Source organism: Macaca fascicularis, chromosome 5, assembly GCF_037993035.2.
Source record: "Macaca fascicularis isolate 582-1 chromosome 5, T2T-MFA8v1.1".
NCBI classification, from domain to species: domain Eukaryota; kingdom Metazoa; phylum Chordata; class Mammalia; order Primates; family Cercopithecidae; genus Macaca; species Macaca fascicularis.
Window position 1 is genome coordinate 64,867,988 of NC_088379.1, and position 144,179 is coordinate 65,012,166.

General features: G+C 36.0%; 1 protein-coding gene and 3 pseudogenes across 3 annotated transcripts; all 4 read left to right on the forward strand.

The window, feature by feature from the left end:
- Nucleotides 1-458: 458 nt before the first annotated feature.
- On the forward strand, nt 459-84,436 carry LOC102126139 (UDP-glucuronosyltransferase 2B33). 3 transcript variants are annotated; one of them, XM_065545128.2, is made up of 6 exons: nt 459-1,226; nt 2,515-2,663; nt 7,127-7,258; nt 7,520-7,607; nt 8,445-8,664; nt 84,021-84,436. In XM_065545128.2, the coding sequence occupies exons 1-6, from the start codon at nt 506-508 to the stop codon at nt 84,298-84,300; spliced, it is 1,590 nt and encodes a 529-aa protein (XP_065401200.1). In that variant the 5' UTR covers nt 459-505; the 3' UTR covers nt 84,301-84,436. The 3 variants fall into 3 exon arrangements, with proteins under 3 accessions (XP_065401200.1, XP_065401199.1, XP_065401201.1); XM_065545127.2 differs by lacking the exon at nt 84,021-84,436 and adding an exon at nt 12,802-13,218; XM_065545129.2 differs by lacking the exons at nt 459-1,226; nt 2,515-2,663; nt 7,127-7,258; nt 7,520-7,607; nt 8,445-8,664 and adding exons at nt 69,499-70,253; nt 71,544-71,692; nt 76,873-77,004; nt 78,755-78,842; nt 79,674-79,893.
- On the forward strand, nt 22,302-68,316 carry LOC135970840 (UDP-glucuronosyltransferase 2B4-like; annotated as a pseudogene).
- LOC135970841 (UDP-glucuronosyltransferase 2B10-like) lies at nt 28,889-42,236 on the forward strand (annotated as a pseudogene).
- A 9,022-nt stretch (nt 84,437-93,458) lies between the features above and the next one.
- Nucleotides 93,459-109,636, forward strand: LOC135970752 (UDP-glucuronosyltransferase 2B4-like; annotated as a pseudogene).
- Nucleotides 109,637-144,179: the final 34,543 nt, after the last annotated feature.

Here is a 144,179-nt window from a genome sequence, read left to right on the forward strand (position 1 = left end):
CAAATTGATTGTTATGGTAGATGCATAATTCTGTGGCTATACTATGAAACATTAAATTTTACATAAAAATTGATGAATTGTATGATATTTAAATTATATGTCAACAAGGTGTACAAAATATGTGCACCATGTTTAGTCATTTTATCTTTAGTTTTGTGTCAAATGGACTGCAGAAACATGATCTTTCACTGCTACAATTCTGGACACTCTTCTAAAATATATTGCATATGACAGATGGTATGTCCATACAAGATCCTCGATATTAGCTGAAGGATAGCACTCAGAAACATAAAAGGGAAATTAATCACATCTGTGTAAACAGGTCATTTACCTTCATTTGTCTCCTTGCCATCCACATGCTTGGAATGTTGATTTAATGATATTGTATGTACTTTGAAGTATAAGGGTTACATTTTAACTTCTTGGCTAATTTATCATTGGATGTAACCATGAGAAATGACAGAAAGGAACAGCAACTGGAAAACAAGCATTGCATTGCACCAGGATGTCTGTGAAATGGACTTCAGTAATTCTGCTAATACAACTGAGCTTTTACTTTAGCTCTGGGAGTTGTGGAAAGGTGCTGGTGTGGGCAGCAGAATATAGCCATTGGATGAATATGAAGACAATCCTGGAAGAGCTTGTCCAGAGAGGTCATGAGGTGACTGTACTGGCATCTTCAGCTTTCATTCTTTTTGATCCCAACAACTCATCCGCTCTTAAAATTGAAGTTTATCCTACATCTTTAACTAAAACTGAGTTTGGAAATATAGTTATGCAACAGATTAAGAGATGGTCAGACCTTCCAAAAGATACATTTTGGTTGTATTTTTCACAAATACAAGAAATCATGTGGAAGTTTGGTGACATAATTAGAAATTTCTGTAAAGATGTAGTTTCAAATAAGAAATTAATGAAGAAACTACAAGAGTCAAGATTTGATGTCGTTTTAGCAGATCCTATTTTTCCCTGTAGTGAGCTGCTGGCTGAGCTATTTAACATACCACTTGTGTACAGTCTCCGCTTCACTCCTGGCTACGTTTTTGAAAAGCATTGTGGAGGATTTCTTTTCCCTCCCTCCTACGTACCTGTTGTTATGTCAGAATTAAGTGATCAAATGACTTTCATGGAGAGGGTAAAAAATATGATCTATGTGCTTTATTTTGACTTTTGTTTCCAATTGTATGACATGAAGAAGTGGGATCAGTTTTATAGTGAAGTTCTAGGTAAGTGTTTTTTTTCAATCTGTAAGTTATTTGTGTCTTTGAAACAGAGCTTATATAAAGCCATAAAGTGAGGGTAGTGGGGTTTTTGTAAGTGAATTTATAAATTTAAAATACAACATGATCTATCAATCTCACAAATATTATAGAAAAGCTCAAATTATAGGGTCAGTTAAAACCCTGGGGCCATCACTGACACAGAACACCCAAGGAAATCATAAACCTATGTATTAGTGCATCTAAGACTTTAAGCAATTACACATCTGGTTTACTATACATTGTTTTACATCTTAAATACAGTAAAACCCATCAAATAACATCTTACTGAATGCATAGATTTAGAATGAGTAGTTACACATTTTTCTACAACTATCTATATAACTGCAGAAATTACTTTTTCTTGTAAAGCTTGGTTTTCTTATTTAGAAATCAAAAGATGTTCCCATGTTACCAGAAGATTTCCTTCACAGTAGAGAGAGGGAATGTCTATATCTCAGATGCATAAATCATTAAAGGTAATTTGAAGTTTCTAGTGTTTCTATACTCTTTCATTAAAGAATTGGAAACCATTCATTTAAAGTCCAATCATCTTGTTGAAGTGTGAAGGTTGTTATATCTACATAGTTTTTTTCAAACTATGTCTCTTTATTAAAAAATATAAGACAGATTAAGGTTGAGTACAAATCTTTATTTCAATCATTTCTCAAAAATTTCTAGCTATAATTTACAAATATAATTACTTAAAGATAATATTATTAAGATCTTAACTTGAATCTAAAAGAGTACAAGGATTTCAACCATACTCACAACATAGTCCACAGTTCTCTTGAAGAACCAAAGATAAAAAATTAGCTTAATGAGTTGTGTACGCTAGTCAATTTTTAGAAAATTATTTTTATGTGTACAGTGGAATTAATTGACTATGGAGCTCAAAGAGTTGTTTAAATGTCCATATACTATGAATGAAGCTTTAAAAAGAAAAGAAATTGATGTTTAATTCTCTATGACTTATTTTAATCATTGTTTGTGATTGTGAGTATACTGATGTGACATTAGAGATGTAGCTTAACCTCACAATTCTCCTACTACTTTGCCTTTCTTATAAATATACTTGGACAAAATAAATAATACATAAAATAAAATTATGTCTATAGATGAATATATGTATATATTTTTCAAAGCACAGACACTTTGCCTATACTTTTGCTTACATTATTCTAATCCCTTTCAGAAAATAACCTAATGTAATTATCTTGTGTCATCCACCTTTTCTTTTTTTTATCCTTGTCAGGAAGACACACTACATTATCTGAGATAATGGGGAAAGCTGACATATGGCTTATTCGAAACTCCTGGAATTTTCAGTTTCCACATCCACTCTTACCAAATGTTGATTTTATTGGAGGACTCCTCTGCAAACCTGCCAAACCCCTACCTAAGGTAAACATACTGTCATTGGTTTTATTTTGTTGGCTTTGAATTTTCAGTAGAATTGATTCTACGGTCTTCATTCAGAGTGGTTGACTTACACTGGAGGAAAGATGGGAAGTGGGTGGGGTAAAGCAGATACCAATTAGAAAGTCATGTACATATTGATACCATCACACATATATGAGTTTTATGAGTACTACAAATAGAGGGGAATACTAAGGAGACTTCAAAAATAGAGTTGGTTAAATTAAAGTCTTCATTATTTAACACCTAAGAAGGTATTGATCATTCATTCAAATAATATTTACAAAGGTATTATCATGAAACACAGGTGAGTACAGAATTTTCAGAGAAAAAAAAAAAGGACACAGTTTCTGTCCCCACATACCTTACATTCTACTTCAAAAGATAGAATATGTGCAAGTTATAAAAATTATATAAAAACTATTATCTCAAGGAAAAACCCAATGTCAAGAAAGCATCAGTGGAGATAATATCTCCTATTATAGGAGATAATATCCTGGAGTCACTGATTACTAAGATGAGAGCTGAACAATATGCAAGAATAAGTAAAAGAATGACGGGGAGAGACAGGTAAAAGAAGGAAAGCAGGTAAAGTGGTCAGGACAGTTCTCAAGTCCTCAGGTTTAGTTTGCAGGAAGAGACTAAGAATCAGATGATGCTGAGAGGCAAATTAGAGCCAGATACATATTGGGAGATGAAATATTTATTAAGCACATTGAAAGACTATGAAAAAGAGTTAAGACAAAAAGATATATGAAAAGATTCTCTTCTTTAAGAAGAGCTTTCAAGATATTCAATAATTAAATTGCAGGAGGGTCAGAATAAAGAGCCAACCATGCAGGAAATTTTGCATGGATTCAGGTAGCAGATGATGGAAAAGTAGACAGAATGTTGACAGAAATAATGATGCCTACATTTACAAAAATAGTGGCAACTTCCTGTTGTGTGGAAAAAATATTAACATAGACAAAACACTTGAAATGTCTCTGGCCTGTAGTTAGTTACACATAAATATTATTAATTTTTCAATTATTGTTATTTTGTTATTATTGCTAGTACTACTAATTACTTAACATGTACAAGTCACTTGAGATATCATTCTTCATTTAATAGAGCACACTTTTCAGTACATCAGAATTATATCCTCTTGCAAAGTCATACTTGACAGACACCTGTGTCATGCACGTCCCTGTGAAGAGACCACCAAACAGTCTTTGTGTGAGCAACATGGCTGTTTATTTTACCTGGGTGCAGGCGGGCTGAGTCCGAAAAGAGAGTCAGCAAAGGGAGATAAGGGTGGGGCTGTTTTATAGGATTTCTGTAAATAAAGGAAAATTACAGTCAAAGGGGGGGTGTTCTCTGGGAGGCAGGAGTAGGGGTCACAAGGTGCTCAGTGAGGGAGATTTTTGAGCTAGGATGAGCCAGGAAAAAGTAATTTCACAGGATAATATCATCGCTTAAGGCAAGGATTGGTCATTTTCACTTCTTTTGTGGGGTCCCTGACTTCCCACAACAATGAGTTAGTTGAAATTCTAAAATTCTCCCATAGGTAATGAGGATCTTCACCAGTATTGCAGCTTAAAACACTTACTCAATAAAATAAATGTGTTCCTGTAATATTTGCAGACAAACTCAGTTTCACTTGATCTTACTAAAGCATTTAAATCATTCTTCATTGAGACCCCAGGGGTTTACATATTACAGCATAAACATACCCTATGAAAGTAAATGATTTTTGCCATATGACAAGCAACTGATTAAAACTTCTTGTGTCAACTTGTCTTAACATCATAGCTGCCTGACAGAGAAGCACAGAGATAATGAACAATGCATGTATAATAAAGACCAAATAATTTATACCACTTGTATCTGAATAGTGCCCTTAGTTTCAATACCAAAATAATTCTGTCAGCATATAAGATAATATTCTTTATGAAAGAACACAATAAATCATATATTTTAAATTAATATCACACTTTTAAGACATATGTACAAAGTAAGCATTCTTTATCACATTAATAAGTAATCTCTTAAAATAAAATTTTTGTCCACATAAAGCTGAGTTTGTATTCCATTGTTAAAATTCAATATCTATGATGAATGCAAATTGCATGGGCTTTATATGATAACTTTCTCAAGAGACAAAAGCTGGGGTAAGACTAATGAAAAATCTATGCCACCTTACCCTACTCTTGAAAGATTTCCCCATTCATAATAAGGGAAACCGATAGTGTCAATAGGAAGGGGAAGAGAGTAGGACTTGCAGAAAGACAAGAAAAAGGATGACTAGTAATACAGTAGTGATAATTACTACTATTAGCTATTGTTATTAACTTGCTGAAAGATTTGAATGCAAGTCAATGGTTGTGAAACCAATTCCTTGTTTATTATGTAAAATAATTGTTAACCCAATCAGGTTGCTTTCATTTCCATTAAATAATAGATTCTCAGATAATTTCTATATAAGAGAATAAGATACTTGACAAAATGTATCAGGTGTTTTAAAAATGAACATTGCCATGAGTTTTATAATATATTCATGTGAAATCATACAGACAAAAAAATTAATCAAGGTGTACCTATTCAACATTATGGAAAATATACATAAAATTAACATTGGAAGTAGTCCAACATCTTAAATGAAGGAATGATTAAAAACTTATCCTATGTGCATACAATAGCATTACAATAATTTTATCAATGAAATATTCAATTACACTGTCAGCTGTAATACAAATAAAGGGAGTTAGAAAATGATAAAGGTAACAAGATGATAAGTTTTTGCAGGAGGAAAATATATACTGAGTAACATTAACATTTTCTAAGTAAGTGTCACATGTGTACATTGAGCTATAAAAATAGGACAACAGCCATGATGAAAAAATATATTTTACATAAATAATATCACAACATAAAAATTTTAGAAAAATTTTATTTAAAAAATTTTTTCATGTTTTTTTAAAATTCTTGACATTAATCTTATATTATTTTTATTACATTATCACAGAAGAAGAAACAACCAGTCCATATCAGTGATGAATCTGTAAACAGAGGTTAGGTTCCTTCAACACTGCATGGATAAACAGGGCTCTTGGCATCAAGCTAGTGAGGTGAAACACTGAACACCAGTTACAGTAAATATGACTACAGTCAACTGTAATCACACACAATACCTAGATGCCCCAAGTATAACCTGGAATAGCAGTACAATGACTCTTACCTTAAGATTAAAAATCATATTTTAAAAAACGCTCTGTAATATGTGGTCTGCACAGTTAACATTTGGACTTTTTTCCTTTGTTTTGTTAAGAACCATTAGGAAAAGTTTTACCACAATGATTAAATCTGGAAGTTTTTAAGTTTAAATATTGACTTACATTGGAGAACGCAAGTCAGAATAGTTCTCAATCGATTGCAGCCAAGCACATCTTCATGAGGAGTGTGATGTGGTGTGAGTGAGCTACTCAAAAGAGAGACAAGATCTCCCCTGCAGAAAAGCCTGGTGGCCTCTTCTATTCTGATGCAAGTGCTGTCTCTGAGACACAACAAAGTGATGATGAGAGTTCCTCACATGCAATTATAAATAGCAGATCAAGTTAACAGTGTGATTTCAGGTCAATAGGTGCTCTACCTAAACAATAACCTGAAAATATGATCATTCAACTATGTAACTGTATAGTGCACAGTTCTGTATTATAAGTAAGACTCCTGGACTAACTCACAGAAATTTCAAATTACAATACCAAACTCCAGAATGTCAGTGGTCCTTAACCATCAGCTTTTCTTTCTTTCTTTCTTTCTTTCTTTCTTTCTTTCTTTCTTTCTTTCTTTCTTTCTTTATTTATTTATTTTAGTTTTTCAAAAACTACCGGAAAACTCTGACAAACTTTAAGTGAAGTATAAAGCACTGTAGAGAAACATATATGTAGATATAAAATTATCCCAACAGTGAGTAGCTTATCCTCAGAGCTCATAGTGAGGGAATTAAACACTAATGGCTTCCTACTAAAAGAATCCTACAGAAAACCTGCCTGAAATTAACATAAGTGATTTAGTAGAACAACAATGTAGAATTAAAGCTGAGTGGTGCCATTTTCCAAGAACGTATATTAGTAATTTTAGTATTATAAGAGAAGAGTTTGTGTGTAATATTTTTAACATTATCTCCCTGACTACAGTGTAATAGCTCCATTTCTTTTATCCCTTGTACACATGCACACAAATACATACACATACACACATAGTTACACAAATATCCTAACAGCGTCCACCTATCTCACATTAAATATCTAATTGCAAAACCCTGAGTGATTGAGTCAGAAAATATTATTTACTCCAATAATTCCTTAAAATACCTGATTTTCTCTCTTTAGTAACTTGTACCAATTCTTTCAGTAGTGCCTGCTTTGCTGTTATTCTTTTGTGATGAAACAAATTCTTTTTCACAGGAAATGGAAGAGTTTGTACAGAGCTCTGGAGAAAATGGTGTTGTGGTGTTTACTCTGGGGTCAATGGTCACTAACATGAAAGAAGAAAGGGCCAACGTAATTGCATCAGCCCTTGCCCAGATTCCACAAAAGGTAAGATGAAGTGCCTTATTGGTGTGGAAAACTACTGAAAGAGGCTGCTAAAGTTTGTAAGTAATCCAATTATAGAAAATTCTGACAAATGTGAAGTTGACCAAAATTAAATGTGAGTATTCTAGTTACATCAGTTTGAGTAGTTCTGATTTACTAACATCCCTTGATCTCATTCCTACTCTTTTTCTCTTTTTAAAGTTTGAACATTCTATAAGTTTTGAATTCCACTCATGGAATAAGATATTTTCTTTACTGTAACAGGTTCTGTGGAGATTTGATGGGAATAAACCAAATACCTTAGGTGTCAATACTCGGCTCTATAAGTGGATACCCCAGAATGACCTTCTAGGTAAGACTCGGGTGAACAAATACTGGATATATTAGTAACAGCACATTAGAGTGTTAATAGTTAATCATGAAACAAGCTTTTTCAATGTTTGTTAAGGAAAAACTAAATGTAACTTGTTTATATTTATTTACCAGTCCAAAGGGAAAAAGAATATGCTCTAATTATTGGCATTTTATGATATACACTCACATTCTTTATGGTCAGAATCAGCAAGAATCTTTATTTCTGGTATTAATATATCTCACAGAACTTTTCAATAACTTCCTGAGCTGTCTCTCTGTGTCCTATTTCTACAACTTTACACCTGTTGTTTCCTCTCTTGCAGGGTTATTTCAAATGCCACCAAAAATAATAGCTCTTCTATCATCAATGACTCTGCATTTTCTGAAGGATTAAATTGCTAATCTTAATCATAAAGTGATGACAGGTCATGATGAAGGGTGACCTGTCCTTCCTCAATCCTAGCACCACCATCAACCCACTACCTGCTGCCTTGCACACCCCACATATCACACTCTGTGACTGCACTTAAAACAGCAGTTCACATCATGCCCATCTCTTTGCTGTCTTCTTTATTGCACATTTTAAAAATCTAGATCGCACTTTTTCATTAGTCCAACTGGAACTCTTGTATTGTTTTGCAGTCTGAAGTCACACACACCATGCAGCCTTCACTTGCATACCCAGCACAAGTACGTTTTTCTCCTCTGAAGTCTGAAAAGCAATAGCAAATTAGTTCAATGTGTTATCCAGAAAACACTGTCACTTTCAGAGCCTTTCATTGTGCATCTCATTTTATTCCTATGAATAATTTTGCTAAAATTCATGCAATCCTAGGTCATCCAAAAACCAGAGCTTTTATAACTCACGGTGGAGCCAATGGCATCTACGAGGCAATCTACCATGGGGTCCCTATGGTGGGCATTCCACTGTTTGCCGATCAACCTGATAACATTGCTCACATGAAGGCCAGAGGAGCAGCTGTTCAGTTGGACTTCGACACAATGTCGAGTACAGACTTGGCGAATGCACTGAAGACAGTAATTAATGATCCTTTGTGAGTAGAATAATATTTTTCAGTAGGTGGTATTTATAGATAGCTTCTCTTGTCAATAGTGAGTGTGAGTGTCATCCTTTTTATAAGAGAGTAATTCTGAAAGAATTTAAATGATATAACCAATCTGAAATCTGTTTTTCTTTTGTATCAGTTATTTATATATTGTATTTGAAAACCATACATCTAATGAATAGCCAGTTAGTGAAACAATTTTCTACACAAAAATACTTTTAAAATGATATAGATAATATAAAAAATTCATTTCTTAAAATTTCGATATAATGAATCCTTAGTAGAAAGGAAGAATAAATGAAATAATATAATAAATATTTTAATTCGATAACTTAAATGCCTCAGAACATTTTCCTGCTGAAAAATTAACTTTTATTATTACCATTACTGTAATGGACTTAAAAATGAGATTTAATTTTGATACCATAAAATCTTTCTGTTTATGGTATAAAATCCAAATATATTTGCTAAGTCTACAGAGCCATGAAGCCATCACTGTCACATAATTTTAGAACATTTTTGTCAGCACAAAAGAAACTGCAATGACACAGAAGTCATTTCCTATGACCGCTTAGCCCTAGTCTAACCCTAATTTATTTTCTTTCTCTAAAGATTGTTCTCTCTAGGTATTTCATATAAATGGAATTATACAGTTTATGGTCCTGTGTAAATGACATTTCACTAGCTTAATTTTTTGTTGTTTTTTATGGTGTTAGTTTTATTCATGTTGTTGTGCATTTTAATACTTCATTTCTTATTACAGCAGTTTAATATTTTTTGTAAGGATATGTCATATTTTAGTTGTTAGCTTATCAGTTCATTGGCCTTTGGATTGTTTCCAATTGTGGTTACTAGGAATATTGCTACACAAGTTTTTGAGTAAACCTGTTTTCCTTCCTTTTGGGTTGATACTACAAGTGGAATTGCTGGCTCGTGTAGGAACTGTATGTTTATGAAGAACTGCTAAACTGTCTTCCAAAGTACTTGTTTCATTCATCACTACCACCAGCAGTAAAACATGGATACAATTCCTCCATACATTTGCCAAATGAATTATTATCTGTCTTTTTGTTACAGCCTTCTTAGTGGGTATAAAATGATCTCTCATCTTGGTCTCAGACTGCATTTTCATTATGGCTTAAGACTTTGAGAATCCTTATATGTGTTTACTGATCCTTCGTATATCTTCTTTGAAAACATGTCTACTACAATCCTTGGAACATTTTTAAACTTTGCTATTTGTCTTCTTATTAAGTTTTAAGAACTATTTATATATTATGGGTCATGTCAGATATATATTTTTTAAAAATTTTGTCCCATTCTGGGTGCACTAAATTTTCCTTTTGGATGATGGTCTTTGAAGCACAAAAAAAAATAATTTTAAGTGAAATTTTTAATAATTGATTTTTTCACACCCAAAGATATCAATGTGCAAAATTCCTTGCGGAGTCCAGCTATCATTAATTCAGCATTTTTAACTACTATCAATAATGCTATCAAATAAGAAGTGTATCATCTAAAGGAATACTTTAAAATTACTTTATCACAAAAAACGAAGGTTAATGAATGATAAAAACACCTTTAAGGAAAATAGAAAATAATTGAAAAGAAACACAAACCAACTTGGACAAATAGAAAAGAAATATATAAAGCAAATTGGTAGATTTAAATGTGATTATGCAAATACTGTCACTCAATCTAAACAGACTGAAAAAAAGAGCAAATAATGGGTAAAGACATAAAACATTTGAAGAACACAAATAACAAATGGAATCTTATAATGTAGAATGATACACACAAATGCACATATGTACATATACAATATACATATATGTATTATCTATATCAACTCGAAGATACAACTTCTTAGAGCATGTCAAATAGTTATTTGAAGTGATATGTGGTGGGTAATAACTCAAGACTTAGTAAATATAATAAGCTTCAATGTCATAGAAACTCTATGATGCAGTCATAGTGGAAGTAAGGGAGGTTATAAAAACTATAACATATCTTTAAATTTTAGAGATCAAAAAAATACACTTCAAAGAAGGTAAAAGTCAAGAAGTGTATCACAATTACACATCCAATTTTATCTCAGCAAATCTACAATATACCCAAGAGATATGTATAAATATATAAATATAACACCATCTAGAAGAATGTTTATGACAGAATTATCAATAGTGTCTAAAAATTGTTAGCAACACAAATACATATTAATCTTAATATGAAGAAAAAATCTGTGCTTTATCAATCAACAAAATACTATACAGCAAAGGAATTATCCAACAACTGCTACTTTAATAAAAGACAGTAATGAGTACATATTATACAATTCAATTACATAAACAAGCAAAACTAATGCATGCTATTTGAAGTCAGGCTAATACATAAGTGGAGGTCAAAAGTAGTGATTAAATGGTTCAGAAAAAGAGTGTGATTCTAGGCAGGTTGTGATATCCTATACCACAATCTGAGCAGTAGGTAAATAGATATCTTCACTTCAAAATAATGTTCAAGATGATCTTATGTTTTTGAACTATTCACTTAGTGTGCATATATTTATCTTTTGTATTTACTATTTAAATGTTTATTTTATGATATAGAATGCATTTTAAACTTCTAGGAATCAAATAGCAAAATAAGCACAGAAAATAGAGAAAATCCTAGAGTTTCCATCATATTGTGGTCAATAAAAGCCTCTCTTAGAAATAATCTTAGAAGGAAGCCATAAAAAGGCAGAGAACCATACCTTGGGTTGTAGCAAGAGAGAATACTCCAAAAGCAGGAGAGAGGGACAAAATGTGTAAGGTACTAAGACAAGAACACCTTTGGGAACTTAAAGAAAAAAAGAAGGCCAATCTAGAAGACAGTGTGTAGGGGAAAAGTGTTAGGAAAAGAGCTTGCCAGTGTCTAACAATGTAGGGTTCTGTAGACCAAATAACAGAGTTGGATTTTATTCTTTAAGTAATGAGAAGCCAGGCAAAAGTCTTAATCTGGGGAGTGCTATAAACTGACTTTAATTGCACAAAATCATTCTGGCTATAGGGTGGGAAACAGTAGGAGACAAAAGAGTAATGTAGAATCATAGTGACTAGCTATGAGGCGTGTCACTCACCATGACACAATTACTTTTTAGGAACTTAGAGATGATAATTCTCTTATTACATTTTCACGATCTTTCTTACAGCACTTAAAATGGTTCATGATGTTGAGCACGTTCTCCTTATGTCTGCTTGAGAACTAACAGTGTAATTGAATTGTTCATAATAGAAAGGATAAATGCTTAAGAAATGAATATCCTATTTTTCATGATGTGACTGTTTCACATTGTATCGAAACAACTCATATACCCCATAAATATATGTACTTAATATGTACCCACAAAAACTTAAACAATTTAAAAAAATTAAAATTCCTTATGTTTTCTCTGCTTCAAAAAAATTAACTTTCTCACCTAACATCCAATTTCTAATTTAAAAAACATTTGTCAATGAGAAAAGTTCAATTTAAAAGTCAAACTTTCTATGATGACTCAAATAAAAGTACACAAATTCTATGTGAATTATTTGACATTTACTTTGAATTATTTGGCACTTTAAAAGCCTTTCATAAACTTGATACGCACAGGCAAATTAACTTACTTTCAGTGTTAGTAAGGGAGGAGATCACTCCTCATATTATCTTAATCCCAATTTCTGCCTCCAAAGAAAAAAGAAGTAAATACTAAAAGGCAGAAATGAAATCCACAAGCAGATAACCTGGTGCCACTCTCTGGGATGGGTAGTTAAAGATCGACCCCTGACCTAACTGGTAATATTATCTATAGATTCGAGCATTTTATGGAAAAGCGTTATAAAAATCCCTGTCCTGTTCTGTTCCATTCTGATTGCTGCTCCATGCAGCCCCCAGTCATGTCCTCACTGCTTGCTCAATCGATCACGACCCTCTCACGTGAGCCCTTAAAACGGACAGGAATTGCTCACTCAGGGATCTCAGCTCTTGGGACAGGAGTCTTACTGATGCTCCCAGCTGAATAAAACCCTTCCTTCTTTAACTTGGTGTCTGAGGAGTTTTGTCTATGTCTCTTCCTGCTACATTGGTATCTTTATTTTTATCCTTCAGATATAAAGAGAATGTTATGAAATTATCAAGAATTCAACGTGATCAGCCAGTGAAGCCCCTGGATCGAGCAGTCTTCTGGATTGAATTTGTCATGCGCCACAAAGGAGCTAAACACCTTCGGCCTGCAGCCCATGACCTCACCTGGTTCCAGTACCACTCTTTGGATGTGATTGGGTTCCTGCTGGCCTGCGTGGCAACTGTGATATTTATCATCATGAAATGTTGTCTGTTTTGTTTCTGGAAGTTTTCTAGAAAAGGAAAGAAGGGAAAAAGTGATTAGTTGTATCTGAGATTTGAAGCTGGAAAACCTGATAGATGAGACTACTTCAGTTTATTCCAGGAAGAAAGGTTATGATGCAAGATTTCTTTCTTCCTGTGACCAAAAAAATAAAAAGAAAAATAAAAAACTTTTCAAAATTTACTTTGTCATATAAAAATTTGTTTTTCAGAGATTTCCCACCCAGTTAATGGTTAGAAATATTTTGTGGAAATGAAGAAAACACTCGGGAAAACACAAAATAATGTAAATCCATATGAAATTGTATTGAAATTTATTGAACTTATATTGAAATTTGTTGTTCTAATTCATAGTTTACACAAAAAATATATCCTCAGCCTAACTGTATTTCACACATTCTACATAAACACAAGAACATGAAGAAGTCCACAGACAGTATCAGTGCTATTTTCACATACTCAGAATAATTTGGCTTCATTTCAAAAAGCATTGTATTGTTTTATCTGCTACTAAGGAAACCATTACATAGTGAAATTGTATAGAAAATCTCTCTTTCTTTTGATATTTTAAGATGAGTAGTACTGCCAGCAATGGAACAAGCTGGATGGAGAATGACTTTGATGAGTTGAGAGAAGAAGGCTTCAGTAGATCAAAATTCTCAGAGCTAAAGGAGGAACTACATAACCAGCGCAAAGAAAGTAAAAATCTTGAAAAAAGAATGGATGAATGGATAACTAGAATAATCAATGCAGAGAAGACTTTAAAAGAACTGATAAAGATGAAAGCCATAACACGAGAACTACATGATAAATGCATAAGCTTCAGTAACCGACTCGTTCAACTGGAAGAAATAGTATCAGCGATTGAAGATCAAATGAATCAAAAGAAGTGAGAAGATAAGCGTAGAGAAAAAAAGAGTAAAAAGAAATGAACAAAGCCTCCAAGAAATATGGGCTTTTGTGAAAAGACCAAATCTTCATCTGATTGGTGTGCCTGAAAGTGACAGGGAAAATGGAACCAACTTGTAAAACACTCTGCAGGGTATCATCCGGGAGAACTTCCCCAACCTAGTAAGGCAGACCAACATTCAAATCCAGGAAATACAGAGAATGCCACAAAAATACTCCTTGAGAAGAGCAACTCCAAGACACATAATTGTCAGATTCACCAAAGTTGAAATGAAGGAAAAAATGTTAAAGGCAGCCAGAGAGAAAGGTCAAGGTACACACAAAAGAAAGCCCATCAGACTAACAGCAAATCACTAGGCAGAAACTCTACAAGCCAGAAGAGAGTGGGGGCCACTATTCAACATTCTCAAAGAAAAGAATTTTCAACACAGATTTTCATATCCAGACAAACTAAATTTCATCAGTGAAGGAGAAATAAAATCCTTTAGAGACAAGCAAATGCTTAGAGATTTTGTCACCACCAGGCCTGCCCTACAAGAAATCCTGAAGGAAGCACCAAACATGGAAAGAAAGAACAGGTAACAGCCATTGCAAAAACATGTCAAAATGTAAAGTCCATCGATGCTAGGAAGAAACTGCATCAACTAACGAGCAAAATAACCAGCTAATATCATAATGACAGGCTCAAGTTCACACATAACAATATTAACCTTAAGTGTAAATGGACTAAATGGTCCAATTAAAAGACACAGACTGGCAAATTGGATAAAGACTCAAGACCCATCAGTTGGCTGTATTCAAGAGACCCATCTCACATGCAGAGACACACATAGGCTCAAAATAAAGGGATGGAGGAAGATCTATCAAGTAAATGGAAAACAAAAAAAAGGCAGGGGTTGTAATCTTAGTCTCTGATAAAACAGACTTTAAACCGTCAAAGATCAAAAGAGACAAGGCCATTACATAATGGTAAAGGGATCAATTCAGCACGAAGAACTAACTATCCTAAATATATATGCACCCAATACAGGAGCACCCAGATTCATAAAGCAAGTCCTTAGAGATTAACAAAGAAACTTAGACTCCCATACAATAATAATGGGAGACTTTAACACCCCACCGTCAACATTAGACAGATCATCAGACAGAAACTTAACAAGGATATCCAGGAATTGAACTCAACTCTGCACCAAGCAGACATAATAGACATCTACAGAAATCTCCACCCCAAATCAACAGAATATACATTCTTCTCAGCACCATATCACATTTATTCAAAAACTGACCACATAGTTGGAATTAAAGCACTCCTCAGCAAATGTGAAAGAACAGAAATTATAACACACTGTCTCTCAGACGACAGTACAATCAAACTAGAACTCAGGACTAAGAAACTCAATCAAAACCACTCAACTACATGGAAACTGAACAACCTGCTCCTGAATGACTACTGGGTACAAAACAAAATGAAGGCTGAAATAAAGATGTTCTTTGAAACCAATGAGAATAAAGATACAACATATCAGAATCTCTGGGACACTTTTAAAGCAGTGCGTAGAGGGAAATTTATAGTGCTAATTGCCCACAAGAGAAAGCAGGAAAGATCAAAAATTGACACCCTAACATCACAATTAAAAGAACCAGAGAAGCAAAAGTAAACACATTCAAAAGCTAGCAGAAGGCAAGAAATAACTAAGATCAGAGCAGATCTGAAGGAGATAGATACACAAAAAACCCTCCAAAAAATCAATGAATCCAGGAGCTGGTTTTTTGAAAAGTCAACAAAATTGATAGACCAGTAGTAAGACTAATAAACAAGAAAAGAGAGAAGAATCAAATAGACACAATAAAAAATGATAAAGGAGATATCACCACCGACCCCACAGAAATACAAACTACCATCAGAGAATACTATAAACAACTCTACACAAATAAACTGGCAAACCTAGAAGAAATGGATAATTTCATGGACACTTACACTCTCCCAAGACTAAACCAGGAAGAAGTTGAATCCCTGAATAAACCAATAGTAGGCTCTGAAATGGAGGCAATAATTAATAGCCTACCAACCAAAAAAAGTCCAGGACCAGACAGGTTCACAGTCGAATTCTACCAGAGGTACAAGGAGGAGTTGGTACCATTCCTTCTGAAACTATTCTAATCAATAGAAAAAGAGGGAATCCTCCGTAACTCATTTTATGAAGCCAACATCATCCTGATAGCAAAGGCTGACAGAGATACAACAAAAAAAGAGAATTTTAGACCAATATCCCTGATGAACATCATTGTAAAAATCCTCAATAAAATACTGGCAAACTGAATCCAGTAGCACATCAAAAAGTTTATCCACCATGATCAAGAGGGCTTCATCCCTGGGATGCAAGGCTGGTTCAACATACGCAAATCAATAAATGTAATCCAGCATGCAAACAGAACCAAAGACAAAAACACATGATTATCTCAATAGATGCAGAAAAGGCCTTTGAAAATTCAACAGCCCTTCATGCTAAAAACTCTCAATAAATTCGGTATTGATGGAACGCATCTCAAAATAATAAGAGCTACGTATGACAAACCAAAACAGCCCATATCGTATTTAATAGGCAAAAGCTGGAAGCATTCCCTTTCAACATTGGTGCAAGACAAGGGTGCCCTCTCTCACCACTCCTATTCAACATAGTATTGGAAGTTCTGGCTAGGACAATCAGGCAAAAAAAAGAAATAAAGGGTATTCAGTTAGGAAAAGAAGAAGTCAAATTGTCCCTGTTTGCAGATGACATGATTGTACATTTAGAACACTCTATTGTCTCAGCCCAAAATCTCTTTAAGCTGATAAGCAACTTCAGCAAAGTCTCAGGATACAAAATCAGTGTGCAAAAATCACAAGCATTTTTATACACCAGTAACAGACAAACAGAGAGCCAAATCATGAATGAACTCCCATTCACAATAGCTTCAAAGAGAGTAAAATACCTAGGAATCCAAATTACAAGGGATGTCAAGGACCTCTTCAAGGATAAACTACAAATCACTGCTCAGTGAAATAAAAGAGGACACAAACTAATAGAAGAACATACCATGCTCATGGATAGGAAGCATCAATATTGTGAAAATGGCCATGCTGCCCAAGGTAATTTGTAGATTCAATGTCATTCCCATTAAGCTATCAATGAGTTTCTTCACAGAATTGGAAAAAATTGCTTTAAAGTTCATATGGAACCAATAAAAGACCCCGTATTTCCAACACAATCCTAAGGCAAATGAAGAAAGCTGGAGGCAACATACTACCTGACTTCAAACTACACTACAAGCCTACAGTAACCAAAAGAGCATGGTAAAACAGAGATATGGATCAATGGAACAGAACAGAGCCCTCAGAAATAATACCACACATCTGCAGCCATCTGATCTTTGACAAACCTGACAAAAACAAGAAATGGTGAAAGGATCCCCTATTTAATAAATGGTGCTGGGAAAATTGGCTAGCCATAAGTAGAAAGCTGAAACTGGATCCTTTCCTTACTCCTTATATGAAAATTAATGCAATTTGGATTAGAGACTTAAATGTTAGACCTAAAAAGATAAAAACCCTAGAAGGAAACCTAGCTAATGCCATTCAAGACATAGACATGGGCAAGGACTTCATGTCTAAAAACAAAAGCAACAGCAACAAAGTCAAAATTGACAAATGGGATCTAATTAAACTAAACAGCTTCTTCACAGCAAAAGAAACTACCATCAGAGTGAACAGGCAACCTACAGAATGGGAGAAAATTTTTGCAATCTACTCATCTGACAAAGGGCTAATGTCCAGAACCTACAAAAAACTCAAACAAATTTACAAGAACAAAACAAACAACCCCATCAAAAAGTGGGCAAAGGATATAAACAGACACTTCTCAAAAGAAGACATTCATTCAGCCAACAGACACATGAGAAAATGCTCATCATCACTAGCCATCAGAAAAATGCAAATCAAAACCACAGTGAGATACCATCTCACAACAGTTAGAATGGCAATCATTAAAAAATCAGGAAACAACAGGTGCTGGAGAGGATGTGGAGAAATAGGAACATTTTTACACTGTTGTTGGGACTGTAAACTAGTTCAACCATTGTGGAAAACAGTGTGGTTATTCCTCAAGGATCTAGAACTAGAAATACCATTTGACCCAGCCATCCCATTACTGTGGATATACCCTAAGGATTATAAGTCATACTGCTATAAAGACACATGCACACATATGTTTATTGTGGCACTATTTACAATAGCAAAGACTTGGAATCAACCCAAATGTCCATCAGTGACAGACTGGATTAAGCAAATATATCACATATACACCATGGAATACTATGCAGCCATAAAGAAGGATGAGTTCGTGTCCTTTGTAGGGTAATGGATGCAGCTGGAAACCATCATTCTCAGAAAACTATGGCAAGAATAGAAAACCAAATACCACATGTTCTCACTCATAGGTGGGAATTAAACAATGAGATCACTTGGACACAGGAAGGGGAACATCACACACCAGGTCCTATTGAGGGGAGAGGGGGGAGGAATAGCATTAGGAGATATACCTAATGTAAATGATGAGTTAATGGGTGCAGCACATCAACGTGGCCCATGTATACATATGTAACAAACCTGCATGTAGTGCACATGTACCCTAGAACTTAAAGTATAAAAAAAATTAAAATTTTTTTTAAAAATAGAATGTTGAATATTGGCCACAAATCTCTCCTGGCTTCTGGGATTTGGGCTGAGAAGTCCATTGTTAGTCTGATGAGCTTCCCATTGTATGTAATTTGGTCTTTCTCTCTAGCTGTCTTGAACATTTCTTTTTATTTTGACTTTAGAGAATATGATAATTGTTTGTCTTGGGGATGACCTTCTCATGGATTATCTCACTGGGGTTTTCTGCATTTCTAAACTTGAATGTTGGCCTCTCTAGCTAGATTGGAAAAGTTCTCATGGATGATATCATGAAGCATGCTTTCCAAGTTGATTTCATTGTCATCTTTTTCAGATCCACCAATTACTCATCGACTGATTCTTTTCACATAATTCCATATTTCTTGAGGTTTTGTTCATTCATTTTTATTTTTTCTCTATTGTTGCCCACCTGTCTTATTTCAGAAAGCCTGTCTTAAAGATGTGATAGTCGTTTTTCACTTGTTTTATTTTGCTATTAATACTTGTCATTGCATTATAAAAGTCTTGTGGTGTTGTTTTCAACTCTATCAGGTAGGTTACATTTTCTCTTTACAGGCTATTTTGTTAACTTCTGCAATGCTTTATTATTATTTTTAGCTTCCTTGCATTGGGTTACCTTATACTCCTTTAGCTCAGCAAACTTTGTTTATATCCCTATTTTGAATTTTACTTCTGTCATTTCAGTCATCTTAGCCTCAGCCCAGTTCCAAACCCTTGCTGGAGAGGTGATGCTGTAATTTGGATGAAAGAATACACTCTGTTTTTTTCAGTTTTCACTGTTCTTGCACTGATTCTTTCTTATTTTTGTGGGCTTATCTGCCTTCAGTTTTTGAGGTTGCTGGCCTTTTTTTCTTTTCTTTTTTTTTTATTTTGTGGTATTTGATTGCCTTTAGGGTTTGTTTGTGATATAAGGTGGATTCAGCCAACTGGCTTTGTTTGTAGAGGGAGCAGTCTTCTGTTCCCAGTTCCTGGACTGTATGCTTTAACTCTGGTGGACTTGTATTGAGCCCCAGCTTTGTTCTCTTGCTTTTCAAGGCTTTAAGCCTACTGCACTGGACTGATCAAGGTGCGGCAACTGTAGCAGAGTGCTAGCAAGTGCAGGAGTGTCTGCCTCTTTCTGAGTGTTCACCAAAGTGGCAGAAGCAAAGCAGTTGTAAGGGAAGTGGAAGGCCCCTGCTGCAGACTGCGTTATGTCACACTGCAGGTGGTGTTTGTTTAGAGTGGGGTGGTTGCCAGCACAAGTCTGGGTGCCTTCTCTTTGCCCTGCTAGCAGAATTGATCACTCAAGGTATGGGAGGATCCTGTCCTCTGTGCAACATCAGCAAAAAGGTGGGCACTGGCCAGACAGGGATTTCTGGTTCTGTGCCCATCAAGGCTCTGTCTGCAATGCTGCAAAGACTGTCAGGGTGATTTGAGTGAATGTGGTCGGGCGGGGGGCGGGGGCCTGGAGGGATGCACTGCACTCATGTGTGCTGCTGGGTCAGGTAAAGAAAAATCCACCCATGCAGACATGCATTCAGCAAAGTGATGTGAGGAGTTTCTGTAGGCTCAGGGGAAGCTGCAGTATGGGAGGGAACATGCAGACTGGTGCACAGTGGTAGGGGCTGCCTCAGTGGAACTCTCTATCAGTCAGGCCTGTTCCTCTGTTGCAGAAACTATGGTGTGGGACCTCAGGACACCCAAGACTACCCTGTAAGTAGGCGTGGCAAGGCTGGGGTCCCAGGAGAGGGTAGAAGATCAAACAGTGCTCAAATCAGACCAGCCTCATCTGATGTGCCGGATCACCGTGCAGGGATCGGGTCTGACTCTTACCCAAGGGCTAGGGTCCCTTATTCATCAAAGTTGAACTTAGAGAGATGGTCACACTTTGCTACAGATTCTCCTGCACCCACCCCTCTGGACTCTACATCAGTTGGCTTGCTGCTTTGCTACTTTGTTTGCTCCTGTGACTTCATCTCAGAGAAATAAAAGTCAGCAGCTGCTCAGTGTCTTTGCTCCTTTGTTGGTCCAAGAGAGGCAAAGGAAATTCCATTGCAGAGGCAGTGGTGAAGAGACTTTCTGTTGCCCTAGGGGCTCTCTCCAAGGAGTTGCAAGTTGCTACTAGACAGATTGGGCAGGTGTTGACTAGAGACCAGGCCTGGAAGATCTGCCTGATGAGGACATACAGGAGCAGGCAACCACATTACACTCTGGTCATTTTTCTGTAGGGCTGCTGTGGTACGCTAGGGGCCCACTCCAGTCACTAGTCACCTCAGATTTTCTAGTACCTGGAGGTATCACCAGTGAAGGCAGAGAAACAGGAAAGATGGAAGCCTGCCCTTTTCTCTTGTAGCTCCATCCCAGGGAGATATGGATCTGTTTCTGGCACAAATGCTCCTCTAAGAGGTGGCTGGAGACCCCAGTTGGGAGATCAGACTCCTAGTCAGAAGGAATGGTATTGCGGACCTGCTTAAGTTAGTCTAGCCACATTTTCATAAAGCAGCTGTGCTGCCCTGGGGTATACTTCAGCCCCTGTTGCCTTGGACACTCCAAAGCTAGAAGGCTGGAATGGCTAAGTTGCCCAAACAGCAAAGATGTCAGCCTGCCCTGTCCCCTGGGATCTCTTTACCAGGGATGCCTGGAAACCCTGTCAGCTGGTGAATGCCAGTGGTGGTAGCCAAAAATCCCTGTTGGGAGGCCCCACCCAGTAATGAGAATGAGGGTCAGGAACTCAATTAAAAAAGCAGTCCGGCTCCATTTTTATATGGTTGTTGTGTTCTTTAGTGTAACATCCATCCCAGTCAGCTTGGGCTCTTCCAAGCTTACAGACTGGAATTGATAAGTCAATCAAACAGCAAAGATGCCGGCCCATACCTCTTTCTGGGAGCTCTGCCACAGGGAGTTTTCAAATCTCTATAGACCCAAGAACACTGATGGGAGTGGCTGGAGTCCCCTGTCCGGAAGTGCCACCCAGTGAGAAGGAACAAAATCTGATAGCTGCTTAAAGAAGCAGTCTGGCAATGTTTTTGTAGAGCAGACGTGCAGCAACTGGTGGATTCCTTCCACCACCAGTACATTTGGACTCTCCAAAGCTTGAAGGACAGAACAGCTAAGTTTTCCAAACAGCAACAATGGCAGCCCGCTCTGCACATCACGCCTCAGCTGAAGGTGCTGTATATAAATTATATGTAAGCAAAGTATATAAAAATCATTTGAACCGTGTTTCATTATTTTATCTTTAGTTCTGTGTCAAAAAAAATGCAGAAACATGAACCTCTCATGGTTACGTTTCTGGAAACTCCTCTAAAACAAATTACATAAGACAAGTGATGTGTCCATACAATAACATTGATATTAGATCAAGAATAGCACTTACAAACATAAAAAGAACATTAAACACACTTGGGTAAACAGGTCATCTACCTTCATTAATTTCTTGCCACATACAGGCTCAGACTGTTAATCGAATGATAATATATTTACTTTGAAGTGTAAAAGTTACATTTGAACTTCGTGATTGATTTATCCATGGATATAACCATAAGAAATGACAGAAAGAAACAGAAAATGGGAAAAAGTGATTTATCCATGGATATAACCATAAGAAATGACAGAAAGAAACAGCAAATGGGAAAAAGCATTGCGTTGCACCAGGACGTGTATGAAATGGACTCCAGTTTTTTGTTGCTGATACAGCTGACCTGTTACATTAGCTCTGGGAGTTGTGGAAAGGTACTGGTGTAGCTCACAGATTTCAGTCATTGGATGAATATAGAGACAATCCTGGATGAGCTTGTCCAGAGGGGCCATGAGGTGACTGTATTGGCATCTTCAGCTTCCATTTTTTTTTTTATCCCAACAGCCCATCTACTCTTAAACTTGAAGTTTATCCTGCATCTTTAACTAAAACTGACGTTGAGGATATCATCATGGTCAGACCTTCCAAAAGACACATTTTGGTCATATTTTTCACAAGTACAAGAAATCATCTGTACATTTAATGACATAATTAGAAGTTCTGTAAGGATGGAGTTTCAAATAAGAAACTTATGAAGAATCTACAAGAGTCAAAATTTGATGCTGTTCCTGCAGATGCGATTGTTCCCTGTGGGGAGCTGCTGGCTGAGCTATTTAACATACCCTTTGTGTACAGTCTCCCCTTCTCTGCTGGTTACACACTTGAAAAGCATAGTGGAAGATTTCTATTTCCACCTTCCTACATACTTGTTGTTATGTCAGAATTAAGAGACCAAATGATTTTCATGGAGATGGTAAAAAGATATGATCTATGTGGTTTATTTTCCATTTTGGTTCCAAATATTTAATATGAAGAAGTGGGATCAGTTTTCCAGTGAAGTTCTAGGTAAGTAAATTTTTCAATTGGTAACATGGAGATTAACTTTCTTGTGTCTTTGAAGCTGAGCATATATAAAGCAATAAAGTCAGGATACTTGGTTTTTTAAATTCCTTTTTGTTTTTGTTTGTTTGTTTGTTTGCTTGCTTTTGGTGGAGTCTTTCTCTGTCTTCCAGGTTGGAGTGCAGTGATCCAATCTCAGTTCACTGCTAGGATTACAGGAATGTGTCAGCACACTTGCCTAATTTTTTGTATTTTTAGTAGGTAGGGGGTTTCATCATGTTGGGCAGGCTGGTCTCAAACTCCTGACCTCAAGTGATATGCCTGCCTCGGCCTTCCAAAGTGCTGGGATTACAGGCATGAGCCACCACACGAGGCTGGTAGTGGAGTTTTTGTAAGTGAATTTATGAAATGAAAACACAAGATGATCTATCAATTGTACAAATATTATAGCAAAGTTTAAATTATAAGGTCAGTTAAAACCTTGTGGCCATTGCTCACACAGAACATTCTAGGAAGTCATAAACCTGTAAATTAGTGCACCTAATATTTCTTTAAACAATCACACATCTGTTCTACTATTATTTTTTTTTCATTTTAAAAAAAGTCAGACCCATCCACAAGCATCTTACTGAATGCATACATGTAGATTGAGTAGTTACTCAGTTTTCTACAACTATCTATGCAGCATTGCAGAAATTATTTTTCTTTGCATACCTCAGTTTCCTTATTCTGAAATTAAAATATATCCCCATGTCACCAGAAGGTTTCCTTCACAGTTGAGAGAAATGGTACCCCTTTCTCAAAGGCAAAAACCACTAAGGGTAATTTGTAGTTTCTAATGTCTATACTTTCCTTCACTAAAAGATTGGAAATTATTTATTTTAAGACCAATCATCTTGTTGAAGTCTGAACATTGTTATATCTATATATATATATTTTTTGAAACTATGTGTATTATAAAATATGAGCCATATTTAGGTTGGGTACAAATCTCTATTTGAATAATTTCTCAAAATTTTCTATCTCTAATTTGCAAATATATTCACTTCAAAGCTAATATGATTAATACCCTAGCATGAATCAAAAGCAGTAGTGAGTACAAGGATTTCAGCCACATCTCAAAATAGCCCACAGTTCACTTGAATGACCAAAAATGAAAGGATTAGCTTAATGAACTGTGGAAACGAGACTATTTCTTAGAAAGTTGTTTTTATGGGTACAGCAGAATTAGTTGATCGTGGAGCTCGAAGAGTTGTTTAAATGTTTATATGCTACTATTGAAGTTTTAAAGGGTAAAGAAATGGATGTTTACTTCTCTCTAGATTATTTTAGTAATTGGTAACGATTGTGAGTATTCTGATGTGACACTGGCTATGATGTAGTTGACCCTCAAAATTCTATTATCACTTTGCTTTTCTTATAAATACACACAGGCAAAATATATACTACATAAAAATTAAATTATGCTTATAATATTTGACTATATGTTTATGTATTTCAAAGTACAGATACTTTGCCTACATTTTTGCCTACATTATTCTAATCCCTTTCTGAAAATTACCTAATGTAATTATCTTGTGTCATCCATCTTTTCTTTCCTTGTTCTTCTCAGGAATACCCACTACCTTATCTGAGACAATGGGGAAAGTTGACATATGACTTACTCAAAACTCCTGGAATTTTCAATTTCCTCATCCACTCTTACCAAATGTTGATTTTGTTGGAGGACTACACTGCAAACCTGCCAAATCCTTACCTACAGTAAAGATAATATTGTTGGTTTTGTGTTGTTGGCTTTGAAATTTTAGTAGGAATAATTCTACAGTCTTCACGCAGAGTGTTTGACTTACACAGAAACAAAGATCGGCAGTGGGCAGGGTAAAGCAGATACCAACTAGGAACTTGTGTACATGTTAACTTAATGATACCATCACAAGTATGTGAGTTTCATCATTATTATAGATAGAGAGGGATACTAAGAAGACTTTGAAAATAGGGTTGGTTAAATATAAGCCTTGATTATGCAACACATGAGAAAGTATTGGTCATTCATTAAAAGAATGTTTATAAAAAGTTTAACACAAACCACAGGCAAGAGGAAAAAAATTAGACAGTTTCTGTCCTCACACACATTGCATTCTACTTCAAAAGACAGAATATATGTAAGTAATAAAAATTGTGCAAAAGCTTTTATCTCAAGGAAATATTCAATGCCGAGATAGCATCACTGGAGATAATAGGAAGTATCCTGGACTCACTGATAATGAAGCTGAGAGCTGAACAATGTGCAGAAATTGGTGAAATGTTGAGAGGTGAGGAAAACACAAAAAAGAAAAGAAGGTAAAGTATTGAGAAAAGTTCTCAAGACTCTTAAGTTGAGTTTGCAGGGAAAGGCTGAGTGAGAATCAGATGATGCTGAGAGGCAAGTTAGAGCCAGATACTTATTAGGAGCTAATTTATTTATTAAGCACATTTGAGAACTACTAAAAAGAGTTAGGAAATGATGATATATGGTAAGGTAATTTAAAAAAAAGAAAGAAAGAAAGAGCAGACCATTTGGGAAATTTTGCATGGAATCTGGTAGCAGATGATGGAAAACTGAACTACAATGTTGATAGAAATAATCATGCCTACATTTACAGTAATACTACCCACTTCATATTGTGTTTTGTGGAAAAAAAATGTTAATACAGAAAAAACACTTAAAATGCCTCTGTTATATATTCAGTGAGAGAGAAATATTAATTTTGCAATTATGATTATTTTGTTATGATTACTAACACTACTAATTACCTAACATGTGCAAGTCACTTGACATATCATTCTTCATTTTACAGAACCAGATTGTTCAGCACATCAAGATTATATTCTCTTGAAGAGTCGTGGATGACAGATATATTGTGGACTTGAATAAAAATAGACATACTAGTTTTGCCAGTAAGATGGGAAAGCTGCACATGTGCCCTAGAATTTAAACTGTAATAATAATAATAAATGAAAGGAATTCTGAAATTCTACTGTAAGTGATGCAGATCTTAAGTATTCTAACTTAAAAGAATAACTCAGTGATATAAATGCGTACCCCTAATAATATTTGCAGCTAAATCCAGTGTTCACTTGATTTTATTCAAGAATGTAACTCATTCTACTCTGAGATACCAGAGTTTTACATCTTAGATCAGAAACATGTCCTATTACAGAAGGTGTTTTCAGTCTTACGACGAGCAACTCAGTACAGTTTCCTGGTGGAACTTGTGTCAAGACACCAAAGCTCCCTAAGGAAAAGCATGGAGAAAATGAACGATGCACTTATTATAAATACCAAATAGTTTCTGTCACTTGTATATGTATAGTAGTAAACTTAGTTTACAATAACGAAAGAATTCTACTTAGAAGATGATATTCTTTTCAAAGGAACACAAGACCCTCATACATTTTAAATTAATATCATACTTTTAAGACATATGTAGAAAGTAAGCATTCTTTAGTACATTATTAAGCAATCTCTTAAGATTTTTGTCTATATCAAACTAAGAATTTATTCCATGGCTAAAATACAATACCTATGCTGAATGCAAATTCTATGTGCTTTAAAATTTTTGAAAGAGACAAAAGCTGAGGTAAGACTAATAAAAATTCTATGCCACCCTACCCTACTATTGAAAGATTTCCCTATTCACATTAAGGGAAGGTGATAGTGCCAATGGGAGGCAGAAGACAGTAGGAGGTGTAGAAGGACAAGAAAAAGGATGACCAGTAGTAAATAGTGATAATTACTAAGAGTAACTGTTGTTATTAAGTTGCAGAAAGATTTGAATGAAAATCAATGGTTGTAAAATTGGTTCTCTAATTGTTTATTATGTAGAACAATTGTTAACCAAAGTTGTTTCCTTTTCAATTAAATATTAGATTCTCAGAATATGTGTGTATATTTTAAGAAAAAAAGACACTTGGCAAAATGTTTCTAGTGATTTAAAAATGCAAATAACCATTGGTTTCACAATATAGTTTCACGTAATCATACTGAGAAAAAAAAAGTCAAGATGTGTGTATTTAATATTTATGGAAAATATTCATAAAATTAACTTTGGAAGTAATCCAACATCTTAAATGAAGGAATAATTTAAAACTTATACTATATGCATATGTCTAACATGCATCATGCAGTTTAAGCTTGCCATGTAATCCAGCCTCATATAGTTTCTGTACATTTTGGATTAGGCTTATCTGAGTGATGTTCCAGGTATGATTCAGAGAAAGAATGGCCTAGGCTGACAGACTTAGTCCACGTTCCCACCAGCCAGGTAGATTTAGAGAAAGAGTAAAAGCAGCCTCCCTTGCTGAACTGGGTCCAGTCAATGTCTGAAGCAGGAAGATTAAAGAGAAAGGATGGGGATAGATCCTGACCTGAAGGTGGATGCTGTGCTGTATAAAATATAGTCCCACAAGGAGTCAGCACAATCAGATTAACAACTCCTCCCAATGGAGGCAGCAGAAGGAATGATAGGAAGGAGTCAAAGAGAAGGAAGCCAGGTGGGGGAACAGGTTCAGATATTCCCTCCATAGAACATAGTAGGAAACATATTTTCTTCTGTATAGAATAAAATGGTGACATTTGTGTATTTGTCAATTACTTTTTAGTTCCCTATCTGATATAGTCTTCTTGTAATGACCTATACTAATGTGTTTTGCTGAAAACTCAGTTATTTTAATATTGATATAACAAGTAAAAGTTAAACACTGTAAATTATTGTTCTGTTTATGAGGATTGCTTGGGAGTTCCATAATTAGTAACTTAAACATAAAAATGTCTTGGCTATAGTAGAACATATTCATCACTGTAGTCAACACTTTGTAAAACATTGTCTAAGTGTTAACAATCAGTTAACCAAATTCAGAAAAACACAATTTTGAATGTATTCAATAGCTCTATCTTTATTTATGATACCAAAAGGTTCCTCATTTCAATGCTGAAACAGCAACCAAAATTAGCAATACTGATAATACTCTGAATTTGTCTCAGAAATTGTCCCTTGAAATTTCTCCTCCAAGTAGTGCTTGATAATTTGTAATTTGAAAGAAGTTATACATAGTCCCTTTGTAGCATTAATTTATTTCTTACAATTAGCTTATTTTATCAACTTGCTTTTTTGTCAAAGGACACAAAACTCTAATATAATAATTTATAGACAATCAGATTATATGAAATACTTCCTATGTCATGTAAAAAATGAATAAATTAATATTCAATGTGGAAGATGAAAACTAGCATAAAATACATAAAACAAAATAAACATATAGGTCATTACTAAATTGTTACTGCTTATTCTCACTAGGATTATAATGACTATTTAAGTTTTTTCATGCATATATTTTTTTATAATTTTTATGTGTTTAATATTAAATTTATTTCATTTTTTAACTTTCATTTTAAGTTCAGGCCTACAGGAGCAGGTTTCTTACATAGATAAATCTGTGTCATGGGGGTTTGTTTTATAGATTGTTTAATCATCCAGGCATTATGACCAGAACCCATTAGTTGTTTTACCGGATCTTCTCTCTCCTCCGGCTCTCCACCCTCCAATACACCCCAGTGTATGTTGTTCCCTGCTATGTTTCCATGTGTTCTCATCTTTTAGCTTCCACTTAATAGTGAGAACATGTGATATTTGGATTTCTGTTTCTATGCTATTTACTAAGGATAACAGCCTCTAGCTCCATCTATGTTCCTGTAAAATACAAAATCTTGTGTTTTTTTTTTTTTTATGGCTGCATAATATTCCATGGTGTATATGTATACCATTCCATTTCCTTTATTCAGTCAATCATTGATGGGCATTAAGACTGATTCCATATCTTTACTATTGTGAATACTACTGCTATTAATAAACATGTGTATGTGCCTTCATAAGAGAATCATTCTTCATCCTTTCCGTATATACCCACTAATGAGATTGGTGAGTTGAATTGTATTTTAACCTCTAGGTTTTTGAGGAAGTGCCACACTGTCTTCCACAATGGTTGAACCAACTTACACTCCTACTAACAGAGTATAAGCATTCCTTTTTCTATACAATCTCACTAGCATGTACTACCTTTTGAGTTTATAATAGCCATTATGACTGGTGCAAAATATTATCTATTGTGATTTTGATTTGCATTTCTTCAATGAGCGGTGATATTAAACTTTTTTCATATGATGGTTGGCCACACATGGATCTTCTTTTGAAAAGCCTAACAATTTTCCAAATACTTGAACTTTTCATCTATAATCTCATTTTCTCCAAGCTATTATTTGGAAAATCCTGATTTCCTTACACACATAACTAATTATAGAAGTTAAGAAAATGAAGTGTTGGCATTCTATTTACATCAGTCTTTGAGTAATTTTATTACCCAGCATCCTTGATTCCATTCTTAATATCTTTAGTGTTCTAACATTCTATGACTTTGGAGTTCTGCTCATGGAATAAGATATTTTCTTTACTGTAGCAGGTTCTGTGGAGATTTGATGAGAATAGACCACATGCCTTAGGACTCAGTACTCCGGTGTACAAGTGGATACTCCAGATTGACCTTCTTGGTATGACTCTGGAGTACAAATACTGAATATATTAGTAATAGCCCATTAGAGCATTAATTATTAATCATGAAATAAGGTTGTTGAAAATGTATTATGGAAAAACTTAAAAATAAAATGAAACTTCTTTATATTTATTTTCCATTCCTATGGGGAAAATAATAAGCTATAATTGTTGGCATTTTTTGATATACATTCACATTCTTTATTTTCAGAATCAGAGTATTTTTATTTCAGGTGTTATTACGTCTCACCGAATTGTTTGCAACTTCATGGTATAGTAAAGCTACCAGTTGGGGCTGCCACACCCAGGAGAAACCAAACACTGATCTGATCAGACTGGAAAGGAATGAAGGATAGGAGGACTAGGACAGACCAGGCTGCTTCACTTTGGGCCCGGAGGAGCCCACAGTCAGATTAGAAGACAGAGGCCAGCTAATGGACTTTACGGTAGACACCAGAGTTAAACACTCAGTAGTGACCCAACCTATAGGGCCACTATCCAAGAACTGTGCAACTATTGTAGGAGGCACTGGAGTCTCTGAAAAGAGGCCCACCTGTTGGTCAAAGAGGTGTGTTATAGGAGGATGAGAAGTCCAACAAGAATTCCTATACCTCCCAAATTTTTCAGTTCCTTTGCTGGGAAGAGACCCACTTCAAAAACTGCAGGCACAGACTATATTTTGGCCAAAAGGGAATGTAACTTTAAACCTACCTCGCCCAGAGACTATGATGTTAACCCTTACTGTTCCGTAAGCTGAAGAATGGAGACTATATGTAAAAAAGACTCTGGAACCAGCAGTAAATGAATTGCATGGGTTGCTTACTAAAATTCCTGGAGTTTGGGCTGAAGTATCCACCTGGACTGGCTATAAGTCAGGCACCAGTGGTGGTAGAGTTAAAACTGGGAGCAACTCTGGTTCTGGTCTGACAGTACCCGGTACTCCCCAAGATCCTACGGGGTGTCCGCAAACACTTAGAGCAGCTTCATAAGCATAGAATCATAGTCAAATGGCAGTCACCATGGAACACCCCTCTCTTGCCAGGGCGGAAGCCGTCTGGTGAATATAGACTAGTACAGAATTTGTGTGTGGAAAATCAGGCAACAGTGACCATCCACCCAGTGGTGCCAAACCCATCTACTTTAATGGGACATATTCCAGCAAGGGCCACTGGGTTTACAGTCCTAGATTTAAAGGGCACATTTTTCTGTCTCTGGCTTACACCAGTCTATTTTTGCTTTTCAATGGAGTGAATCACAGTACACTTGGACAAGACTCCCACAAGGATTTAAAAACTCTCTTGCAATCTTTGAAGAGGCACTGGCCTCAGACCTTAAAGCATACACCCCACCGAATAGTGACTGTGTCTTGCTCCAGTATATTGATGATCTTCTTCTAGCAGTCCCAACCCGAGAAGACTGCTTCCAAGGGACCCAAGACCTCCTGCACCTGCTATGGAAGGCAGGATATAAAGTGTCAGGGAAAAAGGCTCAAATGTGCCTAAAATTGACCAGTATTTAGGCTTCTATATAAACCAAAAGAAAAGATGGCTCGGTAGCAAATGGAAGCAGGCTGTTTATGTGCTTTCTACTCCAATCACCTGGTGACAAGAGAGTTCATATGGGCAGCAGGGTTCTGCTGCATCTGGATCCCAAATTTCTTGCTCGTGGCTAAGCCATTATATGAAGCCAAAAAGACAGGAAAAAGGAGCCCTTCCTCTGAGAGGCCAACCAGGAGAAGGCATTTAAGGAAATCAAACAAGCTTTGACCCAGGCCCCAGCTTTAGTACTGCCAGATCTAACTAAGCTTTTCTTTTTATATGTCCATGAGCAAAAGAGAATGGCCATAAGAGTTCTAATTCAAGCCATAGGGTCATGACATCACCCGGTGGCACACTTATACAGGCAATTGAATTCTGTGGCACTTGGATGGCCTCCTTGTTTTAAGGCACTAGCTGTCACTGCTTTGCTGGCACAGGAAGCTAATAAACTGACTTTAGGACAGCAACTGACAATCCAGGTAACCACACTCAGTTATAACATTGACCGACCAAAGGGGGCACTATTGGTTATCAAATCCGAGAATAACTCAATAAAAAGGACTCCTATGTGAAAATCCCTGCATAAATTTAGAACCTGTGAATACCTTAAACCCAGCTACCTTGCTCCCTATTGAATCAATACCAGGAAGCCCCCTTAATTGCTGAGTGGATGTGGTAGATGAAGTGTTCTCAAGCCAGAGAGATTTGACAGATGGGCCCTCGGAGACCTGGACATTAAATATGTTACTGATGGGAGCAGCTTCATACTAGAAGGGTCTGCCACACTGGGTATGCAGTGGTGACTTGGGACTCAGAAGTAGAGGCACAGTCTTTGTCTACAGGAACTTCCTCTCAGAAAGCAGAGGTCTTATAGCAGCCAATATTTACCTAGAGTCTAAATATGCATTAGCCACTTTGCATGTTCATGGGGCTACTTACAAAGAAAAATGACTCTTACTCCTGGAGGTAAAGAAATAAAGTACAATGAAGAAATTCTATGGCTCTTAGATGTGGTATGGACCCCCAAACACGTAGCAGTAATGCAATGTAGGCAAAAGGCAGGAACATTAGAGGCTAAAGGACACAGAAAAGCAGACAAAGAGGCAAAGCAAGCTGCAATGGCGACTCCACCTTCTAAAGAAGAAGCCTTAGCTATGCCCCTCCTCCTGGAGATTGGGGTCCAGGGACTTCAACCTACACTCCAAATAAAAGGGTTTGGTTTGCCCAGGAAAATGGGAATGACTTTGAAGGAGGATGGTTGAAATTCTCCAATATGAGGCTAGCCATACCTGAAATGTTGGCCCTCAGATTTGTAAAACAGTTCCACCAAAGAACTCACATGAGAAAAATGGCACTAGAGACACGATTAGGGCATCATTTCTATGTGCCATGACTCACCGCTATTACTTGAGCTATTTGTAAGCAGTGTTTAACTTTTGCTCAGAACAACTCCCAAAAAGAGCCCACTCAGCCCCCAGGAATTCAGGAAACAGGAGCCGTGCCCTGTGAAAACCTGCTTATGGACTTCACCGAATTGCCCCGAGCAGGGGGCTATTGGTACATGTTGGTGCTTGTCTGTACCTTTTCAGGATGGCTCAAGACCTTCCCCACCCAGACAGAGAAGGCATGAGAGGTGACAAAGGTGTTGTTAAGAGACATTATTCCCAGATTTGAACTGCCCCTAACTTTGGGGTCAGATAATGGACCAGCATTTGTGGCTGAAATAGTTCAGGATCAACTCGACTATCAGAAATAAAATGGAAGTTGCACACAGCCTGCCAGCCTCAGAGCTCAGGAAGGATGGAGTGCATGAATGGACACTCAAGCAGCTGCTAAAGAAATTTTGTCAGAAAACTCATCTGAAGTGGGAGCAGGTATGGCCGATGGTCCTTCTCTGAGTCAGGTGCACCCCCACAAAACAAACCACACTGGATATTTGCCCTCTGAGATTTTGTTCAGCCGGCCACCCCCAATCATAAGTCAGATTAAAGGTAATCTCCATGAGCCACAAAAACTAACTTTAAGGAGACAACTGCAGGCTGTAGGCATGGTCGTGAAAATAAGTCTATTTTGGGCACAGGAAAGAATGCCAATAAGTCAAACAGACCCAGTACACCCTTTCAAACCGGAAGACTTTGTTTAGGTTGAGAAATAGAATCCAACTACTCTGTGCCCCATATGGGATGGGCCCCATACTGTGATCTCGTCCACTCCCACTGTTGTTAAAGTTGCAGGTGTCGTGCCTTGGATCCACCACAGTTAGCTGAAACCATCAGCCCAGGACCAGTGGATAAGCCAGCAGGACCCAGACCATCCAACCTGGCTGATCCTGCAATGAGACCATGGTGCCAGTGGAGACGACAACAGCCCTGCCCTGGTCACTCTGGAAGATGACCAGTCTATGCACGGTGGAAGCTTGAGAAAACAGCAAGCCCTGCTCTAGTCACACCAAGAGTTGACTAGTCTGTGCACGGCCAAAGTTTGAGAATCATCATCAAATGAGTCAATGTGGCCAGAAATCTTAGGCCCAATAATCTTCTTTGTATTATTCATTTTATTGCTCTTGTGCTATTGCTTTAACCAACCACCTACATGCCTTTACTGCCCACGCTGGCCGTAAGAATGCTAATGTTTGCTTTGTTTGTGCTGATCCCCATATCTGTGCTAGAAGGAGGAGGACCCATATTAGGATGCCCTCACTCCATGCAAACTCCATGGATCAGAAACACAGTAGTTAAGACTTTATTGTACCATACATACTATAGGTACCTGGACACAAGATAGGTCAGGGGGTACTGTACCCCTATTTACATGCTTAATCACATCATAAGATTGCAGGCAGTACTTGAAATCATCACTAATGAGATAGCAAATACGTTAGACTTGATGGCCCAGCACACCACAGAAATAAGGAACACCATCTGTTAAAATAGACTGGCTTCAGATTACCTCCTAGCCCAGAAAGAAGGAGTATGTGGAAAGTTGAGCCTGATGAATTGCTGCCTAGAAATTAATGATATCAGGAAAGTCATCATAGAAATAACTGCAAGGATGTGGAAGAGAGCTCATGTCCCAGTTCAGACCTGGAACACGGATGGTCTCCAGATTCCCTCTTAGAAGGTTGGTTTTCATTCTTTGGTGGTTTTAAAACATAAGGGATGGTGTTAGCTGTATTAAAATGTTGCCTAATGCTCCCTTGCCTTTTACCCCTCCTCATCAGAAGCATCCAATCAGCCATAGAATCCATAGTTAACAGAATCACCTCCACTCGACTGACGGCTCTAAACAAGTATCAACCCGTACCAAAGAGAGAAGAACTGACTTGTAATGAGGAACCAAAAGATAGTGATGCCTTCCATTAAATTCCATTACAGGAGGCATCAAAGGGGGAGATGAGGTGGGAAATAAGGAAGGAAGGAAGGAAGGAAGGAAGGAAGGAAGGAAGGAAGGAAGGAAGGAAGGAAGGAAGGAAGAAAGAAAGAAAGAAAGAAAGAAAGAAAGAAAGAAAGAAAGAAAGAAAGAAAGAAAGAAAGAAAGAAAGAAAAAGAAAGAAAGGAAAGAAAGAAAGAAAGAAAGAAAGAAAGAAAGAAAGAAAGAAAGAAAGAAAGAAAGAAAGAAAGAAAGAAAGAAAGAAAGAAAGAAAATTAAAAAGAGAAATAAGCTTTCCTATATTAGACTAACTCGTCCCAGAGGCAGCAATGGGTGAAGTTCAGACCCAGGGAAAGTCTTGGTAATGCTATCTAAAAAGCCAGGACACACACCAAAAAAAATGTGGCCCAGAGACTCTCCCCGCACTCCTTCAACATAGGGAGAAAAAAACAAGTTTTCCTCCGTTTTATAGTATGAGTTTATAGATTTTTGTTCTCTGTAACTAGCAACTTCAAGTATTCTGTTTTGTCTAAAAAGCACAGTGAAAGTCATGACAAGCCTGAGCAGGCCTGAACTACAGCTGTCTGGACACCATATTGAAGATTAGAAGGTAAACCAGTGCAAGGCTGTTTTGAGCAAAACCTAGATAACAATCATCTAGGTTGCACAGCAACAGTCATGGGTAATCCTGACTTATGAGCTGTCACAATTTGATCAATTGTTCTCCCTCTGTATCCCTGCTTTTGCTCCACTGTAAGCCTGCATCAAGTTAGCCCACCCCTTTTGGAAAGTGTGTATAAAAGTCAAGTGCTGTCTTTGTTGGGGTCCCAATCTTTGGACGTTAAGTCCGCTGAGTGTGACTGAGTGCACTCAATAAAGATATCCTCTTGTATACATCCCAAGATCTCTCTCTGGTCCTCCTGATTCCCACAAAAAGATATCAGTTTAAGAACAACATACATGACAGATGATAAAATAGCACAAAGAGTGTTGTTGATTAATAATACTTTGCCATTAACATTGCGATTAGAAAAAAAAATACATAATTAGGAGGTGCAGTGTGGCATTTTATTATCATGATAGTGGAGGCATGTAACAGATATCACCAAATCCTGCTCTGCCATTCAATTCTATAACTTATAGGATTCCTAAGTGTGCTGTACGTACTACAAATGTTATCAGAAAGAGTTATACTTCATGTGTTACTTCACTAGCACAATAACAATAAGCAGGTTTAAAAAAAAAAAAAAATGAAACGTATCATGGAGTTTAGGCTTTCCATGTACTCTGGGCCTCTTTTTTTACCCTAATTTTGAAATAGGTCTATTCAGTGTATTGTTCAGAGGGCTATTCAGAGAAAGGAAGCTCAAATTCATCCACCCTGAGTCTAGGTACCCACTTAGGCATGTAGATTTGGAGAAACAGAAAAACCAAACTGCCTTGGTGGACTGGACTTGGCCAATATCTGATAGGAAGATGTAATAAAAAGAGGGGTATCAAATCCTGCCCTTAAGGTAGACAGAATCTGTCAATGCTTTAGAGTATACCGTCAAAGAGTTAACAGTCAGCAGAACTAAATTTAGCATCATTACAATTTTGGAAGTTTTTTAACAGCCCTATTATTTATAAGCTGTCAATCAGTATTTTTACATTTAAATAATTTGCAGTGGTAGTAAATGTGATAATATTCTCGATATATGTGAAAAATATCACTTAAACAATTTTTTCTTGGAAGAAACGCTTAATAATTTGTAATCAGAAACAAATTATATATACTTTCTAAGTAGATTAATGGATCTCTCATACATAGATGATGACATAGATTTGCATTTTTAGTAAATTATCAAATATAAGACTCTAATTTATGGAAGAAGTGAATATAAATAAACTCCCTCCCATTTCATTTTTTTTGTAAATGAAAAGATTAACATTAAATTTGTAAGATGAATGTGTATGTAGTAAATACATTAATAAAATAAGTGTAGACCATTAGTAGTAACTTTTTACTCTTTTTTATACTAGGATTATGTCTGCCTAACAATTACTTATATATTTGAAGTTTTAATTTATTATCACAATTCTCTAAGCCACTATATATGAAACCTCATGATTGCGTTTAGCTTCACAATATAAAAATTAGTCAAGATAATATAGTTGTTCTATTTACTTCAGTCTTCCAATAGTTCTCGTTACTTAACTTGTCCTCATTTCCTTATTGGCCATATGGAAGGCATTTGACTAGGTGATCTCAATCTTTTTAGAATTCTAACAGACATGCTATAATTTGAATAGAAGTCTAACAGACATGCTATAATCTATTACTCATGGAACAAGGTGCATTCATTTTTAAAACTTTTAAGTTCAGGGGTACATGTTCCAGTTTGTTACATATGTAAACTTGTATCATGGGAGTTCGTTTGACAGATTATTTCATCACACAGGCATTAAGCCTAGTACCCATTAGTGATTTTTTCTGCTCCTCTCCCTCGTCCCACCCTCCACCCTCTGAAAGGCCTCAGTGTGTGTTGTTGCCCTCTATGTGTCCTCGTGTTCTCATTGTTAGGCTCCCTTATCTATACAGTTCTATGGAAATTTGATGACAGGAAATTAGATATCTTAGTACCAATATTCAACAGTATAGTGGGTAGTCCCGAATCACCCTCTCAATAAGACTCTGAGGATCAAATATTGAAAACTTAGGTAACAGCATGTGAGGATGAAAATGGTTCAACAGAAAACACACTGTTAAAATAATAATTGATTCACCATTTATCATTTAAAAAGTCAAAAATAAAATCTAACTTCTTTACATTTATCTTCCAGTTCTAGGAAAAATATAATAAACTAAATGGGGTTGACATTTTATTATGCACAGTCACATTCTTTATGGCCAGAAACAAACTATTTATTCAAGTGTCGTTACCTTTCACAAAATTGTCTTTCAGTAACTTTCTGGGTTGTCTATATCCTAATTCAATCATCACACCTACCCTTTCTCCTAATGTATAGATGTCACAAATGCAACAGAAAAATGACAGCTCTTCTTTCATTACCAGTTGCTTCATTTTCTATGAGAGTAAATCCCCTATCTTTATCATGGAGTGGTGGTAACACATTTCATGATGGAGTGTGGCCTGTCCTTCCTCTATCCAAGCACCACCACCACTCCACTCCCTGCTGCACTGGATACTGTGCCCTATCAAACTCAGTGACTTCATCATTTCCCTAAGAGAACAAGTTCTGGCATTCATGCTGCTTCTTTTTTTGGGGAGGGTGGTAATGAGGAATGGGTAATACACAATTATCTTTATCCACAGTGTTCTCTGTTTGTCCATGTGACAATCTTGTATTAATTCTTCAAGTCTCAAGTCACATACCATGTCTTAATGTATAGCCTTTAATTACTGCCCCAGAGGACTTGGTGCTTCTTCTTTTGTCATCTGAAACCGATTTTAATCCAGTTTTACTGATACAATAATTTGTGATCTAGAGAACAATGCCTGTTTCATTGACTTATATTGTGCATTGCTCATTTTAGCTCTAAGATTTATAATGCATACTTTTTCAAAAAATCATCTACTCTTAGGTCATCCACAAACTAAAGCATTTATAACTCATGATGGATCCAATTTAATGTATGAGGGAATCTACCACGGAATCCCTATGGTAGGCCTTCCTTTATTGCAGATCAACCTGATAACTTTGTTCAAATGAAGGCTAAGGGGAAAGTTGTTAGATTGGACTCAAAAACAATGTAAATTACAGATTTGCTCGATGCATTAAAAGCAGTCATTAATGACCCTACACAAATATAAATTTTTAAGTTCATTGCGTGTATTCATACCTTCTCACATGAAGGCCAAGGGAGCTGCAGTGATTCTGAACATGAACACAGTGCTGAGCACATATATTTTTTGTAACACTTAAAGGCCATGATCAATACATCATTGTATCACAATATGATTTTTTGTTTGTTTGATTTAGTGAAAACATTTGTCAGAGGTTTTAGGATAATGCATAAGTTCTAAAATAGCCAAAAAGTGAAATAAGAGGAATTACTAAAGATGGTAACAGAAGGATTATAAGGAAGATTGAGGACAAATTTGAAGCAGAAAACTGTAAATATTATTACAGTACTGACTAATTTTCAGCACACTTATGTTGTCTTTCAGCATAAGAACTCATCAAATGTTCATTTTTAAATATTTTTTGTGTATATTGAAGGTATATAAGATGATATTATGGAATACAAATACATATTTAAAAAGTTACCATAATAAATAAATATATTCATGATCTCCTCTTAGTTATACATTTCTTTTGTTTTTAAAGCATTACTAAGGTGATTGATTTTCAGTAATCATCATGACATAATCAATCTCTAATTACCATCATATTCAATGTTTTACAAATTTTCACACTACATTTTGATCCCATCATTGATAATTTGTAAACAGCTAGAGCTTTCAAATTTGCCTTTTAAAAATTATTGAAAAGAGGAGATATTAGTATAAATGTAGTCATTTCTTTGTTCTTACAGTGGTGATTGATTTGCTTATTTGGAAGAATTATAAAATAAAAAAATAGTTGATTTGAAAGAGATAAGTTGGAATATTTATCTTTAATAGTCAAAATGTATGAAACCAGAAATATGTGGTTGAAAAATTATTTCAGCACATTCATTAATTTCAGTTATGCTATTACTATTATATTAGTAATCGCATAATTTTGAATAAACATAGCTCTGGTATTGAAAAATGACAATTTTTAATTACTTGATACATACTGAATGTGTGTGACACACATTATATTGGTTCTTTGTATTATGAAACCCAATTGTATGAAGAAATATATCAGAATTAGTGCCCTCTTCTGAAAAACTCAGTTCCACCATGTGATTTTTTAAGTAAGAAGGAGAGAAGTTACCTCCATTACTATTGCTACAGTGCCATGATTTAACACTTTTTAGTTTTGACTTGGTAAACGATATACTTACATGCATCCTTATTCTTTGTCTATTAGTCCAAAATTATTTTAACACTAGAAACAAATGGAACTGCAACACCTCAAAGTAAAATATTGAAAGCCACTTAGATTCTAAAATACCAATACAAGAAAAATAGTAATGACCATGATCATTTACTGACAATCACTTTATGATGAGAATAATTCTACCAATTATTCTGAGAATCATTACAAGACAACTCACAATAATCAGGCAAGAAAGACACAATTCTTATTCATTCAAATTAACAATAAGAAAAACTTGAAAGAGATACATTTTTTAAAAAAAGGACCAGTAGATATCAGGTTAGGATTCAAACTAAGACCATCCACTTTCATACTTTTAACAATGAATCCACTGATATAATGTTAATTCCAACTCTTGGTCAGTGCCAACTCCTTATGAGCTTTGCCCTGACACGTACCTGACCTCGTCAGATTTGTCTACTATCGCTAGACTTTGATATTATTTTGAAACTTATACACCAGGTCCATTAATTTTTTTTTTTACTGGATAATTGAATTTCTGCACTCTCAAATGATTTTTTTAACCCTTTGGACTCATCTGATTTCCATTTCTAGGCTAAAAATACTTGTTCTTTCTTAAATTATCTCTTTACATCTTGAAATCTTATGCATGAAACAAATTCTAGCCCATAAACCAAAATCTCTATAACCATCATGAAAAAAATATTTTATTTTTTCATCCGCTTTTATGTGGCACTCATTTTTAACATCTACACAAAAATTTCACATATTTGTCGTTTCTGGTTCATTATATAAGTTGATGTCTATTTGATTTTCCATTGACAGTAAAAAGAATGTGATATAGTTATCAATCATTTATTATGATCAGTCTCTGAAGCTCTTGGACCAAAAACTCTTCTGGATTGAGTTTGTCATGCATCACAATGGAGCCAAGTACCTGCTGCCACCTACCCACAACCTCACCTGGTTACAGTACTTCTCTATGGATGTGCTGGCCTGCATGGCAATTGTTACTCTCTTTGTCATACTATGTGGCTTGATTATCAACTGTTTGTTAAGGTAAGAAAGAAAGAAAAGAGAGTAGACCTGTTTGAGATCTAAGGCAGGCAGGCATGATACAGAAAATCATGCCATTTAATGCCACCACTATGTATCAAGGTATGGACTAAATTCTTCACTGCATTTTACAAAATCTGTGCCTTCTTGATTTGTTTGAAATTTTTAATCTTTGTTAAACATTAAGTAATGTACAATTTTAATTTCAGAAAACCTGTGGTAATTCACTTTTAATGCTTATCTATGTATATTTTTAAACTGAAAATAAAATGAGATTCACTAGAAACTCAGTCTGTTTCCTTGAGAGGGCCAGAAAGACTAGATATATTTTGCATTTTAAGAAATCTCTTCTTTTATAAATATATTTATATAATATATAGTAAATCATATACTATGCATTTATATAACATATAAAATAAATATATTTATATATTATATTTTTATTGTTTTATTTCAACTTTTATTTCAAGTTCAGAAATACATGTGCAGGATGTGCATGTTTATTACATAGGTAAAAAACCCTCTTCTATATAAACAAATACAATTATATGGAATACATGTGTGTATGTCAGGAAAAAAAGAAAGAAAGAAACACTGAGCAACATCTGTGTCAAAAATTGCAAGACAAATTTTATTTTGACTACTGAAGTAGGGGATAGCGACTGCAATATGAACTGAACTCAATCCCTACTAAGACAAATGTTAACTGAGACTTTTAAAGAAAATCTGTTTGTGAATAAAAATCTGTTGAGGAAATAAAAATAAGGTAACCAAAAAGAAAGTAGTTGGCTGTATGGAAATAGAAAATTACATGAATATTAAGTGTAAATGATTGATTATTAGACAAGATGAGTTAGACAGGGTAATTTTGCAATTTGGCAGGATCACGTTTTATTGAGCAAAGCCTCAGCATGAAGGCTAGTGTCACCGACCAGGACAAATCCATGACATAGCGCACATATAAGCTGGACTAAACTTAGCCAACTCTCTTAGCATGGTGTTTAGGCAAGTTCTTTCTGTTAAATTGGTGTTTCCAATTCATATCCTTCATAGAATGCAAAATATTTTCTCATGAAAATTTTCTTCATTTCAAAACTCTAGATAGTCATAACTGGTTTCCTATGTAAAACTATGCAACCTGCTAAAATGTTTGGCTAGAAAGACTGAAGATATTTTCTACATGAGACTTTGACTAACTTGAGTTACTATTTTTGCTTTAGTAATGACAATTTACAATTGGATAGTAATTCATAAAAGAAAAGACAAGGCTAGTTCCCTTTGGTTAGCAATTATAGATAAGGTCCAGCAGGTTTAGTCCAGTCCCTGTAGATTATAATGTTACATGATTTCTCTCCTGCAATAAGATCTCACATTTCTTGTCCTTACCTTGTGAAGTATGATATCTCCACCTACTTCAATGCCTGGAATACTGAGGATATATAAACCAGAATGTATATAATTATTTTACTTATACTCTTCTCATAACATATTAAAAACTAAATTGTAGGTGGAATAAGGAGCCAAATATCACGTGCAACAATTTTTAAAGTCTATGCTGGAGAAAACGTAGTAAATGCCAAAAAGCTCTCTGATACCTACATTCAACTGTTGTTCATTACAGCCTTTGGACTCAGAACAAGGTTGGAAAAGCAAATAACAGAGAAGAAGGGAACCAACGTAAGAGCAGTTCTTCTGTCTGACAAGAGTTGTGTCTAAAACAGTTGAAAGAAAGAGAGGCGTAATGATTATTTTTGACACATGAAATAGACTTTTATAGTACTCTTCTCTAGGAGAAAATGTTGTAGCAATAATTGGTAATAAAATGAATTATTATAATGTCTGGAAAAGAAATATACACTAAATATTTTACTTTACTACACTTTGAACACATAGTCATGTCACTAGAAAGAAAAAAATAGCAAAGTACAAGAAAAAAAGTGTAAAGTATTAGTGCTTTTTATAGAAATGTCTTCTTTATAAAAGGGGAAACTTTATAGATAAATATTAGTCTGGGGAAACAATGTAACTCAACGTGTACTACACAAACTAAATTTTAGTCTATTTATATTTTCTTGATGAAACAACTTCTGAAAATGCATCATGGACCTTGCCAAAATCTTCTTTGCAATTCATAGACCATATAGCCAGATACAAAAATCTATGTCTATTCATGAGTTATCAAAGAATACTTTCATTTGTTTTAATATTGAGAAATCTTTTCACATAAAATACTATGTACACATATAGTTAAGAAAGTATGTGAATATGAAGATTTACTTGAGGCTCATAAAATCACATAGTATATGAAATTCCAAAAATTTCCATATTGTGCATGTGTCTGTTTCTTTGAGATTGATTCTAAAAGCTTTTAATTATCTCAGGAGTTAACAGAATTTAAACACAGAAACTCTAATCAACTGGAATCATTGAATTGAAATCACATTCTTCATCCTCGTGATCATCTTTTTCTATAAAATTTTGAATATGCTGCTTAAAGACTGGAATATGAAGCACCACAGAAGTTGAAGACAAAAATAACATAATTGTGAATTTAATGATGAAAGCAACATATGAAGCTGAATCTGTTTGTGTCAAGGACAAATGGTTTTTGTAGTTTTCTGAATTAATATCTATGCAGAAGGCAATGTTTCTTAAAAGATAAAGCAAATGTGCTAATTAGAAGTTTCCTTCTTTTGTTCTTTAAGTATATTCTTTAATAGTCTTAAATATATTCTTTAACATACAAATTCTTAAAACCTAATAATAATTATAAAAATTACTGAATACCAGTAAAGAATAGGGTCTTAAAAGGTATCTTTCTTCCAGCATCTAACACCTCACAACCACTCCAGTGTTTTCTATATTGACGAAGCTTAATATTCAACTAGCTGGCAAAGGAGGAATGTTTACAGGATCCTGATTCAGTATCATAAAGTTATATTTGCACTCAGGGGACAATAAATTGAAATCTCATAAAGCATAAATTTTCAAATTTTTCATTTGCTATCATTCTGAAAGTTGTGTTCCTTCTGACACTGAATCTTGGAAAAATTTGGATGAGTAAGAGGCATGGCTTTCCCTTTAAAATAACACTTTTGAAAGTGGGGGCATGTAGAGGTTCTGAGAAAGATGACTTAGAGTTGGGCCACTGGGTTCACCAACACCCTGTTGGTCGCTTCCCTAATATCCAAATGTATAATAAGAATTGGCGTACTAGCAGGTTGGATTTCTTATTTCAGTAGTAGCCTGCTCAGACTTGGTTAGAGGAAGTTTTCTCGTGCTGCACCCATGCATACCCTTAGCCTATCACCACTCTATTCATAGTCCCAACAAATCAACACTGGAGTAGCCAGGTATTTGGTCCTGTACATATATATATATAAATAAAATGGATATTAACCCTCAACAAAGCATATCAAGATGTCTCATTGATTTCATTGCAAGTTCCTAATTATTACCCTCATTAATCACTTTTTGGGTTTATGATCCAGTGAGAATTTCGTTCATGTACTGCACTGATTTTTTTCAAGCGACATTTTTCTCTAGATTCGTCTTTGGTATAGAGACTTTATTTAAGGATGAATTTATTCTTCATAAGAGATCTAGAATCCTGACTCATCATGACAGTGGCTCAGAGTGATTGCCTAAAACAAGATTGATAAAGGTCAGATAAACAAGTAAAAATTAATGAATAATCCTCAGTCGGATAAGGTGAACTTTGCTGTTGGATTAATCCATCATATTGAGGACATGCAGGTTGCAAGAGTTAAGACAGAATGAAATACAACTTGAGACAAACACATTGAATCAGGTTACAAATGTTTTAGCAAAGCATATAATGAGTAGTTAAGACCAAGAAAACAACTAGAAACAAGAGAGTTTTGGAAAAAACAAGTAATCAGGAAATTTCTAATGTAAGATGTTCACAAGCAATGCTTTTAGGTTTTAATCTGTTTACTGACAATTTCTAGAGCACTAGGTGATTTCTCTTGGGGGTTCTACGCATCAAGCATTTGGTTTCATTTTGTTTCGTGTGATCAACCATCATTTCATATGTAATTAGGGAGCCTATGTCTGATTTCAGAAATATCTGATTTTTTTTATTCATCCTCCTGACCTCATCCCATTCTTGCTTTATATCAGTGAGGCTTGCATCTCTGAACATTTGAATCATGCTTATTTAAAAATCTCATTTAGTCCAGGCATGGTGGTTCACATCTGTAATCCCAACACTTTGGGATGTTGAAATAGGACGATTGACCCCAGGAGTTTGAGATCAGCCTGGATAATCTAATGAGAGCTCATCACTATAAAAAATTAAAATACTAGTTGGGTGTGGTGTCACGCACCTGTGGTCCCAGCCACTTAGGGGACTGAGGTGAAAGCATCACTTGAGTTTCGGAGGTGGAGGCTGAAGTGAACTGTGATCACACCACTGCACTCCAGGCTGGACAGCAGAGTGAGAGAGTCACTTCAGGTTTGTAGGTTGAGGTTGCAAGTGACCTCTGAACACTCCACTGCATTTCATTCAGCCTGGACGATGGAATAACATTTTATATATATATATATATATATATGAAAATAAATAAATAATCAAAGCCTCATTGTGATTGTATCCTCTATCTGTAATCCTTGGGTGAAAATCTTCCAACTGCGTATCACTGGTTATTTCCTCATACGGTTTTCTTGAGGAAATCTTCCACGTGTGTGGATTTCTGCAACATCCTTCATATTCTCTATTGTAATAGAAACCCTTCACAATATTTAAAATTGCCTCTGCTGCAGTCTAGGGAGATCACCAGTTACACACATATTTTATTTTATTTTTTAAACAAAAGTCACTGCACTCTGTAAATTTTTATTTCTTTCTTCAAGGTACTATTTTTCATTTGGTTTCTTCACAAAAGTCACTTTTTCATAGTTTTCACAAGCATCTATTCATAGAATTCCCTCCAATTTTAACAATTGGTGGACATTCTTCCTTCATTTTATACTAGGCTATATATGTTTTTTGATATCATTTTTTAATGCATGTATATGTGCCTGGAACAGAATAAGTTGGAAAAAGTTGAATCACTTATGATCACCTCAGTATACTACGTTGTTTAATTTATTTGAGTCTAGTTTTTAGGACACCTATTTCATATATAAAAATCTACAAGTAAATATTTTAAAATGCTTAATGAATAATTCAGTAGTTGTAAACATATAAATTCACACAATTTTTAGGATTGTATTGTTTTTAATGTCCATATGTATTAATTTCATAGTTGTTTTGAGGCTTCTGCTGACCAAATCAATAGCTTACATTTGTGGAATTTTGAGACATCACTGCAAATACTTTGACATTCTTATTAAACATGGTCCCTCCCCTTGAAATGTGGTAAGGTTTGTGGCTTGCTCAGCAAATTTATAGTGTAAGTGACAGCATAATTTTGAAGACTGTGTTAGAAAAGGCAATACATTGTCTCCATCTCTGTCTCTGTCTTCTACTTATACTTTTTTCTCTCTTTCTTTCTCCTCCCTCTTTCTCTTTTTCTGCCTGTATACTCTTTGGAGCCAACTATCAAACACGAAGTCCTGATGATAAAAGACAATTTCAAGGAGAGATTCAAAGAGGAGACTAAGAAGTCACGATTATTCTGTCTCACAGGAATTTGAGTCTTTTGACATCAATCACCAAGTGTTAATGAATGACCTTCAGATGATTACATCCCCAATCACCATATGAAAGTAACGGCCTGAGAAATACTGTGTATGAACCACCTGACTGAGGCTACCCAACACTCATGCTATGGGAGTTGTAATAAAATGCTTGCTGTTTTTCAAAATACCAACAATTGAGAGTAGTTTGTTATAAAGTGATAAATAACTGCAAGGATATTTCTTTATTGTATTAGGTTTATTATACTTTAAGTTCTGGGATACATGCGCAAAACGTGCAGGATTGCTACATAGGTATACATGTGCCATGGTTGTTTGCTGCACCCATCAACCTGTCACCTATATTAGGTATTTCTCCTAATGCTATTCCTCCCCTAGCTCCTGACCTCGTGACAGGCCCCATTGTGTGATATTCCCCTCCCTGTGTCCATGTATTCTCATTGTTCAACTCCCACTTATGAGTGAGAATATGCAGTGTTAGGTTTTCTGTTCTTGTGATAGTTTGCTGAGAATGATGGTTTCCAGCTTCATCCATGTCCCTGCAAAGGACCTGTGCTCATCCTTTTTTATGTGTGCATAATATTCTATGGTATATATGTGCAACATTTTCTTTATCCAGTCTATCATCGATGGATATTTTGTTTGTTCCAAGTCTTTCTACTTGTGAACAGTGCCACAATAAACATATGTATGCATGTGTCTTACAGAATGATGTATAATCCATTGGGTATATGCCCGGTAATGAGATTGCTGGGTCAAATGGTACTTCTAGTTCTAGATCCTTGAGGAATCACCACATTGTCTTCCACAATGGTTGAACAAATTTGCACTCCCACCAACAGTGTAAAAGCATTCCTATTTCTCCACATCCTCTCCAGCATCAGTTGTTTCATGACTTTTTGATGATCACTATTCTAACTGGCATGAGATGGTATTTCATTGTGGTTTTGATTTGTATTTCTCTAATGACAAGTGATAATGAGCTTTGTTTCATATGTTTGTTGGCTGTATAAATGTCTTCTTTTGAGAAGTGTCTGTTTATATCCTTCACCCACTTTTTGATAGAGTCATTTGTTTTTTATTCCCTGGTAAATTTGTTTAAGATCTTTGTAGATTCTGAATATTAGCCCTTTGTCATATGGATAGATTACAAAATTTTTTCCCATTCTGTAGGTTGCCTGTTCACTCTGATGATAGTTTCTTTTGCTGTGCAGAAGCTCTTTAGTTTAATTAGATCCCATTTGCCTATTTTGGCTTTTGTTGCTATTGCTTTTGGTGTTTTAGTCATGAAGTCTTTCCCACGCCTATGTCCTAAATAGTATTGCCTAGGTTTTCTTTTAGGATTTTTATGATTTTAAGTCTTATGTTTAAGTCTTTAGTCTGTCTTGAGTTAAATTTGTATAAGATGTAAGGAAGGATTCCAGTTTTAGTTTTCTGCATATGGCTAGCCAGTTTTCCCAGCACCATTTATTAAATAGGGAATGTTTTCCCCATTGCTTGTTTTTTTCAGGTTTGTCAAAGATCAGTTGGTTGTATATGTGTGGTGTTATTTACGAGGCCTCTGTTCTGTTCCATTGGTCTATATATCTGTTTTGATACCAATACCACACTGTTTTGGTTACTGTACAATTGTAATATGGTTTGAAGTCAGGTAGCATGATGCCTCCAGCTTTGTTCCTTTTGCTTAGGTTTGTCTTGGTTCTGCAGGCTCTTTTTTGGTTCCATATGAAGTTTAAAGTAATTTTTCTTTTTTCCAGTTCTGGGAAGAAAGTCAATGATAGCTTGATGGCAACAGCATTGAATTTATAAATTACTTTGGGCAGTATGGCCATTTTCATGATACTGACTCTTCCTATCCATGAGCATGGAATGCTTTCCCATTTATTTGTGTCCTGTCTTATTTTCTTAAGCAGTGGTTTGTAGTTCTCCTTGAAGAGGTAGTTCACATCCCTTGTAAGTTGTATTCATAGGTATTTTATTCTCTTTGTATCAATTGTGAATGGGAGTTCACTCATGATTTTGTTCTCTGGTTTTTAAATTATTATTATTCTTGGTGTATAGGAATGCTTGTGATTTTTGCACATGGACTTTTATCCTGAGATTTTGCAGAAGTTGCTAATCAGTTTAAGGAGATTTGGGGCTGAGACAGTGGGGTTTCCTTAATATATTATCATGTCATCTGCAGAGACAATTTAAATTCCTCATTTCCTATTTCAATACCCTTTGTTTCTTTATCTTGCCTGATTTCCCTGTCCAGAACTTCCAATACTGTGTTGAATAGAAGTAGTGAGAGAGGGCATACTTCTCTTGCACTGATGTTCAAAGGGAATGCTTCCAGCTTTTGCCCATTAAATATGATATGGGCTGTGGAGTTTGTCATAAGTAGCTCTTATTATTTTGATATATGTTTCATCAATACCTTGTTTATTGAGAGTTGTTAGCATGAAGTGATGTTGAATTTTATCAATGGCCTTTTGTGCATCTATTGAGATAATCACGTAGGTTTTTTTTTTTTTTTTTTCCCAACTGGTTCCGTTTATGTCATGGATTACTTTTTTTTTATTTTGGTATGTTGAGCCAGCCTTGCATCCCAAGTATGAAGCAAACTTGCTTATGGTGGATAAGCTTTGTGATGTGTTGCTGGGTTTGTGTTGCCAGCATTTTATTTAGGATTTTCACATCCATCTTCATCAGGGATATTCACCGAAATAACTTTTTCTTTGTTGTGGTTCTGCCAGGTTTTGGTCTCGGGATGATGCTAGCCTCATAAAATGAATTAAAAAGGATTCCTTCATTTTCTACATCTGGAATAGTTTCAGAAGGGATGGTACCATCTCCTTTTTGTACCTCTGGTAGAATTCAGCTGTGAATCCATCTGGTCCTGAACTTTTTTTGGTTGGTAAGCTATTAATTACTGCCTCAATTTCAGAACTTGTTTTTTCTTTCTCCTTTCTTGATGCTCTTAGTGGTTTAAATATGAAATATGATGAATTCAATTGACTATCTTTGATTCTAGTCCATTCGTGAGCTTTAGTGGAGCCCCTTCTGACAACGTGGTAAGACTCCGTCCCTACTAAAAATACAAAAATTACCCAGGCGTGGTAGCACATGCCTGTAATCCCAGGTACTCGGGAGACTGAGGCACAGAATTGCTTGAACCAAGAAGGCAGAGGTTGCAGTGAGCTGAGATCACACCACTGCACTTGGGCCTGTGCTGAAGAGAGCAAAACTCCATCTCAAAAAAAAAAAAAAATCTCTCGATGACTACACTTCCAAATTTGCGGGTGGTTCTCTTCTAAGTAAAATGAGGCTATTAAAGTTGATTGGGGTTTTAAATAACATTCTTTGACTTTCTAAGCACCTATTGAAACGTATCAGTTGAAGCACAGCTTCCTCTGAAAAAATCAAATGCATTTAGCTTTCTGTGCTAAACATACTTCTCTACACACTCCTCACTATGGACTATCTCTAATGGTGCCCTTTATTTATTTATTTATTTTTGTTATTATGCTTTAAGTTCTAGGGTACATGTGCACAGCGTGCAGGCTTGTTACATATGTATACATGTGCCATGTTGTTGTGCTGCACACATTAACTCGTCATTTACATTAGGTATATCTCCTAATGCTTTTCCTCCCCTCTAACCCCTCCCCACAATAGGCCCTGGTGTGTGATGTTCCCCTTCCTTTGTCCAAGTGATCTCATTGTTTAATTCCCACCTATGAGTGAGAACATATGGTCTTTGGTTTTCTGTTCTTGTGATAGTTTGCTGAGAATGATGGTTTCCAGCTTCCTCTGTGTCACTACAAAGGACACAAACTCATCCTTTTTTATGGCTGTATAGTATTCTGTGGTGTATATGTGCCATATTTTCTTAATCTAGTCTGTCACTGATGGACATTTGGATTGATTCCAAGTCATTGCTATTGTGAATAGTGCCATAATAAACATATGTGTGCATGTGTCTTTATAGCAGCATGATTTATAATCCTTTGGATATACACCAAGTAATGGGATGGCTGGGTCAAATGTTATTTCTAGTTCTAGATCCTTGAGGAATCGCCATACTGTTTCCACAATGGTTGAATTCATTTACAGTCCCATGAACAGTATAAAAGTGTTCCTATTTCTCCACATCCTCTACAGCACCTAATGTTTCCTGACTTTTCAATGATTGCCATTCTAACTGGTGTGAGATGGTATCTCATTGTGGTTTTGATTTGCATTTCCCTGATGGCAAGTGATGTTGAGCATTTTTTCATGTGTCTGCTGGCTGTATAAATGTCTTCTTTGGAGAAGTGTCTGTGCCTATCCTTTGCCCACTTTTTGATAAGGTTGTTTGTTTTCTTCTCGTAAATTTGTTTGAGTTCTTTGTAGGTTCTGGATATTAGCCCTATGACAGATGAGTAGATTGCAAAAGTTTTCTCCCATTCTGTAGGTTACCTGTTCACTCTGGTGGTAGTTTCTTTTCTGTGCAGAAGCTCTTTAGTTTAATTAGATCCCATTTGTGAATTATGGCTTCCGTTGCTGTCGCCTTTGGTGTTTTAGACATGAAGTCCTTGCCCATGCCTATGTCCTGAATGGTATTACCTAGGTTTTCTTCTAGGGTTTTTATGGTTTTGGATCTAACAATTTAGGTCTCTAATCCATCTTGAATTAATTTTCATATAAGGAGTAAGGAAAGGATCCAGTTTCAGCTGTCTACTTAAGGGTAGCCAATTTTCTCAGCATCATTTATTAATTGGGAATCCTTTCCCCATTTCTGGTTTTTGTCAGGTTTGTCAAAGTTCAGATAGCTGTAGATGTGTGGTATTATTTCTGAGGGCTCTGTTCTGGTCCATTGGCCTATATCTCTGTTTTGGTACCAGCACCATGCTGTTTTGGTTACTGTAACCTTGTAGTACAGTTTGAAGTCAGATTGCATGATGCCTCCAGCTTTGTTCCTTCGGTATTGTCTTGGCAATATGGCAATACGAGGTCTTTTTTGGTTCCATATGAACTTTAAAGCAGTTTTTTCCAATTCTGTGAAGAAAGTCATTGGTAGCTTAATGGGGATGACATTGAATCTATAAATTACCTTGGGCAGCATGGCCATTTTCACAATATTGATACTTCCTATCCATGAGCATGGTATGTTCTTCTATTAGTTTATGTCCTCTTTTATTTCACTGAGCAGTGATTAGTAGTTTATCCTTGAAGAGATCCTTTGCATCCCTTGTAAGTTGGATTCCTAGGTATGTTATTCTCTTTGAAGCCATTGTGAAGGGGAGTTCATTCATGATTTGGTTCTCTGTTTGTCTGTTACTGGTGTATAAGAATGTTTGTGATTTTTGCACATTGATTTTGTATCCTGAGACTTTGCTGAACTTGCTTAAAAGCTTAGGGAGACTTTGGGTTGAGACAATGGGGTGTTCTAAATGTACAATGATGTCATCTACAAACAGGGACAATTTGACTTCTTCTTTTCCTAACTGAATATTCTTTATTTATTTCTCTTGCCTGATTGTCCTTCCCAGAACTTCCAATACTATGTTGAATAGGAGTGGAGAGAGAAGGCATCCCTGTCTTGTGCCACTTTTCAAAGGGAATGCTTCCAGTTTTTGCCCATTCAGTATGATATTGGCTGTGGGTTTGTCATAAATAGCTCTTATTATTTTGAGATACGTTCCATCAATACCGAATTTATTGAGAGTTTTTAGCATGAAGTGCTGTTGAATTTTGTCAAAGGCCTTTCTGCATCTATTGAGATAATCATGTGGTTTTTGTCTTTGGTTCTGTTTATATGCTGGATTGCATTTATTGATTTGCATACCTTAAACCAGCACTGCATCCCAAGCATGAAGCCCACTTGATCATGGTGGATAAACTTTTTGATGTGCTGCTGGATTCTGTTTGCCAGAATTTTATTGAGGCTTTTTGCTTGATGTTTATCAGGGATATTGTTCTAAAATTCTCTTTTATTGTTTTATCTCTGTCAGGCTTTGGTATCAGGATGATGTTGGTCTCATAAAATGAATTAGGGAGGATTCCTTCTCTTTCTATTCATTGGAATAGTTTCAGAAGGAATGGTACCAGCTCCTCCTTGTACCTCTCATAGAATTCGGCTGTGAATCCGTCTGGTCCTAGACTTTTTTTGGTTGGTAGGCTATTAGTTATTGCCGCAATTTCAGAACCTGCTATTGGTCTATTCAGGGATTCAACTTCTTGCTGGTTTAGTATTCGGAGATCGTATGTGTCCAGGAATTTATGCATTTATTCTAGTTTTTGTAGTTTATTTGCATAGATGTGTTTAGAGTATTCTCTGGGGGTAGTTATTATTTCTGTGCGATCGGCAGTAATATCCCCTTCATCATTTTTTATTGTGTCTATTTTATTCTTCTCTCATATCTTCTTTATTAGTCTTGCTGGGGGTCTTGCAATTTTGTTGATCTTTTCAAAAAACCAGCTCCTAGGTTCATTGATTTATTGAAGGTTTTTTGTGTCTCTATCTCTTTCAGTTCTGCCCCAATCTTAGTTATTTCTTACCTTCTGCTAGCTTTTGAATGTGTTTTCTATTGCTTCTCTAGTTCTTTTAATTGTGATGTTAGGGTGTCAGTTTTAGATCTTTCCTGCTTTCTCTTGTGGGCATTTAGTGCTATATATTTCCCTTTACACATTGCTTTTAATGTGTCCTAGAGATTCTGGTATGTTGTAACTTTGTTCTTATTGGTTTTAAAGAGCATCTTTATTTCTGCTGTCATTTTGTTATGTACCCAGTCGTCATTCAGGAGCAGGTTGTTCAGTTTCCATGTAGTTGAGTGGTTTTCAATGTGTTTCTTAGTCCTGAGTTCTAGTTTGATGGCACTGTAGTCTGAGAGACAGTTTGTTATAATTTCTGTTCTTTCACATTTGCTGAGGAGTGCTTTACTACCAACTATGTGGTCAGTTTTGGAATCAGTGTGATGTGGTGCTGAGAACAATGTATATTCTGTTGATTTTGGGTGGAGAGTTTTACAGAAGTCTATTAATTCTGCTTGGTGCAGAGTTGAGTTCAATTTCTGTATATCCTTGTTAACTTTCTGTCTTGTTGATCTGTGCAACGTTGACAGTGGGGTGTTACAGTCTCCCATTATTATTGTATGAGAATCTAAGTCTCTTTGTAAGTCTCTAAGGACTTGTTTTATGAATCTGCGTGCTCCTGTATTGGGTGCATATATATTTAGGATAGTTAGCTCTTCATGCTGAATTGATCCCTTTACCATTATATAATGGCCTTCTTTTTCTCTTTTGATCTTTGATGGTTTAAAGTCTGTTTTATCGGAGACTAGGATTGCAACCCCTGCCTTTCTTTGTTTTCCGTTTGCTTGGTAGATTTTCCTCCATCCCTTTATTTGAGCCTATGTGTGTCTCTGCATGTGAGATGGCTCTCATGAATACAGCAAACTGATGGGTCTTGACGCTTTATCCGATTTGCCAGTCTGTGTCTTTTAATTGGATCATTTAGTCCATTTGCATTTAAGGTTAATATTGTCATGTGTGAACTTGATCCTGTCATTATGATATTAGCTGGTTATTTTGCTCACTAGTTGATGCAGTTTCTTCCTAGTATCGATGGTCTTTACATTTTGGCATGTTTTTGCAATGGCTGGTACTGGTAGTTCCTTTCCATGTTTAGTGCTTCCTTCAGGATCTCTTGTAGGGCAGGCTTAGTGGTGACAATATCTCTAAGCCTTTGCTTGTCTGTACAGGATTTTATTTCTCCTTCACTTATGAAACTTAGTTTAGCTGGATATGAAATTCTGAGTTGAAAATTATTTTCCTTAAGAATGTTGGATATTGGCCCCCACTGTCTTCTGGTTTGGAGTGTTTCTGCCGAGATTTCTGCTGTTAGTCTCATGGGCTTCCCTTTGTGGGTAATCCGACCTTTCCTTCTGGCTGCCCTTAACAATTTTTCCTTCATTTCAACTTTGGTGAATCTGACAATTATGTGTCTGGAGTTGCTGTTCTCCAGGAGTATCTTTGTGAAGTTCTCTGTATTTCCTGAATTTGAATGTTGGCCTGCCTTACTTGGTTGGGGAAGTTCTCCTAGATATTATTCTGCAGAGTGTTTTCCAACTTTGTCCCATTCTCCCCGTCACTTTCAAGCATAGCAGTCAGACGTAGATTTGGTCTTTTCACATAATCTCATGTTTCTTGGAGGCTCTCTTCATTTCTTTTTACTCTTTTTTTTTTTTTTCCTCTAAACTCTCTTCTTGCTTCATTTCATTCATTCGATCTTCAATCACTGGTACTCTTTTTTCCAGTTTATCGAGTCAGTTACTGAAGCTTGTGCATTTCTCATGGAATTCTCGTGTCATGCTTTTCACCTCTATCAGTTTATTTATGGACTTCTCTGCCTTGATTGTTCTAGTTATCCATTGTTTTTTAAAGGTTTTTAGTTTCTTTGCATTGGGTTCCTAGTTCCTCCTTTAGCTCTGAGAAGTTTCATCGACTGAAGCCTTCTTCTCTCAACTCGTCCAAGTCATTCTCCAACCAGCTTTGTTCCGTTGCTGGTGATGAGCTGCGTTCCCTTGGAGGGGTAGATGCACTCTGATTTTTTGAATTTCCAGCTTTTCTGCACTGTTTTTTCCTCATATTTATGGTTTTATCTGCCTTTGGTCTTTGATGATGATGATGTAGTGATGCGTTTTTGGTGTGGATGTCCTTTCTATTTGTTAGTTTTGTTTCTAACAGTCAGGACCCTCAGTTACAGGTCTGTTGGAGTTTGCCTGAGGTTCACTCTAGACCCTGTTTGCCTAGATATCAACAGTGGAGGCTGCAGAAGACAGAATATTGCTGAACAGCAAGTGTTGCTGTCTGATTCTTGCTCTGGAAGCTTCGTCTCAGAGGTGTACCCAGCCATATGAGGTGTGAGGTGTCAGCCAGCACCTAGTGGGGGATGTCTCCCAGTTAGGCTACTTGGGAGTCAGGGGCCCACTTGAGCAGGCAATCTGTCCATTCTCAGATCTCAACCTCTGTGCTGGGAGAACCACTGCTCTCTTCAAAGCTGTCAGACAGGGACATTTACATCTGCACAGGTTTCTGCTGCTTTTTGTTTAACTGTGCCCTGTCCCCAGAGGTGGTGTCTACAGAGGCAAGCAGGCCTCCTTTTGCTGCGGTGGGCTCCACCCAGTTCGAGCTTCCCAGTGGCTTTGTTTATCTACTTAAACCTCAGCAGTAGCGGATGCCCCTCCCCCAGCCTCGCTGCCACCTTGCAGTTAGATCTCAGACTACTGTGCTAGCAAAGAGGGAGGCTCCTTGGGCATGGGACCCTCTGGGCTACGTGTGAGATATAATTTCCTGGTGTGTCTTTTGCTAAGACCCCTAGTAAAGCACACTATTAGGGTGGGAGTTGCCCGATTTTCCAGTTGTTGCGTGTCTCAGTTTCCCTTGGCTAAGAAAAGGAGTTCCCTTCTCCCTTGCCCTTCCCAGGTGAGGTGATGCCTTGCCCTGCTTCAGCTCTCGCTGGATGGGCTGCACCCACTGACCATCCATGACCATCCAACACAACCCAGTGAAATGAACCCAGTATCTCAGTTGAAAATGCAGAAATCACCCATCTTTTGTGTCGCTCATGCTGGGAGCTGGAGGCTAGAGCTATTCCTATTTGGCCATCTTAACCCTCTGATTGTAGACCTTTCTTTAATATAGAAATAAATGCCATTCAGATTATAATGGCATTTTTTAATTTAAATATAAACATGTGAGCTACTTGATCACAGGAAATATATCACATTCTCTTTTATTCCCTATATACCATTCATGAGTGGATTACGTAAGTGCTGTAAATTGTGCATTTAATGTGTAATGTGAAAAAAATAAACAGAAGCATAGATAGCTGAGTAGATAAATTATTATCTAATTCATATTATGAAACTCTATCACTATACCCAACAATGAGTCTCCTAGGAAATTATAATTATTTACATAGAGAAGTATTATTACTAAATTAATCACTGAAGAAAAACCAGTTGCACAAAGATCCTATTTTTCCCAAACATGGCATTCATTTTTTGTGTATATTTTCCCTAAAGACATTGTCAATGTTTTGACCATTCAGATAGAAACCATATCTGTGTCTTTGTGGATACAATACTTTCAGCCTCAGATGTAGTCGGTCGGTAATCACAAATTCAAATTATATTCCTCACATTTACTATCATGCAAGCCACAGCCCTATAGTCTTATACTTGGTTTCCTGATATATATTTTTAATTATTTTCCCTACATTTGCACTCTTCTGTTTACTTGTCAATCTTTGTTTAGCTGCCAGACTGGCTTGCTAAAGAAACAAAACAAAACAACAATGACGTTTTGGCTGGTTTTCTTTAATACTAGATTAAATTATTTTGCCTGTAAATTAAAATAGAAACCTGTATACATCACATAAAGCTACACAAGGCCTCCAATTTCAACCATATTTTCTTTTGTATAATCTCTGGAATACGATTTACTCTAAAATTCATACTTGTGGGAATAGTTTGCAAATATCAGGACTTTCTCTCATTCTGTGATTTGTTTTCTTTAGCCACTCTCTGTCTAGAGTCTACCAAAGGTTTCATCTCACTGTATATGTGATCTGTCACATCAGTTTTTTCTGATTGCTCCACAGATGGCTAATGGTTTTCTCTGGGTTTCTGATCATGTTCCACCATTTATATCACACATAATAATATCCTTCAGAGTATAAACATACCTTACTTTATTGCACTTTGTTTTATTATGGTTTGCACATATTTAGTTTCTTTTTTATTTTTTGTTTTCTTTCTTTTTTTTTTTGTTTTTTTTACAAATTGAATGTTTGTGGCAATTGCACATCATGCAAGTCTATTGACATCATTTTTCAAACTGCAAGTAACTAATTGATATCTCTGTGAGCCATTTTGTTAATTTTTCACAAAAGTTCAAGACTTTTCCACTATTATTATATCTGCCATGGTGATCTGTGATTGGTGATTTTTCATATTACTATTATAATTGGTTTGGGGCATCACAAACTATGTCCATATAAGATGTCCAACTTAATAAATGGGTGTCTACTGAGTGCCCCACATATCAGTAGTTTCCTAGTCTGTCTCCCACCCCTCAGGCCTATTTCCTGAGACACAACAACATTGAAATTAAGCCAGTTAATAAACTTAGAAAGGTCCCTAAGTAGAAAGGTGAGTACCACATCTTTCACTTTAAATCAAAAGCTAGAAATAATTAAGAAACATGAGGAACGCATGTTAAAAGCTTAGAAAGACTTAAAACTAGGCCTCTTGCATCAAACAGCCAAGCTGTGAATAAAAAAAATAAAATAAAACAAAGTTCATAAAGGATATTAGAAGTGTTACTCCAGTGAATGCCCAAATGGTAAAAAGTAAAACCCCATTATCATTGATGTGAAGACGTTTTAATCTGGATATATCAAACCAGCCACAACCATAACTTAAGTCTAACCCTAACCCAGTACAAGACCCTACCTCTTTTTAATCTATGAAGGCTGAAATAGGTGAGGGAGCCATAGAGAAAAATGTGGAAAGCTAGCAGACATTGGCCCATGAGTTCTATAACAAAGAAGTGCAAAGTAAAGTAACAAGTGCCAATGCGGAAGCTGCAGAAAATTAATTAGACAACCTAGCTAAGATCATTGATGATGATGATTACACTAAACAACAGAATTTGAATGTTGAAAAAACAGTCCTTTATTGAAAAAATGTGTCATTTGAGACTTTAATACCTAAAGAGGGGAAGTCAATGCCTGACTTTAAAGCGTTGAAAGACATGATGACTCTTTTGTTAGTGGCTAATTCAGCTAGTGAATTTAAGTTGAAGACAAGATTCATTTATTATTTTGAAAGTACTAGAGTCTTTGAGAATTACACATTGAGAATCTGAGAATCTGCATTGCCCGTGTTCTATAAACAGACAAAAAATGACTATATGACACCACATCTGTTTAAAGCATGACTCACTGAATATTTTAAGCTGACTGTTGAGATCTACTCCTCAGAAAATAAAATTTGTTTCAAAATATTACTGTTTAATGACAATGCACATGGACACCCAAAATTTCTGATGAAAATGTACAAAGAGATTAATGTTGTTTTCACACCCACCAACATTACATCTATTCTGCAGCCCACTAATAAAGGTGTAAATTTACTTTCAAGTTTTATCATTTAAGAAATACATTTTGTAATGCTATTGTTGTCTTAGATTGTGATTTCTGTGATTAATATGAACAGAGGAAATTGTAAACCTTCTGTAAATAATTTACCATATTGGAAACTAAAACATTTGCGATTCATAGGAACAGGACAGCATATCAACATTAACAGGAGTTTGGAAGAACTGGATTCCAATCCTCATGGATGACTTGAGAAGTTCAAGACTTTGTAACTACAGATATGTTTTCTTCAATTTCTTTCAATAATGTTTTATCATTTTTATTGTAAAGATCTTATATCTTCATGGTTAAATCTATTCCTACATATTTCATTTTTGTAGCTTTGTAAATGTGATTTCTTTTTTTCACTCTTTTTTTTTTTTTTTTTCATTTAGATATTGGAATCCAGAAACACAACTGATTTTTTGGATGATGATTTAGTACCATCTGCCTTTACCGGATTTGTTGATCAATTTTAAGAGCTTCTGTTGGAGTCTTTAGGATTTTCTATGTATAAAATCATGTCATATGCAGAGAGGGATAATTTGATTTTCTCCTTTCCAATGAATGTCCTTTTTTTTTTTTTTTTTTTTTTGAGACGGAGTCTCGCTCTGTCACCCAGGCTGGAGTGCAGTGGCCGGATCTCAGCTCACTGCAAGCTCCGCCTCCCGGGTTTACGCCATTCTCCGGCCTCAGCCTCCCGAGTAGCTGGGACTACAGGCGCCCGCCACCTCGCCCGGCTAGTTTTTTTTTTTTGTATTTCTTAATAGAGACGGGGTTTCACCGTGTTAGCCAGGATGGTCTCGATCTCCTGACCTCGTGATCCGCCCGTCTCGGCCTCCCAAAGTGCTGGGATTACAGGCTTGAGCCACCGCGCCCGGCCACCAATGAATGTCCTTTATTTCTTTCTCTTGGCTAATTGCTATGGCTAGAAATTCTAATGTTATATTGAATAAGAGTCATCAATATGGACATCTTTGTCTTGTTCCAGATCTTAGAGACAAAGCTTTCCAACTTTCCTTTTTTAGTGTGATGTTACCTGTGCATTTGTCATATATGGCCTGAATAAGTTTGAAGTGTTTTTTAGTACACTTTATTTGTTGAAAGTTTAACGTTTTCCTCATGAAGAAATGTAAATTTTATCAAATGCTTTTTGTGCATCGACTGATAAAATTGTATATTTTTTCTTAATTCTCTTGATGTAATGTATTACATTTATTGATTTGCATATGCTTTACCTTCTCTGCATCCCTGGGATAAATCCCAGTTCACCATTGTGTATAATCTCTTTGATGTGCTCTTGGATTTGGTTAGCTAGCAGTTGTTGAGCATTTTTGCATCTATATTCACCAGGATTATTGGTCTATTAAATCCCCCCCCCCCACCCCTCTCTCTCTCTCTGGTTCCTTCTTTCTGGTTTTAGTATCAAGGTAATCACACTCTTGAAAATATATTTTTGAAGCATTTACTTTAGTGTTTTGGAAAAAATATTTGAGAAAAATGGATCAATTTTTTAATTATACTTTAAGTTCTGGGATACATGTGCAGATCATGCAGGTTTGATACATAGGTATACATGTCACATGATGCTTTGCTGCACCCATCAACCAGTCACCTATGTTTTAAGCCCCACATGCATTAGGTATTTGCCCTAATGCACTCCCTCCCCTTGCCACCCACCGCGACAGGCCCCAGTGTGTTATATACCCCTCCATGTGTCCATGTGTTCTCATTGTTCAACTTGCAGTTAGCAGTGAGAACATGAAATGTTTGGTTTTCTGTTCCTGTGTTAGTTTGCTGAGAATGATGTTTTCCAGCTTGGTCTATGTTCCCACAAATGACACAAACTCATTCTTTCTTATAGCTGCATAGTATTCCATGGTGAACATTGCCACATTTTCTTTATCCAGTCTATCAATCATTGAGGGGCATTTGGGTCTGTTCTAAGTCCTTGGTATTGTGAATAGTGCTGCAATAAACATATTTGTGTGTGTGCCTTTATAGTAGTATGATTTATAATGCTTTGGGTAGATGTCCAGTAATGGGATTGCTGGAGCAAATGGTATTTCTAGTTCTAGATCCTTGAGGGATCGCCACACTGTCTTCCACAATGGTTGAACTAATTTACACTCCCACCAACTGCGTAAAAACATTCCTATTTCTCCACATCCTCTCCAGCACCAGTTGTTCCCTGACTTTTTAATGATTGCAATTCTAACTACTGTGAGATGGTATCTTATTGTTGCTTTGATTTGCATTTCTCTTATGATAATGATGATGAGCTTTTTTTCATGTTTGTTGGCTGCATACATGTCTTCTTTTGAGAACTATCTGTTCATATCCTTTACCCAGTTTTTGATGGAGCTGTTTGTTTTTGCCTTGTAAAGTTGTTTAAGTTCTTTGTAGATTCTGGGTATTAGCACTTTGTCACATGGAGAGATTGCAAAAATGTTCTCCCTGTCTGTAGGTTTCCTGTTCACTCTGATGATAGTTTATTTTGCTGTGCAGAAGCTCTTCAGGTTAATTACATCCCATTTGTCAACTCTGGCTGTTTTTCCAATTGCTTTTGGTGCTTTAGTCATGTCGTATTTGCCCATGCCTACGTCCTGAATGGCATTGCCTAGGTTTTCTCCTCGGGTTTTCATGGTTTTAGGTTTTACATTTAATTATTTAATCCATCTTGAGTTAGCACTGAAGCTGTCAGTTCATGGTTTTTCGTTTTTGCTTTTTCATGTGATTTCTTATTACTGCTTCAGTCTTGATACTCATTATTTCCCTGTTGATGTTTCTATTTCTTTTTAATTCAATGCTGGTTGGTTGTGTGTGTCCAAAAAATTTTCTATGTTCTTTTGGTTTTTTATTTGTTGGCATGAACTTGTTTATGATAGTATCTTATAATCCTTTGTATTTCTGTGTATCAGTTGTTATGTATCTTTTTCATCTCTCATTTTATTTATTTCTGTCATCACATTTTGTAGTTAATCTAGCTGAAGATTTTTCAATTTTATGTATTCAATAAACCAACATTTGTCTTGTTGATTTTTAAATATTTTAAAAATCTGTTTTATCTATTTCCATTATAATCTTTGTTATATTACTTATCTACTATTTTTTAGTTTAGTTTCTGTTTTCACATTTCTTGAGGTGGTATAGGTTGTTTATTTAAGATATTTCTGCATTTTTAGTGAAGACGTTTATTGGTATATATTTGTTGTTTTAGAACTTATTTTTTCGATATCTTCTAGGTTTTGTTATATTGTCTTTCCATTTTTATTTTTCTCATATATTTTAGTATAATTTATCTATATACCCAATGGTTGTTTATGAGCACAGTTAATTTCAATGTAGTTGTACATGTTCCCAAACTCTTTCTTTTATTGATTTCTAGTTTTATTCCGCTGTGGAAAAAACCGACCTAATTTTGATTTAAAAACACTTTAAGACCTATTTTGACCTAAAATATGGTCTATTCTAGAAGATGTTTCATGTGCTGTTAAGAAGATTACATATTCTGCAGTGTTCGATGGAATGTTCTGTAAATGTCCATGTTAGGTTTATCTTACCTAGAGTGCAGTTTAACTCTGAGGTTTCTTCTTTAAGTTTCTGTCTGAATTATGTTTTTATTATTGTAAGTAAAGTACTGAAGGCTTCTACTATTATATCACGGTAAATCTCTCTCCTCGGCTCTGTAAATTTTGCTTTATATATTTGGATGTTCCAGTGTTATGACTATATATATTTACAATTTTATTCTGTTGCTCTATTTTGTTCTTTATTATTATATAATGGCTAATTTCTTATCAATCTAGACTTAATATATATTTTAACTAAGAATAGCTACTACTGTAATTTTTTTATTGTTTACAATGACAATAAACAAAGTTTTCTATTTCTTTCCTTTTAGTCTATGTATGCCTTCATAGGGGAAGTGAGTTTTCTGTGGGGACAATAGAGTTGAGTTTTAATTATTTATCTATTCAGTCACTCTATGTCTTTCACCTGGATCATTCAATCAATTTCATTCCATAATATTATTAATAGATAAAGATTTGCTACCTCCATTTTGTTAATTCTTTTCCAGGTTACTTTTTGTATCTCCTTTCTCTCTCAATCTATCTCTCTTTCTCTGTCTCTCTCTCTCTGTCTCTCTTTCTGTCTCTCTCTCTCTCTGTCTCTCTATCTCTCTTTGTGTCTTCCTTTAATGGTTAAGAAATTTTCTCTAGTAGTATGTTTTCATTTCATGCCACTTTTGTGTATTGTGTCTAAGTTTGGCTTCCTAGTTAATGAAAGATTTACAAGAATATTTTTTTGTCAGATAGTTTAATCTGATGACAACTTCGAGCACAAAGAAAACTAAACAAAACTGTATTTTGACATAATTTCCACATAATGACTTTTCGATGTCTAAATTTATATCTTTTCAAATTTCCATCTCTTAATCAATTGTAGTTACTATTTTCTTTAATATCTTGTCTTTTTTCTTCATGATAAAGATATAAATGCTTATATACCACAATTATACTATTAGAGTATTCTGAATTTGTCTTTATAATTGCTTTTACTAGTGCTTTTTATGCCTTAAGATGTGTACTTGTTACATGTGAGTGTCCTTTTCTTTCCAATAAAAAAATTTTCTTTATTATTATTTCTTATAAGATTGGTCTGGTGTTTATGAATGCCTTAGCTTTTGTTGGTGTGGGAAAATCTTATCATTCTTTCTGGTTTTAAGAATTGCTTTGGTAGGCACAGTATCTTTGCATGGCAGATTTATTTTCAGCACCTTAAATGTATATCTTATTCTCCTCTTGCTCACGGATTGATTTATTTTATTTTATTTTATTTTATTTTGAGAAATTTGATGAAACTTGAATTGTGACATTGTTTAATATGGTACAAACTTTTTCTCATATTGCTATCACTATTCTTTCTTTGTATTTGCCTTTTAACCATTTAAATAGGATGTGCCTTTGGGAAATACTCTTTGGATTAAATTTGATTAGAGTACCTGGATACTGTCATCTTTCTCTAGATTTACAAAATGTTCCATCATTATTTTCTTAAGTATGCTCTCTAGACCTTTTTATTTCTTATCTCCTTCAAGAACTCCTATTATACGGAGGTAGTTTGCTTAATAATATTTGATACTTTCCGTAGGCTTACTTCACTAATTTTAATTATTTCTCTTTTTTGACTCTTCTGACTAATTGCATATGTTTTACCTATAGGATTGCTGATTCCTTACTCTGTTTGACCAAGTCTGCTGTTGAAGTTTTCTAATGAGTTTTTCAATTCACTTCACTTATTTTTTTTAATTGGATTTCTTTTTATTTTTAAAACATTTCTACTTCTTTGCAAAATGTATCATCTTTTTCCTGGATTATTCTCTAAAATGTGTTTTTTTCAACTTTATATTCATATGTGCTGTGATTTCTGAATTTTTAAAATAGGTGTGCACTGAATTTCTTATCAAAAATTTTACAGAGCATCTGAACTTTAATTCTGCATTGTAACTTAAAATCAGACTTGCAGTGATTTCTAGGTCTTGGAGAGACTTAAGCAATAACTGAAACTTAATCTCAAATGTTATACTTGTTTGCAGGTCATAGTAAAGCTCCGTATGAGGACCTGAGAATTGTAAAAAATACGGGCGAAAGATTCAGACCTTTCTTTGGATTTTGGTCCCTGCAGTGTTATGGTACTGGTCAAACTCCGCAGCGTGGCATTCCTGCTAATAGGAACACCAAGCAGTTGCTGAGATCTGTGTGCCTGTCACTGTGGTTAGTACTCCCACTCTAGTTTCCAATTCACCCCAGGTCATTCAACCCTCAGGCCACTCCTAATGTCTCTCCTGGGGTAGGACAAAAATGGGTTTTCCAAAAAGAATCACAGATCCATGAAGAAACTGAACATTCCCCTCAAATTTCCTCCTCTGATCTTGGTAACTTCAGGTAAAGTTCTCTCACAGTGGTGTGTCTTCTTGGTGCGTGGAAGGGGTGTCATAATCCAAAAAAAATTATTCATCTTACAGATCATGAATTTTCCCATGTCTATGTGTCCTGGGATTTTCTTCTTCTCTTTTTAGCTCTGGTGAATTCAACGTGGCTTTTTGTATTTCCATAATTACTAGCTGTCTCTTTGTGTGGGAATTAATTTGGGGGGCGTTATTTCATCATTTACTGACATCACTCCTCAAGGAATATTTTTATGAGTTTGTAAACCATTATGATTTTAGAATTTAGAGTATGTACCAAATATTTAAAAAGCTGTATATTTATTACTTAAGTGTCCTGTATAACTATTTGGTTGGGTACTGTTTCTAGTAAATAATTACTATATATTGAAGCCATGTGTTTCTAACACAAACTTTCTTGGAGAGACTGAAAGTATATGGCAGAATATAGGGACAATATAATTACACATACGGAAACTTCTTCAGATTTTTATTAAAGCATAGGTAAACTATATTATTCTACAGGATGCAGATTATTCTTTATGGTACAGAGATTATTTTCGTTGTAGGAAATGAAAGAATTTGTCCAGATCTCTGCCAAAGATGGCACCGTGGTGTTTTCTCTGGGGCCAGTTGTGCAAAATATTATGGAAGGGAAGGCTGATCTCATCGTTTCAGACTTGGCCCAGATTCCACAGAAGGTGAGTACAACCTCCAGTCCTTATAAGCAGCCATTTACACAGCGAAGAAAGTGTGACTTTCCATTTGGAATTTGAATCTCATTTTCTGCTTTGCATTAACAGGCACTACTTCAACATAAAAAATTTTAAAGCATTACAGTAGTGTATGTGGGCTCAACTAATCATTTCCCTATGAATTCTTGAAATTACTTTGGAAATACTTCTCTTTCTTGTCATTTGTTTGTGACAAAATGAAAAGAAAATATTAAGTTCCTGTCTCACATTTTGTGATTTTAAATCTTTTTTTTTTTTAGACGGAGTCTCGCTCTGTCGCCTAGTCTGGAGTGCAGTGGCGTGATCTCGGCTCACTGCAAACTCCAGCCTTGCTGGTTCACGCCATTATCTTGCCTCTGCATCCCGAGTAGCTGGGACTACTACACCCAGCTAATTTTTTGTATTTTTAGTAGCCTAGTAGCTGACACTGCAGGCACCCACCACCACGACCCGCTAATTTTCTGTATTTTTAGTAGAGAGGGGGTTTCACCATTTAGCCTGGATGGTCTCTCTAATGATCTCGTGATCCATCCACCTCAGGCTCCCAAAGTGCTGGGATTACAGGCCTGAGCCACGGTGCCCGCCCAAGGTTTTAAGACTTAAGTTCTGTGCTGACTACTCAAAAACAAACAAATCAAAAAACAACAACAACAAAAAGAAACAATGCTGAAGTGTACTAACCCCAAGGAACATATAAAGGGAGGGCTGATATAACAAAGATAGAGAAGAATTATGCTCAAGAATCTACTCAACATATTTGATTGTATAAGAACTCCATCCACTGTACTTGGGCATGAAAGTAGAAGCTTCGATTAATGTAGTCTTTCTTATGAATTAGAATTTTCTAGAATAAAAAAGCAATTACAATTTTGATGTTACAGTCTAGCAATCAGATAATTTTAACTTTCTTCTTATCACAATTCTAGACTTGCACTCTTTAGGTACTACTATATATACACTATCCAAGGAGTTTTTAAAAATTTAATGGTTAATTAAATTTCATAAAACTCAATAAAAGCAAGTATGCTAATTAGGATTGTGAAATTTGTTTTGCTTATAAAATTGGAACATCTATGTATTCCTATGTTTTCAAATGCAATATTTTCATATAGGTTTCTGATTAAAAAAAAAAGTATGTGACAAAAGGCATAAAGATGAACAAAATTCAACATTGAACATAAATTCTAAGTAACTTCTGTCTTTTTCTTTTTTAATTAAAAATAAATTAATATATAAAATCAAGGAGTGAAGGAGGCATGAAGAAAAGCAGAAAGTAAAGATGACTAACTATCCAAAAACAAATAGCAAAATCTAAAGCAAAGAATTTCTATGAAGAGAATAGCATGGAAAAGACTCATCCCCATGATTCAGTTACCTCCATCAAGTCCCTCCTACAACATGTGGGAATTGTGGTAGTTACACTTCAAGATGAGATTTTGGTGGGGACAAAGCCAAACCATATCAGGCCATTATGATCTCCTGTTTTGGTTACAAATGCACACTTTTAATAATCCTTTCTAATTTTAAGGTCTTGACTTTGTACACCAATATTAGTTGACACATTTGCTTGCTAAAGGAAAATCTTGATTTCGTAACAGTCATTCTTTAAAAGTTGTGTAAGTAAATTTTGATGGTGTATTAAAATCCAAATCCATAGTATGACAGGTAAGACTGCCTAACGTCTTCATTCCAAATTAACTGTCTTTTGTAATCTCCTGCCCTCAACTTTCTCTGTGATCTATACACATTGGCATGCTCTCCATATGTCCATGACCTTTAATCTTTCTGTTCTTTATTGGAAAATCCCTTCTTGGCCACACACTGCCTAGGTCCAATCAAAGCTTTCATCTTATATCATATGTTACCTGCCTCATTAAGTTTTTCTAATTATTTCATATAGAAGTACTTGTGTTTTTTGTCTGGAACTCTAAACATCCTGTATTGTTCATGTGATTCATATCAAAATAGTCTTTATATTATAGCTATTCAATGTATTATCAGCTAATTAGTGAGGGTCCTCATAGGTAAAGTGATGTAAAATATTTGTTTTCCAAAACCACCATGTAATTTTGGGCTTTGTGTGGAATGACAGAAAGTGTGTGTATGTTGTGTATGTTTCTATTTTGTGTGAATTAGAAACTTTAAAAAAATCTTTTGTGATAGAGTGAGTTAATATATGTGGCCAAGATGACTGACTGAAAGTAGGTAATGTGCATGGCCCTCACAAAGAGGAACAGAAGGGGTGAGTAAATAGAGCCCCTTCAACTGCAATATATATTTTAGAGTTTATCTCATATTAAGTGTTTTCACTAATACAAGGCATACTTCTGAGATGTTGCAGATTTAGTTCTAGAATACTACAATAAAGCAAATATTGCAATGAAGTGAGTCACACAATTTGCTTTGGTTTATAAGGCATAGAAAAAGTTATGCTTACACAATGCTGTAGTGTATTCAGTCTGCGATAATATTAAGTCTATAAAGTACATACCTTAATTAAAAACACTTAATTGCTAAAGAGTGCTAATGATCATCTGAGTCTTCAGTGAGCGCAACTTTTGTTGATGGAGAGTTTTGCATCAATGTTGATGGTTGATAACCTTTTATGGTGGTGGCTGCTAGCAGTTGGCATGGCTGTGACAATTTCTTAAAAATAAGACAACAATGGCATTTGCGATATACATTAACCCACTCTTTCACAAAAGATTTTTTTTCAGCATGTAACGTTGTCAGATAGCATTTTACCCATTGAGGATCTTCTTTCAGAACTGGAATTAAACCTCTCAAACTCTAATGCTGCTTTATAAAGTAAGTTTAAGTAATATTCTAAATCTCCTGTTGTCATTCAACAATGTTCATAACATCTTCACCAGGAGTAGATTCCATCTCAAGAAACAAGTTTCTTTGCTCTTCCCTAAGAAGTAACTCCTTACTTACTTGTTTTATCATGCGATTTCATCAATTCTGTTACCTCATTAAGTTCTACTTCTAATTATAGTTATCTTTCTAGTTTTATTATATTTGCAGTTACTTTATCCGTGGAAGTTTTATTATAGGACCAACAGGTTCATATGCTTACTGTCCAATAATAGTCCGATTACACTGAAACATCAGGTTTGGCAGCAAAGAAGGAGTTTAATATTTGCAGGACACTGAGCAAGGAGATGAGAAGAGAATCTCAAATACAGCTCCTCAAGGAGCTCTGGGCTGGAGGTTTTAAGGAGATCATAGATGGTGATGGACTGAAAAATTGGGGTAATTGATTGGTTAGGGTAATAGGGACAAAGTTATCAGAGCAAGAAACAACATTATTTGCTGAGTCAGTTCCTTGTGGGGTCCTCTAGATCAGCTGGCATCAGTGAAGTTCCTCAGATCAGCTGGCATTAGTGAGGTCCTTCAGACCTGCTGAGTCAATAGTTTTATCCATGTGCTGGACCTGAAGGAATATCTCAGAAGGAAAGTTGATCATTTCATAATGCTTAAGTTATTATCTATAGAAGAGTTAAGAGGAACTACAATCTCGTAACAAGGTCTGCATAATTCCACGACAATAGCCAAATAACTATGAGGAAGTGAGTCAGAGAACAAGCAAACCTAATGATTAATGCTGAATGTACTACAAGCTTGATTTACTTTTCTCTTTTTCTCTCTTTTTCTTTGATTACCTTAACAAAGTTTATAAAGATAGTGACATCTTCACACTCTCAATATCTTACATGATGGTTGTGAGAATCAACATGTATATGCTACATCATAAATGAACATTTAAAATATTATGCTACATAACAGAAACCAGTCACGAAATACCACATATTGTATGATTCCGTGTATTAAAAATTGTCCAGAATAGGTAAATCTATATAGAGAGAAATTCACTTAGTAATTACCCAGCACAGGGAAAATCCAGAAACTAGAGGTGAAGAGGAAAAGGCTAAAGGCTATAGGACTTATTTTGAGGAGATTTAAGGGTTGTCAAATAGATTGTTGTGGTAGACGCACAGTTCTGTGAATATACTATGAAACATTAAATTTTACACAATAATTGATAAATTGTATGATATTTAAATTATACGTCAACAAAGGGTACAAAAATATATGGACCATGTTTCGTCATTTTATCTTTAGTTCTCTGTCAAATGGACTGCAGAAACATGACCTTTCACTGCTACCATTCTGGACACTCTTCCAAAATATATTGCATAAGACAGATGGCATGCCCATACAAGATCCTTGATATTAGCTGAAGGATAGCACTCATAAACATAAACGGGAAATTAATCACATCTTTGTAAACAGGTCATTTACCTTCATTTGTCTCCTTGCCATCCACATGCTCGAAATGTTGATTTAATGGTATTGTATGTACTTTGAAGTATAATGGTTACATTTTAACTTCTTGGCTAATTTATCTTTGGATATAACCATGAGAAATGACAGAAAGGAATAGCAACTGGAAAACAAGCATTGCATTGCACCAGGATGTCTGTGAAATGGACTTCAGTAATTCTGCTAATACAACTGAGCTTTTACTTTAGCTCTGGGAGTTGTGGAAAGGTGCTGGTGTGGGCGGCAGAATATAGCCTTTGGATGAATATGAAGACAATCCTGGAAGAGCTTGTCCAGAGAGGTCATGAGGTGACTGTCCTGGCATCTTCAGCTTCCATTCTTTTTGATCCCAACAACTCACCCGCTCTTAAAATTGAAGTTTTTCCTACCTCGTTAACTAAAACTGAGTTTGAGAATATCGCCATGCAAGAGGTTAAGAGATGGTCAGAACTTCCAAAAGATACATTTTGGTTATATTTTTCACAAATGCAAGAAATCACATGGAGGTTTGGTGACATAATTAGAAATTTCTGTAAAGATGTAGTTTCAAATAAGAAATTAATGAAGAAACTACAAGAGTCAAGATTTGACGTCGTTTTTGCAGATCCTATTTTTCCTTGTAGTGAGCTGCTGGCTGAGCTATTTAACATACCCCTTGTGTACAGTCTCCGCTTCACTCCTGGTTATGTTTTTGAAAAGCATTGTGGAGGATTTCTTTTCCCTCCCTCCTACGTACCTGTTGTTATGTCAGAATTAAGTGATCAAATGACTTTCATGGAGAGGGTAAAAAATATGATCTATGTGCTTTATTTTGACTTTTATTTCCAAATGCATGACATGAAGAAGTGGGATCAGTTTTATAGTGAAGTTCTAGGTAAGTATTTTTTTTCAATCTGTAACTTATTTATGTCTTTGAAGCAGAGCTTACATAAAGCTCTAAAGTCAGGGTAGTGGGGTTTTGGTAAGTGAATTTATAAAACGAAAATACAAGATGATCTATCAATCTCACAAATATTATAGAAAAGCTTAAATTACAGAGTCAGATAAAACCCTGTGGCCATGATTCACACAGAAAACCCCAGGAAATCATAAACCTATGTATCAGTGCCTCTAAGACTTTAAGTAATTACACATCTGTTTTACTATACAGTGTTTTACATCTTAAAAACAGTAAAACCCATCAAATAACATCTTACTCAATGCATAGATTTTGAATGAGTAGTTACACATTTTTCTACAACTATCTTTATAACTGCCAAAATTATTTTTTCTGTGAAGCTTAGTTTTCTTATTTAGAAATCAAAAGATGTTCCCATGTTACCAGAAGTTTTCCTTCACAGTAGAGAGAGAGAATGTCTATATCTCTGATGCAAAAATCATTAAAGATAATTTGAAATGTCTAATGTTTCTATACTCTTTCATTAAAGAATTGGAAACCATTCATTTAAAGTCCAATCATCTTATTGGAATGTGAAGGTTGTTATGTCTACATAGTTGCTTTTCAAACTATGTCTCTTTATTAAAAGATATAAGACAGATTAAGGTTGAGTACAAATCTTTATTTCAATAACTTCTCAAAAATTTCTAGATATAATTTACAAACATATTTACTTAAAAATAAGATTATTAAGATCTTAGCTTGCATCTAAAAGAGTACAAAGTTTTCATCCATAATCTCCACATAGTCCACAGTTCACTTGAAGAACCAAAGATAAAAGAATTAGCTTAATGAGTGTTATAAACTAGACTATTTCTTAGAAAATTATTTTTATGGGTACAGTAGAATTAATTGTATATGGAGCTCAAAGAGTTGTTTAAATGTCCATATACTACTATTGAAGCTTTAAAAAGAAAAGAAATTGATGTTTAATTGTCTGTGGCTTATTTTAATAATTATTTATGATTGTGAGTATACTGATGTGATATTAGAGATGTAGCTTAACCTCACAATTCTCCTACTACTTTGCCTTTCTTATAAATATTCATGGGCAAAATAAAAAATACATAAAATTAAATTATATCTATGAATGAACATATGCATATATTTTTCAAAGCACTGACGCTTTTGCCTATATTTTTGCCTTCATTTTTCTAACCCCTTTCAGAAAATAACCTAATGTAATTATCTTGTGTCATCCACCTTTTCTTTTCTTTTTCTTGTCAGGAAGACCCACTACATTATCTGAGACAATGGGGAAAGCTGACATATGGCTTATTCGAAACTCCTGGAATTTTCAGTTTCCACATCCACTCTTACCAAATGTTGATTTTGTTGGAGGACTCCACTGCAAACCTGCCAAACCCCTACCTAAGGTAAACATACTGTCATTGGTTTTATTTTGTTGACTTTGAATTTTCAGTAGAAATGATTCTATAGTGTTCATTCAGAGTGTTTGACTTACACTGAAAGAAAGATGGGAAGTGGGTGGGGTAAAGCAGATACCAATTAGAACTCATGTATATAGTGATACCATCACAGGTATGTGAGTTTTATGAGTGCTACAAATAGAGGGGAATACTAAGGAGACTTCAAAAATAGAGTTGGTTAAATTAAAGTCTTCATTATTTAACACCTAAGAAGGTATTGATCATGCATTCCAATAATATTTACAAAGGGATTAGCACAAAACACAGGTAAGTGCACAATTTTCAGTGAAAATAATGGACACAATTTCTGTCCCCACATACCTTACATTCTACTTCAAAAGATAGAATATGTGCAAGTAATAAAAATTACATAAAAACTATTATCTCAAGGAAAAACCCAATGTCAAGAAAGCATCAGTGGAGATAATAGAAAGTATCCTAGAGTCACTGATTACTACGATGAGAGCTGAACAATGTATAGGAATAAGTAAAAGAATGATGGGGAGAGATAGACAAAGGAAGGAAAGCAGGTAAAGTCATCAGGATAGTTCTCAAGTCCTCAGGTTTAATTTGCAGGGAGAGACTAAGAATCAGATGATGCTGAGAGGCAAATTAGAGCCAGATACATATTAGGAGTTGAAATACTTATTTTAACACTTTTAAAAACTATGAAAAAGAGTTAAGAAAGAAAGCTATATGAAAAGATTCTCTTCTTTAAGAAGAGCTTTCAAGATATTCAATGATTAAATTGCAGGAGGGTCAGAATAAAGAGCCAGCCATTCAGGAAATTTTGCATGGATTCAGGTAACAGATGATGGAGAAGTGGACGAGTATGTTGATAGAAATAATGATACCTACATTTACAAAAATAGTGACAACTTTATATTGTGTTGTGTGAAAAAATATTAACACAGAAAAACACTTGAAGTGTCTCTGGCTTCTAGTCAGTTATTCAGAGATATTGTTTATTTTGCAATTATTATTATTTTGCTATTATTACTAATACTACTAATTACTTAACATGTGCAGGTCACTTGAGATATCATTCTTCATTTAATAGTGCCAGATTTTTCAGTACATCGGCATTATATTATCTTGCAAAGTCGTAGTTGACAGACACCATGTGGACTTGACTAAAAGTAGACTTACCAGTTTTGACAGTAAGATGAGCTATCGAGAGAACCCGTTCCTGATGTTTAACGTGGGTTCCTTTCTATTTCCTAAGTGTCTCGGCTGGGTTGAGAAATAAAGAGAAAGAGTACAAGAGAGAGAAATTTAAAGCTGGGTTTCCGGGGGAGACATCACATGCCATCAGGATCCGTGATGTTCCCCAGCCTTAAAACCAGCAAGTTTTTATTAGTAATTTTCAAAAGGGGAGGGAGTGCATGAATAGGATGTGGGTCACAGAGATCACATACTTCACAAGGTAATAAAATATCACAAAGCAAATGGACGCACGGTGAAATCACAGGGCCGCGAATGAGGTGAAATTAAAATTGCTAATGAAGTTTCGGGCACCCATTATCATTGATAACATCTTATCAGAAAACAGGGTTTGAGAGCAGATAACCTGTCTGACCACAGTTTATTAGGAGAGAATTTTCCTCCACCTAATAAGCCTGGGAGCACTATAGGAGACCGGGGCTTATTTCATCCCTTAGGCTTCGACCATAAAAGACAGAATGCCTTAAAAAGGGGCTGTCTACAGGCCTACCTTCAGGGCGCATTCTTTTCTCAGGGATGTTCCTTGCTCAGAAAAAGAATTCAGCGATATTTCTCCTATTTGCTTATGAAAGAGGAGAAATATAGCTTTATTCCGTCCGGCTCACTGGTGGCCAGTTCAAAGTTACCTCTCTTGTTCCCTGAACATCGCTGTTATCCTATTCTTTTTTTAAGATGCCCAGATTTCATACTGTTCAAACACACAGGCTCTACAAACAATTTGTGCCATTGACACAATCACAGGGTCCTGAGGCGACATTCATCCTCTTCAGCTTACAAAGAAGATGATAGGACTAAGAAATTAAAGACAAGACAGGCATAGAAAATCACAAGGATATTCATTGGAGAAGTGATAAGTGTCCATGAAATCTTCACAGTTTATGTTCAGAGATTACAGTAAAGACAGGTGTAAGAAATTATAAAAGTATTAATTTGGGGAACTAAAAAATGTCAGTGAAATCTTCCCAATTTGTGTTCTTCTGCCACAGCTTCAGTCAGTCCCTCCCTCTGGGGTCCCTGACTTCCCACAGCAATGAGCTAGTTGAAATTCTAAAATTCTCCCATAGGTAATGAGGATCTTCACCAGTATCACAGCTTAAAACACTTCCTCAACAAAATAAATGTGTTCCTATAATATTTGCAGACAAACTCAGTTTCACTTGATCTTACTAAAGCATTTAAATCATTCTTCATTGAGTCCCCAGGGGTTTACATATTACAGCATAAACATACCCTATGAAAGCAGATGATTTTTGCCGTATGACAAGCGACTCATTAAAGCTCCCTGTGTCAACTTGCCTTAATATCATAGCCGCCTGGCAGAGAAACATAGAGATAATGACAATGCAGGTATAATAAAGACCAAATAATTTATACCACTTGTATCTGAATAGTGTTCTTAGTTTCAATACCAAAAAAATTCTGTCGGCATATAAGATTATATTCTTTATGAAAGAACACAATAAACTCATATATTTTAAATTCATATCACACTTTTAAAACGTGTACAAAGCAAGCATTCTTTATTACATTATTAAGTAATCTCTTAAAAGATAATTTTTGTCCACATAAAGCTGAGATTTTATTCCATTGTTAAAAATCAATATCTATATTGAATGCAAATTGCGTGGGCTTTATATGATAACTTTCTCAAGAGACAAAAGCTGAGGTAAGACTAATGAAAAATCTATGCCACCCTGCCCTACTCTTGAAAGATTTTCCCACTCACACTAAGGGAAACCGATAGTGTCAGTAGGAAGGGGAAGAGAGTAGGACTTGTAGAAGGACAAGAAAAAGGATGACTAGTAGTACAATATTGATAATTACTACTATTAGCTGGTGTTACTAACTTGCAGAAAGATTTGAATGCAAGTCAGTGGTTGTGAAACCAGTTCTTTGTTTATTATGTAAAATAATTGCTAACCCAGGTTGCTTTCATTTCAATTATATATTAGATTCTCAGATAATTTCTATATAAGAGAATAAGATATGACAAAATGTATCAGGTGTTTAAAAATAAATATTGCTGTAAATTTTATACTATATTCATGTGAAATCATACAGAGAAAAATATTAATCAAGGTACACCTATTCGACATTATGGAAAATATGCATGAAATTAACATTGGAAGTAGTCCAACATCTTAAATGAAGGAATAATTAAAAACTTATTCTATGTGCATACAATAGCATTACAATAATTTTATCAATGAAATATTCAATTACACTGTCAGCTGTAATACAAACAAAGGGAGTTAGAAAATGATAAACGTAACAAGATGACAAGTTTTTGCAGGAGGAAAATGCATACACAATAAGATTAACATTTTCTAAATAAGCGTCACATGCATACATTTAGCTATATAAATAGGACAAAAGCCATGATGAAAAAATATATTTTACATAAATAATATCACAACATAAAAATTTTAGAAAAATTTTATTTAAAAAAATTTTCCATGCTTTTATAAAATTTCTTACGTTAATCTTATATTATTTTTATGATGTTATTACAGAAGAAGAAACAACCAGTCCATATCAGTGATGAATCTGTAAACAGAGGTCAGGTTCTTTCAAGACTGCATGGGTAAACAGGGCTCTCAGCATCGAACTAGTGAGGTGACACACTGAGCATCAGTTACAGGAAACATGGTGAACAGTCAACTACAGTCACGCACAATACCTACATGCCCCAAGTATTACCTGGAATAGCACTACAACGATTCTTACGTCAAGACTAAAAATCATATTTTAAAAACGCTCTGCAATATGTGGTCTGCTCAGTTAACATTTGGACATTTTTTCTTTGTTTTGTTAAGAACCATAAGGAAAAGTTTTACCACAATGATTAAATCTGAAAGTATTTAAGTTTAAACATTGGCATACATTGGAGAATGCAAGTCAAAATAAATCTCAATCGGTTGCAGCCAAGCACATCTTCATGAGGAGTGTAATGTGGTGTGAGTGAGCTACTCAAAAGAGAGACAAGCCCTCCCCTGCAGAAAGGCCTGGTGGCCTCTTCTATTCTGGTGCAAGTGCTTCCTCTGAGACACAACAAAGTGATGATGGGAGTTCCTCACATGCAGTTATAAATAGCACATCAGTTTAACAGTGTGATTTCAGGTCAATAGGTGCTCCACCTAAACAATAACCTGAAAATATGATCATTCAACTATGTAACTGTATACTGTACAATTCTGTATTATAAATAAGACTCCTGGACTAATTCACAGAAATTCCAAATTACAATACCAAACTCCAGAATGTCAGTGGTTCTTAACCATCAGCTTTTATTTTTGTTTAGTTTTTCAAAAACTACCAGAAAACTCTGACAAACTTTAAGTGAAGTAAAAAGTGCTGTAGAGAAACATAAATGTAGATATAAAATTATCCCAACTGTGAGCAGCTTATCCTCAGAGCTCATAGTGAGGGAAGTAAACACTAATGGCTTCCAACTAAAAGAATCCTACAGAAAACCTGCCTGAAATCAACACAAGTGATTTAGTAGAACAACAATATAGAATTAAAGCTGAGTGATGCCACTTTCCAAGAACCTATGTTAGTAATTTTAGTATTATAAGAGAAGAGTCTGTGTGTAATATTTTTAACATTATCTCCCTGACTACAATGTAATAGCTCCATTTCTTTTCTCCCTTGCACACATGCACACAAATACATACACATACAAACATAGTTACACGAATATCCTTAGCAGCGTCCACCTATCTCACATTATGTATCTAATTGCAAAAAACCTGAGTGATTGAGTCAGTTAGAAAATATTATTTACTCCAATGATTACTCAAAATACCTGATTTTCTCTCTTTAGTAATTTGTCCCAATTCTTTCAGTAGTGCCTGCTGTGCTGTTACTCTTTTGTGATGAAACAAATTCTTTTTTCACAGGAAATGGAAGAGTTTGTACAGAGCTCTGGAGAAAATGGTGTTGTGGTGTTTTCTCTGGGGTCAATGGTCACTAACATGAAAGAAGAAAGGGCCAACGTAATTGCATCAGCCCTTGCCCAGATCCCACAAAAGGTAAGATGAAGTGTCTTACTGGTGTGGAAAACTACTGAAAGAGGCTGCTAAAGTTTGTAAGTAATCCAATTATAGAAACTTCTGACAACTGTGAAGTTGACCAAAAGTTGAAAAATTAGAACAAGGATATTCCTGGAGAAACAGTGATAAGTTTGAAAATTGTGGTTGCATTTAAAAAAACAAAATGTTTTTAAGTATGAACATTCCCCTATGTAAAATATGCAGACAATAAATTGTATGGAGAAAGGTATTTAAAAGTGTTTGGAGACTTCACCTCCTGTCCCATAAAATTTTGAATTGTGTATGTGATCTACACGGAATGAGTATTAAAGAGTAGATTGAACTCTTTATAGCCGAATATAGCCTTAAATATGCTTGTATAACATCTACTGACAGAAGTCATAGTTGTGCCTCAGACTTAGAGGTTGCATGTGGCCCTGAGGGAGTTTCTACCCTTGGTATGCATGAGTGGTTTCTATTAGCATCAGTGGGAACTCACTGCTCCATAAGTATCCACCAAAGGCAACTTGAGACCCAGAGTTATTTTTAATTTCTGATATTAACAGTCATACATACTGCTGAATTTAACTCAATATATTTCAGGTAAGTGAAAATGGTGCTTAATGTAGTCTTTAGAATGACTTTCAGGTGTTTTCATAAAAAATGTTTATCCAGAACTGCATCCTTGTAAAAATACAAGTAAGACTCATGATCATTTTTTTCAGAACAGTTTTCCTAATCTCAGCAGTATCCAATGAGTGAAGAACACTTGACTGATTCTTGGGCCATCTCTATTACTTATTGTACTCTGGAAGCTCTTGGTGAATGTTTACTATTATGGAATGTAGTATTTCTATTTGCACTTTAAGTCAGATGCTTATATAAAATACCTGACAACAAAGGAGAAGATTGCCTCTGTTAGTAATTATGCGGTATATACTTTATTTAAAGGTCTGCGGTAGTATAACACGATTGAATGTCATTAATTTAGGAATAATAACTGCCACATGTGGGGAGCAGGGGAGTAAGGAAAATGAATTCCAATCCTGTGATTAAAAGTGTAAACTATAGGCCAGACACGGTAGCTCACGCCAGTAATCCCAGCACTTTGGGAGACCAAGGCGGGCGGATCACGAGGTCAGGAGTTTGAGACCAACTTGGCCAACATGGTGTAACCCCATCTCTTCTAAAGATACAAAAAATTACCCAGGCATGTTGGCATGCACTTGTGATCACAGCTACTTGGGGGGCTGGGGCAGGAGAATCACTGTAAGAGGTGTACCTGAGTAATGTTCATGGTACTATTCAGAGAAAGAAAGCAAGCCTTTTCTGTACAACCTCACCCACATCATCATATTCTGACTGGTGTGAGATGCTGTCTCATCATGGTTTCGATTCTCATTTCTCTAATGATGTGTGATGTTAAGCTTTTTTTTTTTTTTTTTTTCATATGATGACTGGCCACACGTAGGTTTTCTTTTAAAAAGTGTAACGATTTTTCAAATACTTGAACTTTTCATTGATAATCTGATTTTTTCTAAGATACTATTTTGGAAAATCATGATTTCCTTATCTGCCTAACTAGTTATAAAAGTTGAGAAAATTAAATGTGAGTATTCTATTTACATAAGTCTTTGAGTAGTTCTGATTTTCTAACATCCTTTGATCTCGTTCCTATCCTTTTACAGTTCTAACATTCTATAACTTTTGAATTCCACTCATGGAATAAGATATTTTCTTACTGTAACAGGTTCTGTGGAGATTTGATGGGAAAAAACCAGATACCTTAGGCCTCAATACTCGGCTCTATAAGTGGATGCCCCAGAATGACCTTATAGGTAAGACTCCGGTGAACAAATACTGGATATATTAGTAACAGCACATTAGAATGTTAATAGTCATGAAACAAGATTGTTACATATTTGTTTATGAAAAACAAAATGTAACTTCTTTATATTTATTTACCAGTCCTAGAGGAAAAGAATACGCTATAATTATTGGCATTTTATGACATACACTCACATTCTTTATGGTCAGAATCAGTGAGAATCTTTATTTCAGGTGTTACTACATCTCACAGAACTTTTCAATAACTTCCTGAGCTGTCTCTCTGTCTCCTATTTCTACAACTTTACACCTGTTGTTTCCTCTCCTGCAGGGTTATTTCAAATGCCACCAAAAATAATAGCTCTTCTATCACCAGTGACTCTGTATTTTCTGAAGGATTAAATTGCTAATCTTAATCATAAAGTGATGACAGGTCATGATGAAGTGTGATGTTTCCTTCCTCAATCCTAGCACCACCACCAACCCACTGCCTGCTGCCTTGCACACCCCACATATCACATTCGGTGACTGCACTTAAAATAGCAGTTCACATCATGCCCATCTCTTGCTGTCTTCTTTATTGCACATTTTAAAAATCTAGATCACACTTTTTCATTAGTCCAACTGGAACTCTTGTATTGTTTTGCAGTCTGAAGTCACACACACCATGCAGCCTTCACTTGCATACCCAGCACAAGTACGTGTTTTTTCCTCTGAAGTCTGAAAGCAATAGCAAATTAGTTCAATGTGTTATCTAGAAAACACTGTCACTTTCAGAGCCTTTCCTTGTGCATCTCATTTTATTCCTATGAATAAGTTTTCTAAAATTCATGCAATCCTAGGTCATCCAAAAACCAGAGCTTTTATAACTCATGGTGGAGCCAGTGGCATCTACGAGGCGATCTACCATGGGGTCCCTATGGTTGGCATTCCATTGTTTGCCGATCAACCTGATAACATTGCTCACATGAAGGCCAAAGGAGCAGCTGTGAGATTGGACTTCGACACAATGTCGAGTACAGACTTGGTGAATGCCCTGAAGACGGTAATTAATGATCCTTTGTGAGTAGAACAATATTTTTCACTAGGTGGTATTTATAGATAGCTTCTCTTGTCAATAGCGAGTGTGAGCTTCATCCTTTTTATAAGAGAGTAATTCTGAAAGAATTTAAATGATTTAACCAACCTGAAATCTGCTTTTATTTTTTATCTGTTATTTAAAAATTGTATTTGAAACCCATATGTCTAATGAATAGCCAGTTAGTGAAACAATTTTCTACACAAAAATAATTTTAAAATGATATAGATAATATAAAAAAATATATTTCTTAAAATTTTGACATAATGAATCCATAGTAGAAAGGATGAATAAATGAAATAATATAATAAATATTTTAATTAAATATCTAAAATGCCTCAGAACATGATGATTTTCCTGCTGAAAAATTAACTTTTATTATTATCACTATTGTAATGGACTTGAAATTGAGATTTAATTTTGATACCATAAAATCCTCTTCTTTGTGGTATAAACTCCAAATATATTTATTATGTTTACAGAGTCATGAAGCCATCATTATCCCATAATTTTAGAACATTTTTATTAGCACAAAAGAAACTGCAATGACACAGAAGTCACTTCCTATGACCACTCTGCCCTAGTCTAACACTAATTTGTTTCCTTTCTCTAGAGATTATTCTCTCTAGAGAAATTTCATATAAATGGAATTATACAGTTTAGGGTGCTGTGTAAATGACATTTCACCTAGCTTAATTTTTTGTTGTTTTTTATGGTGTTTGTTTTATTCATGTTGTTGTGTGTTTTAATACTTCATTTCTTTTTATAGCCATTTACTATTTTTTAGTAAGGATATGTCATATTTTAGTTGTTAACTTCTCAGTTCATTGGCCTTTTGTTTGTTTCCAATTGTGGTTACTAGGAATATTGCTACACAAGTTTTTGCATAACCCTGTTTTCCTTTCTTTTGGGTTGATACTACAAGTGGAATTGCTGGCTCATGTGGGAACTGTATGTTTATGAAGAACTGCTAAACTGTCTTCCAAAGTACTTGTTTCATTCATCACTACCACCAGCAGTACAACGTGGTTACAATTCCTCCATACTTTTGCCAAACGTGTTGTTATCTGTCTTTTAGTTACAGCCTTCTTAGTGGGTGTAAAATGATCTCTCATCCTGGTCTCGGATTGCAATTTGTATGTCTTCTTTGAAAACATGTCTACTACAATCCTTGAAACATTTTTAAACTTTGCTATTTGTCTTATTAAGTTTTAAGAACTATTTATGTATTATGGGTCATGTCAGATATATACTTTTTAAATATTTTGTCCCATTATTGGTGAGCTAAATTTTCCTTTTTGATAATGGTCATTGAAACACACACAAAAAAATTTTAAGTTAAATTTTTAATATTTTATTTTTTCATACCTAAAGATATCAATGTGCAAAATTCCTTGCAGAGTCCAGCTACCATCGATTCAGCATTTATAACTACTATCAATAATGGTTTTAAATAAGGAAGGTATCATCTAAAGGAATACTTTAAAAATACTTCATCACAAAAAAAGAAGGTTAATGAATGATAAAAACACCTTTAAAGAAGATAGGAAATAATTGAAAAGAAACACAAACCAACTTGGACAAATAAAAAATATATATATAAAGCAAACTGGTAGATTTAAACGTGATTATACAAATACTTTCACTCAATCTAAACAGACTTAAAAAAAAGAGCAAATAATGGGTAAAGACATAAAACATTTGAAGAACACAATTAACAAATGGAATCTTATAATGTAAAATGATACACACACAATCCCATATGTACATATACAATACACATGTATGTATTATATATATCAACTGGAAGACACATTTTCTTAGAGGGTGTCGAATAGTTATTTGAAGTGATATGTGGTGGGCAATAACTCAAGACTTAGTAAATATAATAGGATTTAATGTCATAGAAACTGTATGATGCAGTCATAGTGGAAGTGAGGGAGGTTATAAAAACTATAACTAACATATCTTTAAATTTTAGAGATAAAAAATACACTTCAAAAAATGTTAAAGTCAAGAAGTGGATCATAATTATGCATCTACTTTTATCTCAGCAATTCTACTCTCAATTATATACCCAAGAGATATGTATAAATATATAAATATAACACCATCTAGAAGAATGTTTATGACAGAATTATCAATAGTGTCTAAAAATTGTTAGCAACCCAAATATGTATTAATCATAAAATGAAGAAATAATTTGTGCTTTCTCAATCAACAAAATACTACACAGCAATGGAATTACAGAAGAACTGCTACATTAATAAAAGACACTAATGAGTACATATTATTTCATTTAATACATAAACAAGCAAAACTAATGTATACTACTCAGGTCAGGCTAATACTTAATTGGAGGACAACAGTAGTGACTAAATGGATCAGAAAAAGAGAATGATTCTAGGCAGGTTGTGATATCCTATGCCACAGTCTGAACAGTAGGTAAGTAGATATCTTCACCTCAAAATAATGTTCAAGATGATCTTATATTTTTGAACTATTCACTTAGTGTATGTATATTTATCTTTTGTATTTAATATTTAAATGTTTATTTTATGAGATATATAATGCATTTTAAAATTCTAGGAATCAAATAGCAAAATAAGCATAGAAAATAGAGAAAATCCTAGAGGTTCCATCATAGTGTGGTCAGTAAAAGCCTCTCTTAGAAGTAACATAAGAAGAAAGCCATATAAAGGGAGAGAAGCATGCCTTGGGTTGTAGCAAGAGAGAATACTCCAAGAGCAGGAGAGAGGGAAAAAATGTGTGAGATGCTAAGATGAGGACATCTTTGGGAGCTTAAAGAAAAAAATAGAAGGCCAGTCTAGAAGACAGTGTGCAGGGGGAAAGTGTTAGGAAAAGAGCTTGCCAGTGTCTAACAATGTAGGGTTCTGTAGACCAAATAACAGAGTTGGATTTTATTCTTTAAATAATGACTAGCCAGGCCAAAATCTTAATCAGGGGAGTGCTATAAACTGACTTTAATTGCAAAAAATCATTCTGGCTACAGGGTGGGAAACAGTAGGAGACAAAAGAGTAATGTAGAATCATAGTGACTAGCTATGAGGCGTGTCACTCACCATGACACAATTACTTTTTAGGAACTTAGAGATGATAATTCTCATATTGCATTTTCACAGTATTTCCTACAGCACTTCAAATGGTTCATGATGTTGAGCACGTTCTCCATATGTCTGCTTGAGAACTAACAGTGCAATTGAATTGTTCATAATATAAAGGATAAATGCTTAAGGGATGAATATCCTATTTTCCATGATGTGATAGTTTCGCATTGTATCAAAACAACTCATATACCCCATAAATATAGACCCCATTAATATGTACCCACAAAAACTTAAAATTAAACAATTAAAAGCAAATTAAAAAGCCTTATATTTTCTCTGTTTCAAAATAATTAACTTTCTCACCTCACATTCAATTTCTACTTTAGAAAATATTTGTCAATGAGAAAAGTCCAATTTAAAAGCCAAACTTTCTATGATGACTCAAATTAAATTACACAAATTCTATGTCAATTCTTTGACATTTACTTTGAACTATTTGGCACTTTAAAAGCCTTTCATAAACTTGATATGCACAGACACATTAACTTACTTTCAGTATTAGCAAGGGAGGAGATCACTCCTCATATTGTTTTATGCCCAATTTCTGCCTCCAAAGAAAAAAGAAGTAAAAACTAAAAGGCAGAAATGAAATGCACAAGCAAACAGCCTGTTGCCACACTCTGGGCCTGGTAGTTAAAGATCAACCCCTGACCTAACTGGTAATGTTACCTATAGATTCCAGCATTTTATGGAAAAGTGTTGTAAAAATCCCTGTCCTCTTCTGTTCCGTTCTGATTACTGATGCATGCAGCTCCCAGTCACGTACCCACTGCTAGCTCAATCAATCACTACCCTCTCATGTGGACCCCTGTAGAGTTGTGAGTTCTTAAAAGGGACAGCTCACTTGGAGAGCTCAGCTCTTGAGACAGGAGCCTTGCTGATCCTCCCAAATGAATAAACCCCTTCCTTCTTTAACTCGGTGTCTGAGAGGTTTTGTAAACATCTCTTCCTGCTACATTAGTATCTTTATTTTTATCCTTCAGATATAAAGAGAATGTTATGAAATTATCAAGAATTCAACATGATCAACCAGTGAAGCCCCTGGATCGAGCAGTCTTCTGGATTGAATTTGTCATGCGCCACAAAGGAGCTAAACACCTTCGGCCTGCAGCCCATGACCTCACCTGGTTCCAGTACCACTCTTTGGATGTGATTGGGTTCCTGCTGGCCTGTGTGGCAACTGTGATATTTATCATCATGAAATGTTGTCTGTTTTGTTTCTGGAAGTTTGCTAGAAAAGGAAAGAAAGGAAAAAGTGATTAGTTGTATCTGAGATTTGAAGTTGGAAAATCTGATAGATGAGACTACTTCAGCTTATTCCAGGAAGAAAGGTTATGATGCAGGATTTCTTTCTTCTTGTGACCAAAAAATAAAAATAAAAATAAAAAATTTTTCAAAATTTACTTTGTCAAATAAAATTTGTTTTTCAAAGATTTACCACCCAGCTAATGGTTAGAAATATTTTGTGCAAATGAAGAAAACACTCGGGAAAACACAAAATAATGTAAATCCATATGAACTTGTATTGAAAATTGTTGAACTTATATTGAAATTTGTGGTTCTAATTCATAGTTTATACAAAAAATATCTACTCAGCTTAACTATATTTCACACATTCTACATAAACAAAAGAACATGAAGAAGTCCACTGACAGTATCAGGGCAGTTTTGCACATACTCAGAATAATTTGGCTTCATTTTGAACAGGATTGCATTGTTTTAACGGCTACTAAAGAAACTATTACATAGTGAAATTGTGTGGAAAGTCTCTCTTCCTTTTGATATTTTAAGATGAGTAGTATTGCCATCAACGGAACAAAGCTGGATGGAGAATGACTTTGATGAATGGAGAGAAGAAGGCTTCAGTCAATCAAACTTCTCAGAATTAAAGGAAGAACTATGTAACCAGTGTAAAGAAAGTAAAAACCTTGAAAAAAGGATGTATGAATGGATAACTAGAATTATCAATGCAGAGAAGACCTTAAAAGAACTGATACAGATGAAAACCATAACACGAGAACTATGTGACAAATGCACAAGCTTCAGTAACTGACTCAATCAACTGGAAGAAAGAGTATCAGCAATTGAAGAACAAATGAATGAAATGAAGTGAGAAGAGAAGTGTAGAGAAAAAAGAGTAAAAAGAAATGAACAAAGCCTCCAAGAGATATGGTCTTTATGTGAAAAGACCAAATCTATGTCTGATTGGTATGCCTGAAAGTGATGGGGAAAATGGAACCAAGTTGGAAAACACTCTGCAGGATATGATCCGGGAGAATTTCCCCAATGTAGTAAGGCAGGCCAACATTCAAATTCAGGAAATATAGAGAATGCCACAAAGATACTCCTTGAGAAGAGCAACTCCAAGACACGTAATTGTGAGATCCATCAAAATTGAAATGAAGGAAAAAATCTTAAGGGCAGCCAGAGAGAAAGGTCGGTTTCAGCACAAAGGGAAGCCCATCAGACTAAGAGCAGATCTCTCGGCAGAAACTCTCCAAGCCAGAAGGGAGTGGGGGCCAATATTCCATATTTTTCAAGAAAAGAATTTTCAACCCAGAATTTCGTGTCCAGCCAAACTATGTTTCAGAAGTGAAGGAGAAATAAAATCCTTTACACACAAGCAATTGCTTAGAGATTTTGTCACCACCAGGCCTGCCCTACAAGAGAATCTGAAGGAAGCACTAAACATGGAAAGAGGGAACATCAGGTATCAGCCATTGCAAAAACATGCCAAAATGTAAAGTCCATTGATGCTAGAAAGAAACTGCATCAACTAGTGAGCAAAATAACCAGCTAATATCATAATGTCAGGATCAAGTTCACACATAGCAATATTAACCTTAAATGCAAATGGACTAAATGGTCCAATGAAAAGACACAGACTGGCAAATTGGATAAAGAGTCAAGACTCATCAGTTTGCTGTATTCAGGAGACCCATCTCACATGCAGAAACACACATAGGCTCAGAATAAAGGGATGGAGGAAAATCTACCAAGCAAACGGAAAACACAAAATGGCAGTGGTTGCAATCCTAGTCTCTGATAAAACAGATTTTAAACCATCAAAGATCAAAAGAGACAAAGAAGGCCATTATATAATGGTAAAGGGATCAATTCAGCATGAAGAGCTAACTATCCTAAATATGTATGCATCCAATACAGGAGCACTCAGATTCATAAAGCAAGTCCTTAGAGACTTACAAAGAGACAGACTCCCATACAATAATAATGGTAGACTTTAACACCCCACTGTCAACATTAGACAGATCAACAAGACAGAAAGTTAACAAGGATATCCAGTAATTGAACTCATCTCTGCACCAAGCGAACCTAATAGACATCTACAGAAATCTCCACCCCAAATCAATAGAATATACTTTCTTCTCAGCACCACGTCACACTTATCCAAAACTGTCTGCATAGTTGGAAGTAAAGCACTCCTCCACAAATGGAAAAGGAACAGAAATTATAACAAACTGTCTCTCAGACCATAGTGCAATCAATCTAGAACTCAGGACCAAGAAACTCTATCAAAACCACTCAACTACATGGAAACTGAACAACCTGTTCCTGAATGACAACTGGGTACATAATTAAATGAAGGCAGAAATAAAGATGTTCTTTGAAACCAATGAGAACAAAGATACATCATACCAGAATCTCTGGGACACATTTAAAGCAGTATGTAGAGGGAAATTTATAGCACTAAATGCCCACAAGTGAAAGCTGGAAAGATCTAAAATTGACACCCAAACATCACAATTAAAAGAACTAAAGAAGCAAGAGCAGACACATTCAACAGCTAGCAGAAGACAAGAAATAACTAAGATCAGAGCAGAACTGAAGGAGATAAAGACAAAAAACCCTCCAGAAAAATCAGTGAATCCAGGACCTGATCTTTTGAAAACATCAACAAAACACATAGACCAATAGGAAGACTAACAAAGAAGAAAAGAGAAAAGAATCAAATAGATGGAAAAAAAAAAAAAAATGATAAAGGGGATATCACCACCAACTACATAGAAATAAAAACTACCATCAGAGAAGACTATAAACACCTCTATGAAAATAAACTAAAAAATCTAGAAGAAAGGCATAATTTCCTGGACACTTACACTCTCCCAAGACTAAACCAGGAAGAAGCTGAATCCCTGAATAGATCAATAGCAGGCTCTGAAATTGAGGCAATAATTAATAGCCTATCAACCAAAAGAAGTCCAGGACTAGAGGATTCACAGCCGAATTCTACCAGAGGTACAAGGAGGAGTCAGTACCATTCCGCCTGAAACTATTCAAATCAATAGAAATAGAGGGAATCCTCCCTAACTCATTTTACGAGGCCAACATCTTTCTAATACCAAAGCCTGACAGAGATACAACAAAAAAAGAGAATTTTAAACCAATATCTCTGATGAACATTGATGCAAAAATCCTCAATAAAATACTAGCAAACCAAATCAGCAGCACATCAAAAAGTGTATCCACCATGATCAAGTGGTCGTCATCCCTGGGATGCAAGGCTGATTCAACATATGCAAATGAGTAAACATATTCCAGCATATAAACAGAACCAAAGACAAAAACCACATGATTATCTCAGTAGATGCAGAAAAGACCTTTGATAAAATTCAACAGCCCTTCCTGCTAAAAACTCTCAATAAATTCAATAGTAAAGACTTGGAATCAACCCAAATGTCCATCAGTGACAGACTGGATTAAGAAAATGTGGCACATATATACCACAAAATACTATGCAGCCATAAAAAAGGATGAGTTTGTGTCCTTTGTAGGGACATGGATGCAGCTGGAAATCATCATTCTTAGCAAACTATCACAAGAGCAGAAAACCAAACACCACATATTCTCACTCATAGGTGGGAACAGAACAATGAGATCACTTAGACTCGGGAAGGGGAACATCACACACTGGGGCCTATCATGGGGAGCGGGGAGGGGAGAGGGATTGCATTGGGAGTTATACCTGATGTAAATGACGAGTTGATGGGTGCTGACGAGTTGATGGGTGCAGCACAGCAACATGGCACAAGTATACATATGTAACAAACCTGCACGTTATGCACATGTACCCTAGAACTTAAAGTATAATAATAATAATAATTATTATTATTATTATTATTATTCAGTATTGATAGAACATATCTCAAAATAATAAGAGCTATTTATGACAAACCCACAGCCAATATCATACTGAATGGGCAAAAACTAGAAGCATTCCCTTTGAAAACCAGCACAAGACAGGTATGCCCTCTCTCACCACTCCTATTCAACATAGTGTTGGAAGTTCTGGCTAGGACAATCAGGCAAGAGAAAGAAATCAAGGGTATTCAGTTAGGAAAAGAAGAAGTCAAATTGTCCCTGTTTGCAGATGACATGATTGTATATTTAGAACACCCCATTGTCTCCACCCAAAATCTCCTTAAGTTGATAAGCAACTTCAGCAAAGTCTCAGGATACAAAATCAATGTGCAAAAAATCACAAGCATTCTTATACACCATAACAGACAAACAGAGAGCCAAATCATGAATGAACTCCCATTCACAATAGCTTCAAAAGAATAAAATAGCTAGGAATCCAACTTACAAGGGATGTAAAGGACCTCTTTAAGGAGAACTACAAACCACTGCTCAGTGACATAAAAGAAGACACAAACAAATGGTAGAACATACCATGCTCATGGATAGGAAGAATCAATATTGTGAAAATGGCCATAGTGCCAAAGGTAATTTATAGATTCAATGCCATCCCCATTAAGCTACCAATGACTTTCTTCACAGAATTGGAAAAAACTACTTTAAAGTTCATATGGAACCAAAAAAGACCTCACATTGCCAAAACAATCTTAAGCCAAAAGGACAAAGCTGGAGGCATTACACTACCTGACTTCAAACTATACTATAAGGCTACAGTAAACAAAACATCATGGTACTGGTACCAAAACAGAGATATAGACCAATGGAACAGAACAGAGCCCTCAGAAATAATACCACACATCTACAGGCATCTGTTATTTGACAAACCTGATGAAAACAACTAATGGGACAGGATTCCCTATTTAATAAATGATGCTGAGACAATTGGCTAACAATAAGTAGAAAGCTGAAACTGGATCCTTTCCTTACTCCTTATGTGAAAATTAATTCTAGATGGATTAGAGACTTAAATGTTAGACCTAAAACCATAAAAACCCTAGAGGAAAACCTAGGTAATACCATTCAGGACATACACATGGGCAAGGACTTCATGTCTAAAACACCAAAAGCAACAGAAGCAAAAGCAAAAATTGACAAATGGGATCTAATTAAACTGAATAGCTTCTACACAGCAAAGGAAAATACCATCAGAGTGAACAGGCAACTTGAAGAATGGGAGAAAATTTTTGCAATCTACTCATCTGACAAAGGGCGAATATCCAGAACCTACAAAGAACTCAAACAAATTTATAAGAAAAAAACAACCCCATCAAAAAGTGGGCAAAGGATATGAACAGACTCTTCTCAAAAGAAAACATTCATACAGCCAACAGACACATGAAAAAATGCTCATCATCACTGGCCATCAGAGAAATGCAAATTAAAACCACAATGAAATACCATCTCACACCAGTTAGAATGGCAGTCATTAAAAAGTCAGGAAACAACAGGTGCTGGAGAGGATGTGGAGAAATAGGAACATTTTTACACTGTTGGTGGGACTGTAAACTAGTTCAACCATTGTGGAAAACAGTATGGCGATTCCTCAAGGATCTAGAACTAGAAACACCATTTGACCCAGCCATCCCATTACTGTGGATATACCCAAAACATTATAAGTCATGCTGCTATAAAGACACATGCACACGTATATTGATTGCAGCACTATTCACAATACAATGACTTGGAATCATCCCAAATATCCATCAGTGACAGACTGGATTAAGAAAATGTGGCACATATACACCATGGAATATTATGCAGCCATAAAAAAGGATGAGTTTGTGTCTTCTGTAGGGACACGGATGCAGCTGGAAACCATCATTCTCAGCAAACTATCGCAAGAACAGAAAACCAAATACTGCATGTTCTCACTCATAGGTGGGAATTGAACAATGAGATCACTTGGAAACAGGAAGGGGAACATCACACACCGGGTCCTATTGTGGGGAGGTGAGGGAAGGGATAGCATTAGGCGAGACACCTAATGTAAATGACAAGTTAATGGGTGCAGCACACCAACATGGCACATGTATACATATGTAACAAACTGGCCCATTGTGTACATGTACCCTAGAACTTAAAGTATAATTTAAAAAAAAAAAGTTAAACAAAAAAAAGAATGTTGAATATTGGCTACAGATCTCTGTTGGCTTCCGGGATTTTGGATCAGAAGTCCATTGTTAGTCTGATGAGCTTCCCATTGTATGTAATTTTGCCTTTCTCTCTAACTGTCCTTTAAATTTATTTTTATTTTGACTTTAGAGAATCTGATAATTGTTTGTCTTGGGGATGACCTTCTCATGGATTATCTCACTGGGGTTTTCTGCATTTCTAAATTTGAATATTGGCCTCTCTAGCTAGATGGGAAAAGTTCTCATGGATGATATCCTGAAGCATGCTTTCCAAGTTGTTTTCATTGTCCTCATCTGTTTTAGATACACCAATTACTCTTAAAGTTTTGTTCATTCATTTTTATTTTTTTTCTCTGTTATTGCCCACCTGTTTTATGGCAGAAAGCCTGTCTTAAAGCTCTGATACTCATTTTTCAGTTGATTTATTTTGTTATTAATACCTGTCATTGCATTATAAAAGTCTTTTGGTGTTGTTTTCAACTCTATCAGGTAGGTTACATTTTCTCTTTACAGGCTACTTTGTTAACTTCTGCAATGTTTTATTATTATTTTTAGCTTTCTTGCATTGGGTTACATTATGCTCCTTTAGCTCAGCCAACTTTGTTTGTATCCCTATATTGAATTTTACTTCTGTCATTTCAGCCATCTTAGCCTCAGCCCAGTTCCAAACCCTTGCTGGAGAGGTGATGCTGTAATTTGGATGAAAGAATGCACTCTGTCTTTTTGAGTTTTCACTGTTCTTGAACTGATTCTTTCTTATTTTTGTGGGCTTATCTGCCTTCAGTTTTTGAGGTTGCTGACCTTTGGGAGTTTTTTTTGTTTTTTTTTTTTTTTCTTTTATTCTATTTGATTGCCTTGAGGGTTTGTTTGTGATATAAGGTGGATTCAGCCAACTGGCTTTGTTTATAGAGGGAGCAGTCTTCAATTCCCAGTTCCTGGACTGTATGCTTTAACTCTGGTGGACTTGCATTGAGCCCCAGCTTTGTTCTCTGCCTTTTCAAGGCTTTAAGCCTACGACACTAGGGCGATCAAGGTGTGGCAACTGCAGCAGAGTGCTACTGAGTGCAGGAGTATCTGCCTCTTTCTGAGTGTTCACCACAGTGGCAGAAGCAAAGCAGTTGGAAGGGGAGTGGAAGGCCCCTGCTGTAGACTGTGTTATGTCACACTGGAGGTGGTGTTTGTTTAGAGTGGGGTGGTTGCCAGCACAAGTCTGGGTGCCTTCTCTTTGCCCTGCAAGCAGAAGTGATCACTCAAGGTATGGGAGGCTCCCCTGTCCTCTGTGCAACATCAGCAAAAAGGTGGGCACTGGCCGGACAGGGATTTCTGGTTCTGTGCCCATCAAGACTCTGCCTGCAATGCTGCAAAGACTGTCAGGGTGATTTGAGTGAATGTGGTCGGGGGGCGGGGGGACATGGAGGGATGCACTGCACTCCTGTGTGCTGCTGGGTCAGGTACAGCAAATCCCACCCATGCAGACATGCACTCAGCAAAGTGGTGTGAGGAGTTTCTGTAGGCTCAGTGGAAGCTGCAGTATGGGCGGGAACATGCAGACTGGTGCACAGTGGTAGGGGCTGCCTCAGTGGAACTCTCTATCAGTCAGGCCTGTTCCTCTGTTGCAGAAACTATGGTGTGGGACCCCAGGACACCCAAGACTGCCCTGTAAGTAGGCATGACAAGACTGGGACTCCAGGAGAGAGTAGAAGATGAAGGAGTGTTCAAATCAGACCAGCCTCATCTGATGTGCAGGATCACCATGCAGGGATCGGGTCTGACTCTTACCCAATGGCTAGGGTCTCTTATTCATGAAAGTTGAACTTAGAGAGATGGCCACACTTTGCTACAGATTCTCCTGCACCCACCCCTCTGGACTCCACATCAGTTGGCTTGCTGCTTTGCTACTTTGTTTGCTATGTCTTCATCTCAGAGAGACACAAGTCAGCAGTGGCTCTGTGTGTTTGCTCTTTTATTGGTCCAAAGGAGGCAAGGAAACTTCCATTTCAGAGGCAGAGGCAGTGGTTGAGAGGCTTTCTGTTGCCCCAGGGGCTCTCTCCAAGGAGTTTCAAGTTGCTACTAGCTAGATATATTGGGCAGGTGTTGGCTAGAGACCCAGTCCTGGAAGATCTGCCTGATGAGGACATACAAGAGCAGGCAACCACATTACACTCTGGTCATTTTTCTGTAGGGCTGCTGTGGTATGCTAGGGGCCCACTCCAGTCACTAGTCACTTCAGATTTTCTAGTACCTGGAGGTATCACCAGTGAAGGCTGAGAAACAGGAAAGATGGAAGCCTGCCCTGTTCTCTGGTAGCTCCATCTCAGTGAGATATGGATCTGTTTCTGGCACAAAACAACCTCTAAGAGGTGGCTGGAGACCCCTGTTGGGAGATCAGATTCCTAGTCAGAAGGAATGGTATCAGGGACTTGCTTATTTAGTCTAGCCACATTATCATAAAGCAGCTGTGCTGTCCTGGTGTATACTTCAGCCCCTGTTACCTTGGACACTCCAAAGCTAGAAGGCTGGAATGGCTAAGTTGCCCAAACAGCAAAGATGTCAGCCTGCCCTGTCCCCTGGGGTCTCTTTACCAGGGATGCCTGGCAACTCTGTCAGCTGGTGAATGCCAGTGGTGGTAGCCAAATATCCCTGTTGGGAGACTCCACCCATTAATGAGGACAAGGGTCAGGAACTCAATTATAAAAGCAATCTGGCCCCATTTTTATGTGCTTGCTGTGTTCTTCTGGTGTATGATTTTCATCCCAGTCAACTTGGGCTCTTCCAAGCTTACGGACTGGAATTGATGAGTCACTCAAACAGCAAAGATGCCGGCCCATACCTCTTTCTGGGAGCTCTGCCACAGGGAGTTTTCAAATCTCTGTAGACCCAAGAACACTGATGGGAGTGGCTGGAGTCCCACCCAATGAAGAGGAACAAAATCTGGTAGCTGCTAAAAGAAGCACTCTGGCAATGTTTTTGTAGAACAGACGTGCAGCAACTAGTGGTTTCCTTCCACCACCAGTATATTTGAACTCTCCAAAGCTTGAAGGGCAGAACAGCTAAGTTACCCAAACAGCAAAAATGGCAGCCCGCTCTGCACATCACACCTCAGCTGAAGGTGCTGTATATAAATTATATGTAAGCAAAGTATGTAAAAATCATTGGAACCATGTTTCATTATTTTATCTTTAGTTCTGTGTCAAACAAAATACAGAAACATGAACCTCTCATGGTTATGTTTCTGGAAACTCTTCTAAAATAAATTACATAAGACAAGTGATGTGTCCATACAAGAACATTGATATTTGCTCAACGATAGCACTTATAAAAGGGACATTAACACACTTGGGTAAACAGGTCATCTACCTTCATTTATCTTCTTGCCACATACATGCTCAGACTGTTAATCTAATGATAATATATTAACTTTGAAGTGTAAAAGTTACATTTGAGCTTCGTGATTGATTTATCCATGGATATAACCATAAGAAATGACAGAAAGAAACAGCAAATGGGAAAAAGTGATTTATCCATGGATATAACCATCAGAAACAACAGAAAGAAACAGCAAATGGGAAAAAGCATTGCATTGCACCAGGACGTGTATGAAGTAGATTTCAGTGTTTTTGGTGATACAGCTGACCTGTTACATTAGTTCTGGGAGTTATGGAAAGATACTGGTGTGGCCCACAGATTTCAGTCATTGGATGAATATAGAGACAATTCTGGATGAGCTTGTCCAGAGGGGTCATGAGGTGACTGTATTGGCATCTTCAGCTTCCATTTTTTTATCCCAACAGCCCATCTACTCTTAAACTTGAAGTTTATCCTGCATCTTTAACTAAAACTGACTTTGAGGATACCATCATGGTCAGACCTTCCAAAAAACACATTTTGGTCATATTTTTCACAAGTACAAGAAATCATCTGTACATTTAATGACACAATTAGAAAGCTCTGTAAGGATGGAGCTTCAAATAAGAAATTTATGAAGAATCTACAGGAGTCAAAATTTGATGCTGTTCCTGCAGATGCGATTGTTCCCTGTGGGGAGCTGCTGGCTGAGCTATTTAACATACCCTTTGTGTACAGTCTCCCCTTCTCTGCTGGCTACACACTTGAAAAGCATAGTGGAGGATTTCTATTTCCACTTTCCTACATACCTGTTGTTATGTCAGAATTAAGTGACCAAATGACTTTCATGGAGAGGATAAAAAAATATGATCTATGTGGTTTATTTCCCATATTGGTTCCAAATATTTAATATGAAGAAGTGGGATCAGTTTTCCAGTGAAGTTCTAGGTAAATAAATTTTTCAATTGGTAACATGGAGATTAACTTTCCTGTGTCTTTGATGCTGAGCTTATATAAAGCAATAAAATCAGGGTACTTGGTGTTTTAAATTTGTTTTTGTTTTGTTTGTTTGCTTTTGGTGGAGTCTGTCTCTGTCTTCTGGGCTGGAGTGCAGTGATCCAATCTCAGCTCACTGCTAGGATTACAGGAATATGTCAGCACACTTTCTTAATTTTTTGTATTTTTAGTAGGTAGGGGGTTTCACCATGTTGGGCAGGCTGGTCTCAAACTCCTGACCTCAAGTGATATGCCTGCCTCGGCCTTCCAAAGTGCTGGGATTACAGGCATGAACCACCGCACGGGGCTGGTAGTGGAGTTTTTGTAAGTGAATTTATGAAATGAAAACACAAGATGATCTATCAATTGTACAAATATTATAGCAAAGTTTAAATTATAAGGTCAGTTAAAACCTTGTGGCCATTGCTTACACAGAACATTCTAGGAAGTCATAAACCTGTAAATTAGTGCACCTAATATTTCTTTAAGCAATCACACATCTGTTTTACTATTAATTATTTTCATTTTAGAAAAAGTCAGACCCATCCACAAACATCTTACTGAATGCATACATGTAGATTGAGTAGTTACTCAATTTTTTACAACAACTATCTATGCAACATTGCAGAAATTATTTTTCCTTGTATACCTCAGTTTCCTTATTCTGGATTTAAAATATGTCCCTATGTCACCAGAAGGTTTCCTTCACAGTTGAGAGAAATAATGCTTCTATCTCAAATGCCAAAACCACTAAGCATAATTTGTGGTTTCTAATGTCTCTACATTCCTTCACTAAAAGATTGGAAATTATTTATTTTAAGACCAATCATCTTGTTGAAGTCTGAGCATTGTTATATCTCTATGGTTTTTTTTTTTTTTTTTTGAAACTATGTGTATTATAAAATATGAGCCATATTAAGGTTGGATACAAATCTCTATTTGAATAATTTCTCAAAATTTTCTATCTGTAATTTGCAAATATATTTACTTAAAAGCTAATATGATTAATACCCTGGCATGAATCAAAAGCAGTAGTGAGTACAAGGATTTCAGCCAACTCTCAAAATACCCAAAGTTCACTTGAATGACCAAAAATAAAAGGATTAGCTTAATGAATTGTGGAAATGAGACTATTTCTTAGAAAATTGTTTTTATGGGTACAGCAGAATTAGTTGATCGTGGAGCTCGAAGGGTTGTTTAAATGTTTATATGCTACTATTGAAGTTTTAAAGGGTAAAGAAATGGATGTTTACTTCTCTCTAGATTATTTTAGTAATTGGTTACGATTGTGAGTATTCTGATGTAACATTGGCTATGATGTAGTTGACCCTCAAAATTCTATTATCACTTTGCTTTTCTTATAAATACACACAGGCAAAATATATACTACATAAAAATTAAATTATGCTTATAATATTTGACTATATGTTTATGTATTTCAAAGTACAGACACTTTGCCTACATTTTTGCCTACATTATTCTAATCCCTTACTGAAAATTATGTAATGTAATTACCTTGTGTCATCCATCTTTCCTTTCCTAGTTCTTCTCAGGAATACCAACTACCTTATCTGAGACAACGGGGAAAGTTGACATATGACTTACTCAAAACTCCTGGGATTTTCAATTTCCTCATCCAGTCTTACCAAATGTTGATTTTGTTGGAGGACTGCACTGCAAACCTGCCAAATCCTTACCTACGGTAAAGATAATTTTGTTGGTTTTGTATTATTGGCTTTGAAATTTTAGTAGGAATAATTCTACAGTCTTCATGCAGAGTGTTTGAGTTACACAGAAAGAAAGATGGGCAGTGGGCAGGGTAAAGCAGATACCAATTAGGAACTCGTGTACATGTTAACTTGCTGATACCATCACAAGTACGTGAGTTTCATCATTATTATAGATAGAGAGGGATACTAAGAAGACTTTGAAAATAGGGTTGGTTAAATTTAAGCCTTGATTATGCAACACATAAGAAGGTATTGATCATTCATTAAAAGAATGTTTATAAAAAGTTTAACACAAACCACAGGCAAGAGGAAAAACGTAGACACAGTTTCTGTCCCCACACACATTACATTCTGTTTCAAAAGACAGAATATGTGCAAGTAATAAAAATTGTGCAAAAGCTTTTATCTCAAGGAAAAATCCAATGCCAAGATAGCATCAGTGGAGATACTAGAAAGTGTCCTGGACTCACTGATAATGAAGCTGAGAGCGGAACAATGTGCAGAAATTGGTGAAATAATGAGAGGTGAGGAAAACACAAAAAAGAAAAGAAGGTAAAGTATTGAGGAAAGTTCTCAAGACTAAGTTGAGTTTGCAGGGAAAGGCTGAGTGAGAATCAGACGATGCTGAGAGGCAAGTTAGAGCCAGATACTTATTAGGAGCTAATTTATTTATTAAGCACATTTGAGAACTACTAAAAAGAGTTAGGAAATGAGGATATATGATAAGGTAATTTAAAAAAAAGAAAGAAAGAGCAGACCATTTGGGAAATTTTGCATGGAATCTGGTAGCAGATGATGGAAAACTGAACTACAATGTTGATAGAAATAATCATGCCTACATTTACAGTAATACTACCCACTTCATATTGTGTTTTGTGGAAAAAAAATGTTAATACAGAAAAAACACTAAAAATGTCTCTGTTATATATTCAGTGATAGAGAAATATTAATTTTGCAATTATGATTATTTTGTTATGATTACTAACACTACTAATTACCTAACATGTGCAAGTCACTTGACATATCATTCTTCATTTAACAGAACCAGATTGTTCAGCACATCAAGATTACATTCTCTTGAAGAGTCGTGGATGACAGATATATTGTGGACTTGAATAAAAATAGACATACTAGTTTTGCCAGTAAGATGGGAAAGCTGCACATGTGCCCTAGAATTTAAACTGTAATAATAATAATAAATGAAAGGAATTCTGAAATTCTACTGTAAGTGATGCAGATCTTAAGTATTCTAACTTAAAAGAATAACTCACTGATATAAATGTGTACCCCTAATAATATTTGCAGCTAAATCCAGTGTTCACTTGATTTTATTCAAGAATGTAACCCATTCTTCGCTGAGATACCAGAGTTTTACATCTTAGATCAGAAACATGCCCTATTACAGAAGGTGTTTTCAGTCTTACGACGAGCAACTCAGTACAGCTTCCTGGTGGAACTTTTGTCTAAACACCAAAGCTCCCTACAGAGAAGCATGGAGGAAATGAACGATCCACTTATTATAAATGCCAAATAGTTTCTATCACTTGTATATGTATAGTAGTAAACTTAGTTTACAATAAGGAAAGAATTCTACTTAGAAGATGATATTCTTTTCAAAGGAACACAAGACCCTCATACATTTTAAATTAATATCATACTTTTAAGACATATGTAGAAAGTAAGCATTCTTTAGTACATTAATAAGCAATCTCTTAAGATTTTTGTCTATATCAAACTAAGAATTTATTCCGTGGTTAAAATACAATATCTATGCTGAATGCAAATTCTATGTGCTTTATAATTTTTGAAAGAGACTAAAGCTGAGGTAAGACTGATAAAAATTCTATGCCATCCTACTTTAGTATTTAAAGATTTCCCTATTCACATTAAGGGAAAGTGATAGTGCCAATAGGAGGCAGAAGATAGTAGGAAGTGTAGAAGGACAAGAAAAAGGATGACCAGTAGTAAATAGTGATAATTACTAAGAGTAACTGTTGTTATTAAGTTGCAGAAAGATTTGAATGAAAATCAATGGTTGTAAAATGGGTTCTCTAATTGTTCATTATGTAGAGCAATTGTTAACCAAAGTTGTTTCCTTTTCAATTAAATATTAGATTCTCAGAATATGTGTGTATATTTTAAGAAAAAAAGACACTTGGCAAAATGTTTCTAGTGATTTAAAAATGCAAATAACTATTGGTTTCACAATATAGTTTCACGTAATCATACTGAGAAAAAATAAGTCAAGATGTGTGTATTTAATATTTATGGAAAATATTCATAAAATTAACTTTGGAAGTAATCCAACATCTTAAATGAAGGAATAATTTAAAACTTATACTATATGCAACTGTCTAACATGCATCATGCAGTTTAAGCTTGCCATGTAATCCAGCCTCACATAGTTTCTGTACATTTCGGATGAGGCTTATCTGAGTGACGTTCAGGGTATGATTCAGAGAAAGAACGGCCCAGGCTGACAGACTTAGTCCAAGTTCCCACCTGCCAGGTAGATTTGGAGAAAGAGTAAAAGCAGCCTCCCTTGCTGAAATGGGCCCAGCCAATGTCTGAAGCAGGAAGATTAAAGAGAAAGGATGGGGATAGATCCTGACCTGAAGGTGGATGCTGTGCTGTATAAAATATAGTCCCACAAGGAGTCAGCACTATCAGATTAACAACTCCTCCCAATGGAGGCAGCAGAAGGAATGATAGGAAGGAGTCAAAGAGAAGGAAGCCAGGTGGGGGAACAGGTTCAGATATTCCCTCCATAGAACATAGTAGGAAACATTTTCTTCTGTATAGAATAAAATGGTGACATTTGTGTATTTGTCAATTACTTTTTAGTTCCTTATCTGATATAGTCTTCTTGTAATGACCTATACTAATGTGTTTTGCTGAAAACTCAGTTATTTTAATATTGATATAACAAGTAAAAGTTAAACACTGTAAATTATTGTTCAGTTTATGAGGATTGCTTGGGAGTTCCATAATTAGTAACTTAAACATAAAAATGTCTTGGCTATAGTAGAACATATTCATCACTGTAGTCAACACTTTGTATAACACATTTTCTAAGTGTTAACAATCAGTTAACCAAATTCAGAAAAACACAATTTTGAATGTATTCAATAGCTCTATCTTTATTTATGATACCAAAAGGTTTCTCATTTCAATGCTGAAACAGCAACCAAAATTAGCAATACTGATAATACTCTGAATTTGTCTCAGAAATTGTCCCTTGAAATTTCTCCTCCAAGTAGTGCTTGATAATTTGTAATTTGAAAGAAGTTATACATAGTCCCTTTGTAGCATTAATTTATTTCTTACAATTAGCTTATTTTATCAGCTTGCTTTTTTGTCAATCAAGGGACACAAAACTCTAATATAATAATTTATAGACAATCAGAATTATATGAAATACTTCCTATGTCACTTAAAAAATGAATAAATTAATAGTCAATGTGGAAGATGAAAACTAGTATAAAATACATAAAACAAAATAAACATATAGGTCATTACTAAATTGTTACTGCTTATTCTCACAAGAATTATAATGAGTATTTAAATTTTTTGCATGCATATAATTTTTTATAATTTTTATGTGTTTAAAATTAAATTTATTTCATTTTTTAACTTTCATTTTAAGTTCAGGCCTACAGGAGCAGGTTTCTTACATAGATAAATCTGTGTCATGGGGGTTTGTTTTATAGATTGTTTAATCATCCAGGCATTATGACCATTACTCATTAGTTATTTTACCCGATCTTCTTTCTCCTCCTGCTCTCCACCCTCCAATATACCCCAGCGTATGTTGTTCCCTGCTATGTTTCCATGTGTTCTCATCTTTTAGCTTCCACTTAATAGTGAGAACATGTGATATTTGGATTTCTGTTTCTATGCTAGTTTACTAAGGATAACAGCCTCCAGCTCCATCTATGTATCTGTAAAATACAAAATCTTGTGGTTTATTTTTTATTTTCTTTTTATGGCTGCATAATATTCCATGGTGTATATGTATACCATTCCATTTCCTTTATTCAGTAAATCATTGATGGGCATTAAGATTGATTCCATATCTTTACTATTGTGAATACTACTGCTATTAATAAACATGTGTATGTGTCTTCATAAGAGAATCATTCTTCATCCTTTCCGTATATACCCAATGATGAGATTGGTGAGTTGAATTGTATTTTAGCCTCTAGGTTTTTGAGGAAGTGCCACACTGTCTTCCACAATGGTTGAACCAACTTACACTCCTACTAATAGAGTATAAGCATTCCTTTTTCTACACAATCTTACTAGCATGTACTACCTTTTGAGTTTATAATAGCCTTTATGACTGGTGCAAAATAGTATCTATTGTGATTTTGATTTGCATTTCTTCAATGAGCAGTGATATTAAACTTTTTTCATATGATGGTTGGCCGCACATGGGTCTTGTTTCGAAAAGCCTAACAATTTTCCAAATACTTGAACTTTTCATCTATAATCTCATTTTTTCCAAGCTATTATTTGGAAAATCCTGATTTCCTTACATACATAACTAATTATAGAAGTTAAGAAAATGAAGTGTTGGCATTCTATTTACATCAGTCTTTGAGTAATTTTATTACCCAACATCCCTGATCTTATTCTTAATATCTTTAGTGTTCTAACATTCTATGACTTTGGAGTTCTACTCATGGAATAAGATATTTCTTTTCTGTAACAGGTTCTGTGGAGATTTGACGGGAATTGACCATATGCCTTAGGACTCAGTACTCAGGTATACAATTGGATACCCCAGATTGACCTTCTTGGCATCACTCTGGAGTACAAATACTGAATATATTAGTAATAGCCCATTAGAGCATTAATTATTAATCATGAAATAAGGTTGTTGAAAATGTATTATGGAAAAACATAAAAATAAAATGAAACTTCTTTATATTTATTTTCCATTCCTATGGGGAAAATAATAAGCTATAATTGGCATTTTTTTGATATGCATTCACATTCTTTATTTTCAGAATCAGAGTATTTTTATTTCAGGTGTTATTACGTCTCGCCGAATTGTTTGCAACTTCATAGACTGTCTCTTTGTCTCCTATTTCTATAACTTTACACTTGTTCTTTCTTTTTATGCAGAGTTATTTCAAATGTCACTAAAAATAACAGCTCTTCTGCTATCACCAGGGACTCTGCATTTTCTGTAGGATTAAATTCCTAATCTTAATCATAATGTGATGACACATATCATGATGAAGTATGACCTGTCTTTCTGCAATCCTAGCACCACCACCACCCCACTGCCTGCTGCCTTGCACATCTCACATTTCACATTCTGTGACTGCACTTAAGAGAAAACATTCTTACATGTTCATCCCTTTCAGTGCTTCTTTTATTTTTTCTGCACATTTTATTTAGATTGCACTTTTTCTTTAGTCCAACTGTTAATCTTGTTTAATTTTTTTTCAGTCTGAAGTCACACACACCATATAGCTTTCACTTACATCTCCAGCAAAAGTAGGGGCTCCTTCCTCTGAAGTCTGAAACACAATTTTAATTTAGTTCAATGTTTTAACTAGAAAACACTGTCACTTGAGCGTTTAGTTGTTCATTCCTCATTTTATTCCTATGAATAATATTGCTAAAATTTATCCAGTCTTAGGTCATCCAAAAACCAGTGCTTTTTTTACTCATGATGGATCCAATGGCATCACGAGGTGATCTACCATGGGATCCCTATGGTGGGCATTGATTGTATGAGGAGGATCGACCTGATAACATTACACAAATGAAGGCCAGGGGAGCATCTATTAGATTGGGCTTCAACACAGTGTCAAGTACAGACTTGTTCAATGCACTGAAGACAGTAATTAATGACCCTTTGTGAGTGTAACAATATTTTTTTACTAGGTAGTATTTATAGACAGCTTATCTTCTCAATAGTAGGTATGAGTTTCATCCTTTTTTTAAGAGACGAATTTTGAAAGAATTTACATGATGTAACCAATCTGAAATCATCTTATATTTTGGAGTGGTTATTTAAAAATAGTGTTTTGAACTCCATACATGTAATGGGTATCCAATGGTGAAACAATGGTCTATACAAAAGTAATTTTAAAATAATATAGCTAATATAAAAAAGACAGGTTTGTTTTTTTGTTTTTGTTTTTTTTTTTAATAGACTTTAAGTTCTAGGGTACATGTGCACAACCTGCAGGTTTGTTACATATGTGTATATGTGCCATGTTGGTGTGCTGCACCCATTAACTCATCATTTACATTAGGCATATCTCCTAATGCTATCCCTCCCCCTCCCCCCTGCCCCCTCCCACAATAGGCCCCTGTGTGTGATGTTCCCCTTCCTGTGTCCAAGTGATCTCATTGCTCAACTCCCACCTATGAGTGAGAACATGCGGTGTTTGCTTTCTGTTCTTGCCATAGTTTGCTGAGATGATGGTTTCCAATTGCATCCATGTCCCTACAAAGGACGTGCACTCATCCTTTTTGATGGCTGCATAGTACTCCATGGTGTATATGTGCCACATTTTCTTAATCCAGTCTGTCACTGATGGACATTTGGGTTGATTCCAAGTCTTTGTTATTGTGAATGGTGCTGCAATAAACATATGTGTGCATGTGTCTTTACAGCAGCATGATTTATAATCCTTTGGGTATATACCCAGAAATGGGATGGCTGGGCCAAATGGTATTTCTAGTTCTAGAATCTTGAGGAATCGCCACACTGTTTTCCACAATGGTTGAACTAGTTTACAGTCCCATAAATAGTGAAAAAATGTTCTTATTTCTCCACATCCTCGGCAACACCTGATGTTTCCTGACATTTTAATGATTGCCATTCTAACTGGTGTGAGATGGTATTTCATTGTGGTTTTGATTTGCATTTATCTGACAACGAGTGATGATGAGCCTTTTTTCCTGTGTCTGTTGGCTGTATGAATGTCTTCTTTTGAAATGTCCGTTCATATCCTTTGCCCACTTTTTGATGGTTTTTTTTTTTTTCTTGTAAATTTGTTTGAGTTCTTTGTAGTTTCTGGATATTAACCCATTGTCAGATGAGTAGATTGCAAAAATTTTCTCCCATTCTGTAGGTTGCCTGTTCACTCTGATGGTATTTTCCTTTGCTGTGCAGAAGCTAGTCAGTTTAATTAGATCCCATTTGTCAATTTTGGCTTTTGTTGCCATTGCTTTTGCTGTTTTAGACATGGAGTCCTTGCCCATGTGTATGTCCTGAATGGTATTACCTAGGTTTTCCTCTAGGGTTTTTATGGTTTTAGGTCTAACATTTGAGTCTCTAATCCATCTAGAATTAATTTTCATATAAGGAGTAAGGAAAGGATCCAGTTTCAGCTTTCTACGTATTGTTAGCCAATTGTCCCAGCATCATTTATTAAATAGGGAATCCTGTCCCATTAGTTGTTTTCGTCAGGTTCGTCAAAGATCAGATGGGTGTAGATATGGGATATTATTTCTGAGGACTCTGTTCTGTTCCATTGGTCTATATATCTGTTTTGGTACCAGTACCATGTTATTTTGGTTACTGTAGCCTTGTAGTATAGTTTGAAGTCAGGTAGCGTGATGCCTCCAACTTTGTTCTTTTGGCTTAGGATTGTCTTGGCAATGTGGTGTCTTTTTTGGTTTCATATGAACTTTAAAGCAGCTTTTTCCAATTCTGTGAAGAAAGTCATTGTTAGCTTAATGGGGATGACATTGAATCTATAAATTACCTTGGGCACTGTAGTAATTTTCACAATATTGATTCTTCCTATCCATGAGCATGGTATGTTCTTCCATTTGTTTGTGTCTTCTTTTATTTCACTGAGCAGTGGTTTCTAGTTCTCCTTGAAGAGGTATATCCCTTGTAAGTTGGATTCCTGACTATTTTATTCTCTTTGAAGCTATTGTGAAGAGGAGTTCATTCATGATTTGGCTCTCTGTTTGTCTGTTACTGGTGTATAAGAATGCTTGTGAGTTTTGCACATTGATTTTGTATCTTGAGACTTTGCTGAAGTTGCTTATCAGCTTAAGGAGATTTTCGGCTGAGATGATGGGGTTTTCTAAATATACAATCATGTCATCTGCAAACAGGGACAATTTGACTCCTTCTTTTCGTAAAAAGACAGTTTTTTAAAAAATCATATAATCAGTCCACAGTAGAAAGGAAGGATAAACTGAAAGGAATATGATAAAATATTTTAATTAAATATCTAAAATCTCTAAAAGCATAACTACTTTCTTGATGAAAAATTTATTTTTATTGTTTCCGTTATTGTAACAGGTTTAATAATTACATGTGATTTCCATGACTTAAAACCCACCTATTTAAGGTGTAAAATCCCAATATATTTAGAATGCTTATGAGTCATGAAGCGATCTGGAATCATACAATTTAGGGTGTTGTATAAGTGACTTCTTTCACTGAGCATAACTTTTCTTTTTTAATGGTTTTTAGATTCATTCATGTTGTAGTGTGTATTTTCTTTCTTTTTTTTTTTTTTTTTTGCAGCAGTATAATATTTTATAGTATGGATATGCCATATTTTCTTTGTTCACTTATCATTTCATTGGCTTTTTGATTGTTTCCAATTGTGGCTACTAGGAACATTGCTACACATGTTTTTCGATAAACATGTTTTTCTTCGGGATTGATACTATAAGTGGAATTGCTGGCTCATGTGGGAACTGTATGTTTATGAAGAACTGCTAAACTCTTTTCCAAAATACTTGTTATATTTGTCATTGCCACCAACAAAGCAAGAGGGTTCCAATTCCTCCACACTGTGGCCAACATGTATTATTATCTTTTTGTTATAGCCTTCTTAGTGGGTGTGAAATGATCTCTTATGGTTTTCGATTGAATTTTCATTACAGCTAAAAATGTGGAGCATTGTTATATGTGCTCACTGACCATTTATCTTCTTTGGAAAAATGTCTATTCCAATCCTTGAAACATTTTTAAACTTTGCTACTTGTCCCATTATTGACTTTTAAGAACTATTTATATATCATGAATATAATCTTAGATATATAATTTTCAAATATTTTGTTTCATTCTTGGTGTGCTAACTTTTTACTTTTTTAATGATGGCTTTTGAAGTACAAAAAAATTAATTGTAATAAATTAAATTTTTAATAATTGATATATTTATACTCCAAAGGGTACAACGTACAACATGTCTACCCAATCCAGCTCCCATCAACTCAGCATTTATAACTACTATCAATAATGTTTTTATGTAAGAAAGGTATCACCTAAAGGAATGCTTTTATAACAGATTGTACCATAAAGCAGGTTGGACCAATATAAAAGAAATATAAAATAAGGTGGTTTATTTAAATGTAAATATACAGATACTTCCATTAAATCTAAACAGACTGTAAAAAGAGGAGCAAATAATGAGAAATGACAGAAAACATTAGAAGAACACAGTTAAAAAATAGAACCTTATAATGTAACATGATACACACACACATGCATGCATATATATATGTATATAAATATATGCACATGTATGTATTATATACGTCAACTGGAAGACATATTTTCTTAGAGCATGTTGAATTGTTAATAATTATTTGAAGTGACCTGTGGTGGGCCATAAATCAAGACTCAGTAAATTTGAAAAGATTCAATATCATAAAGAATATATGATCCAGCCTTAATGGAAGAAAGGGAGATTTTTTAAAAGTATAACTAAAATATCTTTAATTTTGGAAACTGAGAAAACTCACTTCAAAAAAATTTAAAGTCGTGTCTCAGCCTCCCCAGTAACTGGGATTACAAGCATGCACCACCATGCCCGGACAATTTTGTATTTTTAGTAGAGACAGGGTTTCACCATGTTGGTCAGGCTGAACTCAAACTCTTGCCCTCGGATGATCCACCCACCTTGGTCACCCGAAGTACTGGGATTACAGGCATAAGCCATTGCTTTAACCCAGGAGTTGGAGGATGCATGAGCCAAGATCGTGCCATTGCACTCCTGCCTGGGCAACAAGAGCAAAACTGTTTCCAAAAATAAATTTAATAAATAAATAAAACTTTAAAAATTAAAAATTCAAAAAAAAACGAAGTCAAGAAGTGAATCATAATTATGCATGCACTTTTATCTCAGCAACTCTACTTTCAATTATACACCCAACAGATATGTATACATATGGAAACCTAGTGCTGTATATGACATGGACAGGAAACAGAAAAATACTGGGTAGAAGTGGTTGGTTCCCCTGCAAAGGTCCCACCCTCAAGCCTGAAAACTCTTGGCCCTAAATGAGAAGAGACATTCTGTTTTTGAGGCCCAAAGTTGCCGTTTGGCCCACCATACACCCCTATTCTGTACACATATAAACCCCAAGCCCCCGGCATGAACAGAAGAGCAGAAGAATGGCAGAATGATGCATCAGAGGAAAGAGAAGGAGTTTCTGAATGTCGAGAGTAGTTCAGCTGAAGACAGTTAGAGAGGAGAGGAGATTGGATGCTGGATGACCAAACTCCAGAGGAAGATCATCTTCCCACTCCATCACCATTCCAGCTCCCCATTCATCCCACTGAGAGCCACCTCCACCACTCAATAAAACCCCTGCATTCATCCTTCAAGTCCATGTGCAACCTGATTCTTCCTGGATGCTGGACAAGGACCTGAGTACTAACAGGACTCTGAACTGGTTAACACGTAAGCCATCAGTACATGGCAAGGCTAAAAGAGTACAATAACACATACCTATTTGGGCTTCAGGAGTTGCAGACTCCCACCCCTGTATGCTGCCGTGGGGTCAGAGCCCTGGGGCGCTCGCCCAGGCTCCTGCACTTGCCTGTTTGCGTGCTCCCTCTCCCGTAAGGGGCTTGAACGTGCATGGCGACTGAACAGATGAGCCACACAGCTGTCACACATCTTGTGATGGGGGGCAAAGATCTCTTGCATTTCGTATACAAGAATGTTTATGACAGACTTATTAATATTGTCCAAAAATTGCTAGTAAACCAAATGTCTATTGCTCATAAAACGATGACATAATCTGTGGTTTATCCATCAACAAAATACTACACAGGAATGGTATTAACCAACAACGGCTACACAAAAGTTTTAAAAAATAGACTCTAATGAATATATGTTATATAATTCAGTTACATAAACAAAGAAAATTAATGTATGATATTTGAAGTCAGGCTACTATTTAATTGGAAGACAAAAGTAGTGACTAAATGGTTCAGGACAAGAGAGTTATTCTAGGCAGGTTGTGACATCCTACACCATGATCTCAAGAGTAAGTAAATTGGTATCTTCTCTTCAAGATAATGTTCAAGATGATCTTACACTTTTGACCTATTCACTTAGTTTATGTATATTTATCTTTTGGCTTTAATATTTAAAGGTTCATTTTATAAGATATATAATGTACTTAAAATTCTAAGAATTGAATATCAAAATAAGCATAAAACAATAGAGAAAATCCTAGAGGTTCCATCATAGTGTGGCCAGGAAAAGCCTCTCTTAGAGGTAACACTTAGAGGGAAGCCTCAAAAAGAGATAGAAGCATGCCTTGGGTTGTTGCAAGAAAGAATGTTCCAAGAGCACAAGAGAGGGGGCAAAATGTGTCCAAGAGCACAAGAGAGGGAAGCCTCAAAAAGAGATAGAAGCATGCCTTGGGTTGTTGCAAGAAAGAATGTTCCAAGAGCACAAGAGAGGGGGCTATGGTGAGAACCCTTTTGGCACCCTAAAGAAAAATAGAAGGCCAATGTCTCTAGAAGACCTAGTGTGTATAGAAAAATTGTTAGGAGAAGAACTTGCCAGTGTTTGATATTGCAGGGTCCTGTAGGCCAAATAACAGAGTTGGATTTTATTCTTAATATGATGAGAAGTCAGGCAAAAATCTCAATTAGGGGAGTGGCAAAATCTGACTTTTATTTCAAAAATATAATTTTGGCTACCGGGTAGGAAACAGTAGGAGACAAAAGGTAGGATAGAAGCAGAGTGACTAGTCAGCTATGAGGCATTTCACTCAGCGTGACACAATTCCTTTTTGGAACTTAAACATGATAATTCTCAAATTGTATTTTCACTATCTTTCCTAAAGCACTTAAAATTGCTCATGACATTGCCCACGTTCTTATATGCCTGTTTGAGAACTAAAAGAGTATAATTGGATTGTTCACAACACAAAGGATAAATGTTTAAAGGAGGGATACCTTATTCTCCATGATGTGATTATTTCACATTGCAGCCTGTATCAAAACATCTCATGCAACCCATAAGTATATATACCTGGTAAATACCCACAAAAACTAAAAATTAACAAACAAAAAAATAATAATAAAATGGCTTATATTTGTTTTGCCTGTAAGAAATTAATTTTCCTGACTTTCCGTTTTACTTTATAAAATTTGTCAATGATAAAATTCCAATGTAAAAGCCAAAGTTTCTATGATGACTCAAACAAAATTGCACAAATTCTATGTCAATTATATGTCATTTACTTTGAATTATTTGTCACTTTAAAAATCTTTCATGTGCTGGGCGCAGTGGCTCATGCCTGTAATCCCAGCACTTTGGGAGGCTGAGGTGGGTGGGATCACCTGAGGTCAGGAGTTCGAGACCAGTCTGGCCAACATGGAAAATCCCTGTCTTTCTCTACTAAAAATCCAAAAAGTAGCCAGGCATGGTGGCGTGAGCCTGTAATCCCAGCTACTTGGGAGGCTGAGGCAGGAAAATCTCTTGACACCACGAGAGGTGGAGGCTGCGGTGAGCCGAACCTGCACCACTGCACTCCAGCCTGGGCAACAGAGTGAGACTCTGTTTCAATAAATAAATAAATAAATAAAATAAAAATAAAAACCTTACATGAACTTGATATGCTCAAGAAAATAAACTTACTTTCAATTTTGATATCTCTATGTTAATCCTTCAGATATAAAGAGAACACTATGAAGTTATCAAGAATTTGTCATGATCAATCAGTAAAGGTTGGGCAGTCTTCTGGACTGAATTTGTCAGGCACCATAAAGGAACCAAGCACCCTCAGGTTGCAGCCCATGACCTCACCTGGTTCCAGTATCACTCTTTGGATGTGATTGGGTTCCTGCTGGCCTGTGTGGCAACTGTGATATTTACCATCATAAAATGTTGTATGTTTTATTTCTGGAAATTTGCTAGAACTGGAAAGAAGGGATAAAGAGATTAGCTGTATTTGAGTCTTGAAGCTGGGAAACCAGATAGATGGGACTTCTTCAGTTTATTCCAGCAAGAAAGGTTATGATGCAAAATTCCTTTCTTTCTGTTTAAAACTTACTTACGTTGTCAAATAAAAATTTGTTTTCAGAGATTTAATACCTGTTTAACAGTTAGAAATACTTTTTGTCAAGAGGGAAAATATTGGCAAAATTATTAAATAGTATAAAGCCATACGAGCTGATATTTGAATTTGTCGAGCTTATATTGAAATTTGTTGCTCTCATTCACAGGTTTCGTGAAACAATTTTTACAGAGTTTAAGTACATTTCACATATTTTACTTAAACACAAGAATATTAAGAAGTCCACTGACAGTATTGGAACTGTTTTGCAAATACTCAGATTACTTGGCTTCACTTTGAGCAGGATTTTCATATTTTACTGTTGTTAAAGGAATTATTAAACAATTGAATTGTATTAAAAAACTCTCTCTTCCTTTTAATAATTTGAAATGAGTAGTGCTGCTTGGCCTTTACGGTGCATGCTGCTTCAGCATCAGTTTTTTCCCAAAACTTGTGGCAAAATGTTTATTATTTTAGAGCTTTCCTCATTTCCCCAGTAGAATATATGTGGAATTAGAAATATAGATACTGCTACCTGCTTCCTACAGTAATATTGAACTATTTTACTAAGTCTTTGGTTCTATGAGCCAATTCAGGCTTTCCATGTGATATCAAAAAAATTAAGACATCTTTGTCCAAAAAAAAAAAAAAAATAGAAATGGAGAAATGAGTGAGTGAGTGGTGAAGAGAACACCGGACTAAAAGTCAGGAGAGCTGGGGTCCAGTCCCAACCTTCTGCTGGGCCAATCTTTCACCCTGAGCCTAAGTTTACCTATTTTTTCTGGTTATTTAAAAATATTCATCGGTTGACTTTATTCTCGTATTTTAAATTATTTCAATTAATTTTAGGGAACACGTGGTGTTTTATTAGATGGACAATTTCTTCAGTTGTGATTTCTGAAACTTTGGCACACCCATCACTCAAGCAGTGTATACAGCACCCAAAGTGTAGTCTTTTATCCCTCTTCCCCTTCCGACTTTTCCCGGAGTCCTGAGAGTCCATTATATTACTCTTAAGCCTTGGCGTTTTCATTGCTTAGCTCCCACTTACAAGTGAGAACATCCAATGTTTGGTTACCTAATCCTGAATTCCTTCACTTAGAATAATGGTCTCCAACTCCATCCAGGTTGCCATTAATGGCATTATTTTGTTCCTTTTTATGGCTGAGTAGTATTCCAAGTGTGCGTGTGTGTGTGTGTGAGTGTGTGTGTGTATCACATTTTCTTTATTCACCCATTGGTTGATAGATATTTAGGTTTGTTCCATATTTTTACAGTTGGGAATTGTAGTGCAGTAAACATGTGTGTGCAAGAATCTTTGCATATAATGATTTCTTTTTTTCTGGGTAGATACCCAGTAGTAGGATATCTGGGTAAAAATGTAGATCTACTTTTAGTTCTTTAAGGAATCTCTATACTGTTTTGTATAGTGGTTGTGCTAGTTTACATTTCCACCAGCAGTGTAAAAGTGTTTCCTTTTACCACATCCATGACAATATTGTATTATTTGGGGTCTTTTTAATGATGTCCATTCTTACAGGAGGACAGTGGTATTGCATTGTGGTTTTGATTTGTATTTCCATGATAAATAGTGATGTTGAGCATCTTTTTATGTTTTATGGACATTTGCATATTTTCTTTTGAGAACTGTCAATTCATGATCAGCCTACTTTTTAATGGTATTGTTTATTTTTCTCTTGTTAATTTGTTTGAATTGTTCATAAATTCTGAATATTAGTCCTTTGTCAGGTATATAGTTTGTGAATATTTTCTCCCGCTCTGTGAGTTGTCTGTTTACTCAGCTGATCATTTCTTTTGCTGTGCAGAAGGTTTTTAGTTTAATTAAGTCACATCTATTTATCTTTGTTTATGTTGCATTTGCTTTTGGGTTCTTGGTCATGAAGTCCTTGTTAAGCCAATGTCTAGAAGAGACTTTCTGATGTTATCTCCTAGAGTTTTTATTGTTTCAGGTCTTAGGTTTGATTTTTTCATTCATCTTAAGTAGATTTTTTTTAATAAGTCGAGAGATGTGGATTCAGTACCATTCTACTACATGTGGCTTGTCAATTATTCCCGCATCATTGGTTGAATAGGGTGTCCTTTCTCCACTTTATGTTTTTGTTTGCTTTGTCAAAGATCAGTTAGCTATAAGTATTTGGCTTTATTTCTGGATTCCTTATTCTGTTCCATTGGTCGACATACCTGTTTTTACACCAGTGCCATCCTGTTTCAGTAGCTAGAGCCTTGTAGTAGTTTGAAGTTGGGGAATGTGATACCTCCAGATTTCTTCTTTTTGCTTAGTCTTGCTTTGGCTATGCAGACTTCAATCTGAGAATCAAATCAAGAATTCAACCCTTTTCATGACAGTCGATTCAAAAAGAAAAAAAAAAAACATAAAATACTTAGAAATATACTCAAACAAGAAGGTGAAAGACCTCCACTAAGAAAACTACAAAATACTGTCAAAAAAATCATAGAAGACACAAACAAATGGAAACATCTCCCATGCTCATGGATGGGTAGAATCAATTTTATGAAAATGACCATGCAGCCAAAAGCAATCTATGAATTCAGTGCAATTCTCATCAACATATCATCATCATTCTTAACAGAGCTAGGAAAAACAATCCTAAATTTCATATTGGTTTTATTCTCATTTTTGACCTTTCATAGCAAATGTAAGTTCTTAATTTTAGTTTGTGATAATATAGGAAATGCATTCTAAAGGGACTTAGTCAATTTTCAATCTTGCTAAACATATATGCATATATACATGTCCATTTCTTTTGAAACAAGACAAAGCATCACTTTACTATCTAATAGGTATGTTGGGAAATTCAATGTGTTTATTGAAGACAGTTTGAAATAATAATTATTATTCTACCTAACTATACTTTAAATGATCATGTCTAATTTTTTTCTCTTTTCCACAGTCTTTTGATCCTTCCCTCCTATAAATATAATATGGCAACACTAAATTTTTAGCATAACAAAAAGATATATACAAAGAATACAAAAGTGTATACATTTTGTGGAAAATAGCTAAATTAAGCCATACACCTTTAATCTGCACATCAGTGAAGTACTTTATTATCAAAGTGGTCCAGATTCACAGAAACCCAGGTGTCTTTGTTAACCAGAAGTCTCATCATTAAACAAGTTTCCCAACAAATATTCTTGAGCCTAAGGTATTATTTAAATATATATCACTATATATATGTGTGTGTGTGTGTGTATACACACATATATATCACTATATATAGATTGCTAAATATATAGATTTGTACTTGTATATGTATATATATGATTCATGTCATACACAGACACACATACACTAAAACACTGATGTTAAAAAAATTATAGGAAGTGTTTACAACAGAATATTTTATACAAATAATCTAAGTATTGAGACAGAAAAGCAGGAATAATAAGGTGGCAAAGGTTAATAATGTTGTTTTATCATTCTTATAAGCCTGAATTAATTCACATTAAACCTATTGTACAACACACTTAAAAGATGGGTATCTATTGTTTAGTAAGTACTACAATCACCAACCAAAAAGGAGAAATATTCCAATATAAAACTTAATGTAAATATAAATGTGTACTTCAAAGTAAAAATTGCCAAAAACATATAAATGATTATAAAGTAACTGGTGCTCAGGAAAAGAGAAACAATGCCAATAAATTAATGCTATAGAGATTTGCAACCTATAAAAACCTGAGAAATCAATTCTGAGGGAGTATAATGCAAAATAACCTTCTAAAATAAAATGTCAATATACAGTTTGAAACTGAAGTTCTACATCTAGAAATCTGTCATGCAGAAATCCTTCCACATAAGCACATGTGTGAACAGAATATTTCCTCCAGCACTCTATTGGCTCCAGTCAATGAACACATATAGCTCCAACAAATGTATGAGTGTAGCCATTGCAGAGAACAGTTTATTCCACTGCTAAATAGAAAAAGTAGTTTCCAGAAAAAAAAAGTCTTCCTTGCAATGAAATAACATAAAATACATGTAAACTTACACCAAAAAGAAAGAAAGAAAGAAGAAAGAAAGAAAGAAAGAAAGAAAGAAAGAAAGAAAGAAAGAAAGAAAGAAAGAAAGAAAGAAAGAAAGAAAGAAAAATCTAGACGACCACACATAAATCCAAGGATGGGAATTTTAGATTTTTTTCTACAGAATTCTGCAGTATTTAACTTTTTACAATATTTTCATGTGTTATTTATGAGGTTTAAAAATTAATTTGTAAAATAAACATAAAATCAATACAGAAAGTTTGAAAAATTATCTCATTATTAATTCATTAGAGTTATTCAAAAAACTTGAATTGATCATGTTTCTCACATGCGATTTTATTCATTTGCAGCTTTTTTTAGAACACTTATTCCAGGTTTAAAATACCTATGGATACATAAAATACAATGTTTAAAAATTTGCAAAAACTGAAGATATCTAAATTCACAAAATTTTCATATTTTGTTCTTTTATTATTTTTAATATTTTATGAATCTTACAATAGCTTAACAACTTCTGCTGTCTTCTTCAAAAGTTTATATTGATTGTGATTTTGTGACAGGACTATAAACACTTTGACAATTATCCTGTCAAGTAACATCCCCTCCCTTCGAAGTTTGGCAGACCTTGTAGCTGTCTCAACAAAAACGATGTAGTGGAAATAATGCAGCTTAACTTTCAAAGTTCTGTTGGAAACACAACATATTCTCTCTCTCTTTCTCTCCCTCTTTTTGGATATTTTGTTTGCATGTTTCTTTTTCTCTCCACTCCTCCTTAACTCAATCTGTAGTCCCCGTAATAAATGACAATTTGGCAGACAGACAAAAATACATGCCTAAGAAATCCTGGTAGCCCACGAGCACTCTTATTCCTTCAACTTGAATCATTAATTATGTAAGCGAATGACCTTCAGATAATTATAGACCAAGGCACCCTAGGAAAGTAACTACATAAGAAACTCTGTGGAAGAAGCACATACCTTAGCCCAACCAACACCCCCAAACTCTGAAGGATGATAACAAAATTGTTACATTTGTTTTAAGGCCTGACATTTGGAAACAATTTGTCATGCAATGATACATAACTGGAATAATAATTCTACATATTTTAAATTGTACATTTGCAATAAAATTATAATTAATATATAGCTACATGAGTGGAGAATAGGGAATATTATATTTTGAGAATATCTGTAGCCCAAATAGAAGAGTCAGCATAACATGGTGGTTAAGAGCTGGCACTCTGGATCCAGATGCCCTTGATTCAAGTCTCTGAGAAAGCACTACATGACGATGTGGGGTTGGACAAGGGTTACTTGGGCTTTATTTGCTTCAACTTCCTCACCAATGAAATGGCAGTGGTGGTCACAGTATTATCAACCTCATGGGGTTGATGACAGCATGAATTCATTAATATTTCAAAGCACCAAAAACAATTGTATATACAGCACAGTAAAATGTTTTGGAACACTGAATTGGCAAGGTTTTTAAATATCACACCAGGAGCAGAAGCAACCAAAATAAAATTGATAAACTGGGTTTCATCAAAGTTAAGATTTTCACCCATCAAAGAACACCAACAATAAAGTCAACAGAGAAACCAGAGTTTGAAGTATATATTTGCAAGTTACATACCTGATAAGTGACTTATATAAAAAATACATAAAGAAAGCTTACAGCTCAATGTTAAAATGACAAATAACCTAATCAAAAAATGTTTAAAAGATATAAACAGGAATTTTACCAGGGAATATGTAAACATCCAATAAGAACATGAAAAAATGTTTTATGTTAGATTACATAGTTGCGAGAAATACACAATGTCTTCCCAATAACAAGTAACTTTTCCTTTGTGCTCATAATCAGGTAAATAAATCCTCATGACTAAACAGAAAAGCTGCCTGGAATAAATACAAGTTATTTAGCAGAACTATAAAAATATAACATTAAAGATATGTAAACAAATAACACTAGTCTTCCTAAGAATCCATACTAGTGATTAAAGTATTATAAATGAAGAGTCTGGTTTCCATATTTTTTAACAGTATCTTTCTCCACTACTGTGCAAAGATGCTATTTTTATTCTTATTATATGTACTAATTCAAATACACACACACGCACACTTGCATGACTATGCATTAATAATAGAGGAAATGTATCTTGTGGCACATACCTCCTTCCAAAGGAACTGAGTGATGAGGTTTGTTTAAAAAATTGGCACTACTGAAAACAGTGTGGAGGCTTCTCAAAAAAATTAACATAAGATTACCATGTGATGCAGCAATCCCTCTTCTGGATATTTATCCATAACAATTAAATCAGGATCTCAAAGAGATATTTGCACATCCATATTCATAACAGCACTATTATAAAAGCTCAGACCTTGAAGCAATCCCAACATATATCCAAGCAAAGTGTAGGACCAACCGGGTCTGATTGGTCTAAAATGAAAGGAAAGGGGAATGTGCCGTGTCCTAACCCTGAGGGAATGGGAGGAAAAGTATCCAAACCCACCCCATTGGAATGCATGTTAAAGAACTTTAAGAAAGGCTTTGCAGGGGGTTAGGAAGTCAAGTTAACTCATGGAATACTGAGAGCTCTCTGTGAATTAGAATAGCCCTCTTTTGGTGTTGGCTGGCCGGCCGAATGTACCACAGATAGGGAGACCATTGGCCAAGTGTTTAAGGTGGTGACCAGAGTAGGAGGATAGTCATGGCGTTCAGACCAAATTTCCTTATACTAACTCATGGCCGAAGGCAGCCCTGTTCCACAGCTTATTGCGGAATGCTCGCAGTGGAGCAGAGAAATCAGCTGCACTGACAGCGACAAAGACAAAGTGAAAGCTTCGCCTGTAAACACAGAGTTAAAGAGAAAGTCATAGGAGCTTGTAGCATGAGCTGAGCGGAGAGTGAAAGCTTCTCTGGCAAACACGGAGACAGAAAGAAAGTCGCAGGAAAAACCGGTTTTGCAAGAACCACTGGAGGCAAAAGAGACCCCTCCTCCATATGTTCCAATCTACCCCTCTTTACCCAGAGTTACTGACTCTGAGGAGTCAACCTCAAAAGGATACACGCCCCCAGTCTCTGCTGAGATGGAAAAATCTGAGCGCTCGCTCCAGGAAGTTAAGGTGAAATGCTAGGAAAATCAAGCAAGCTGTCTCCAGTCAGGTCGTGTTCCGGCTATGCAAATGCTTCCCTGGGAAACAAGAGGACCCCCATAGGATCGAAATGAGGCAGCCCAACGACAGCAGCTGCCCAGATACCAAGAGGAACCCCTGCAAAGTTTAAGGGAAGGCAATCAATTTACGGAAAATCTCAGAGGTGCTTCAGGGCGCAGCTGAAAGCCCCAGTCAGTTTTATAAAAGATTTAGTGAGGCCGGCGCATGGTGAACAGGGCATTTGTATTGCAGGCCCAGGGGGATATCAGGCGAAAATTGCAGAAAGTGGAAGGTTGTGCAGGCATGTATGCTACTCAGCTTACTGAAGTGGCCACAAGTTGTACATTAACCCAGATCAGGAGGCAAAGAGGGAGGCTCATTGAAGGCTTAAGAAAAAGGCTGATTTGCTGGCAGCAGCCCTCACAGGGAGGGAAGCTGGCTTGGCAAGGGGTCGTGATGCGGGCGCAGACGTGGGCGGGGAAGAGGCCAGTATGGACAGGGATTTGAGAGCCCACCGAGGCTGGAAAGAGATCAGTGTGCATGGTGCAAAAGACAAGGACACTGGAAGGATGAGTGCCCAGGGAATAATATCAAGGAGAAGGGTCAGGGCCATGGTAGAGTAAGGCCACCAGTTGGGGGCTGCCACACCCAGGAGAAACCAGACACTGATCTGATCAGACTGGCAGGGGCTGAAGGATATGAGGACTAGGACAGACCAGGCTGCTTCACTTTGGGCCCGGAGGAGCCCACATCAGATTAGAAGACAGAGGCCAGCTAATGGACTTTACGGTAGACACCAGAGTTAAACACTCAGTAGTGACCCAACCTATAGGGCCACTATCCAAGAACTGTGCAACTATTGTAGGAGGCACTGGAGTCTCTGAAAAGAGGCCCACCTGTTGGTCAAAGAGGTGTGTTATACGAGGATGAGAAGTCCAACACGAATTCCTATACCTCCCAAATTGTTCAGTTCCTTTGCTGGGAAGAGACCCCCTTCAAAAACTGCAGGCACAGACTATATTTTGGCCAAAAGGGAATGTAACTATAAACCTACCTCGCCCAGAGGCTATGATGTTAACCTTTACTGTTCCGTAAGCTGAAGAATGGAGACTATATGTAAAAAAGACTCTGGAACCAGCAGTAAATGAATTGCATGGGTTGCTTACTAAAATTCCTGGAGTTTGGGCTGAAGTATGCCACCTGGACTGGCTGTAAGTCAGGCACCAGTGGTGGTAGAGTTAAAACTGGGAGCACCTCTGGTTCTAGTCCGACAGTACCCGGTACTCCCGAAGATCCTACGGGGTGTCCGCAAACACTTAGAGCAGCTTCATAAGCATGGAATCATAGTCAAATGGCAGTCACCATGGAACACCCTTCTCTTGCCAGGGCGGAAGCCGTCTGGCGAACATAGACCAGTACAGAATTTGTGTATGGAAAATCAGACAACGGTGACCATCCACCCAGTGGTGCCAAACCCATCTACTTTAATGGGACATATTCCAGCAAGGGCCACTGGGTTTATAGTCCTAAATTTAAAGGGCACATTTTTCTGTCTCTGGCTTGCACCAATCAGTCTATTTTTACTTTTCAATGGGATGAATCACAGTACACTTGGACAAGACTCCCACAAGGATTTAATAACTCTCCTGCAATCTTTGAAGAGGCACTGGCCTCAGACCTTAAAGCATACACCTCACCGAATAGTGACTGTGTCTTGCTCCAGTATATTGATGATCTTCTTCTAGCAGTCCCAACCCGAGAAGACTGCTTCCAAGGGACCCAAGATCTCCTGCACCTGCTATGGAAGGGAGGATATAAAGTATCAGGGAAAAAGGCTGAAATCTGCCTAAAAGTGACCAGTATTTAGGCTTCTATATAAGCCAAAGGAAAAGATGGCTCGGTAGCAAATGGAAGCAGGCTGCTTATATGCTTTCTACTCCAATCACCCGGTGACACGAGCGTTCCTATGGGCAGCAGGGTTCTGCTGCATCTGGATCCCAAATTTCTTGCTTATGGCTAAGCCATTATATGAAGCCAAAAAGACAGGAAAAAGGAGCCCTTCCTCTGAGAGGCCGACCAGAAGAAGGCCTTTAAGGAAATCAAACAAGCTTTGACTCACGCTCCAGCTTTAGGACTGCCAGATCTAACTAAGCCTTTCTTTTTATATGTCCATGAGCAAAAGAGAATGGCCATAAGAGTTCTAACTCAAGCCATAGGGTCATGACATCACCTGGTGGCACACTTATCCAGGCAATTGAATTCTGTGGCACTTGGATGGCCTCCTTGTTTTAAGGCACTAGCTGTCACTGCTTTGCTGGCACAGGAAGCTAATAAACTGACTTTAATACAGCAACTGACAATCCAGTTACCATACTCAGTTATAACTTTGACCGACCAAAGGGGGCAGCATTGGTTATCAAATCCGAGAATAACTCAATAAAAAGGGCTCTTATGTGAAAATCCCTGCATAAATTTAGAAACTGTGAATACCCTAAACCCAGCTACCTTGCTCCCCATTGAATCAATGTCAGGAAACCCCCTTCATTACTGAGTGGATGTGGTAGATGAAGTGTTCTCAAGCCAGAGAGATTTGACAGACCAGCCCTTCGGAGACCTGGACATTGAATATGTTACTGATGGGAGCAGCTTCATACTAGAGGGGTCTGCCACACTGGGTATGCAGTGGTGACTTGGGACTCAGTAGTAGAGGCACAGTCTTTGTCTACAGGAACTTCCTCTCAGAAAGCAGAGGTCTTAAAGCAGCAAATATTTACATACAGCCTAAATATGCTTTAGCCACTTTGCATGTTCATGGGGCTACTTACAAATAAAAAGGACTCTTAACTCCTGGACGTAAAGAAATAAAGTACAATGAAGAAATTCTAAGGATCTTAGATATGGTATGGACCCCCAAACACGTAGCAGTAATGCAATGTAGGCAAAAGGCAGGAACATTAGAGGCTAAAGGACACAGGAAAGCAGACAAAGAGGCAAAGCAAGTTGCAATGGAGACTTCACCTTCTGAAGAAGAAGCCTTAGCTATGCCCCCTCCACCCGGAGATTGGGGTCCAGGGACTCCAACCTACATTCCAAATAAAAGGGTTTGGTTTGCCAAGGAAAATATGAGGTTAGCCATACCTGAATTGTTGGCCCCCAGATTTGTAAAACAGTTCCACCAAGGAACTCGCATGAGAAAAATGGCACTAGAGACATGATTAGGGCATCATTTTCTATGTGCTATGGCTCACCGCTATTACTTGAGCCATTTGTAAACAGTGTTTAACTTGTGCTCACAACAACTCCCAAAAAGGGCCCACTCAGTCCCCGGGAATTCAGGAAACAGGAGCCGTGCCCTGGGAAAACCTGCTTATGGACTTCACCGAATTGCCCCGAGCAGGGGGCTATTGGTACATGTTGGTACTTGTCTGTACCTTTTCAGGATGGCTCAAGACCTTCCCCACCCAGACAGAGAAAGTATGAGAGGTGACCAAGGTGTTGTTAAGAGATATTATTCCCAGAGTTGAACTGCCCCCAACTTTGGGGTCAGATAATGGACCAGCATTTGTGGCTGAAATAGTTCAGGATTAACTCGACTATCAAAATAAAATGGAAGTTGCACACAGCCTACCAGCCTCAGAGTTCAGGAAAGATGGAGTGCATGAATCAGACACTCAAGCAGCTACTGAAGAAATTTTGTCAGAAAACTCATCTGAAGTGGGACCAGGTCTTGCCCATGGTCCTTCTCTGAGTCAGGTGCACCCCCACAAAACAAACCACACTGTGTATTTGCCCTGTGAGATTTTGTTCGGCCGGCCACCTCCAATCATAAGTCAGATTAAAGGTAATCTCCATGAGCTACAAAAACTAACTTAAAGGAAGCAAATGCAGGCTTTAGGTATGGCCATGAAAAAGCATATTTTGGGCACAGGAAAGAATGCTTATAAGTCTGACAGACCCAGTGCACCCTTTCAAACCTGAAGACTTTGTTTAGGTTAAGAAATAGAATCCAACTGCTCTGTGCCCCATATGGGATGGGCCCCATACTGTGATCTTGTCCACTCCTACTGTTGTTAAAATTGCAAGTGTCGTGCCTTGGATCCACCACAGTCAGCTGAAACCATCGGCCCAGGACCAGTGGATGAGCCAGCAGGACCCAGACATTCCGACCCGGCTGATCCTGCAATGAGACCACGGTGCCAGTGGAGACGACAACAGCCCTGGTCTGGTCACTCTGGAATATGACCAGTCTATGCATGGTGGAAGCTTGAGAAAGCATCAAGCCCTGCTCTAGTCACACCAAGAGTTGACTAGTCTATGTACAGCCAAAGCTTGAAGAATCATCATCAAATGAGTAAATGTGGCCAGAAATCGTAGGCCCAATAATCTTCTTTGTATTATTCATTATATTGCTCTTGTGCTATTGCTTTAACCAACTACCTACGTGCCTTTAATGCCCATGCAGGCCGTAAGAATGCTACTGTTTGCTTTGTTTGTGCTGATCCCCATATCTGTGCTAGAAGGAGGAGGATCCATATTAGGATGCCCTCACTCCATGCACACCCCACGGATAAGAAACACAGTAGTTAAGACTCTATTGTACCATACATACTATAGGTACCTGGACACAAGAGAGGTCAGGGGATACTGTACCCCTATTTACATGCTTAATCACATCATAAGATTGCAGGCAGTACTTGAAATCATCACTAATGGGACAGCAAATACATTAGACTTGCTGGCCCAGCACACCACGGAAATAAGGAACACCATCTATTAGAATAAACTGACTTCAGACTGCCTCCTAGCCCAGAAAGAAGGAGTATGTGGAAAGTTGAGCCTGATGAATTGCTGCCTAGAAATTAATGATAACAGGAAAGCCATCATAGAAATAACTGCAAGGATGTGGAAGAGAGCTCATGTCCCACTTCAGACCTGGAACTCGGTTGGTCTCCAGATTCCCTCTTAGAAGGTTGGTTTTCATTCTTTGGTGGTTTTAATACATAAGGGAGGGTGTTGGCTGTATTAAAACATTGCCTAATGCTCCCTTGCCTTTTACCCCTCCTCATCAGAAGCATCCAATCAACCATAGAATCCATAGATAACAGAACCACCTCCACTCGACTGACGGCTCTAAACAAGTATCAACCCGTACCAAACAGGGAAGAACTGACTTGTAATGAGGAACCAAAAGATAGTGATGCCTTCCATTAAATTCCATTACAGGAGGCATCAAAGGGGGAGATAAGGTGGGAAATAAGGAAGGAAGGAAGGAAGGAAGGAAGGAAGGAAGGAAGGAAGGAAGGAAGGAAGGAAGGAAGGAAGGAAGGGGGAGAGAGAGAGAGAGAAAGGAAGGAAGGAAGAAGGGAAGGAAGGAAGGAAGGAAGGAAGGAAGAAAGAAAGAAAGAAAGAAAGAAAGAAAGAAAGAAAGAAAGAAAGAAAGAAAGAAAGAAAGAAAGAAAGAAAGAAAGAAAGAAATTGAAAAGAGAAATAAACTTTCCTGTATTAGACTAACTCGTCCCAGAGGCAGCAATGGGTGAAGTTCAGACCCAGAGAAAGTCTTGGTAATGCTATCTAAAAAGCCAGGACACACACCAAAAAAATGTGGTCCAGAGACTCTCCCCGTACTCCTTCAACATAGGGAGAAAAAAACAAATTTTCTTCCGTTTTATGGTATGAGTTTATAGATTTTTGTTCTCTGTAACTAGCAACTTCAAGTATCCTGTTTTGTCTAAAACGTACAGTGAAGGTCATGACAAGCCTGAGCAGGCCTGAACTACAGCTGTCTGGGCACCATATTGAAGATTAGAAGGTAAACCAGTGCAAGGTTGTTTTGAGCAAAACCTAGATAACAGATATCTAGTTTGCACAGCAACAGTCGTGCGCAATCCTGACTTATGAGCTGTCACAATTTGATCAATTGTTCTCCCTCTGTATCCCTGCTTTTGCTCCACTGTAAGCCTGCATCAAGTTAGCCCACCCCTTTTGGAAAGTATGTATAAAAGTCAAGTGCTGTCTTTATTGGGGTCCCAATCTTTGGACGTTAAGTCCTCTGAGTGTGACTGAGTGCACTCAATAAAGATATCCTCTTGTATACATCCCAAGATCTCTCGCTGGTCCTCCTGATTCCCACAAAAAGATATCAGTTTAAAAACAATGTACATGACAGATGATAAAATAGCACAAAGAGTGTTGTTGATTAAAAATACTTTGCCATTAACATTGTGATTAGAAAAAAAAATACATAATTAGGAGGTGCAGTGTGGCATTTTGGTATTATCATGATAGTAGAGGCAGATAATGGATATCACCAAATCCTGCTCTGCCATTCAATTCTATAACTTATAGGATTCCTAAGTGTGCTGCACATACTACAAATGTTATCAGAAAGCAGTTATATTTTATGTGTTACTTCACTAGCCCAATAACAATAAGTAGGTTTGAAAAAAAAATTGAAATGTATCATGGAGTTTCGGCTTTCCATGTTATCTGGGCCTCTTAAAATAATTTTGAAATAGGTCTATTCAGTGTATTGTTCAGAGGGCTATTCAGAGAAAGGAAGCTCAAACTCATCCACCCTGAGTCTAGGTACCCACTTAGCCATGTAGATTTGGAGAAACAGAAAAACCAAACTGCCTTGGTGGACTGGACTTGGCCAATATTTGATAGGAAGATGTAATAAAAAGAGGGGTATCAAATCCTGCCCTTAAGATAGACAGAATCTGTCAATGCTTTAGAGTATACCGTCAAAGAGTTAACAGTCAGCAGAACAAAATTTAGCATCATCACAATTTTGGAAGTTTTTAAACAGCCCCATTATTTATAAACTGCCAATCAGTATTTTTACATTTAAATAATTTGCAGTGGTAGTAAATGTGATAATATTCTCGATATATGTGAAAAATATCACTTACAATTTTTTCCTGGAAGAAACGCTTAATAATTTGTAATCAGAAACAAATTATATATACTTTCTAAGTAGATTAATGGATCTCTCATACATAGATGATGACATAGATTTGCATTTTTAGTAAATTATCAAATATAAGACTCTAATTTATGGAAGAAGTGAATATAAGTAAACTCCCTCCCATTTCATTTTTTTTATAAATGAAAAGATTAACATTAAATTTGTAAGATGATTGTGTATGTAGTTAATACATTAATAAAATAGGTGTAGACCGTTAGTAGTAACTTTTTACTCTTCTTTATACTAGGATTATGTCTGCCTAACAATTACTTAAATATTAGAAGTTTTAATTAATTCTCACAGTTCTCTAAGTCACTATAAATGAAACCTCATGATTGCATTTAACTTGACAATATAAAAATTAGTCAAGATAATATAGTTGTTCTATTTACTTCAGTTTTCCAATAGTTCTCGTTACTTAACTTGTCCTCATTTCCTTATTAGCCATATGGAAGGCATTTGACTAGGTGATCTCAATCTTTTTAGAATTCTAACAGACATGCTATAATTTGAATTTTACTCATAGAACAAGGTGCATTCATTTTTAAAACTTTTAAGTTCAGGGGTACATGTTCCAGTTTGTTACATATGTAAACTTGTGTCATGGGAGTTTGTTTGACAGACTATTTCATCACACAGGCATTAACACTAGTACCCATTAGTGATTTTTTCTGCTTCTCTCCTTCATCCCACCTTCCACCCTCTGCAAGGCCTCAGTGTGTGTTGTTGCCCTCTATGTGTCCACGTGTTCTCATCGTTAGGCTCCCTTATCTATACAGTTCTATGGAAATTTGAGGACAGGAAATCTGATACCTTAGTACCAATATTCAACAATATAGTGGGTATTCCAGAATCACCTTCTCAGTAAGACTCTGAGGATCAAATATTGAAAACTTGGGTAACAGCATGTGAGGATGAAAATGGTTCAACAGAAAACACTCTGTTGAAATAATAATTGATTCAACATTTATCATTTAAAAAGTCAAAAATAAAATCTAACTTCTTTACATGTATCTTCCAGTCCTAGGAAAAATATAATAAACTAAATGGGGTTGACATTTTATTATGCACAGTCACATTCTTTATGGCCAGAAACAAACTATTTATTTCAAGTGTTGTTATCTTTCACAAAATTGTTTTTCAATAATTTTCTGGGTTGTCTGTCTCCTAATTCAATCATCACACCTACTCTTTCTCCTAATGTATAGATGTTGCAAATGCAACAGAAAAATGACAGCTCTTCTTTCATTACCAGTTGCTTCATTTTCTACGAGAGTAAATCCCCTATCTTTATCATGGAGTGGTGGTAATACATTTCATGATGGAGTGTGGCCTGTCCTTCTGCTATCCAAGCAGCACCACCACCCCACTCCCTGCTGCACTGGATACTGTGCCCTATCAAACTCAGTGACTTCATCATTTCTCTAAGAGAACAAGTTCTGGCATGCATGCTGCTTCTTTTTTGGGGGAGGGTGGTAATGAGAAATGGGTAATACACAATTATCTTTATCCACAGTGTTCTCTATTTGTCCATGTGACAATCTTGTATTAATTCTTCAAGTCTCAAGTCACGTACCATGTCTTAATGTGTAGCCTTTACTTACTGCCCCAGAGGACTTGGTGCTTCTTCCTCTGTGATCTGAAACCGATTTTAATGCAGTTTTACTGTTACAATAATTTGTGATCTAGAGAACAATGCCTGTTTCATTGACTAATATTGTGCATTGCTCATTTTAGTTCTAAGACTTATAATGCATACTTTTTCAAAAAATCATCTACTCTTAGGTCATCCACAAACTAAAGCATTTATAACTCATGATGGATCCAATGGAATGTATGAGAGAATCTACCATGGAATCCCTACGGTGGGACTTCCTTCATTGCAGATCAACCTGATAACTTTGCTCACATGAAGGCTAAAGGCGAAGCTGTTAGATTGGACTCAAAAACAATGCAAATTACAGATTCGCTTAATGCATTAAAAGCAGTCATTAATGACCCCACACAAATGTAATTTTTTTTAACTTCACAGCATGTATCCATACTTTCTCACATGAAGGCCAAGGGAGCAGCAGTGATTCTGAACATGAACACAGTGCTGAGTACATATAGTTTTTACAACACCTAAAGGCCATGATCAATACATTATTGTATCACAATATTTTTTTTTTGTTTGGCTTAGTGAAAACATTTGTCAGAGGTTTTTGGATAGTGCATAAGTTCTAAAATAGCCAAAAAGCAAAATAAGAGGAATTGCTAAAGATGGTAACAGAAGGATTATAAGGATGATTGAGGACAAAGTTGAAGCAGAAAGCCATAAATACTACTACAGTACTGACTAATTTTCAGCACACTTATGTTGTCTTTCAGCATGAGAACTCATCAAATGCTCATTTTAAAATATTTTTTTATGATATTCCAAAATGATATTATGGAATTAAAATACATATTTAAAAAGTTATCATAATAAAGCAAATAAACGTATTCATGATCTCATATTAGTTATTCATTACTTTTGTTTTTAAAGCTTTCCTAAGATGATTTATTTTCAGAAATCAGCATGACATAATCAATCTGTAATTCCCATTATATTTAATGTTTTACAGATTTTTACACTACATTTTGATCCCATCACTGATAATTTGTAAACAAGTAGAGCTTTCAAATTTGCCTTTTAAAAATGATTGAAAAAAGGAGATATTAGTATAAATGTAGCCATTTCTTTGTTCTCACAGTGGTGGTTGATTTGCTTATATTTGGAAGAAATATAAAATCAAAAAATAGTTGGCTTGAAAGAGATAAGTTGGAATATTTCTGTTTAACAGCCAAATTGTATGAAACCAGAAATGTGATTTAAAAATTATTTCAACACATTAATTTCAGTTATGCTATTACTATTATATTAGTAATAGCAATAATTTTTAATAAACATAGCTCTGTATTAAAAAATGAAGATAATTTTTAATTAGTTGATACATACTGAATGTGTGTGACACACATTGTATTGGTTCTTTGTGTTATATAACCCAATTGTACGAAAAAAAAAAGTATCAGAATTAGTGCCCTCTTCTGAAAAACACAGTTCCCCCCATTGTGTGTTTTTAAATAACAAGGAGAGAAGTTACCTCCATTGCTATTGCTACAGTGCCATGCTTTAGCCCTTTTTGGTTTTGACTTGGTAAGCGATGTACTTACATGCATCCTTACTCTTTGTCTATTAGTCCATAATTATTTCAACACTAGAAATAAACGGAACCACAGTGCCTCAAAGTAAAATATTGAAAGCCACTTAGACTCTAAAATCCCAATACAAGAAAAAGAGTAATAAGAGTGAACATTTATTGACAATCACTTTATGATGAAAATAATTCTACCAAGTATTTTGAGAATCATTACATGACGACTCACGATAATCAGGCAAGAAAGATACAATTCTTATTCATTCAATTTAACAATAAAAAAACTTGGAACAGATAACATTTTTTTAAAAAAGGACCAGTAGATAGCAGGTTAGGATTCAAACTAAGACCATCCACTTTCAAACTTTTAACCATGAATCCACTGATGTAATGTTAATACAAACTCTTGGTCAGTGCCAACTTCTTACGAGTTTTGCCCTGACATGAACCTGACGTCGTCAGATTTGTCTGTCATCTCTAGACTTTGATATTATTTTGAAACTTGTACTTCAGGTCCATTAAATTTTTTTTTAACTAGATAATTCAATTTCTGTACTCTCAAATGACTTTTTTTTTAACCCTTTGAACATACCTGTTTTCAATTTCTAGACTACAAATAATTGTTCTCTCTTAAATTATCCCTTCTCATCTTGAAATCTTACGGATGAAATAAATTCTAGTCCATAAACCAAAATCTCTATAACCACCATGAAATAAAGTATTTTATTTTTCATCCACTTTTATGCGGCACTCATTTTTAACATCTACACAAAAATTTCACATATTTGTCTTTTCTGGTTCATTATATCAGTTGATGTCTATTTGATTTTCCATTAGCTGTAAAAAGAATGTGATGTAGTTATCAATCATTTATTATGATCAGTCTCTGAAGCCCTTGGACCAAAAACTCTCCAGGACTGAGTTTGTCATGCACCGCAATGGAGCCAAGTACCTGCTGCCACCTACCCACAACCTCACCTGGTTGCATTACTGCTCTATGGATGTGCTGGCCTGCATGGCAATTGTTACTCTCTTTGTCATAATATGTTGCTTGATTACCAACTGTTTGTTAAGGCAAGATAGGAAGAAAAGAGAGTAGATCTGTTTGAGATCTAAGGCAGGCAGGCATGATGCAGAAAATCATGCCATTTAATGCCACCACTATGTATCAAGGTATGGACTAAATTCTTTACTACATTTTACAAGACCTGTGCCTTCTTGATTTGTTTGAAATGTTTAATCTTTGTTAAACATTAAGCAATGTACAAAGTTAATTTCAGAAAACCTGTAATAATTCACTTTTAATGCTTATCTATGTATATTTTTAAACTGAAAATAAAATGAGATTCACTAGAAATTCAGTCTGTTTACTTGAGAAGGCTAGAAAAACTGACTATATTTAGCATTTTAAGAAATCTTTTATTTTATTTATATATTTATAGAATGTATAATAAATTCATATATTTTAAATATTATACTTTTTATAATATATAATAAATATATTTATTTATTGTATTTTTATTGTTTTATTTCAAGTTCAGAAGTATATGTGCAGGATGTGCATGTTTGTTGCATAAGTAAAGAACCCTCTTCTATATAAACAAATGCAATTATATGCAATATATGTGCCTGTCAAAAAAAAGAAAAATTGAGCAAGATCCTTGTTAAAAATTGCAAGACAAATTTTATTTTGACTACTGAAGTAGGGGTTAGAGACCGCAGTATGAACTGAGTTCAACTCCAACTAAGACAAAGGTTAACTGAGACTTTTAAAGAAAATCTGTTTACGAATAAAATGGGAGTATGAGGAAATAAAAATAAGGGAACCAAAAAGAGAGTAGTGGGCTACATGGAAATAGAAAATTACATAAAAATTAAGGGTAAAATGATTGATAATTAGACAACCTGAGTTAGACAGGGTAATTTTACAGTTTGACAGGATCACATTTTACTGAGCAAAGCCTCAGCATCAAGGCCAGGGTTACCTTCCAGGACAAATCCATTACATAGCACACATACAAGCTGGAGTAAACTTGGCCAACTCTCTTAGCATACTGTTTAGGCAAGTTTTTGTGTTAAATGGGTGTTTCCAATTAATATCGTTCATGAAATACAAAATATTTTCTCATGAAAATTTTCTATATTTCAAAACTCTAGATGGTCATAACTGGCTTCCTACGTAAAACTATGCAACCTAGTAAAATCTTTGGTTAGAAAGACTGAAGATATTTTCCATATGAGACCTTGAATATGCTTGAGTTACTATTTTTGCTTTAGTACTGACAATTTGAAATTGGACAGTAATACACAAAAGAAAAGGAGAGGCTAATTCCTTTTAGTTAGGAATTATAGATATGGTCCAGCAAGTTTAGTCCAGTCCCTCTGGATTATAATGTTACATGATTTCTCTCCTGCAATAAGATCTCACATTTCTTGCCCTCACCTTGTCAAGTATATTTCCTACTACTTTAACACATGGAATACTGAGGATATACAAACCAGAAATGTATATAATTATTTTAGTTATTCTCTTCTCATAACATATCAAAAACTAAATTGTAGGTGGAATAAAGAGTCAAATATCACGTGCAACAATTTTTAAAGTCTATGCTGGAGAAAACGTAGTAAATGGCAAAAAGCTCTCCAATACCTACATTCAAATATTGCTCATTACAGCCTTTGGACTGAGAACAAGGTTTGCAAAACAAATAACAGAGAAGAAGAGAACCAACTTAAGAGCAGTTCTGTCTGACAAGAGTTGCGTCTAAAACAGTTGAAAGAAAGAGAGGCATAATGATTATTTCTGACACATGAAATAGATTTTTACAGTACTCTTCTCTAGAAGAAAATGTTGTAGCAATAATTGGCAATAAAATGAATTCTAGAAAAGAAACATACACTAAGTATTTTACTTTACTAAACTTTGAATATATCGTCATGCCACTAGAAAAAAAAATAGCAAAATACAAGAAAAAAAAGTGTAATGTATTAGTGCTATTATAGAAATGTCTTCTTTATAAAAGGGGAAACCTTATAGATAAATATTAGCCTGGGGAAATAATGTTACTCAACGTGTACTACACAAACTAAATTTTAGTCTATTTATATTTTTTTAATGAAACAACTTCTGAAAATGCATCAAGGAACTTGCCAAAATAGATCTTCTTTCTAATTCATAGACCATATAGCCAGATACAGAAATCTTTGTCTATTCATGAGTTATCAAAGAATACTTTCATTTGTTTTCATATTGAGACAACTTTTCACATAAAATAATATGTACACATATAGTTAGGAATATATGTGAATATGAAGGTTTACTTCATAGAGACTCATAAAATCACATAGTATATGAAATTCCAAAAATTTCAATATTGTGCATGTGTCTATTTCTTTGAGATTGATTCTAAAAGCTTTTAAATATCTCAGGAGTTAACAAAATTTAAACACAGAAACTCTAGTCATCAGGAATCACTGAATTGAAATAACATTCTTCATCCTCGGGATCATCTTTTTCTATAAAATTTTGAATATGCTGCTTAAAGACTGGAATATGAAACACCACAGAAGTTGAAGACAAAAATAACATAATTTTGATTTTAAAGGTGAAAGTAACATATGAAGCTGATTCTATCTATGTCAAGGACAAACGGTTTACGTAGTTTTCTGAATTAATATCTATGCAGAAGGCAATGTTTCTTGAAAGATAAAACAAATGTGCTAATTAGAAGTTTCCTTCTTATATTCTTTAAGTATATTCTTTAGTAGACTTAAATATATTCTTTAACATACAAATTCTTAAAACCCAATAATAATTGTAAAAATTACTGAATAACAGTAAAGAGTAGGGTCTTAGAAGGGACCTGTCTTCCAGCATCTAACACCTCACAACCGCTCCAGTGTTCTCTATTGATGAAGCTTAACATTCAACTAGCTGGTGAAGGAGGAATGTTTACAGGATTCTGATTCAGTATCATAAAGTTATATTAGCACCCAGGGGACAATAAATTGAAAACTTGTAAAGCATAAATTTTCAAATTTTTCATTCGCTATCATTCTGAAAGTTGTGTTCGTTCTGACATTGAATCTTGGAAAAATTTGGTTGAGTAGGAGGCATGGCTTTCTTTTGAAAATAACATTTTTGAAAGTGGGGGCATGTAAAGGTTCTGAGAAAGATGACGTAGAGTTGGCCCACTGGGTTCACCAACCCCCTGGTGGTCACTTCCCTAATGTCCAAATGTATAATAAGAATTGACATACTAGCAGGTTGGATTTTTTATTTCAGTAGTAGCTAACTCACACTTGGTTAGAGGAAGTTTTGTTGTGGTGGACCCATGCATACCCTTAGCCTGTCACCACTCTATTCATAGTCCCAACAAATCAACACTGGAGTAGCCAGGTATTTGGTGCTTTACTTATAATGGATATTAACCGTCACCAATTCAAAGTACATCGAGATGTCTCATTAATTTCATTGCAAGTTCCTAATTATTAGTCTGATTAATCACTTTTTGGGTTTATGATCCAGTGAGAATTTCATTCATGTACTGCACTGATTTTGTCAAGTGACATTTTTCTATCGATTCGTCTTTGGTATAGAGACTTTATTTAAGGATGAATTTGTTCTTCATAAAAGATCTAGAATCCTGACTCATCATGACAGCGGCTCAGAGTGATTGTCTAAAATAAGATTGATAAAGGTCAGATAAACAAGTAAAAGTTAATAAATAATCCTCAGTCAGATAAGGTGAACTTTGCTGTTGGATTAATCCATCATAATGAGGACATGCAGGTTGCAAGAGTTAACACAGAATGAAAAAAACTTGAAACAAACACACTGAATCAGGTTATAAATATTTGAACAAAGCATATAATGACTAGTTAAGACCAAGAAAACAACTAGAAACAAGAGAGCTTTGGAAAAATACAGGTAATCAGGAAATTTCTAATGTAAGGTGTTAACATGCAGTGCTTTTAAGTTTTAATCTGTTTACTGACAATTTCTAGAGCATTAGGTGATGCCTCTTGGGGGCTCTGTCAGTCAAGCATTTAGTTTCATTTTATTTTGTGTAATCAACCATCATTTCATATATAATTAGGGAGCACATTTCTGATTTCAGAAATATCTGATTTTTTTAATTCATCCTTCTCACTTCATCCCATTCTTGTTTTATATTAGTGACGCTTACGTCTCTGAACATTTGAATCATGCTTATTTAAAAATCTCCTTTTGTCCAGGCATGGTGGTTCACATCTGTAATCCCAACACTTTGGGATGTTGAAATGGGAGGATTGACCCCAGGAGTTTGAGATCAGCCTGGATAACATAATGATAACTCATCACTACAAAAAATTAAAATACTAGTTGAGTGTGGTCTCATGCACCTGTGGTCCCAGCCACTTGAGGGACTGAGATGAAAGCATCATTTGAGTTTCAGAGGTTGAGGCTGAAGTGAGCTGTGATCACACCACTGCACTCTAGGCTGGACAGCAGAGTGAGAGAGTCACTTGAGCTTGGTAGGTTGAGGCTGCAGTGAGCCCTGAACACACCACTGCATTTCATTCAGCCTGGACAATGGAATAACACCTTATCTTAAAAAATATATATGTATATATTTGTATATATAAAAATAAAATATATATAAAAATATATATGTATATATATTTGAATATATATATATATATATATATATATATATAATCAAAGCCTCATTCTGATTGTGTCCTCTATCTACAATCGTTGGGTGAAAATCTTCCAACTGCGTATCACTGGTTATTTCCTCATACAGTTTTCTTCAGGAAATCTTCAACATGTGTTGATTTCTGCAATATCCCTTACTCTATTCTCTATTGTAAGAGAATCCCTTCACAATATTTAAAATTGCCTCTGCTGCAGTCTAGGGAGACCTCCAGTTACACACATATTTTATTTTATTTTTTAACGAAAGTCACTGCACTCTGTAAATTTTTGTTCCTTACTTCAAGGTACTATTTCTCATTTGTTTTCCTCCCAAAAGTCACTTTTTCATAGTTTTCACAAGCATCTATTCATAGAATTCCCTCCAATTTTAACAATTGGTGGACATTCTTCCTTCATTTTATACTAGGCTATATATGTTTTTTGACATCACTTTTTAATGCATGTATATGTGTCTGGAGCAGAATAAGTTGGTAAAAGTTGAGTCACTTATGATCACCTCAGTATACTATGTCATTTAATTTATTTGAGTCTAGCTTTTAGGATACCTATTTCATATATAAAAATCTATGAGTAAATATTTTAAAATGCTTAATGAATGATTCAGCAGTTGTAAAAATATAAATTCACACAATTTTTAGGATTTTTTGTGTTTTTAATGTCCATATGTAATGAATTTCATAGTTGCTTAGTCTTCTGTTGACCAAATAAATAGCTTAAATTTGTGGAATTTTGAGACATCACTGCAAATAACTGGACATTCTTATTAAACCATGGTCCCTCCCCTTGAAACGTGGCAAGACTTCTGGCTCGCTCAGCAAATAAATTATAGTGAAAGTGACAGCATAATTTTGAAGACTGTGTTAGAAAAGGCAGTACATTATCTCTGTCTCTCTGTCTCTGTCTGTCTGTCTCTGTCTTCTACTTATACTTTTTCCTCTCTTTCTTTCTCCTTCTCCCTCTCTCTTTTTCTCCCTGTATACACCTTGGAGTTCAGTGTCACACACAAAATCCTGATGATAAAGGACAATTTCAAGGAGAGATGCAAAGAGGAGACTAAGAAGTCATGATTATTCGGTCTCACAGGAATTCAAGTCTTTTGACATCAACCACCATGTATGTGAATGAATGACCTTCAGATGATTACATCCATATGAAAGTAATGGCCTGAGAAACACTGTGTATGAACCACCTGACTGAGGCTACCCAACACTCATGCTATGGGAGTTGTAATAAAATGCTTGCTGTTTTTCAAAATACCGACAATTGAGGGTAGTTTGTTATAAAGTGATAAATAATTGCAAGGATATTTCTTTATTGTATTATGTTTATTATACTTTAAGTTCTGGGATACATGTGCAAAACGTGCAGGATTGCTACATAGGTATACCATGTGCCATGGTTGTTTGCTGCACCCATCAACCTGTCACCTATATTAGATATTTCTGCTAATGCTATTCTTCCCCTAGCCCTCCACCTCGTGACAGGTCTCATTTTGTGATGTTCCCCTCACTGTGTCCATGTGTTCTCATTGTTCAACTCCCACTTATGAGTGAGAACATGCAGTGTTAGGTTTTCTATTATTGTGATAGTTTGCTGAGAATGATGGTTTCCAGCTTCATCCATGTCCCTGCAAAGGACCTGTACTCATCCTTTTTATGTGTGCATAGTATTCTATAGTATATATGTACAACATTTTCTTAATCCAGTCTATCACTGATGGAATTTGGGTTTGTTCCAAGTCTTTCTTCTTGTGAACAGTGCCACAATAAATATATGTATGCATGTATCTTACAGAATGATGTACAATCCTTTGGGTATATGCCCAGTAATGGGATTGCTGGGTCAAAGGGTATTTCTAGTTCTAGATCCTTGAGCAATCACCACCCTGTCTTCCAAAAGGTTGAACAAATTTACACTCCCACCAACAGTGTAAAAGCATTCCTATTTCTCCACATCCTTTCCAACATCAGTTGTTTCATGACTTTTTAATGATCAGCATTTTAACTGGCGTGAGATGGTATTTCATTGTGGTTTTGAATTGCATTTCTCTAATGACAAGTGATAATGAGCTTTGTTTCATATTTTTGTTAGTTGTATACATGCTTTCTTTTGAGAAGTGTCTGTTCATATCCTTCACCCACTTTTTGATAGGGTTGTTTGTTTTTTTTCCTGGTAAATTTGTTTAAGTTCTTTGTAGATTCTGAATATTAGCCCTTTGTCAGGAGGATAGATTACAAAAATTTTTCCCATTCTGTAGGTTGCCTGTTCACTCTGATGATACTTACTTTTGCTATGCACAAGCTCTTTAGTTTAATTAGATCCCATTTGTCTATTTTGGCTTTTGTTGCTATTGCTTTTGCTGTTTTAGTCATGAAGCCTTTCCCACACATGTGTCCTAAATAGTATTGCCTAGGTTTTCTTCTAGGATTTTTATGATTTTAGGTCTTACGTTTAAGTCTGTAGTCCATCTTGAGTTAATTTTGTATAAGATGTACAAAACGGTTCCAGTTTCAGTTTTGTGCATATGGCTAGCCAGTTTTCCCAGCACCATTTATGAAATAGGGAACATTTTCCCCATTGCTTGTTTTTGTCAGGTTTGTCAAAGATCAGATGGTTGTATATGTGTGGTGTTATTTATGAGGCCTTTGTTCTGTTCCATTGGTCTATATATCTGTTTTGGTACCACTACCCTGCTGTTTTGGTTACTGTACAATTGCAATATGGTTTTAAGTCAGGTACCATGATGCCTCAAGCTTTGTTCCTTTTGCTTAGGTTTGTCTTGGTTCTGCAGGCTTTTTTTTTGGTTCTATATGAAGTTTAAAGTAGTTTTTCTTTTTTCCAATTCTGGGAAGAAAGTCAAAGATAGCTTGATGTTAATAGCATTGAATTTATAAATTACTTTGGGTAGTATGGCCATTTTGATGATACTGACTCTTCCTATCCATGAGCATGGAATGCTTTCCCATTTATTTGTGTCCTGTCTTATTTTCTTAAACAGTGGTTTGTAGTTCTCCTTGAAGAGGTCATTCACATCCCTCGTAAGTTGTATTCATAGATATTTTATTCTCTTTGTATCAATTGTGAATGGGAGTTCACTCATGATTTGGGTCTCTGGTTTTTAAATTATTATTATTATCGGCGGATAGGAATGCTTGTGATTTTTGCACAATGACTTTTATCCTGAGACTTTGCAGATGTTGCTTATCAGCTGAAGCAGATTTGGGGCTGAGACAGGGGGGTTTTCTTAACATATAATCATGTCATCTGCAGAGACAATTTGACTTCCTCTTTTCCTATTTCAATAACATTTATTTCTTTATCTTGCCTGATTTCCCTGTCCAGAGCTTCCAATACTGTTTTGAATAGAAGTAGTGAGAGAACGCATCCTTCTCTTTCACCGATGTTCAAAGGGAATGCTTCCAACTTTTGCCCATTAAATATGATATGGGCTGTGGGGTTTGTCATAAGTAGCTCTTATTATTTTGAGATATGTTCCCTCAATACCTAGTTTATTGAGAGTTGTTAGCATGAACTGGTGTTTAATTTTGTCAGTAGCCATTTCTGCATTTACTGAGATAATCATTTTTTTTTTCCATTGGTTCTATTTACGTTGTGGATTATGTTTTTTGATTTTCGTATGTTGAACCAGCCTTGCATCCCAAGTATGAAGCCGATTTGCTTGTGGTGGATAAGCTTTTTGATGTGCTGCTGGATTTGTGTTGCCAGCGTTTTATTTCGGATTTTCACATCTATATTCATCAGGGATATTCACCTGAAATTTCCTTTCTTTGTTGTGGTTCTGCCAGGTTTTGGTGTCAGGACGATGCTAGCCTCATAAAATGAGTTAGCGAGGATTCCTTTTTTTTCTACGTTTGGAATAGTTTCAGAAGGAATTTTACCATCTCCTTTTTGTACCTCTGGTAGAATTCAGCTGTGAATCCATCTGGTGCTGGACTTTTTTTGGTTGGTAGGCTATTAATTACTGTCTCAATTTCAGAAGTTGTTTTTGCTTTCTCCTTTCTTGATGCTCTTAGGGGTTTAATTATGAAATAAGTTGAATTCAGTTGACTATCTTTGATTCTAGTCTGCTCCTAGGTCTTAGAGGAGCCCCTTCTGATTACTATCTCCATGACTGTGTGTCTTTTGTTAAATGTTGACAAGGGAAGTTATTTGCCATGCTGTCGGTGTGTTACCAGGGCAATAGGAGTCTGCACCACCTAGTGACAAGTGGCATTGGTGGGTGGAATGTCACACATCCTGCCATATGAGTGTTTCCTGGGGTAACAGGAGGCTGCACACTTTACCTGGACTCACACTAAGCAAGATTACTGGGCTGGAACCTCTATTAAGTATTACCTGCCTGGTTACCAGTGACAGGTTCAGATGGAACATCCTCTGCTACTCAGGTGTTTCCTGGGACAATAGGAATCTGAGCCTTCCAGCTGAGTTCACACAAAAAGGAGGCCACTTCACTAGAAGCTCTAACAATCATTGCCCATCTGGCTAACAGTAGAAGAATGGGTGAGGTTGTGTGCCATGCCATCTGGGTGTTTCCTGGGACAACAGGAAGCTGCACCCTTTCGCTGCATTCAAATAGAAGTAAAACTGCTGGGCCGGAAGCTCTAGCAAGGATGATAGTAATACAAGTTGATTCTTAATTAATTAAAGCAAATGGAGGAGCTGATCCAAAACGACAAACACTATTAAATCTCTCAGACTTTAAAAATATAGTCATATTCATTTTTCACAATATAGCATATTGTGACTCGTCTTTCTTGGTTTACTACATTTACTTATTATCCTCTGAAGTATATCTTTATACCTGAATTTTACCTAGCTTCAGTCTTCCATTAACTTTGCATTCATTCTTAATTTTCGTAAACCACCATATTTTCTAGAAATTGGTGATTATATTCTAAAACCATTTTGTCACCAAATCATATGAATACCTGCTTGGCCTCTCTGGATAGGGTCGTTTCTCACATAAGCAAAATTTACTTTTATTTGGCATATACAATGTGAATATAATCTTAAAACCTGTCTTTAGCTTTTGGTGTTATTAAGGTTTTTAATCCAATTTGTGTTTTTTACAGAAGTGATACAGCCATACTGTAATTCTAGCATATCTGAATTTTGTATATAGCATAGTAGTAATATTTATTGTCAAATAATTTTAAATATTTAACTTTATTGTATGATATTCATTAATCTCAGCATCCTTTTTTTTTTTTTTTGCATTTTTTCCCTGTGAAATGCCATTCACTCTATCAATTACTACCAGAAAATCTGTTGTCACCTTGCCTAATTATGCAAAGCAAATCATTTTCCAACTGTTGACTCTAATCCTTCCTCTCAAATAGGTTCTGCTATATAAACGACCCTGAGTCTCTGAGACATTTGTTGTATTAAAGCACAACAACATTAACGGTAAAACAAAAAATATTGGGAAATATGAAATATCTGATCCTTTCTCCCTCTCTCAAAAATTCTGTCAGCCAGGTGTGGTGGCTCACACCTGTAATCCTAGCACTATGGGATGATGAGACGGTTGGATCACCTGAGGTGAGGAGTTTGGGACCCGGGTGGACAACGTGGTAAAACCCCGTCCCTACTAAAAATACAAAAATTACTCAGGCGTGGTAGCACATGCCTGTAATCCCAGCTACTCGGGTGACTGAGGCACAGAATTGCTAGAACCAAGGAGGCAGAGGTTGCAGTGAGCTGAGATCACACCACTGCACATCAGCCTGGGCAAGAGAGCCAGACTCTGTCTCAAAAAAAAAAAAAATCTCTCAATGACTACACTTCCAAATTTGCTTGTGGTTCTCTTCTTAGCAAAATGAGGCTATTAAAGTGGATTTTTTTTTTCTTTTCTTTTTTTTTTTTTTTTTTTTTTTTTGAGAGGGAGTCTCGCTCTGTCGCCCAGGCTGGGGTGCAGTGGCCGGATCTCAGCTCACTGCAAGCTCCGCCTCCCGGGTTTACGCCCTTCTCCTGCCTCAGCCTCCCGAGTAGCTGGGACTACAGGTGCCCGCCACCTCGCCCAGCTAGTTTTTTTTTGTACTTTTTAGTAGAGACGGGGTTTCACCGTGTTAGCCAGGATGGACTCGATCTCCTGACCTCGTGATCCGCCCGTCTCGGCCCCCCAAAGTGCTGGGATTACAGGCTTGAGCCACCGTGCCCGGCCGATTCGGGTTTTAAGTTACATTCCTTTGACTTTCTAAGCACCTATTGAAAAGTCTCAGCTGAAGCACAGCTTCATCCGAAAAAAATCAAATGCATTTGACTTTCTGTATTAAACATACTTCTCTACACAGTCACCATGGACTATCTCTAATGGAGCCCTGTCCTTATTATATATTTTTTTATTATGTTTTAAGTTCTAGGGTACTTGTGCACAATGCGCAGGTTTGTTACATATGTATACATGTGCCATGTAGGTGTGCTGGACCCATCAACTCGTCAGCACACATCAACTCGTCATTTACATCAGGTATAACTCCCAATGCCATCCCTCCACACTCCCCACTCCCCATAATAGGCCCCGGTGTGTGATGTTCCCTTCCCGTGTCCAAGTGATCTCATTGTTCAATTCCCACCTATGAGTGAGAACATGTGGTGTTTGGTTTTCTGTTCTTGCGAGAGTTTGCTGAGAATGATTGTTTCCAGCTGCATCCACGTCCCTACAAAGGACATGAACTCATCCTGCTGAATTTTGTCAAAGGCCTTTTCTGCATCTATTGAGATAATCATATGGTTCTTGTCTTTGGTTCTGTTTATATGCTGGATTGCATTATTGATTTGTGTATGTTGAACCAGCCTTGCATCCCAGGCATGAAGCCCACTTGACCATGGTGGATACACTTTTTGATGTGCTCCTGGATTTGGTTTGCCACTAATTTATTGAGGATTTTTGCATCGATGTTCATCAGGGATATTGGTCTAAAATTCTCTTTTTTTGTTGTATCTCTGGCAGGCTTTGGTATCAGGATGATGTTGGCCTCATAAAATGAGTTAGGGAGGATTCCCTCTTTTTCTATTGACTGGAATAGTTTCAGAAGGAAAGGTACCAACTCCTCCTTGTACCTCTGGTAGAATTTGGCTGTGAATCCATCTGGTCCTGGACTTTTTTTGGTTGGTAAGCTATTAGTTATTTCCTCAATTTCAGAGCCTGCTATTGGTCTATTGAGGGATTCAGCTTCTTGCTGGTTTAGTCTTTGGAGAGTGTATGTGTCCAGGAATTTATCCATTTCTTCTAGGTTTTCTAGTTTTTTTGCATAGAGGTGTTTATACTATTCTGATGGTAGTTTGTATTTCTGTGAGGTAGGTGGTAATATCCCCTTTATCATTTTTTATTGTGTCTATTTATTCTTCTCTCATTTCTTCTTTATTAGTCTTGCTAGCAGTTTATCTACTTTGTTGATATTTTCAAAAAATCAGCTCCTGGATTCATTGATTTTTTGAAGGTTTTTTCTGTCTCTATCTCCTTCAGTTCTGCTCCAATCTTAGTTATTTCTTGCCTTGTGTTAGCTTTTGAATGTGTTTGCTCCTCCTTCTCTAGTTCTTTTAATTGTGATGTTAGGGTGTCAGTTTTAGATCTTTCCTGCTTTCTCTTCTGGGCCTTTAGTGCTATAAATTTCCCTCTACACACTGCTTTAAATGTTTCCCAGAGATTCTGGTATGTTATATCCTTCTTCTCATTGGTTTCAAAGAACATCTTTATTTCTGCCTTCATTTCATTATATACCCAGTAGTCATTGAGGAGCAAGTTGTTCAGTTTCCATGTAGCTGGACGGTTTTGATTGAGTTTCTTAGTCCTAAGTTCTAGTTTGATTTCACTGTGGTCTGAGAGACAGTTTACTATAATTTCTGTTCTACATTTGCTGAGGAGTGGTTTACTTCCAACTATGTGGTGAGTTTTGGAATAAGTGTGATGTGGTGCTGAGAAGAATGTATATTCTATTGATTTGGGGTAGAGAGTTCTGTAGATGTCTATTAGGTCTGCTTGCTGCAGAGATGAGTTCAATTCCTGGATATCCTTGTTAACTTTCTATCTCGTTGATCTGTCTAATGTTGACAGTGGAGTGTTGAAGTCTCCCATTATTATTGTATGGGAGTCTAAGTCTCTCTGTAAGTCTCTAAAGACTTGCTTTATGAATCTGGGTGCTCCTGTATTGGGTGCATATATATTTAGGATAGTTAGCTCTTCCTGTTGAGCTGACCCTTTACCATTATGTAATGGCCTTCTTTGTCTCTTGATCTTTGATGGTTTAATGTCCGTTTTATTGGAGACTAGGATTGCAACCCCTGCCTTTTTTGTTTTCCGTTTGCTTGGTTGATCTTCCTCCATTCTTTTATTTTGAGCCTATGTGTGTCTCTTCATGTGAGATGGGTCTCCTGAATACAGTAAACTGATGGGTCTTGACTCTTTATCCAATTTGCCAGTCTGTGCCTTTTAATTGGATCATTTAGTCCGTTTACATTTAAGGTTAATATTGTTATGTTTGAACTTGATCCTGTCATTATGATATTAGCTGGTTATTTTGCTCATTAGTTGATGGAATTTCTTCCTAGCATTGATGGTCTTTACAATTTTGGCATGTTTTTGCAATGGCTGATACCAGTTATTCCTTTCCATGTTTAGTGCTTCCTTCAGAATCTCTTGTAGAACAGGCCTGGTGGTGACAAAGTCTCTAAGCATTTGCTTGTCTGTAAAGGATTTTATTTCTCCTTCACTTATGAAACTTAGTTTCGCTGGATATGAAATTCTGGGCTGAAAATTCTTTTCATGAAGAATGTTGAATATTGACCCCCACTCTCTTCTGGATTGCAGAGTTTCTGCCGAGAGATCTGCTGTTAGTCTGATGGGCTTCCCTTTGTGGGCAACCTGACCTTTCTCTATGGCTGCCGTTAACATATTTTCCTTCATTGCAATCAGAGATGCACTCTGATTTTTTGAATTTCCAGCTTTTCAGCACTACTTTTTCCCCATCTTTTTGGTTTTACCTGCTTTTGATCTTTGATGATGGTGATGCACTGATGGGGTTTTGGTGTGGTTGTCCTTTCTGTTTGTTGATTATGTTTCTATCAATCAGGATCCTCAGCTGCAGGTCTGTTGGAGTTTGCCTGAGGTCCACTCCAGACCCTGTTTCCCTGGGTATCAGCAGCAGAGGCTACTAAGAGAGAATATTGCTGAACAGCAAGTGTTGCTGTCTGATTCTTGCTCTGGAAGCTTCGTCTCAGAGGTGTATCCAGCCTTGTGAGGGGTGAGGTGTCAGTCTGCATCTAGTTGGGGATTTCTCCTAGTTAGGCTACTCGGGGTCAGGGACTCACTTGAGCAGGCAGTCTGTCCATTCTCAGATCTCAATCTCCATGCTGGGAGAACCACTGCTCTCTTCAAAGCTGTCAGACAGGGACATTTACATCTGCAGAAGTTTCTGCTGCTTTTTGTTTAACTATGCCCTGTCCCCAGAGGTGGTGTCTACAGAGGCAGGCAGGCCTCCTTGAGCTGCACGGGCTTCACCAAGTTCCAGCTCCCAGTGGCTTTGTTTACCTACTTAAACTTCAGCAATGGTGGGCACCCCTCCCCCAGCCTCACTGCCACCTTGCAGTTAGATCTCAGACTGCTGTGCTAGCAATGAGGGAGGCTCCTCGGGCATGTGACCATCTGGGCCAAGCGTGGGATATAATTTCCTGGTGTTCCATTTACTAAGACCCTTGATAAAGCGTAATATTAGGGTGGTAGTTATCTGACTTTCCAGATGTTGTGTGTCTCAGTTTCCCTTGGCTAGGAAAAAGAATTCCCATCCCCCTTACACTTACCAGGTGAGGGGATGTCTCACCCTGCTTCAGCTATCGCTGGTTGGGCTTCACCCACTGACCAGGACTGACTATCCAACATGCCCCTGCAAGATGAACCCACTATCTCAGTTGAAAATGCAGAAATCACCCATCTTCTGTGTCACTTACGCTGGGAGCTGGCGGCTGGAGCCATTCCTATTTGGCCTTCTTAACCCTCTGATTGGAGCCCTTTCTTTAATATAGAAATAAATGCCATTCAAATTCTTTAAATATAAACATGTGAGCTACTTGAGCACAGAAACTATATCACGTTCTCTTTTATTCTCTACATACCATTCATGAGTGGATTATGTAAGTGCTGTAAATTGTGCATTAAATGTGTAACATGAAAAAAAAAAAAACAGAAGCATAGATAATTGAGTAGATAAATTATTATCTAATTCATATTATAAAACTCTATCACTTTACCCAACAATGAGTCTCCTAGGAATTTATAATTACTTACATAGAGAAGTATTATTACTAAATTAATCACTGAAGAAAAACCAGTTGCAGAAAGATCATATTTTTCCCAAACATAACATTCATTTTTTTTGTATATATTTTACCTAAAGGCATTGTCAATGTTTTCACCATTCAGGTACAAACCATATCTGTGTCTTTGCGGATACAATACTTTCAGCCTCAGATGTAGTCAGTCAGTAATCACAAATTCAAATTATATTCCTCACATTTACTTTCACCAATGCAAGCCACAGCCCTATAGTCTCATACTTGGTTTCCTAATATATACTTTTAATTATTTTCCCTACATTTGCACTCTTCTGTTTACTTGACAGTCTTTGTTTAGCTGCCAGACTGGCTTGTTAAGGAAACAAAACAAAACAAAACAGCAATGACCTTTTGACTGGTTTTCCTTAATACTAGATTAAATTATTTTGCCTGTAAATTAAAATAGAAACCTGTATACATCACATAAAGCTACACAAGGCCTCCAATTTCAACCAAAATTTTTCTTTTATAATCCCTGGTATACAATTTACTCTAAAATTCACACTTGTGGGGATAATTTCCAAATATCAGGACTTTCTCTCATTCTGTGATTTGTTTCCTTTAGCCACTCTCTGTCTAGAGCCTACCAAAGCTTTTATCTCACCGTATATGTGATCTGTCACTCCAGTTTTTTCTGATTGCTCCATAGATGGCTAATGGTTTTCTCTGGGTTTCTGATCATGTTGCACTATTTATATCACATATCACAATATTCTTCAGAGTACAAGCATACCTTACTTTATTGTACTTTGTTTTATTATGGTTAGCCCATATTTAGTTTCTTTTTGTTTGTTTTCTTTTTCTTTTTTTTTTTTTTTACAAATTGAATGTTTGTGGCAATTGCACATCATGCAAGTCTATTGACATCATTTTTCAAACTGTAACTAGTTTATATCTCTGTGACCCATTTTGCTAATTTTCACAAATGTTCAAGCTTTTTCGCTATTATTATGTCTGTCATGGTAATCTGTGATTGGTGATTGTTCATATTACTATTGTAATTGGTTTGGGGCATCACAAATTATGCCCATATAAGATGTCCAAC

Bases quoted from the DNA above. Each gene is read 5' to 3' on its own strand.
- LOC102126139 (XM_065545128.2), top strand. From the start codon at position 506: ATGTCTGTGAAATGGACTTCAGTAATTCTGCTAATACAACTGAGCTTT. The intron at 2,664-7,126 runs GTAAACATACTG...TCTTTTTCACAG, and splicing joins CTGCCAAACCCCTACCTAAG to GAAATGGAAGAGTTTGTACA. The intron at 7,259-7,519 runs GTAAGATGAAGT...TTACTGTAACAG, and splicing joins TTGCCCAGATTCCACAAAAG to GTTCTGTGGAGATTTGATGG.